The sequence below is a fragment of the Bos taurus genome, chromosome 24 (assembly GCF_002263795.3).
Source record: "Bos taurus isolate L1 Dominette 01449 registration number 42190680 breed Hereford chromosome 24, ARS-UCD2.0, whole genome shotgun sequence".
NCBI classification, from domain to species: Eukaryota; Metazoa; Chordata; class Mammalia; order Artiodactyla; family Bovidae; genus Bos; species Bos taurus.
In genome coordinates this window covers 60,264,305-60,408,142 of record NC_037351.1, presented here as the reverse complement: position 1 = coordinate 60,408,142, position 143,838 = coordinate 60,264,305, and the positions used below count along the sequence as shown (strand labels likewise).

At 47.2% G+C, this 143,838-nt stretch overlaps 1 protein-coding gene across 6 annotated transcripts; it reads left to right on the top strand.

Annotated features, from left to right (window-relative positions):
• The first annotated feature begins 25,999 nt into the window (after positions 1-25,999).
• Positions 26,000-104,943, top strand: RNF152 (ring finger protein 152). 6 transcript variants are annotated; one of them, XM_024984448.2, is made up of 2 exons: positions 26,000-26,067; positions 96,696-104,943. In XM_024984448.2, exon 2 carries the CDS (start codon positions 96,841-96,843, stop codon positions 97,453-97,455), a length of 615 nt encoding a protein of 204 aa, XP_024840216.1. In that variant the 5' UTR covers positions 26,000-26,067; positions 96,696-96,840; the 3' UTR covers positions 97,456-104,943. The 6 variants fall into 6 exon arrangements, with proteins under 6 accessions (XP_024840216.1, XP_059737089.1, XP_024840217.1 ...); XM_059881106.1 differs by lacking the exon at positions 26,000-26,067 and adding an exon at positions 26,244-26,494; XM_024984449.2 differs by lacking the exon at positions 26,000-26,067 and adding an exon at positions 26,244-26,498.
• The last annotated feature ends 38,895 nt before the right edge of the window (positions 104,944-143,838 follow it).

The window sequence follows — 143,838 nt, the reverse complement described above, 5'->3', positions numbered from 1 at the left end:
TGGAACAGGACTGAAGAGACCCTAGCTGTGCTGTGTGCAGAACCCTCAGAGACCGCAGGGCAGAATGGCCTGGAGAGCATGCCTCCATGTCCCCTCCAGTAGGGGAGGGCAGGCTGGCTGGGGTCCGCCTGGCAGCCTAGGCATAGCCCTGTTTAAGGGCTTTCTCTGGAAGCGGAGTCTAATCTCTTTCAAGAACAGCCCTCAGGTGATAACTGACCAGGGTTAGTGTATAAATCCCTGGCTCCCTCATCCTTTAGATGGGATAACTCTGAGGCCCAGGTTCTACCCTGACTTCCAGAGTCTCCTGGAAGGAACGAGCCCAGGTTGCTCAGAGGGTAAGTAGCTTGATAACAGACACTCCATTGGCTTAACTCCCTGCTCCCTTGCTGGTGTTTCCTAGGAAAAGGTCCCAAATAAACTATTGCACCGAAACAAATTTTTATAACAGGGTCAGTTTCTCTGTTATTCAGTCGCTAAGTTGTGCCTGACTCTTTGTAACCCCATGGATTTCAGCATGCCAGGCTTCCCTGTCCTTCATGAAATCCCAGAGTTTGTTCAAACTCATGTTCTTTGAGTCAGTAGGAATCTCAAATTAAGACAGTGGATGACACAAACACAGTTGTCAGATATTTGGATGACCGTTATGCGGAAGAATGATTTAGATTTATTGTTCAAAGGGAAGACTTAGGACCACTAGCTAATGGATATTAGGAGGTGGGTTTTAGTTTGGCATAAGGAAGAATTCTATAATAATTCAAGACCGTGATGATAATTTTATGTGTCAGCTTGTTTGGGTCACAGGGTACCAGATATTTGGTTAAACATTATTTCTGGGTGTGTCTGTGAGGGTGTCTGCAGAAGAGATTCACATCTGAATCAGTAGACCAAGTACAGGAGACGCCCAAACCAAGGTGAGTGGGCATTAGCCGATCCATCGCGAATCCGGAACGAACAAAAAGGCAGACGGAGGGCGGGTTCACACTCTCCAACTGAGTGGAATCATCCTTCCTACCCTGCTCCTGGGTCCCCAGCCTTCAGACTCAGAGGGAGTCACACCACCGCCCTCCTGGGTCCCCAGCCTTCAGACTCAGAGGGAGTCACACCACCGCCCTCCTGGGTCCCCAGCCTTCAGACTCAGAGGGAGTCACACCACCGCCCTCCTGGGTCCCCAGCCTTCAGACTCAGAGGGAGTCACACCACCGCCCTCCTGGGTCCCCAGCCTTCAGACTCAGAGGGAGTCTCACCACCGCCCTCCTGGGTCCCCAGCCTTCAGACTCAGAGGGAGTCACACCACCGCCCTCCTGGGTCCCCAGCCTTCAGACTCAGAGGGAGTCACACCACCGCCCTCCTGGGTCCCCAGCCTTCAGACTCAGAGGGAGTCTCACCACCGCCCTCCTGGGTCCCCAGCCTTCATACTCAGAGGGAGTCACACCACCGCCCTCCTGGGTCCCCAGCCTTCAGACTCAGAGGGAGTCACTCCACCACTCTCCTGGGTCCCCAGCCTTCAGACTCAGAGGAAGTCTCACCACCGCCCTCCTGGGTCCCCAGCCTTCAGACTCAGAGGGAGTCTCACCACCACTTTTCTGGGTCCCCAGCCTTCAGACTCAGAGGGAGTCTCACCACCGCCCTCCTGGGTCCCCAGCCTTCAGACTCAGAGGGAGTCTCACCACCGCCCTCCTGGGTCCCCAGCCTTCATACTCAGAGGGAGTCACACCACTGCCCTCCTGGGTCCCCAGCCTTCAGACTCAGAGGGAGTCTCACCACCACTTTTCTGGGTCCCCAGCCTTCATACTCAGAGGGAGTCACACCGCCACCCTCCTGGGTCCCCAGCCTTCAGACTCAGAGGGAGTCACTCCACCACTCTCCTGGGTCCCCAGTGTACAGAGAGCAGATCACAGGACTTCTTGGCCTCCATTCTGTGTGAGCCGAGTATCTATGATAAATCTCTTCGTATACACTGGCTCTGTTCCCTGGAGAACCCTGACTAATACACTGTCTGAAAGTGGACTGGGTTGCCTTGGGAGGTAATAAGCTCAGTGTCACAGGGGACGTTTGTGCAGAGGCTGGCTAACCACTGGGGACGCGTGATTGATGCCAGGCCTAAACTAAGTGACTTTGAAGGTCAGAGGTGGGCTTACCGTGAAGCGGAGGAAGCTGAAAGCTTCGAGGCCCCTTTCAAGCCCAAGCACTGTGCTTGCGTGACCACACATTTCTCTAAGTGTGCGGAGCTTTGTGTTGCAATGAATGAAGACCACTGCTTCTGCTGCAACTTCATTATTTTCTGGGAATTTCTTGAAACCAAGTTTATGTGAATCCCAGTGGTTGTAGGTAGCACAGTGGCAGCAGGGCTAGAGACACATACAATTATGTGTAAAGTTGCACCTTTTTTATGTATCCCAATGCATTTGAGTTGGGGTAATTTTAAAATATCTGATGCGTCTTATCTTGCTGAAGTTCGGTGGTTCCAGATGAAGTAGCAAAATCACCACCAGCAACAAAACTCTGGTGACTTCCTGTGAATCTAAAATTATTTAAGAGTAAAAGGTTAAAAAAAACTCTTACACTGAGAATAATTCGATAACACGTGTCAAATACACAACATACGACACAAGAGCAATTTGAATTGCTTTGGGGCATTTTTAAATTCTTGATTAAAATATTTTTCCATAATTATTAACCAGCCAAAAATTTTAAATATGACAGGAAGGAAGTATCTTAAGTGGAAATCCTAAAGGTAATCTGAAATAAAATGAGTATAGTATTTCTCAGTTTTTAGACGTTTAAAAGCTATTATTTGTTGAGATTTCTTTTCTCATCTAGAGTAAAACTCACTCTTGTGCCCAATTTTGCATCCATAGAGTGCCCGTCTCATTTTCTTTTACTTCAAGGGGTCTACAGATAATTGGGACCTGCCAATATCCGAGGCGCTTGTTAGAAAAGTTGAAGTTTAGTTGATTTACAGTGTTCTGTTCGTCTCAAGTGTGCACCACAGTGACTCAATGTTTTTTGCAAATTATACTCTGTTACAGGTTATTACAAGATAATGGGCGAGATACTTTTGATTCTGAGACATGAATTCTCTTGCTTCTATAAGGTAAATGGCCACCATATTCTTGGCTTACCTGATTAAGATTATTTTTATAGTAGAATAATGGGATTTGGCCCTTTAACTGAAAAGTGCAGAGAAAATTCCCAGTCAAGCTTTTAACAAAATCTTAAAATACAAAGCCAAGGCTGGCCAGACCGTCTCTCTGGATTTGTCCCCATAGGGGCCATGAGTGTGGGTGCCTACCCACACTTTCTACAAGACTCTCATGAGCTAAAGGAACTCTGTAAATGTCTTGTTAAAAATGAAAGTAAAATGGTAAAAACTATTCTTTTGAATGCTCTTTTTTAAGATTAATCATTTTTTGAACTCTGCACGGAGTTCGTTGCTGTGCGGACTTTCTCTCGTTGCAGGGAGCGGGGGCTACTCTTCTTGTGGTCCGAGGGCTTCTCACCGCCGCGGCTTCTCCTTGCAGAGCGGGGCTCTAGGGCGCACGGGCTTCAGAAGCTGTGGCCCGTGGGCTCCGTGGTTGCGGCTCACTGGCTTAGCTGCTTTGCAGCATGTGGGATCTTCCTGGACCAAGCTTTGAATCCATGTCCCTGGTATTGGCAGGTGGATTCTTAACCGCTGGACCAAGAAGGAACCCCTCTTCTGAGTGCTTTCTAAGCTACACAGTACTCATCCAGGAGCGGAGGAAGTGACAATTGCATAAATACGTATAACAAGATTGATCCAGATGGTCAGCACAGAGAAAATGGAACCGTAAGACAATTAAAATTGACCGGTTACAAAAATGGGTTAAGCGTTCCTTGATTGTAAAGAAAATTTTGTCGGTCTAGAGCAGGAGTTAGCAATCTATGGCCCAAGGACCAAATCTGCTTCTGACTTGTTTTCTAAATAAAATTTTATCGAAACACAACCACACTCACTTATTTGCATGTTGTCTATGGCTGTTTTCTTGCTACAACCTTTGAGTTGGTATGATGGAGACTGTAGGGCCTGCAAAGCACCAACCTGTAGTCTAGAGATAACTACTGAATAGCACAAAATTACTCTCTGTGGAAGTTAATAACATGAATATGTTTAGGGGAAAATTCTTTTTCTATTAAAAATTCACAATAAAAGTCATCTTAATTTTATAATAGAAGAACTTTAAAAATTGAAACATATATATATGTATTTGGCAATGAAAGTTGTGAAGCTTCTCTATATGTGAGTCAGGTTATGAATGATGACTGCAGAAGGGCAGAAAGATCAGGTTTAAAACTAAGGCTGTAATGATAATTGGCATCAGATATTAGCATAACTGGAAAAGCCTCTACTAGCCTGTTCATTTAAACCTCAGTTAAGATAGAAAAGCTTACCCTTAGCCCCCAGGGCTGGGGCTGTTTAAAATGCAGGACTAGTCTGTATCTGAGGGCTTCTTCCCCACCAGCCTTCTAAGCAGCTTCTTCCAAACAGCGCGTTGTGGGAGCCCTTTCAGTGAAGGCCTGAGCTCAGCTGCTCCCATTACCGTTCTTGTGCCATCAGCCAGCACTGCCTGATGACCCCGCGTGTGTACACATCTGGATGTGGGTGAACACCTACGTGTACACACACACGCACACGCGTGTGCACACACGCACACGCGTGTGCACACACGCACACGCGTGCACGCGCACACACACGCACACACACACACACTGCTTTGGCTGCACTGACCTCATGGCTCTCACATGCTCCATGAGCTTCCCTGCCTCCCGTGTCTGCTCTTGTGATCCCCATGCCTCTGTAGCCGTTGAAACCACTCGTTTGCCCCTAAAATGCAACTGTGAAGAACGTGGACCCAAACTCTCTTTCTCCTCTGTGGAGCGTGCTTCAGAAACGTCCTCTTCTGTCTCTGCCTCCCATTTCTGAGCTTTCGTTCCCAAGCCTTCGGGTAAATGAGAAAAAATTCACAAGGTTCAGTTAGTGGTCACTGTCTTGGGTCTTCTGAGCTACAATTCTAATACTTTAGAGGAAAAATCCTAAATTCATGCAGAGCTAGTGTCTACAAACCACAAGGAAGTTTCTTGACTTTTTCAGGCAAGAACTATAGTGTTTTCAACTTCAACCACCACTTCCCTAAAAGCTCTGTTAGAGCAAAGTCACTGTTTGATTGTTTGAGTGGCCACTGAGGTTTATGGAGGCACGTAGTGCGTTTTCTGTGACAAAGAACAAGTGAACCAGGCCGTGTAGCCATGGAGGAACGCTCGGTGGAGGGCGAACCAGTGTCGTCAGATTGTTATCCGGTGTTCTGGCGGCGTGGAGCCCCCACCGTGTCTGGCAGCTCCTCTTAGACATTGTGCGCCGTGGCTGCATTCCCACGGTCCAGGGCACGACCTCCGTGCTGCGCACCTCTGGGGTGTTCAGGGTATGGGCTGGCCTGCCGCATGCAGCTGGCCCGAGGTGGTCTTATGAACGGGGATTTGGAGGTACACGTTTCCGGGTCCAGATCTGATCCCCACCTTTCAGCATTTACCAGTTTTTTGACCATATTCAAATTCCTGAAAGTTCTCCAAACCTCCGTTTCTTCTTCTTTGTTGGTTCTTGTTTAGTCTCTAAGTCATGTCTGACTCTCTTGCAACCCCATGGACCATAGCCCGCCAGGCTCCTCTGTCCCTGGGATTCTCCTGGCAAAAACATTGGAGCGGGTTGCCATTCCTCCTCCAGGGGATCTTCCCGACCCAGGGATCCAATGTGCGTCTCTTGTGTCTCCTGCATTGGCAGACGGGTTCTCTACCACTGGCCCCACCTGGAAAGCCAGTTTCTCATTGACACCATCTGTGAGATGAGGAGATTGGATAATGGACTTGCTCAGACCCCTCAGCCTTTACGTGTGACCGTGTCATGTAGCATCTCAAATTTCAGATTTGCCGACCCTCAATCAGGAGATTTTTCTGTAATCAGGGCCTGCGATAACTGAAGGAAGGATGGCGTCAGCCCTCACAGGCAGCCTCCACGGCAGCGGCCGGTCGAGCTCACTTGCTGAGCTCACCTCCTCAGTGCCCTGGGGGCAGCCTTCCCAGCGAAAATTTGCTACTGTCTCCTGCTTTCACTGCTAAACCACTGATATTAATTTTTATTTCTATAAAACCCAACTTCATTTTAGTAGGGTCTGCTATAGGGTCCAACTTTATTTCCGTTTCTATTGAAATTTCTGAACACTACTGAGAGCAAGTGTAAGACTCACAGATTTGGGGGTGGTGGTGGGATGGAGAGGGAAGCCACTCAGGGGATTACCAAGGTATTTGTATTTATCTCTTCTTTAGACACCCAGCTCTTCTGCAGGGACCACTGATGTCCACGTGGTTCCCTGGCTAAAAATAGAGATTCACATCTGACATGAAACTGAAGTAAGGAAAAAGGAGTCCTTTAATCTAGCAAATATTCCATAAAGAAGACTATTTGCTTTGTTCTTATGAAGCAACCGAACACTTTATAGCCTGAAAGAACACTTGGGGTGTCCCTAGAAATTTATTGTTAAATAACTTTTAAATCCCAATACTACTGCAGTCTCAGAGGTTGTGATTTTTACTATGAAAGATAGCATTACCTAGGAAATAACCACCCTAACTACATTCTTTGTAAGGATTATGTTAACTACACCACGAAATAATAGATTTTTCTGAATGCATGCATTAAAAAACAGAAACTTGCTAAATTGATTATGCAAATTTTGGAAAACAAATGTTTACTGCATAAATATTTCTAATTTCTACACTCTATATTATATATGCTAGGAACTATATTTTGCTTTTTATTAAGTTTTGCAAGTAGGACTTAATAAAAATAGTCAAAATAGCAATGCAGAATTTTAATTGAGAATAATAAAGTACTCCAGAGCCCAATAATGAATATAAATCTCATACAACTATTTAATCTCTTGATTTATTAGGAAAGTGTCTGCAAAAGTAAAATTCAGCTCAGTTCCTATTAAGGTAACACTGATTATGAATTAGTGGCATCTGAACTAGTGAAGTTTTATTGTGAACGAAACTTTACCTTTTAAAAAATTTTTGAAAAGCAAGAAGAAGTGTAAGAAGTATAAGGACACAATATTAAAGTATAATGGAAAGGGAAAAAAAATTGTTTTGGACTTCCTGGTGGCACAGGGGTTAAGAGTCTGAGCTCCTAGAGTAGGGGTGCAGGTTTAGCCCTGGTGGCGCAGGGGTTAAGAGTCTGAGCTCCTAGAGGAGGGGCGCAGGTTCAGCCCTGGTGACCCAGGGGTTAAGAGTCTGAGCTCCTAGAGGAGGGGCGCAGGTTCAGCCCTGGCTGAGGAGGATCCAACATGCTGCATGGCACGGCCAGAAATTTAAAAAACATTCTTTAAATTTTGTTTTGATTATATGAAATTTTCTGTAGTTGCATCCATAATGTTACCAGTAACTGAAAACGCCTCGTCAGAGGACCCCAGACGCTCACGGTGAGGGTCTCACTATCAGGGCCATAGTTACATTACAGGGTATCTGTTGTAGTGTTGTCTTACATTATTTGGGATCTCTGCTGACTGTGTTAATCCCAAGCCTGTGGTCCCTTCCACAGCAGTCTGCTTTCTTTTGATGATTTGGAGACCGAGTGGTGCAGAGTGAAGAACTCGAACTCTGGAGTCAGACAGAGCTGAGTGCAAATCACATCTCCACAGCACTCTAGCATGTGGCCTTGGCCTTCCTTAACTTGTCCAAGCCTCAGTTTCCTCATCTGTAGAACAGGCCCTCCTTTGTAGGACAGTTAACAGGATTGAATGGGGTAGAGCAGGGCCAGAGCCCTTCAGTGTACCATACAGATGTCAGCCCGTGGCATGGACTAGCTTGAGGTCATGTCCACCACCCCTGCAGTGACCGACATTCACAGGCAGCTTACGGGAAATGCTTACGGAACAAAGCTGAAATGCCCACTAAGTGTGCCACAGGGCTCCTGGAGGGAAGAAGGGAGTGAGCCTCCCTTTATTTTACTGTGGGAGGCTGGTTTGGAGGGGGGTCTCGCAGAGCCTTCTAAGCTTAATGCTATAGCGCCTGGGTGGTATAAAAAGAAATAAATATCTCTTTTTTTTGTCCATGATTCCTGGACAAAGCTCCTAAAACTCTTGGAATTTCCCGAGTGTAGAAGTGATGGGATCACCCTTTTCGTTTTGGTTTGGCTGCACCGGTCTCGGTTGCAGCGTGCAGAATCTTTGGTTTCACAGGTGGGATCTAGTTCCCTGAGCAGGGACCCAGCCTGGCCCTGCACTGGGAACGCGGCTAGTTCCCTGAGCAGGGACCCAGCCTGGCCCTGCACTGGGAACGCGGAGTCTTAGCCACTGGACCACCAGGGAAGTCCTAGGAGCATCTTTGAGAGTCGGACAGAGAAGCTCCTGTTCATCCATGAGAAGAGTTCATCCATGAGAAGCTTCTTTCAACCATTCAGCCTGAATTTTTGCAGACGAGATGACTTTTGGTGAGCTCCTAGGGGTGGTGAGCTTCAGGATGAGGGGTGGTGGCGAGAAAGATCAAGTCCTTGTTCGAAGGTTGGCACTTTGGGGCCCACTCCTAAACCTCTGAGAAGGGGAGAGGGGCTAGAGTTCATCACCGATGGCCAGTGATTTAATCAATCATGTCTGTGTAAGGAGACCTCCATAAAAACCTCCAGATGATAGAGTTCTGGGATCTTCCGAGTTGGTGAACACACCCGTGTGCCAGGAGGGTAGTGACTCCAACTGTGTGCTCAGGAGTCTTCTGGATCTCGCCCCGTGTCCCTCGTGATAAGCAGGCTGTTCACTTGCACCCTCTATAATGAAGTGTGGTGATAAGTGCAGCATTTTCCCTGAGTTCTGTGAATTGTTCTCGCAAACGGCTAAAGCTGAGAGCAGAGTGTGGGAACCTAGAATTTGCAGCCAAATCAGAAGTGCAAACAGCCTGGCATCCCGCCTGCATTAGAAGGGAAAGGGGCCTTGTGGGACTGACCCCTTTCACCTGTGGGGTCTGAACTGACTCTGGGTAGTTGGTGTCAGAATGGAATTGAATTGTTGGATGCCCAGTTGGTGCTGGAAAACCAGAGAATTGGAGAGTCTATAAGGACCATTTCTCGTACGTTTTCAACCCCATCCTCCTGTCCCTAGCCACCACTGCAGCTCTTGTTTCTAAACCACCCACTAGGAGTGGGGACAGATTTTCTCAGGCTTCCAGGCAGTGACCTGGAGAGGTGTCTATGCAGCAACACTGATAAGGGGGCGTCTCCCTGCTCTGGATGCCGTTTTCACACAGACGTTTCAGGGTGAGAGGTCAACGGCCTAAATGTGCATCTGTGGCCCAAGAGTCAGAAAACAAGCAAGTTAGTTACACGGCCACGGTCATCCTTGCACAGGTAAAGGGGAAGCTGCCTGTAACATCTTGTGGGTACCATACTCATTATGACAGTCTTGCAGCCATGCGTATGTTCAAAATACTGCCTGATCCAGACTGAAAAGATGCCCTCTCCTCCCCAGAATTTTCGCATTCACTACAAACCCCCCTTCTGGAAGTGGGTAGGGTACAGCAAACAAGAACACATAAGTAAGTACATCCCATCTTCATGGTTTTGTAATATCACCAGGATGAATCTCATTCCCAGGAGCTTCTGTGCCCCCAGGAATCCTGTGTCTGCCCTGTGGTTCACATTTTCAATTCTGAAATGTTTTCCCACAGACCATTTTCTTCCAGGTTCTGGGCCTGTGAAGAGAAATTAATTCACTTGCCTCTTTGCTGTGGTTGTCAGCTCAGCCCTGTTAAGTTGGATGCTAGAGGACATGTGTTATAACGCTCCATGAGAACTAAAAAATGTTTTCCAGCTTGTAAATTGCTTTTTGTTTATTTAATTTTGTCTTTCACGGACTATATATTCAGCATATGCCTCTAGGGTCTTTTATACATTAACAATTCAAAAACCACTGACCTGTTATCATATTAAAACTCTCATTTTATCTCCAGTTTACCCATAATAGAATCCTCTTACATGAGTTGGGCAGAAGCCTTGTGAATAGATAATCTCCTCTCTAAAATGCTGGGGCTTTAAGGAGTAAGTAGGGATTGTAAATTCAAATTGTGAGCCATTTTATTATTGTACACTCTGTCATTACCATACGATTACAAAGCATTTCCGATTTTATTAGTTAATTTATGTAGCCGTCCCCTGACAGTTTAGGGTTTTGTTTTTTCTTTTGGTCAGATTGCTGACTCTTCCAAGAGGTGAAAATGAAAGCAGTTCACAGTGAAAGAAACTCCTTCCCGGTTCCTCACAGGTGTTGAATGAGACCTGAGCATTTTATGTCTCAGTGATTCAAAATCAAGTCCATTTCCACCATCACTTAGGGGTTTGGAATATGTCACTCAAGCATCCTGTCCTTGCAAAAAAAAAAAACCTGCTTGCAAAAAAAAGTAGTTTAAGCTCAGGACATTTGAAGGCTTGGCTGAAATTTGTTTCTCCAGCTAAGCTTTGTCCTTATTAAGCGTGGAGGTTAGTCCCTTGGCCTGTTTCCGAGTGGAAAACCGAAACTGTTTTGAAACAACAGTTACGCTGAGCGTGTGCCAGGTTTTGATTATCCAGACAAGTTGTAATGTCAAGTTAATGACAGCTTGATCTAAATTTCAATATTCAGTGTTATTGAGAGCCACATTACAAGAAAAAGGGGAAACAGGCCTAAAGCTGCAGCTCCCTGTGGTCAGTCAGTCACCCTTCTGTGCGTGCAATTATTGGAATACCCGGTAGTTAAGCCAACGGGGTCATCACAACAGTGGACAGAATCGGCCGTGTAGCAGCATCTTCATTTCGGCCACATCAGGACACGTGAGGTGATGCTTTAAGGCAACGTAGCCAGTTTGCTGACGGGGATGATCTCAGTGGATTAACCAGGATGTGGGAATATCCATGTCTCCCTTTACGGCTCTCTCAGCTCCACGGGCAAGTCTCGTGGCTTTCAGTTACAAGAGTCATCTCACTTGGGAAGCGGTGACTCATTTTTCAAAAGTTAAAATGTCTTCTCTCGTCTAACTCAAAGCTTCAGCCTCCCGTTCAACCACAAGCTTCTTCCTTCCACACCTCTGGCCTCACCCTCTGCTCGGGGACAGTCATGAAGGGCTGGGTCCTTCCCTTCTTTGCCCTTTCCTGGCCCTCCCACCATCTTCTTCTTCTTGTTTTCTTTCTTAGTTAATTGATTTTTTTTTTTTTTTTTTTTTGCCTGCCCAGGTCTCAGCTGGGGCACTGGAGAGTTTGATCTTTGTGCGGCACGCGGCGTCTAGCTCCCCGACTAGGGATTGATTCTGGGCCCCCTCACTGGGAGCTCTGGACTAAATCACTGGACCACGAGGGAAGTCCCATCTTCTTCAAGACCCCCAGCCTCTGTGCGGGGTCTCTCAGTGGCCCCCACTTCCGGCCTGGAGTGGAAGGAAGACCTCCCTCTGCCACTTGGTAAACTTTCTCTGATTTACGCTTTCCTGTTCCCAGTCTTGCTCACCTAAGTTGCAGATGGATGAAGGGATTGCTCTCTGGTTGTTCTCAGCCCGGGGCTGCCCACAATATATGTCAACAAGGAAAGTCCCGTTAAACATCTGTTCACAAGTACATAGGCCGCAGCACCGGGATAGACCAGGGCAGAAACTTCACTGTCTGGGATCAGAGAGTTCTTCAAAGGCCCGCATCATTCTTGGAAGTTCTTCAGTTTACTGGGAAAGAAAGAAATGACTGTAGAAGTAAGTGCTAAGAAGAACAGCCCACCCTAAGCTCTGAGGCCGCCCCTTTGCACTTACGGCCTAGGGGAGCTGAGGTCTTCTTGGACCATCTCCCTGGGCACAGAAGGTGAGGCTGGTGTCCACGTGGGCACAAGTGCTCCCCACTTCTCTGAGACAGAAGCAGGGCCATCTGTCGCTCTTTGGAGCTACCGCTTCAGAAGTGGGTGGTCTGAATGAAGCGGAAGGGAGTCCTGAGCTTTGTGCTGTCTTTAATTTGCTTCTATTTTCATTTCACTGCTCTGCTGGGAACAGTAAATCAATGTGCATGAATTTTGAAGAATGTAATCTAGAAAATTCAATTATTTAGTGCCTGGAAGGGTTTCAAAGATTAAAACGCTGTGTTAAAAAAAATGTATGAGCATTTATTATTGAAATTAAATGTTTGCTCCATGCAATTAAATTGCAGCGTTGAAACGGTTGGTATAGCTCCTCAGAACACGTTTTTGTGTTATTTCTGTTTGGGCTTTTCCTAACTCCCCCAGGCGGAAGTAGAAACGCTTTCCTCTGCTGCTGCCTTTGCTTTTGCTCCACTCTTCTATTGTAGCTACACTCAGTTCAGTTTGACTTGATTTAGTTGGAAAGAACATTTGCTAAGTGTAAACTGTGTGCTACTTACTGTGCGAGGCCCCAGGAACAAAAGGCTGAGCCGCGCCTTCCAGCAAACATCTAGAGTACATGTAAGTATGTTCAAGTGTGTGTGTGTGTGTGCGTGGCTGTTAACGTGAATGCAGTTAGGTCCGTGAGAAAGAAGAGCAGGAGTCGAAGGCGGCAGACGGAAGGGAATACCCGTCTGTGGTCCAGGCGCTGTGAAGTTGGACGATGAATGACTTCAGATGCACTCAGTTAGCCACGAGAGCCTCTCCTTTTGGAGAGATTCAGATCTTTGTGGCTGGGTGGAGAAAATACTCTTATTGCAGCCCCCACAGAAGAGGCACAGCAGAGAAGGGCGGGCGCACACTTTTCCTCCCACGAGTTTTGCCCTTGAACTTGATGAACACAGCTCTGCAAATCGGAAACATTTCTGAGGTTTCCAGGTTGTTTAGATTTCCAACAAGTGTGCCAAGCGTGATGGCAATCTTCTTCTTGGAGTCACAAGTTTTCTTCCCTTGCGCATAACTCTGACTTGTTTATTAAGAGCTGATCTAGACTATTAAACAGTTGGTATTCAGGAAAATACTGGTAAGACACAACATTCATGGGAAAATCTCAGTGCAAGTGGAAGAATTGGAAAGTGGAGACTTTGGCATAGCCCTTTGAGTATCTGCAGAGATTTTAAAAAGGAAAGACATTAACTAAACTAAACAAACCCAAACAAATTACATATTAAAGTTAAAATACAAAAAGACAGGATAATATTCACAAACCATTTGCTTTTCTTAAAAAGCAAGGTAGGTGCCACCCACATTATAGATATTTATTATTGAAAGTTTGGATTCTGGAAAGAAGGAGAAAACATCTTCCTGTTTACTTCTTATCTATAAACATGTTTCATGGCCTATTAAAAGCTTCTCAGAAGCAGAAAGACTTTTTAAACAGTTTTTGTGAGGCAGCAAGTTTGATAGAATATGAGGTTAACTGAGTGTAAAAGACCAATAAAATAAATAAATGCTGAAAGATGGGGTAAAAGAAAGCGAAGGGAAGGCTCACAAAACAAACGGAGTGATTCCCATTTTTACACACAGATCACGGGGGACGTGCATTTCCACTCCTTGAGAAAGAGTCTGTTAGTAAGATGATCTGGTCCTGAACTTTAGGGCAGAAGTAGTTAATAGTTTTTTTCAGTTTATTTTATTTTTATTACTCTAGTCCATTATTATCTCTGGTATCAGTTTTGGAAATCTACGTTTTTTCAGCAAATTGCGAGATTTTGAAATTTATCAGCATAGAGTTGAACACGGTAAGAGAATTGTGTATGCATGTATACGCTAATCTATTTAAATTTCCTTCCACATTAATTGTGGCTTACTTTATCATTTCTAAACTTGTGCTATTTCTATTTTTTCTTCATTTAATTTGTAAGTAACCCATTTTGCTTGTTTTTTCCTCAAATATAAAGCTTTTGAATTTATTGACCCATCGCTAATCTTTTTAGAGATTTCTGCCTCTCTTATTTTCTTCCTTTTCTTCATTATAGATATTATATAATCTTTTTCTAGCTTCCAAATTCAAATGGTTATATTTTCTCTTTCAACATTTCTTGACTAACAGTAAGAGTTTTTAAAACTTTGGAGTTTGTTTTTGGGCAAAATTGTGGTGAAATATTTTAAGTTTTAATTTGTGTGGTTCAAATTTCTGTCTCAACAGTTGTATTTTTATGCTAACAGAACAAGAAGTATATTTGTTGTCAGACAGTCGAGTATTTTTCATTGAAACTTTTCTCTTATTTGCATTAATTGTTGTAAGAGAATATGACCTATACAATTTGTGGCACCTGGAATTGATTGAAATTATCTTTTTTCTTACTACATATTTAGCTATTTGTATGTGCATGTGTACATACATACATGTACAGGTGTATATATACGCACATATGTGTGTGTGTGTCCTACGAATGCTCGTGAACTTACATTTTTAAACAGATTCAGTTTTTAAGTCAACCTTAAGCAAATTCGTCAGTCAAATAAATAATTCCTAGACATCTTCCTTAGCTCTACAGTGTCCTCTTCCTTCTCAGTGGACAAACACACTGAAGTTTCCACCAGCCTTTGAAACTTCTCTCAAAAATGCCACTCCTTCCAGGTGGCCCTGGCTTACCCTTACCTGCACTGATAGATGTCCGGAAGTGGCAGCTGCACTTACTGACTCCAGTATCTCACTGCTGAGCCCCGCTTCACTTTCTTAAAATTCAAACCTTTATAAACTACACGTGTTTACTGTATAGTGCAGGGAACTATATTTGATATGTTGTGATAAACTGTAATACAAAAGAATGGAAAAACAGAGTACAGATATACACATACATGTGTGTAAGCGAATCACTTGGATATACACTTGCAACTAGCACAATACTGTAAATCAGCTATGCTGTAATTAAGAAAAAGAAAGTGCTTCCCTGGTGGTCCAGTGGTTAAGACATCGAGCTTCCAAAGCAAGTGTCATGGCTTCGATCCCTGGTCAAAGAACCAAGATCCCACATGCTACCTGGTGTGACCAAAAAAAAAAAAAATATATATATATATATATATATTTATTTATTTATTTATTTATTTAAAAAGAAAGAAAGTAAAAAAAGCCAGACCTTTAAACATTCGGGGAGGACTGGCTCTGAGGCAGGTGTAGAGGTGTGACCTGTGAGGCCCACGTCCTCTAAGAGCTTGCAGTGAGTTTGAGTCCCATCAAGTTCACATTAAAGTCCTTTGACGTGCTTTGGTAGAAGCCAGCTTCATACCAAGGCCAGTCAGGAAGGCTGTACCACAAAGACAGAGCATTGGCTTCTCTGAGCAGAGGTGTTACTGTACCCTTCCCTTCTTTCATCTTCGCCAGGAGAGTCGGGGTGGGGAAGCCTGACAGCTTTGAGCAACTCTGGCCTCGAAGGCAGAAGCGTGTGGGGCAGGACTCATCTCCACGAAGCTGGAAGGGGGCCCATCCATGAAGGTGCCGAAAACATCTGTGTCTGCAGCGGGGTGTAGTTGGCACCCAGGGAAGGAGAGTCAGAAGTCTGGCTGATGATTTGTCGGGTCTTCCACCCAGCGTGAGGGACGCCATCCTTTTTGATACACTCTGGACCCCCGGCCTCGTGTGTGTCAGATATAATATTGGGGGCCCCATCTTGGCCCTCTCCGCCCCCACTAATACCTTGCAGCCACATGAGAGGTCCTGGACCAGAACTGCTTGACTTGACCACTCCTGGACTCCTGACCCCCAGGAACTACTGGGGATAATGTATTTTTTTAAGCTGCTAAATCTGGGACTAATTTGTTACAGCAATTCACAACTATTACAGTGCAATAGGGTTTTGCAAAGAGGCACAATGAGGGTTAAAGAAAGGAGTGATCATGTCCCCATGGGAGGACGGTCAGAGCCTCCGATGAAGGGGCGGGGCATCTGAGACGGGCCTTGCAGATAACTGGGCATGGAGGAGAAGAGAAATAATATTTCAGGAGACAGAACAAGGAGCTGGAAAAGTCAAGGTTGTATTCCGGAAATAGGGATGGGGTCAGTGATCTGCATCTTTGATGAAAGCCAGAACCTGGTGGCAGATGAGTCAGGAGGGGTGCTGGCCACAAAGAAAGCACCTGTGTGGTTCCTCTTTCTCACCCGAACCCTGAAGGACATTTTGCGTGGTTTGCTCCTTGAACCTCTTCTCTTTCTTTATGGAGTTCCTTGGTGATCTCATTCCCACCAGTGTCTACCTGCTGCTGCTGCTGCTAAGTCACTTCAGTCGTGTCTGACTCTTGGGGACCCCATGGACTGCAGCCTACCAGGCTCCTCTGTCTGTGGAATTTTCCCGGCAAGAGTACTGGAGTGGGGTGCCATTGCCTTCTCCACCAGTTTCTACCTAGGTTGCTTTAAAATCTAACCAGGCCAACCCTTAGTGAATCAATCTCACATCTCCAGTTGCTTGCTGATTTTTTCCACCCAAATGAAATGTTTCCAGCATCTCAAATATCTTTGACTCTTAAATCTATCTTCCTCTCTCGCCACCCTCCTTAACTGACTGCCTACCAAACTGAATCTACAACTCCAGACATCCTCAGATCAAACCCCAAAGTGCTTTCCTAACCTTCTATATGTATCCAACTGCCAGCCAGCAAATGTTGGCGTTCCTATAGCACGGTGGCATCAGCCTGTGGGGAAATGCGAAGATGAATCAGAGATAGGTGAACCAAGAAGCTGGCTGAGAATAATTTCATAGGATAATTAGTTTTAGTTAAATGTAATCTCCAAGGACACCTTTAATTTTCTCAACTCTCTGCTTCTGCCTCCTCCGATGCACCTGTGTACACGATGCAAATTGGGCCTTAAATGGTTCTTGAACAAACTTTGAGAGATAAGTGAACATAAATGTCATTACTAAGTGGTAAAATAAAAGGTGTCTATTTCCCGGCTGGCTTCAGGGACGCCTGACCTGTGCCCCACACTCTGCAGAGTGCAATGCTTGGTGTAATGCTCTGTTGTCACCATTTCAAAACTCTTAATCATTCTGGGGCAGGGGGCCCATGTTTCATTTACTACTGAGCCCTACAAATTGCATAGGAAGTACCGATAGCGAGTGACAATGTGTGATTGTTCGTTTATGTTATTTTCGTTCTATTGTTGAAAAAAGAATTTCAGGCAGCATAAAGGATGACTCAAATGGAGGAAGATAAGTGTCTTTTTAATGAAGCAAAGGAAAAATAAAGTTAGGAAGTTAAAATGGAGCTGGACTTTGTTTACTGCATTAAAACCAAGATAAATATTCAGCTGCTAGAAGTTGCTCACGAATATGGTTTTAAGACTTTCTAGCAGCCACTGTGGGCAGGGAGGAGTGACAGGTTGTGAGGAGCATGGTGTTCAGGGTCAGCGGCTCAGGAAGAAGCTCAGACACCCCGAGAGGAGACCAGAGGGCGTCCCCTGGGGCTCAGCTGGTAAAGAACCCGCCTGCAGTGTGGGAGACCTGGGTCCGATCCCTGGGTTGGGAAGATCCCCTGGAGAAGGGAAAGGCTCTCCACTCCAGTATTCTTGCCTGGAGAACCCCATGGACAGAGGGGCCTGGTGGGCTATAGTCCACGGGGTCACAGAGTCGGACATGCCTGAGCGACTCTCACACTCACAGGAGACTGTGGAGGACCTGGGGAGCTCCATCCCACGTGCCGCCGCTGAGACGTCGCCAGCCACAGCTAAAGGGCCTGCTGCTGCAGCTGAGGGTCCTGAACGCTGCCATGAAGATCCAAGTCCTGCAGCTAAGACCCTGTGCAGCCAAACACGTCTTTTTTTTTTTTTTTAATCGATTTGGAAATGACCCTAAATCGCAGTCTGACTGAACTGGAATAACTAGGTTGTAACAGATTTGTAAAGAAACAACATAGAGAAAATCCCCTGACAGGGGATGTAGGGAGCATGAGACTCTGCAAGGAACAAATTAACTCCTGTTGGGTCATTTTTGAACACTTATTAGGCGCTGCCTGTGTGCACGGCTCGGGCTCTCTGTTCCTCACGATGCTGTGGGATGTATGTATGACGGGGCGGACGAGGTGAACAAACAGCAGTTCCAGGATTGAGGACCTACCGACGTTGAGCGTGTTAAGTAGCCTCGGTTGTGTCTGCGACCCCGCGGACTGTAGCCTGCCACGCTCCTCTTACTGGAGTGGGCTGTGTGCCCCCCTCCAGGGGATCTTCCCAACCCCGGGATCGAACCTGCCTTTCTTACATCTCCTGCACTGGCTGGCAAGTTCTTGACCTCTAGTGCCACCTGGGAAGCCTGGGTCTTAAGAGTTGTTGCTGTTCAGCCGCAGAGTCGGGTCCAACTCTTGGCGAGCCCACGTCTGCAGTGTGCCAGGCCTCCCTGTCCCTCACTGGAGGAGGGAATGGAAACCACCCCAGGTATACTTGCTGTGAAAATCTCATGAACTATCGTCAGAGTGCATGCTGTCAAATCCAAGTTCACGTGCCTGACCCAGAGGCCAAACAAACCAAAACCTCAGAGTCTGCAGCAGAAAAGGTTTATTGCAGGGTCAAGGAAGGAGAACCGATGGCTCATGCTCAAAATCCCAACTCCCTGATGGGCTGGGGGGGAGGTTCTTATAGGCAAAACCTGGGGTGAGGGCTGTGGGGTGTCTGACTTTCTTCTGATTGGCAGGCACCTGAGGTCACCAGCCTCCACTGGGTGGGGGCCTGAGTCCCTGCAGGCGGCTCAAGGCTGTTGTTGTGTATATGCCTTCTGGAGGAACCAGGACCTGCCCCCTGCTGCTCTATTGTTTCTTGATGTTCCTCCTTTGTTTCTGCATTCCCTCGCTTCCTGAATCAGCCTTTTGGAATTCTGGAAGGTGTAGGAGGCTGAAGGAAGCAAGCCTGTTTTTTATAAACAGGAAGCAGGGGAATGTGGAAAGGATTTGTACCTGGAGGGCTTCACAGGGTTTCCTGCGCAGTAGGTAAAAAAAGGGTCTCGTTGGAGAAATCTGAGTGAGCTTTAAAGGGACAGGGGGTCACGGTGAGAAGCAGCAATGTAAACACCCTTCAATTTAGTTCAGTCGCTCAGTTGTGTCCGACTCTTCGCGACCCCATGGACTGCAGCAGGCCAGGCTTCCCTGTCCATTACCAACTCCTGGAGCTTGCTCAAACTCATGTCCATCAAGTCAGTGATGCCATCCAACCATCTCATCCTGTCGTCCCCTTCTCCTCCTGCCTTCAATCTTTCCCAGCATCAGGGTCTTTTCCAATGAGTCAGTTCTTTCCACCAGGGGGCCAAAGTATTGGAGTTTCAGCTTCAGCATCAGTCCTTCCAATGAACACCCAGGACTGATCTCCTTTAGGATGGACTGGTTGGATCTCCTTGCAGTCCAAGGGACTCTCAAGAGTCTTCTCCAACACCACAGGTCAAAACCATCAATTCTTCTGTGCTCAGCTTTCTTTATAGTCCAACTCTCACATCCATACATGACTACTGGAAAAACCATAGCCTTGACTAGATGGACCTTTGTTGGCAAAGTAATGTCTCTGCTTTTTAATATGCTTTCTAGGTTGGTCATAACTTTTCTTCCAAGGAGCAAGCGTCTTTTAATTTCATGGCTGTAGTCACCATCTGCAGTGATTTTGGAGCCCCCAAAAATAAAGTCTGACACTCTTTCCATTGTTTCCCCATCAATTTGCCATGAAGGGATGAGACCAGATGCCATGATCTTAGTTTTCTGAATGTTGAGTTTTAAGGCAACTTTTTCACTCACCTCTTTCACTTTCATCAAGAAGCTTTTTAGTTCTTCTTCCCTTTCTGCCATAAGAGTGGTGTCATCTGCATATCTGGGCTTATTGATATTTCTCCCGGCAATCTTGATTCCAGCTTGTGCTTCACCCAGCCTGGGCATCTCACATGATGTACTCTGCCTAGAAGTTAAGTAATCAGGGTGACAATATATAGCCTTGACATACTTTAAAACAGGTGATTATGTGACCTTGTCACACTGCTGTGGACACTGTGAGGCGGAGGGTGGGGGGGTGTCAGAATGTTGCCCAGATCTTGGCTCTCTGTGCACCAATGCCAAGCAGAAATACAGAGAAAGAGTGGCTTTATTACTTTGCCAGGCAAAGGGGAAACACAGTTAGCTAGCACCTCAAGAACTTTGCCCTATCCCTGGTGAGTAGAAAGACTTTATATAGTCAGGTATATAGTCAGGCAGGGGTATGTGATAAGGATCAAGACAGTAACAGTCTCCATTTCTTCTGTCAAGTTTCAAAAGGGTGCGGTTGCTGACAAGCTTCCCAGGTGGCGCTAGTGGTAAAGAACCTGCCTGGCAATGCAGGAGACATAAGGGACGCGGATTTGACCCCTGGGTCGGAAAGATCCCATTGGTGGAGGGCACGGCAACCCACTCCAGAATCTCTGCCTGGAGAATCCCATGGACAGAGGAGCCTGCAGGGCTAGTCCCTAGCGTCGCAAAGAGTCAGACACGACTTGGCGACTGAGCAACCACAAAGGGATGCTTTACTCCAGCAACCGTTCCAGCACACTCCACCCGTGGGAAGAGAGGGAGGTAACAGCAGACGAAGTACACGAAAGCAAGAAGAGGTGGGAAGTACTGAAGAGCGTCCTGTTTGACATCATCCTGCACTGACCTCTAAAGGGCTGACCTTGGGAGACGTCAGAGGTGCCATCGCTCCTCCTGACCACTAGAGGGTGCTCCGACTTGGTCCTCCGGCTCCAGGAGCAGAGAAACAGTTTGGGTTCTTTGAGTTTGAATGGTTGGGGCAGGAGGGAGCTGAGACCAGAGCCTGCGGGAAGAAGAGGGTGGGGGGCCGGGTCTGGGCCTGCGGCGGGGGTGGGGGCGCCAGGCCAGCCCTGGGGGGACGCAGGCGAGGACAGAGGAGTGGGTCCTGGGGGTCTGGGCCCGCTCGGGGCCCACGGGCAAGGTCCTGGATCCAGACCTGGGCCTTGAGAAGCGGCGGGGGCCTTCTCTGCCCTCTTCTTCCTTCCATCTCACAGCGGCACTTTCGCACTAAGTGTAGCTGCGGCAGCAGGTTTAGCGGCCACATGAGAGGAGGAGCCAGATGAGGGCCAGGAACCTTACAGCCAAAGGAAGAAAAAACAGGGAAGGAGATGGGACCGGCCCGGATGGTGGAGAGGAGGGCGCGCCTGGAGGGAGCCAGCACAGGACCGGGGCTGAGGGGGTGGGGAGGGGGGGGGGGCATGGGGAAGAGAGGGGCTGCCCTCGCCGTGCCTTTCGGGGCTGCCCTCGCCGTGCCTTTGCTGGCTGATCCACTGTAGCCGCTCCCACCCGCCAGTCAGTGAGGGGTGTCTCACGTCGATGGCACGAGGGACGCGGTTCAGTATATAATGACTTCCCTCTGCCGTGCTTACAGCAGAGACATTGCTGACTTCCTGGAGGGAGTGAGGATCCTACTCAACCTCAGCCTGTAAATAGGACTTTCCCGTAGCTCAAACGGTAAATAATCTGCCTGCAATGCAGTAGACCCGGGTTCAGTCCCTGGGTCAGGAAGATCCCCTGGAGGAGGAAACGGCAACCCACTCCAGTATTCTTGCCTGGAGAATCCCATGGACAGAGGAGCCTGGTGGGCTACAGTCCATGGGTTTGCAAAGAGTCGGACACGACTGAGCAACTAACACACAACCTGTAAATATGATGAAAAAGCAGCAGATACTGCGGGTGAGGAGGGGGTGCAGAGGCCGGTGTTGTTACTGGCAGCTGCCACTCAGCCAGGACACACTGAAATGGCCGTATTGTCTTCAATCACCATCCAGATACATTGGCGGCTGCCTGTAGCTGTTGAATATCACCCCTGCTAATGGCCCTGTAATTCTAGCCAGCAGTTTTGGAATGTGTATTGTACATATTAAAGATGAGGTTAAGCAAAAGGATGGCATTGTTTAACCCATTGCCACTGTTAGAAAAGCAGTCTGGATATGGTTCCTATGAAATCCTTTGGAGTTTTCAGAATACTTCAGTTATTTCATTCCAGATGAGGCCTCATAGTACACAGATTATACCTGCTTCTACATAAGTAAGAGATTAGACAGTTTCAGATACAGCAGCTCTCTCAGAGAATACCTTACTGGTGTAATTAGTCTGTTGAGATTGGTTTATGTAGAGCCCCTAAATAAAAATCAGTCCTGAAATGTGCACTATCTTTAACAATCATTAACGGTAAACTATCTTAGACTATATGCACTTGAAGACTGTTTTCTACACTTTTAAAAAGACTATGTATACTCTAAGGTGGCGAGAATCACACAAGGGAAAAGTAAATTTGCAAATTCAGAGGAAACACTCACTTTCCTGGGTGTTTCTCCTTCCCTCTCACGTAGAACGCCTCACTTCTGACACTTCTGGTTGCCAAATGTGTGGGCTTTTTCTGCCAAGACAAGTAATTCTCTGTGACATCAGCTGAGCATCCTGTAGTTTAGCTCAGTTCTGACATATCTACCTGGAGATGATGTCAGATCCCAGAATTGAGGGGATTCAGTCCTAGGGGACTGTACCCCCTCCCAACTTCAGACGCCAATCTCGCGGCCAGATAGATTGTTGCCTGTGCTTCGACCGGACCCCGCGGCTACAAATCAGAGATTCCTCCTCGGGTTTGATTCGTTTGCTAGAGCAACTCACAGAACTCAGGGACACCGTTTACTCACTGTTTACCAGTTTATTATAAAAGAATATGGAAAAGGAGACAGTTGGACATTGAAATGGAAGACGTGCAAGGGGACAAGGCATGTGGGAAGGGGGCGGAGCGTCCACGACCCCTCCAGGCCCGCCCCTTTCCACGTGCTCACCGCTCGAAAGCTCTCCGAACCCTGCGCTTTGGCAATTGTACGGAGGATTCATCACACAGGCATGATCCATCAGTAACGGCATTTCTAGCCTCTCTCCCAAAGTTGTTTGGGGTACAAGGAGTAGGGCTGAAAATTCCAAGCTTCTGACCGTGTCTTGGTCTTTCTGGTGACCAGTCCTCATCCAGGAGCCCACCCAGGGTCACCTCACCAGAACAAAAGACACTTCTATCACCGTGATGTCAGGAACCAGTGCCAGAGACCAAATGTTAGACCACAAGATGCTCCCGGTGTTCGTATCACTTGGGAGCTCTGTGCCAGGAACTAGGGGTGGAGACCAATATATACTTTTCCCTAGTATTTCATCCAAGTCAACTTGGTTTAAACAGTAATTAGGAAGGATGATGATGTGTTTGGTGCAACATGCCTCTTGGGGTTATTTACAGCACGCGAAAGCTGTCTGAACCTGGCTCCTACTTCAACGTTTTAAAACAACGTTAGGTATAAATTATGCACCATAAAATCCGCTTGTTTCAAGTGTACAGCTATCACCATAGTTCAGTTTCAAGATGCGGTTTTAAAATGTAAAACTCAGACATGTTAGACAAAAACCTCACCCTCACTAATGGGCTGGACTGGGATCTTTAGGGCCGTCAGCACCCGGGAGGGTCTGTTCGTTTCCCTGTGCTATTTCATCTCTGCCTCCTTCTTAGAGCGTCAGGCACTCAGGGACCAAGCTGAAATAGAATCTCTGCCCTCGAAGATCAGGAAGACAGTCATGAAAAGGGATAAAAAAAGATTATCGCATTGTCTGTGGAAGTATCTTCCTGATAGAAAGGCTGTCCTGGGAATCACAGGGCCATAGTTATCTCAGCCCCACCCCATGTTCTCGGAGATTTAAGGGTTCAGCTCAATAAACATTTATTGGATATCTGTGCTTGATGCTGTGGGTACAAAGATGAATAACTCATCCCTGCCTGGATTTTAGCAGTGGTAATTCAGCCTCAGGTGACTAAGCATCAGTGTTATTGGTCTGACTGACCTTGTAACCCAGTCCCAGTATTTCAACCTCCACCCAGGGAGTGGGGTGGCGGGCTCGGGGGCAGGTTACAGCCCTCTTTCTGCACCCTGTCTGATAACAGGAAATCTTTGCTCAGATCCCTCCTCAAAAGCATCTTCTCAAGGGGCCCTCGCGGCCACCAAACTAAAATTTCAGCTTTCACCCAACACAAAATCTCCATGCCCCTCTTCTGGCTTGATTTGCCCCCTTCTGCTTTTCACTCCCCAACACATAATTTCTCGTACTCGTTTATTATCTAGTGTGTTCTCGGCTTCCTCCATCAGCATGACAGTTCTGTGAGGGTGGGGGTTTGGGTGTGTTTCCTTCTCTGTCCTGATGCGAGGGCTGGGCTCTGGGGACAAAGGCCAGCCACCAGGAACATTTGTTGAGTGAACTCGGGAACATCTGATCCTTACCTGACTCCCCAGAGCCAGGGCCTCATCCTGATAACCATGGATCTTCAAGGCCTGGGATCTTGAAGACCCTGATCGCATCTCACTCCCACACGTGGGCAATGCCTCTGTCTGGGGTGCATGACTTCCTGAAGCTCCGACCACACTGCCTGCTGGCTCTGGCTCTGAACCCTGCCTGCTCCAAGCTGGTTTGCTCCCTCAAGGGTCTCAATGAAGAATCCTATCCGACATGTCGTTGCCTGTGTCTCCCCTGCCCTGGTGCTGGCCCCCAACTAATCTTAAGAATGGCCTAACCCAGTCTGCCCACGGTTTATTAACCCTCCCTGTGTGACGGCTCTACAAGGTTGGACAGAAGGCAGAACACCCATGATGTGGCGTGAATCCAAAGACCAGCCAGTGGGAATGAATGAGTAAGGGTGGAAGAGTTTACTGTACAACGGGCTGAATGCTTGAATCCTCCCAAAAGATTGTTTGGAAAGCAGCTGAAAAGAAAGATTTTAAACATTTTGGAAGAATTACCCACCCCTGAAAGTAGCTTCTTCAACGTAGCTTTTAATGTCGCTTTTGAATAACAATATTCCTAGGCTAAATTTTTCTAGTAAAATCTTGCTGTATTGTCACTCACCATCCTATTCGAAGCTCCTGGTTAACATCAGAGCTTTCAATATGCTCATTAGCTTCTCATTAAAGCGACAAAAAGGACAAAAAATTTGTTTTCAGGCTCCTAAAGTTGAGCCTGGAAATAAAGACTCCTGAAGCTCTCTACTGCGAGGATATACGTCTGCTCTTAAAACAGACCACCACTTTCACTCCTGCCAGGCGTACAACAGAGGATATAACTTCAGGGAACAGAAGGACGTGGGTCAGCCAGGAGAACGTTTTAATTGGGACCCTAGAGAGGCCTGACATCCATGAAGCTTTATGCTTCTCGGTGACCGATTTCTGCATGTGCTGAGTGACCGCACATTTGGAAACACTATTAACAGGTTTTATTTAAGGGACAAGACAAGAAGGGTCTGTCGAGCACATTGTGAATTTTAGTAGGTTACATAGGGTGCTACGCAGGCTGTCCATTTCATCATCTTGGCAGAAGCACTTCAATGAGATGTGGAAGAGGTCCTTGCCCCCTGGACGAGACAGTAGGACATAAAGACATCTCCATTGCAGCAGCCAGCAAATCCCAGCGAGCCTGCTTCGCTGGGCGACTAGGGACTCAGCTGAAGCCTGGTGAGGAAGATCTAGGAAAGCTGGCAGGCTTCACTTTACCAGAGTCACGGAATAGACTTCGGGATTTCCAGTCTGTGTAGACATCTCTCCCAGCGACCTTCCTCTTCGGTTCTCCTATTCTGAAATCAACACCGGAGGCACGCCTCGATTTTCTTAGAGGAACTAGACATGCAAAGCTTGTCCCTAAGGTAGGAGTTATGTTTCGAGGTGGAGAAATAGGGTGGACCCCCAGGTCCAAGGTCCCGCTGGTTCCCACGGCCCTAGGACGTGCCCCTCCCTGCTACCCCCTGCCCCGTCCCCCCATCCCCGCCCCGAATCCTGGGGAGCCAGGTGGCGGGTGTCATTCCGGCTTCTGTGGCCGCGTCTTCTCCTCTACCAAACCAAGAGCCCGCCCTGCCTGGGCCACAGGAACCCGCAGGGGCGGCCAGAAAGGACCAGCACCGACGCGGATCCGGACGCGCAGTTTCTGGAAACGTGACGGTCTCCCGCCCCGCGCGGTCCGGGCCCGCGCCGCGGACCGGCCCCGCCGCCTCGCCCCGCCCCGGCCCGCCCCCGCCGGCGGAGCCCGGCCTCCTTCACACCTGACTCGGGCCAGCCCGGGTCCCGCGCGCGCAGAGAAGGGACCACGACGCGTCCCCGCCGAGGTTGGGCCCCTGGGGTGCGGCGGGGGAGGGCGGGCAGCTCTTCAGCCCGGGGGTGGTCGGCGATTCCGGACAGACAGACGGACAGTGCGGACCCGCGGGGGGTGGGGCTGCCGGGGAGGGGCGGCGCCACGGGGAGCGAGCCGGCCTCCTGGTGCCGGAGCCCGGGCGGGGACGCCACACGCTCAGGCTCGGAGCCGAGCGCTGGCGGCGGCGTCCGGCCCGGAGCGCGGAGGGCGGCCGGGCAGGTGGGGCGCCTCCCGAGGGGCCGCGCCGGGAGCGGGGGCTGCGGGCACCGCCGCCGCGCCCCCCGCGCCCGCCCGCACCCGGGGCGCGCGTCCGGCCGAGCGGGGGTCGGGCGCGCGGGGACCCGGCGATGCTGCCGCCGCCGCCGCCTCTGAGGGAGCGCCCGAGCCCGCCGCGGGGAGAGGTCGGTGAGTTTCGGTTTGTTGCTCCGTTCTAACCCCCCGGGGTCGCGGGCGGCGAGGGGAGCGCCAGGGGATGTCTGCGCCCTCGCAGCGGCCGTCCCCGAGCTGGGCCAGCGGGAGCCGGGAGGCGCCTACGGGGACGCGGCGGGGGGCGTCTTCTGGACCCTGGAGCGGGGGGCAGAGCCACGGGGCGCGGGGGAGGTGCCCCCGGAGTGCGCTTCTCCGAGCGCGGGCGGAGTCGGGCCGGCGGCCGGGGCGGGGAGCGGCGCGCCCGGCGGCTCCGCCGAGTCCTCGGATGCCCTCTGGAGCCCTGGTCCTGGGAGCTGGTCTCGGGCCCGCGCCGCGCGCCCCTGGGGTGCACATGCGTGTGCGCGCGCCCCGGCTGCGCCCCGACCCCGCGCCCCCCGGGGATGCGCCCCTGGGGCGCCTTTGTCGAGCGCCTTGCCCGGCACCTGAAGTTGTCCCTGCGGATCCGGCCCCTCCCGGGAGGAGAGGCAACGGGAGAGGGCCAGATGTTAGGGGTCTTTTGTGCCGACCCCGCGCCCGGAGCACTCGCTGCGGGAAGGGCAGCGGCAGGACAAAGGCGGCCGGACCCGCTGGGCGCTGCCCGGGAGGCGGCCGGCGCCCCTCCCGCCGAGGGTGGGCGTGGGGCGGGGAGCGCCGCCCAGGGTGGAGAGAGGAGAGACCCAGAGCAGTGGGACAGCGAGCTGGGGAGGCGGCGGACCCGGCGCGGGGAAGGATGCTCGCGGCCGCGGCGCTGGAGTGTCGGCCTGGGCGGGGGCGGCGCGCCCCGCGCCCCGGCGTAACCGGGTTTACCTAGGGCGTTTTGCTCATACTCCGCGATGCCGTCCTGCGCCTTCTCTTGTTTTTCTTTCCGAGGGGTTATCGTTGCTAGTTGAGGCTGTACCCCCGGAGGATAACTTAGGGGCGGGGGAGACTGCAGAGGACTGGGGGCGGTGGTCACTGAGCCTATAAAGACAATTAGGACGCGCTTCGGCGCCTGGGCGGCCCAGCCCGCCACACCCCCGCCGCCTGCACCGGCCGGGTGCCGCGCTCCGCCGCTCTGCCCGGGAGGACGCTTGCGTTTCTTTGCTGCGCGGGTCTAACCCTTACTGCGTGTATTTCACTGCAGGCTGAACAAAGCTCGGGCTCAGCTGTGCTTCCTGCTTGTCAGCCTTTTGCCTCCCAAACGCGTGCCATTTCCACTTGATGTCATCACGCAGAAGGGGGCGAAAGGGCCTCGGGGACAGATGCAGGTAAACCCCGATAATCCGCGTAGGCGCCTGGGTGTCCCCGGGTCGTTTGGGTCAGCGGTGTCTGCAAGGGGCGGCTCTGATGGTTTCCGCGTCACACCATCCATTCCTGTCTGTGTGGAGGAGAGGGCACCGCCGAAACTCCCGGTCTAGAGAAAGAAATTGCAAATGACTTTAAACCTTCCTTTTGAAGAAGTCATTGAGGGCAGGCTGCCTTTGGAGTTGTGTGAATTCCACTGGCTTTCCTTTAGGGCAGTTTTGATGTAATCGGCAGTTGTCTGGGAATGTGGGGTTTGAATATGTCTACTTTCCTATCGGTAGAAATACATTTTGGCTTCAGTCTGTAAATGGAATATCATGTGTTGAAAAGGTATCATTGTAAGGCTGATTATAAATTTGACCAGTGCTCTGTTAGGGCATTGGTCACATGTAGTAACCTTCTTATGAAATGCTGTCTCTTCCCCCATCTCTTCATTGTAATATTTGCAACAGCAGGAGGGATGTGCCAGCAGTTAAGTTACTGGGAGGTGGGTGGGAGGGCTGTTGGGAGAGCAGAAGAGAAGGGAAAATGGAGCTTCAGCGAAGTTTCCATTTATGTAGCCATGAACCACTAGGCCCTCAGTCTGCTTTTATCTCTAGGTTGTTGGTTCTTTTCCAAAAACTGTGGCCTCTTCTTTCCTTTCCAAGCATAGTTCTGTTTTGATGGCAACCTAACCAGACCTGGGGTTATCTTGATAAGGCTCTGTGAAAGCCTCACCTTCAGATGGCTCAGGACACCTTGGTGTGGGTATTGTGTCCTGGAGGGCAGAGTCTGGGCGTCCTCCGGGAGAAGCAGGGAAGAAGAATGGATAGGAGTGGATCAAGATTTCTTCTGTAGGTGGAAGGGGTGCCGAGGACTGCCGGCCCGTGTGCTCTCTTACACTGCAGTCCCCGCTCGACATCTGTGGCACATTCTCCCTTCACCTTGCCCCCACCCCCGCCCAAATCCCTTAAAAAAATATAATTTAAAAACTTCAAAGATCTGTTGTTGCCCTCTAGGGTAATTTTGTTTGGAAAGGTGACCTCAAAAGATGTCAGTGATGCTGGCATTTTTTTCTTCTACTCAGAGCATTCAGGTGTCTCTGGGAGAAGCAGATGAGTTTCCACCCTGTCCCAGCTGAAACAGAGACCTGTGCTCTGGAAAGATCAGAGGTGTAGTGGGGCTAGGGTAGAGGTATTTTGACAAGTGATTTTGATGTCAGCAATAATGCAGGGTGTGTGCCCAAGAGGAAAAGCCACGTGATGGGATAATAAGGAGTGTAATAATGCAATAGAAACAAAGGGTGTGGCTTTTTTTTAATAGAAAAAATAAATACCTCACAACATAGAATTCCACACGGGAAAGCAGCTGCCTGTACGTGTAAGCGCACGTCCAAGAGCAGAGCACCCGGCTCAGGGCCCGGGGCTCGCTCTCACGGTGGTTTTCAAGCGAGTCTGGTAATATTCCTGGTCAAGCCTCACACTGATGCTTAACTTGTCCTTTTCAGGGCGGGCTCCCCACTCCCAGATGTGGGCCGTGGTGCATTTTAGTTCTTAGGTTGGAGGAGCCCTAGAGGTTACGAGACTGGCTTTGGCCTGCAGAGCTGAGTTCTTCCTACAGTGCTCATTTACTTCGTTTGGGAGATGTTTATCGAGGACTTGGTGGGTGCTGGGCTCGGCACTGTCAAGGGCCAGACTGGGGTGGGGTGTGGAGACGAAAAAGCGAACCCCCTCCAGGGAGCTTCCGGGTGACGGAGCGCTGCAGACCTGACTCGAGGCTCGGGGATGCTAGCGAGGCGGGGACAGAGCAGGGTCCTGGGCCTCTGAGGAGGCGGCTCGTGCGGCCATGCAGCCTCTGCCTGAGTGTTTCTTCACGAGGGTGCTCACTGCTTCACACGTGACTGGGCCTGTGGTCGGAAGGGGACCTTTTCTTCATGGTGTCCCGGCTCCTCTGCTGAATCCCGTGCGGATGGTTGAATTTCCCCCTTGTTGGTGGCCCTTCTGTTTTCATTCCTTGCTCTCTCAGAGCTGCATCTCAGAGACTGTTAGTTGCCAGTCTTCACTGTTGGCACCCTTTACATTTCAAGGTGTTACTTGGGCTGCACTTGAATTTTGAAGTAAATTCTGCTTTTCTGTCTTAGAAAACGGGGTGGGGTGGGAGGGGGACCTTGGCGGGTTTCGGTCTTTTTTAAGCAGTGAGGTGTCAGCAAGATAGGTTGGGTCACGCGGCCGTGACACGTGCCTTCCGGATCTCAGTGGCTGAACACGGCTCTTTCCGTCCCACGCTCCGTGTCCAGCACGGTCAGCAGCTGGGCCTGCTCTTGGCAGTCCCTCAAGGACCCAGCTTCGTGGGGTGTGATCCTGACGGGGGCCTAGATGAAAGGTCCCTGCGATGGGGCAGGGGGCCCTGAGGATCTTGCTCTGACCAGGACACGGTCTGACCCGGAAGTGACTTGATGCTGCTTCGAGGACTCCTCCTGTGACCCCATTTAAGGGTAACCTGCTGCTCCTTGCACTGAACAGGGGGAAACGGGGTCTAGGTGAGCAGCACCGACAACCTTCCACAAGTGGCCTTGTGTGTTCCTACAGGGTCTAGGCTGGTGCGTTGAGAGTTACATAAGTGTAGATTGAATGAACAAATGGTATGTCTCTTAAAGAATCTGATCCTATCCAAACCTGTTTTTACTAATATGTTGATGTTCTATTTGCTACTAGGATTGCACATTGGTCATCAAATACCAAAGTGACAACTGTTTTCTCTTTTTGCCCGTTTTGAGTCGTGGTTTATTCTGAAGTGATGGGCCAGGAGGTGTTCCCAAGGCTGGTTCTGGGAGGTTTCTGTGCTGAGCGTTATGTAACAGAGAGGTGTAGCTCCTAGACTCCCTCTCCCTCGCCATCTGCCTCTTGTCTAAGCCTTCCTGAGCTTGTTTGGAGCAGCTGAGGGTCAAAAAAGAGCAAGAGTGGGCCCGAATGAATCATCGGTTAGAATGTTTAGGGTTTGACATGTCCCTTTGGCATAAGTATGGAACTGAGTGAGATAGTGCTGCTTCTGGTCACTAATCAGGTGGTTGAGGTTGTCTTTATAGAAGGCTCTCTGTAGATGTGCTGCTGTCTGTGAGTTGCAAAGAGTCGGACGTGACTGAACAAAAGCGACTCTGCAGACAAGTGATATGGTAAACTGGTCGCTGGCCCTGAGTCACAGTGACCTCGGACCTCGGTGTTGACTGAAAGTCCAGAGGCTGCTCTCCAGTCCAGCTCCCTTGAGGGAGTGCACCCACCAGGGCTCAGAAGTGGAGATGGGCAGGTGAGAAACCCCTGGGGGATTGGTGCAGATTCACCCGAGACCCCCAGGACCCAGCTAAGGGCGAGGCGCAGAGTGAGCCGCGGGGAATGAAGCCCTGGGGTCCCGTCTGGAAGGGTCTCTGGGAAGCTCTGAAATACATGTCTCGATCGTGTTTGGCCTCTGAGTTCCTACTGTTTCACCTTCACCGTGAAGTCGGCCATCCAGGTCGAAGACGCTGGTGGAGGGCACGTGACTGCTGGCACGGCGGGCCTCTGTGTCGTGGAAGCTGGAAGGGAGGAGGTGCTGGGGTTCCAGACCCTTCTTCAGGGCTTTGGGAGCTGCACCGTGTATTCCAGGTTGAAATAAGGACTTGTTACATGGTTTAGGGTTTTCTTTTGCCAGTTGACTTACTGCCATTTTTAAGGACAGAGTCCTCCTCTGTAGATGGGACTTGCATTTCCTTTGGGTAGTTATTGAGGCCTGGGATTTCCTGGTGGAGCCCTGATGTGTCTGCTGTGGTCTTGGAGCACATTCTTTGTGGAGTTTTGTGTGTGTGTGTGTGTGTGTGTGTGTGTGTATGTGTGTGTTGGGGGGGCAGTGCTGGGGGATGTCTGTGGTCTGCTGGGAGTGCAGGGGTGGGTGGAAAGGATGCCTTATTTTCCACTTGACTTATAAATCCCTGCATGGCTTAAGCTCATTGCAACATCCTGCGTGGTAAAGGTTATTCTAACATCACATGGGCTTCCTGGGGGAGCAGGCTTCAGGCAAGGGATGGGATGATCAGATGCAGATGGGCTGCTGATGGGAGCGAAGTTGTGATGAAATGGAATCTATGGACACTGTGCTTGCCTTGTCTCTTTCTGTGCCCCCATCCCCATCTTATTCCCACCTACCAAAGGAAATGTCACTTTTCTGCCTCACTTTCATTAGTAAATCCAGATTACCACACATCATGTACTCCTCACTGAGGATCCGTAAGAACTGATGAGCTTTTGGTAAAAGCTTTGAGAGATACTGTGGAAACATATGCCGTGCAAATGGGGACCGTGGTTACTGACACTGGTGTTCTGCTTTTTAATAGATGCACTGGGCATCTTTAGTGACAATTCCCACATCTTCCTTGATTTCTCCCTCCCAGCTGAGAACTCTCACGCCTGGTTTTCCCACCCCCAACTTCCTGTCCAACTTTGACTTTTGCTGTGCCTGGCTTGAAAGCACCACATTAGCTGGAGTGGTTAGCCTACTAGTCCCCCCAAATGCTTTCCATAGCCTATTTCTTAATTCTGGAATATTCTGTGGCCTGCAGTGTCCTCTCCCACATGATACCCCATCATTAAAGGTGACTCAGCTCTTAACTCTCCTAAAAAGTTTAACTCCATCATTTTGGTTCATAGTGATCCTTGACTTCTACAGTGTCCTTTGGCAAAATTCCCTCTCACTTCACTCAGTATTCACTCATTCATTCTACCAAGGGCACTTGTCACAATTGCCCTGTATTATCACCTGAGATTGCAGTGTCTTTTTCTTTCTGTTTAGTTGCAGAGAGCAGAGACCCACTCAAGCTCGTGCACATAACGGGAGAAGTGTTGAAAAGACTTCCCAGGATGTCGTTTGTCATCCGACCACATATCACAAGTCATTGCTCAGCTGGGGGAGAGGGTTAGGGGTACAGTTCTTCCCAAGGGGTCTGTGGGCTGGCAGGTATAGAGACTGAGACAGCAGAATCTCAGTTCTCTTATAATTTCCTTGAAGATGAAGACTAGATGAAGTTTGACCCTATTTTGTATTGCCCACCATGTTTGCAGAAAGTAAGGGCTCAATAAATATTAAATCATTGATAGCAGAGAAATGACTTTGACTTATTGGGATAAAGGAATTATAGATGCTTTTGGCCTGTAGAATGAAAGGAAGTTAAGAAGAGAGAAACTAATTTTTAAGAGCTTCCCCAGCTTACATTAATAATGAGTAAGTGTTGAATTGGATTAGAGCTGCCAGCCTGCAGTGTGTGCATCCCAGTGGTCGGGAGGCGAACATGCGCACAGAGAGTCATCATTCTAACAAAATGAATTGTCATTGGTGGCCTGTTTTTGACGTGAGTTGGCCTGTTTCTTCCAAAACAACAGTAAAACAAACCAAAAAACCCTCTTCTTGTTGACGTACAGTCATAAGCATTAGAACTCGACACCCTCGCAGGCCGGCCCACAGTCTCAACGAGACTGGGTTTGAGTTTGATATGAGTGGGTGGCCCTTGCCCACAGCTGGCTACTCACCTGCCTCCTAGCTCACTTGTGGCTGTAAGTGCCTTTGGGAGAGACATCTAGCTTCCCTCACCTCTTTAGATTTTGGAATACTCATTCACATGATAGGAATGCTTGATCATTATGGATTATGTTATTCTGAAAGAGGAAATGTGTTCAGCTGCTTGGAGAAAATGGCCAAGAATACATTAACATAGTGTTCTCCGTTTGACGGGTAATGAATGGAATGGAGATAAATGTCTCAAAACCAAAGTGCTTAGTGTGATATTCTTCTGCAGTTGTGTTGCTCTGTAGGTTTGCAGATTGCTTCCTTTGAGGTGAAATGAGATTGGAAGTGGTTGGCGATCATGAGGATAGATCTCTGTACTTTGTTTAGAGAATTTGCCCCTTTGTTGTGTGAGCCATGAGGATAACCATCATTTTAAGTGAGTAGCAGCTGATTCAGCCGTGCATTAGGGAGCCCTCGGTGACTGGGATGAGTGCCTGTCCATCTCCTCCTGCTCCATCACACTTCCCCTTTAGAAGCTCCATCTAGTCACCTATGGTGGTGGGTAAAGTAGCCTTGGAAACACTGAGCATCAGTAACTGAAACCTTATGTTAGGCATGGTTGTGTTTTAAATTTATCCAAATACTGAGTGTCTGCTGCTTGCCAGGCACAATGCTGCTCTTCTAACTCAGATCCTTGCCTCGCCTTAGCTGCATGTGTGAGCTTAACTCATAACTGATCTGCTTTTCTGCCTTTTTTTCCCTTGCAATGGCAAAACTGAAAGTGGAGAGAATAAAAGAAATGTATCTGGTACTCTCCTCTGTCAGTTCTTGGCCTGTTATTTTATATATATATATGTATATATATACATATATATATACATACATATACACCCACCTTCAGTTCAGTTCAGTTGCTTAGTCGTGTCCGACTCTTTGCCACCCCATGAATTGCAGCACACCAGGCCTCCCTGTCCATCGCCAACTCCCGGAGTTCACTCAGACTCACGTCCATTGAGTCAGTGACGCCATCCAGCCATCTCATCCTCTGTCATCCCCTTCTCCTCCTGCCCCCAATCCCTCCCAGCATGAGAGTCTTTTCCAATGAGTCAGATCTTCTCATGAGGTGGCCAAGGTATTGGAGTTTCAGCTTTAGCATCATTCCTTCCAAAGAACATCCAGGACTGGTCTCCTTTAGAATGGACTGGTTAGATCTCCCTGCAGTCCAAGGGACTCTCAGGAGTCTTCTCCAACACCACAGTTCAAAAGTATCAATCTTCGGCGCTCAGCCTTCTTCACAGTCCAACTCTCACATCCATACATGACCACTGGCAAAACCATAGCCTTGACTAGACGGACCTTTGTTGGCAAAGTAATATCTCTGCTTTTTAATATGCTATCTAGGTTGGTTATAACTTTCCTTCCAAGGAGTAAGCGTCTTTTAATTTCATGGCTGCAGTCACCATCTGCAGTGCTTTTGGAGCCCCCTAAAATAAAGTCAGCCACTGTTTCCACTGTTTCCCCATCTATTTCCCATGAAGTGATGGGACCGGATGCCACGATCTTGGTTTTCTGAATGTTGAGCTTTAAGCCAACTTTTTCACTCTCCACTTTCACTTTCATCAAGAGGCTTTTTAGTTCCTCTTCACTTTCTGCCATAATGGTGGTGTCATCTGCATATCTGAGGTGATTGATATTTCTCCTGGCAATCTTGATTCCAGCTTGTGCTTCTTCCAGCCCAGCGTTTCTCATGATGTACTCTGCATGGAAGTTAAATAAGTAGAGTGACAATATACAACCCTGACGTGCTCCTTTCCCTGTTTGGAGCCAGTCTGTTGTTCCCTGTCCAGCTCTGACTGCTGCTTCCTGACCTGCATATGGGTTTCTCAATGGCCACCTTACTTGAACTTAATTCAGTTGCAGTGTTGAAAACATGGAGCTTTTGAAGCAAAATAGTTTGGGTTCAAATATGAACTCTGCCTGATGACCTTGAGCCTTGGTCTCTTCACCTGGAAAACAGAGGTCAGTCAACCTCACTGAGTCACCGTGAGTACACGAGGCCGTTCCTGTAAAGTGCTCAGCATGTCGTCCTGCACGTCAGAGCACTGCAGTGTGGCAGCTATTGTTACTGTTGCTGCTGCTAAGTCACTCCAGTCGTGTCCGACTCTGTGCGACCCCATAGACGGCAGCCCACCAGGCTCCCCCGTCCCTGGGATTCTCCAGGCAAGAACACTGGAGTGGGTTGCCATTTCCTTCTCCAATGCAGGAAAGTGAAAAGTGAAAGTGAAGTCGCTCAGTCATGTCCAACTCTTAGCGACCCCATGGACTACAGCCCACCAGGCTTCTCCGTCCGCGGGATTTTCCAGGCAAGAGTACTGGAGTGGGGTGCCACTGCCTTCTCCGAGCTACTGTTAAGGTCTGTTCTATTCAGTATTTACCATCCCCCAGTCTTGGTGCTGGATTCCAGAAATCTTGGGATGAATAGTTATGGTATAAACTCAAGGATCTCTGGAGCTAGCCAGGGAAGCACCCCCATCCCTATAGCTACGGCACTTAGGTGAGGATTTCTTGAGTACGTCGTGTTATTGGAGTCTGTCATTGGATAGTCTTTGTAAAGCTTTCTTAAATGGTGTGGTGTTTAAAATGACTTTCTCAGGAGGATGCTGAGGAGGCCGCGAGGATCTGAGGTAGCCCACGGGCTTTCCTTACAGGGCACCAGCTAAACGCCTTTCCCCGCTGGCCTCACTCAGGCAGGGGAAGGGCCTCCTGTAACATCCGCACCTGCCTTTGCTGGGGTGTGCTTCCTTAGGGGTAGGGAGACCCACCGACTCGGTTGTCCAGGACGAAGAGGGTACTTGGGTGGAAGGACTTATACTTTAAAAACCAGAATAGTCCCAGGGAACCTGGCACCAGTTGGTCACCCTACTTCTGGGTCCTGTCCTTGCTCCGTGGTTGTCGTTTGCATCCTGAAGCAGGCTTTGTAGGTCTTTCACGTCGTTAGAGACACGGCCGTCGGAAGGGAGTGGGCAGGAGAGAACCGGACGGGGGAAGGATGGAGAAAGCCGCCTGGCTGGCCAGCCTCTTTATCCAGGCATCTGCTCTTTGGATGGAATCTCATTAGCATTAGTATTACTTTAAAGAAGAGAGCGCTTTAATAAAGCCACGAAAGCTGGACAGTGTAAAGTTAGTGGAATCTTTAAAAATTTCCCCCTGGACAGTGGTGTTTGCTGTGCCCGGTAGGGCTGTTGCCCAGAGCTTGGTACATAGTCGACGTTCAATAAATATTTGTTGAAGGAATGCTGCAATCAATGTAATCTTCAGAAACAGCTTTGAGAGCTGGGTTCCAGTTCAGGCTGGATTTGAGGCTGGGCCCTAACTTGAAAATGTGCAAGCCTAGATCCGCTCTGGCTTCCTTATCGCGCTGATATCCCGAGTGCATTTGTTATATCTAGGAGCGTAGGTGCTTCTCGATTTGTCTCTTTTTCTTCTTGGTGGAAACACCGGACACCAGCAGGTGAGCTGCCTTGTCTTCTGTTGCAGCGGGATGCTTCTGGAACGTGCCCGTGTGTAAATGTGGTGGTGGGGTGGGCTGTGATGGGGGCATTTGTGTTCACAGTGCTTTCCTCCCAGAGATTGGGAGGGATTTCCTGCTGAGTCTGTTAATTCCAAGCGGGGGTTGGGAAGGGGACCAGACCTGGCCCCGTGATCCTGGGTGGCAGAGTCCAGGGCTGGGCTTCCGTTGGCCGGTGTTCGTCTTTCGGAATCTTCATTACTAATTTGGAGGGTTGGTTGGTGGCAACCAGATCAGGCTCTTAGATAAGCCGTAGATTTTTCTAGTCTTTAGCTGCGGCTTCAAGTGGTAATCCTTTGTTTTCTGTTTCTTCTTGAGAAGTGTTAACTGTTTATCTGGGGATGTTAGGACCTGCAACAAACTGCCAGAAACAGTAATTAGTCTGCTGGTTGCCAGTTCTGTAAATCTCAAGCACAGAACACCCAAGGGCAGTTGTCAGACGTTTACATCACCTTCCCATCAGACTCCCGTTTCATCATTGTGTACACTGAGAACTCATATTCCCTCATGTGCCTGATAAGACAGATTTCTTCATGGTTTCTTACTTCACCTAAGAAGAAGGTAAGCAGTTTATCTATGGAAGAGGAATCTTTAGGGAAACAGAACTCATTTACTAAAATTGTGTTTATTTCTACACACAAAATGCTAAATATTAGTTCAGACAGTTAGTGTTTCTTTGCAGAATCTATAGTTTATTTTTTTTCCCAACAGTGGATTCAGAGCTCTCAAAAATTAATTGTTCATACACCTTAAGTTTATATCAGAATAATAAGTAAAGTCTTTGAGAATTGCATCTCAGGCCAGTCATACTTACCTACAAGAGGTTCATTGACGTACAAGGAAAAATGTCTTTACTAAGAAGTTAAAAAGAACACTTTGGATTTGACTCCAGACTGATTATACCTTGTTTGTGAAATCTGTCCGTGCAGATGCCAAGCCCTGTCTTTAATGTACTCCTTAGAATAGCATCCTCTCGGGGTCAAGTCCAGTCTGCAGTGGAAATTGAAGAAGATGCTGTCCAGACAATTTAGAATTCCTTGTAAATTAGGAGGGCAGTGATAATCAATTTTGAAGTCTAGGCGTGATTCAGCCTCGGTCTTCTGGTTGATTCAGCTTTTGTTTTATTCCTTGTTCTTGACTGACTCGGAGAAGGCAGTGGCACCCTACTCCAGTACTCTTGCCTGTAGAATCCCATGGACGGGGGAGCCTGGAGGGCTGCAGTCCGTGGGGTCATACAGAGTTGGACACGACTAAAGTGACTTAGCAGCTTGACTGACTGCAGAAGGCGTCGCCATGCACGTCGGTTTCCACGTTTCGGGAACGTGGTCAGCATCAACTTCGCCAGGACCCTAGGTGCCTCCCCTCACCGTAGGAGGACGCGGTTCTGCACGGGCTGACTTGCCTCCGGGTTCTGCAGTCTGCTTCCTTCCCATTTTAACTTCTCTTTAGAGATTCTGACTTGAAAAGAAGCAGGTATCTTCCTTTTATGAGGCTTTTTAGTGCTAGGTGACTAGTGTCGTTCAGTGTAACCTATGGTACAGTTAGATACACTTTGTTTTCCCAAAGCTGGTCGCGGAGAAAAGTAAGAGACAACAGTTTGAGGGAGGAAGAATGTGAGTGAAAAGAACAATGAGGTAAATAATTGTGTTGGACTGTGGTAGTCTTAAAATTTTAATTTTAGCTTTAAAAATAAGAGCCACGGTTGTTCACATGGTGGGATTGGTTTGTGATTAATAGCATCTTGCCCAAGAAAATTGAAGTTGCTGTTAATAATCTACAAAACAACATGACAGCCCATCAGGTGCTTTTCTTCCCAAGCTTGGGTGGCTTCTACAGTGCGTTTTACGACAATTGAAAGACAGTTTTGGGGGGTGGAGGAGATGGCTATGGTACACATGTTTATTATCTGTTTCGGGTGAAGTGCTAAGAGCTTTAAGTATATTATTTGGGAGGGAAGTTTCCTAAGATTCTGGAAACTTCTGTAACTTCTTCAAGGCCACACAGTGAATTTACGCCGGAGCCGGGGTATAAACCCAGGAGGACTGTTCTGGGGAGCTGGGAGCCACTCTCGCTCCTGGGATTCAAGACGGGAAGAAGCAACACTTTCCTGTTTTAACCCAACGGGCTCAGTGCAGTGTAATTTAGGAGGAGATCTGCCTTCTGCCCTGTCCTGTCCTTGGGAACAAGGATGGACGCGTTTGGTCAGCCATCTGCCTGAGTCAGTTGCATGTTGGCTTGGCGGCAGCGTGGTTTGGAGGACTCCCCGACAGGTCCTGTTGGGAAATTTGCAGTGAGGTTTCTGGCTATTACCTGACTTTGCCCTGTGCTAACAAGTTCCTATGGAGTCTGACGGTGGGAAGTGTTTCTCTAGAGACCACTTGACTGACAGCCCGTGTGTGTGGCTGGGAACTTGAGACTTTCATGAATACATTGCTAAAAAGCATGGAACAAAGGGCAGTTTTTGGTCACCTTCCTCTCCTAGTTCTTATTTCCCCCCCCCAACAAAAAGGGAATAAATCATATCCGTTCGTATTGGCATTCCTTTGTTTTTTCGGTTCCCTTTTTCCTGGAACCACTTTTTTTGTCCACCCCTCCCTGCCAATAAAAACACAGCTTTCTGATGGAAAACCATGAGTATATGCTTCCTTCAAGACATCTTTCCTGTTCCATTTGTCCTATGGATTCTCCTCCAACTCTCTCAAGCAAAATTAAATTTTCCTTCCATTTTCCCCTAAATCCCACTTATCCCCATATCTGATAATTCTATATATGCTTGACTCACCTGCTCCACTGTGAATTCTTTGACTGTAGGACTTTGTCTTGTTTAAGAGCTTGGGTGAGTGAATGGAGGAACCAACAAGCAGCAGATGAACAGACTATCGATATGTGGATTTGCTGGGATTGGTGAGAGTGTGTGGTAGTGGGAAATGGTGGGAGATCCAAGCACTGATGTGCATGCAGTTCTGACAACTGGCTCGATGCTTACCAAAACAGCATTATTGCCATTTGGGGCTGGTTCACTCTGTTGTGGGGAGACCGTCCTGTGCCCTGGGGGACGCATCCCTGGACTCTGCCCACTAGGTGCCTGTTGCCCAGTTATAGCAACCACGGATGTCTCCAGACGTTTTTGCGTGCCCCTTGAGAGTCAGAATCGCCCCAGTTGACACCCTCGGTCCTGGGTTACTTTCTGCATGGAGGCGGGGCCACGTGACTGGTTCTCACCAAGAGGGTGTATGTGGGAATGAGAGGTGTCGAGAGGCGGGGTGTTCCTGCCCCTCGACTCTCTTCCTGGCCTGCTGGCCAGCTGCAGGGGGCCGGGGAGAACCGGGAAGCCCTGGGGTACGGGGGAGTCACAGGGGGAAGGAGCCTGGGTCCTGAATGACCATGTGGAGCAGAGCCTCGTGTGCCAGGCTGCGCTGGGCTGCAGTGTGAAGACGTTGAACCACACGGCATTAGCCAGGGAGGCCTGGGGCATGTGTTTCGGCAGTCAGTCTACCTTCCCAGGGGAACTTCCCCGGCAGCTCAGGGGTAGAACAGTCGGCCTGCGATGCAGGAGCCGTGGGTTCAGTCCCTGGGTCAGGAAGATCCCCCGGAGAAGGAAATGGCCAACCACTCCAGTATCCTCACTGGGAAAGCCCATGGCTAGAGGAGCCTGGTGGGCTGCAGTGTGTGGGGTGGAAAGAGTCAGACAGGCTTAGCCACTAAACAGCCGTACCCACTGCCTCCCTAACCTTCCCTGACGCTTGGGATTGTGTGGGGCAGCCGCGCCAGTATTCCAGGTAGTGAGTAAAAGCAGACACTCTAACCGTGGACAATGAGAGTTTGTTTGTTTATTTGTTCTTGTGAAGGTAACATCAGTCTTACTGCTAAAATTCTTTTGCTTTCTAAAATTTATCAGAAAACAAGAGGGTGATAAACGTGGATTTATTACTCTACCAGTCTAATAATTCTGACCTGTGAATAACAAGCAGCCCTGAGCTATAAATATTTTCAGTAAAAAGTAATAAAACATCAGATGTCCCAGCAGTTCTCATTTCCCCAGGTAGGAATATGTGTCTGCAACACAAGTTCAAGTTCAAATATTTGTGGCAATTTATGTTTACTACATCTTCCTATTTGGGGGGGAAATGACAGATGTTGATACCCCGTAGTCACAGCTGTTCCCCACCGTTAGTAAGTAAATCTCTATATGGTGTGATGGACTTTGAAAATGGACTCACATATGCTTCTGCGCTGCTGAATGTGGTGGAGTAGTGTTCTTTAAAAAGCTGAACCCAAAGGCTCGCTTATCAGACCAGAGTCGGCGCCCCGTACCAGATTTCCTCTGAAGCCGCTGATTGGCTCGCTTATCAGACCAGAGTCAGCGCCTCGTACTAGATTTCCTCTGAAGCGCTGATTGTATTTGTGGTGTGTCTACGTCGAGCCGCTGTCCGGAATGCGTAAGTCAGACGGTTTCCTTTGGCACCCGTCTGGATGACAACAGCGGGCTTGTTTGCAGGACACAACGGCAGATTGTGGGTGAGCCCTTCGTTGGCTGAAGCCTTTGTTTGGAGTCAGTGGTCTCCGAGCCTGCCCTGTTCGCAGGGTTCGGTCCACTGGACAAAGAGCCACCCTGGTGAAGGTCACCTGTCCTGTCAAGCAAACACTCCCACTCAGCAGACAGAGCAGATTTGGCTTGATGACTTTAAGATGGTAAAGTCTCTCTTTTTTCTAGAAGAAATCTTAAGAACCAAATATTTTTGATTCTTCTGTTTTTCATCTCATACAAAACATTTTCACAATAATAAGACTAAGAGTAGCTAATACAGTGTTTTGGTCATCTGACGCCAATAGACGACTCATTGGAAAAGTCGCTGATGCTGGGAAAGATTGAGGGCAGGAGAAGAGGGCCCAGAGGATGAGAGGCAGTGAACATGAACTTGGGCAAACTCCCGGAGATGCTGAAGGACAGGGAGGCCTGGCGTGCTGCAGTCCATGTGGTTGCAAAGAGTTGGACACGACTGGGCGACTGAACCACAAGCTGATACAGCTGGCACTAATTCTGTGCTGGGCTCCTAAGTGTTTTGCATACAGTACGGGCATCATTATTACAGTAGTCTTAAGGGGAAGCTACTATTAATATCTCTAATTTAATTTCTCCATTTTCAAGAAATTGGGGCGCAGAAAGGCTAAGTGATTTACCCAGGGTCACGAGAGGAGTCAGCGCCAGAGCTGGGATTAGAACCCCGCCATCAGTGGCTCCAGGGTTTATGCTGTAAACCACTGCGGCGTGCTGCTGCAGACTTTCCATTCTGTTAAGATGACTCACTTTCTCTGAGATGTCCTGTATTTTTATGACTTCAACTAACATCTGTATATGATAATTAAAAAGAGTTATTGATGTTATTGCATTATTTTTTGCATGGGTTGAGCATCATTTCTTTGCTAAGCTGTCAGCTGATGGTCTTGTGTCTTCCATAACTCTTGGCACAAATACTTCCTTGTAAGAAAGTGCTAATTTAGTGCATTGTTTTGATTATTTTCATATAGGAGGTGGGGCTTCCCTGATGGCTCCGACAGTAAAGAACCCACCTGCCAATGCAGGAGACGTAAGAGACACAGGTTCGATTCCTGGGTTGGGAAGATCCCAGAGAAGGAAATGGCAGCCCACTTCAGTATTCCTGCCTGGAGAATCCCACGGACAGAGGAGCCTGATGGGCTACAGTCCCTAAGGTCACAAAGAGTCGGACACGACTGAGTGACTAACACACACATATAGGAGGTTACCTCTGTAGGAGGAAGAGCAGTGTGTATGCACGGGACTCAAATGCCAGGTGATAACTGGATGAAGTGGCCTTGGAATTCAGAGGGGGACAGATGGCTTCCTGCTAGAGAATGGCTTCCTGGAAGAAGTGGCATTTAACAGTCCCTGGAAAGGTGGGTAGTCGTCTGGACAGGCGGGCAGGTGCAGTGGCGTTTCTGCAGGAACAAGGTGTAAGGGAGGGTGGATCTTCTCTTCTGGACAACAAAAGATGCTTTCTGACTGAAGTATGGAGTAAGCAGGACTTGTAGGGGGGAGGATTAGAGTGGTTGGTGGAGAGGGGCTTTGGAATTTATTTGGCAGGAAGCCACTGATGACGTGGGGGCCGGGGAGGACGAGGTGTGGAGTTGTGCTCTCAGAAGCTTAATCTGGCTGCAATGAGTGTGGATTGGTGGGAGGACGAAGGTGGGGAGGCCAGTGGGGGCCAGAGCACAGGCGGGGAGATGGACTCCAGGAGAGGGGCCTCGGGAGTGGGGGCTGCGCATGAGCACGGGAGGCGTTCCAGAGCCAGAACCAGTGGGATTTCAAAGACCGATTGAATGAGGGGTGAGAGGGAAACAGGTTCTCAAGTCTGAGGTCCTGGGTGAAGAAGGGTGGTAACAAATGTCAAACTGCAGGGGAAGCACCGACGTGGGACACATCAGGAGTCCACTTTGGAAATTTAGCAGCGAGGTCAGACCCGCCACTTGGAGGGTAACCCACATCCGCGTGGTCATCACGAGTCTGAGGCTGAACCGTGTCGCCAGTGGGAGAGAGACCCTCTCGAGGGCTGGCTGCGAGAGGACAGAGGTCAAAAGAGTGGTGGGAACAAGGGAAACGTTTCCTGAGCAGAGGGCGCTTGAATGTGTTGAAAACGGAAGTGGTTTGTGACTCCATGTTGGCGCTTCCCTGGTGGCTCGGTGGTAAAGCATCCGCCTGCAGTGCAGGACTTCAGGTCGTCACACAGCTTGGTTTCTGTGTGTTACTCCCAGACTGGTTACGATCTCCTCTAGATTTAAAATGTTTTACAGACTGTGCATGAGGGTTGCTATCTATGGGACCCTGCCTGGAATACGGGGAACCTGGTTGGAAGACCCTTTCCTCATCTGAGCCGGGTCACTCTGGCCAGCATGCGTGTGTGCTCAGTCGCGTCTGACTCTCTGGGACCCCATGGACTGTAGCCCACCAGGCTTCTGTCCATGGGATTTTCTGGGCAAGAATCCTGGAGTGGGTTGCCATTTCCTCCTCCAGGGGATCTTTCCAACACAGGGATCCTACGTTGGCAGGTGGATTCTTTACCACTGCCCCGGTTGGGAACCTCACCAACCCCTGGCTTGCGGCCAGCCAACCTGCTTGCTCTTGTGTTCAATCCTGTCCTTCTGTTCTATTCTTCTGGGCTTCCCAGGTGGCACTAGTGGTAAAGAACCCACTTGCCAACGCAGGAGATGCCAGAGACGCGGGATGATCCTCTGGAGAAGGAAATGGCAGCCCACTCCAGTATTCTTGCCTGGAGAATCCCAGGGACAGAGGAGCCTGGTGGGCTGCCGTCCCTGGGGCCACGAGGAGTCGGACACAGCTGCGCGCACACACTTTCTGTTCCTCTATTCTACTCCACCCTGTCATTCAAACTATAACTCTACCTTTAGTTCCCTGCTCAGATCCCTTCACTGAATCCCCAATTATTATTTAAGTCTGTGTGCTCAGTTGTGTCTGACTCTTTGTGGCCCCATGGACGGTAGGTCTCCAGGCTCTTTGGTCCATGGGATTCTCCAGGCAAGAGCACTGGAGTGAGTTGCCATTTCCTTCTCCAGGGCATCTTCCCAATCCAGAGATCGAACTCGTGTCTCTTGCCTCTCTTGCATTGGCAGGTGGGTTCTTTACTGACTGCACCCCTGGAAGCCTTGGTCATGGCCCCTAAAAATGACCTTTACTGCCTTCTGTGTCTGTCAGACCTAGTGCAGGTCCTGGGCATGGCCAGCTGCGGGCTCTCTGAGGGCTGGGTCCACCTTATTCTTCTTTGCATTCTGATGACCTAACTTACTCTTTTTTTGACCAGTAAATATGAGTGTGAACTGTTACGCCTTTAACTAGTTCTCAGTCTCCTTAGGGATTGCAGAGATCTAACTTTTTTTGTATTTCCCGTGCCCTTTTGGATGTCTTCATGGACGCTGGTTGATTAAGGCCAGTGCCCTCTCTGGGGACACTGCATCTTGACAGCCCATCTTGTGTCTGCACTCAGAAGTGTGATGTGTCGGTTACTACCTTTGACTTCGTTTATACTTGTCTACTGTTGGAAAGACGTGGTGACTGTCTTGATAGAGTCTTCTCCTGATGTGCTGTTATGTTGTGGCTGCAAGGACAGTCTCAGGGCACATTGCCACGAACTTTTTGTTCAACCCAGGGGTTTTCCCTTTGGGTTTAAGGTAAGATGTTGAGTTAGGTTTTCAGGGAACAAAATAGACTTAGAGCCCAAGTGCGTGCAAATAGTAGTAGAAGCATGAAATTCATATTTATATTTCTAAAATTAACTTAATCAGACAAAATTCATTTAGTATGGTATGAAAAATGGTTGTGAATAAACAGAATGAAACTATGCTTATTAAGATAGATTAGGAAAATACTTTGGGGAGTAAAGCAGCTTTAATTTTCCTTTCCTGAGGTTTGTTTACTAATAGAATCTTGGCTCCATCAGTCTCAAAAAACTCCTAGCAGGTAGTACTGATTAACTGGAATCTGCTGGTTCAGGCTCTGGCCTATTTCATTTTCTCAGAAAACAAGCCCACTTTCTCTGGGTTATGGAGAAAGCATTTTTACTCCTTCAGAGAATGTTCAGTGGGCTGATGCGCATAACTCACTTCTGAATAGTGAGAGTTTAGTATGTTGGAAGAGGAGGAGCGAGTGGGGGCGCTGGCCCCAGTGCTGTGAGAGCTAAGGCCTGCCAGTCTTTAAGTATGGAGATTGCAAAATTTTGGGTAATTAAATATCTTTGAATTGGATTTGTGCTTTTATAAGTGAAAAAATTGCTACTATGTACTTCAGTTAAATTCAGTCGCTCAGTCATGTCCAACTCTTTGCAGCTCCATGGACTGCAGCACGCCAGGCCTCCCTGTCCATCACCAACTCCCGGAGTTTACTCAAACTCATGTCCATTGAGTCAGTGATGCCATCCAACCATCTCATCCTCTTTCGTCCCCTTCTCCTCTCGACTTCAGTCTTTCCCAGCATCAGGGTCTTTTCAGATGAGTCAGTTCTTTGCATCAGGTGGCCAAAGTATTGGAGTTTCAGCTTCAGCATCAGTCCTTCCAATGAATTTGGACTGATTTCCTTTAGGATGGACTGGTTGGATCTCCTTGCAACCCAAGGGACTCTCAAGAATCTTCTCCAATACCACGGTTCAAAAGCATCAATTCTTTGGTGCTCAGCTTTTTTTATAGTCCAACTCTCACATCCATACATGACTACTGGAAAAACCATAGCTTTGACTAGACGGACCTTTGTTGGCAAAGTAATCTCTCTGCTTTTTAATATACTGTCTAGGTTGGTCATAGTTTTTCTTCCAAGGAGTAAGCGTCTTTTAATTTCATGGCTGCAGTCACCATCTGCAGTGATTTTGGAGCCCAGAAAAACAAAGTCAGCCACTGTTTCCACTGTTTCCCCATCTATTTGCCATGAAATGATGGGACCGGATGCCATGATCTTAGTTTTCTGAATGTTGAGTTTTAAGCCAACTTTTTCACTCTCCTCTTTCACTTTCATCAAGAGGCTCTTTAGTTCCTCTTCACTTTCTGCCATAAGGGTGGTGTCATCTGCATATCTGAGGTGATTGATATTTCTCCCCGCAATCTTGATTCCAGCTTGTGCTTCTTCCAGCCCAGCATTTCTCATGATGTACTCTGCATATAAGTTAAATAAGCAGGGTGACAATATACAGCCTTGACTACTCCTTTCCCTGTTTGGAAGCAGTCTGTTGCTCCATGTCCTGGTCTAACTCTTGCTTCTTGACCTGCACACAGGTTTCTCAGGAGGCAGGTCAGGTGGTCTGACTATGTACTTGGCAGTCACTGAATCTAGTGTCTTGTCAAACTCAAGTCACCCAGTGTGATCCTCACAGTAATATAGGAGCAGGTTTTGTCCCCATTTTTTGGATGACCAAACTGAGGCACAGAGAGATTTAGCATCTTGCTCAAAGCTGTGTATCAAGTACAGAATGGAAACTCAGCCAGTAGCATCAGTGTGCCAGTCCATGATAATACACTGATCTTGCAAAACTTCACAGTATTGAAAAGTACAAATAAAAAGCAATTGCTGCCGGAACTTCCTGCTGGTCCGGTGTTATTTAAGTCTCCCAGGTTAAGACTTTGCCTTCCAGTGCAGGCAGCTCAATCCCTGGTCAGGGAAGTAAAAATCCCACATGCCAAAAAACCCGAAACATGAAACAGAAGCAATATTGTAACAAATTCAATAGAAACCTTAAAAATGGTCCACATAAAAAAAAATCTAAAAAAAGAAAAAATAACTGCTATTAGAAGCAAAATATACTGAAAACAAGCATCTTCAATGGACATAATATTAAATATGAAATGCTAAAAATCTAGTTTTCATTTCAGTTACCCTGTGCTCTGGTCAGGATAGAATTATAATTTATCTTATTATGATAGAATTTATCTTATTATTGCCATTTTGTTTCTATACCAGAAATTCATCCCAGGCTTATAGTGCAGTGAGTAGCTGCTGAATTATGTGACAGTTGAGGATATTGAGGTTATCTCGAGGGAAGTCTCCTCTGGTGGAATAGTCAATGCTTTCCCGACGTAGGACAAGCTAGAGAGAAAGGAGGCCTGATTATGGATTTGTAACATATGATGGAAATGAGTAGGTTTTCAGCAGTGTTTTGGCGATTAAAAGTCAGACTGCTCAGAATTCATTCAGAAATGTTAACCATATGTATCAAGGTCATTAGCAATATTTCTTGGCTCTGGTATTAAGTTTTTTTTAAAATAAATGTTCATATCTAGCATGCTGTTCTATGAATCCCCCTTCTGAATGTCGGGGGACACCAACTGATTTGCTGCCCTCCTGACCTCAAGACCCTTTTCTGGAAGCTCCCTCATGAAAACTTTTGCCTTTTGCCACGAACACTTCACGGTGAAAGGGGCTTACGCCCTCCCGAGTAAACGGTTTCCATTTTATACTCAGGAGAATCTGGGTCTACATGGGGTGAGTTGATAGCCTGAGGTCACTGCGATTCAGAGATGGCTGAGTGAGCTCCGATGGGACATTGAGCCTGTGCGGCTCAGGCCGCGCTGCAGGAATCACCTGATGCCTGCTCCGGCCGTCCAGCCCTTCCTTCTGACCTTCTGCTGTCGGCGTACCACAGACCCCCTGCGGGCGCACTCTCGCCCCGCCGCCTGCCGGCCTTGGTTTACCATTAGAGATTCATTCCTTGTGGTGTGGAGAAGACGGCATGAGCTGGTTCCTGTGGACTCGGAGCTGTATCCCTGCTCCGCTCCTTGTGATCAGCCTTGTGATCCCAGCAGGTCACTCCACGTTCTCATCTCTCGGGGGCGCTTCTGTGCAGGTTCATACTGATAACCCAGTGCATGACCCACGTAAGGTGCTGGGTGCTGTTCTCAGTGTTATGGACGTGTTAGCTCACCCATTCTCCCAATAAGGCCGAGGGAGGAATCGGAAGCGGGCAGAGAAATTTAATGATGTGTTTGAGACCGACAATCAGTATAAATTAGTTGTTTGTTCCTTGTGGGTTTTATGCCCATGAAAGTGAAAGTTGCTCAGTCGTCTCTCTTTGTGACCCCATAGACTATACAGTCCATGGAATTCTCCAGGCCAGAAAACCGGAGTGGGTAGCCTTTCCCTTCTCCAGGGAATCTTCCCAACTCAGGGATCAAACCCAGGTCTCCTGCATTGCAGGCAGATTCTTTACCAGCTGAGCCGCAAAATCCTTTGCTAAAACGTGAGTGCCCTTGGGTAGGGTTACACATTCACCTCCATAAGGGTGTAGTAGCTAACCCTGTGATTCAGGCTTCTACCAACCCATCTGAGAAGCAGGTGCAGGGCTTGGGGGAGGAGAGTGGAGGGGTCAGACGGAGGGAAGGTGAGAAAGAGGATGCAGGGAGTAATGTGGTCGGGCTGGTACAGGCTCTGCTGAGACTTGAGGATGGGTGGTGGAGGAGTAAGGGGAGCTTCAAAGCAAGGCAGATCCAGAAAGGATCCAGAAAGGTGGGGGGTGCTCAGTTCCAGCTGGGCCTTTTCCTGGGGTGGAGCTGGTCCCTTACTTTGGCCTGACTTGTTTCTCTCTTGGAACTGAGTAAGTGAGGCCTGCAAACTTTCTGATGGGAAGATAGGACTTTGATCCTTTCCATTTCTTGGTTAAACTTAAAAGAAGTCTTCTTCTCTCCACATCCTTGAAAGAAAGGAGAGATGAGTGATGTCCTGAAGCAGAATCTCCAGGCAGTGGCTCTGAGGAGACACACGGGGCGCGACTTTGGGGGGATGGCAGGGGTGTGAAGGGGCCGCGCCAGTGGTGAAGAAGCAGGGTAAGGAACAGCTGGGTTGAGGAGGGGGTTTGTTCTCATCCTTGGGTAGAAGAGACCAGAGCAGGTGAGAGCACTTGGTGGAGACGGGCTCTGTGGGAGGTGAGCAGACGTGGACAGGAAGATTTTTTAAACTGCCGTTGCTTGTGTGTGTTTGCAAGAATAAATCCCATCCTCAGAGGCTGTGATCGGTAAAGCTTGTTTGGAGTGCACAGGCCACGCTGCAGCTGCAGTGAAGTCTGGCCCCTGAAGGCTTCCTGCTGTGCTGTCTACACCCCACCCCACCCCAGCTGTATAATCCTGAAAGCAGGGGACTCGTGTTAGCTGCGGGTCCAGTAAGGTGCTATTTCCGTATTTTCAGTTCTTTCTTTCCAGGACAGGCTTGAGAGGGTTGGAAGGATGTGGTAGGAAGGACAGATGGCGATGCAGGACTCGAGCTGGCGAACGTGCCCACCTTTTCCCTCCTGAGTTGAACTGAGAAGGCACAAGCTCAGCGTGTAAGTCTGTATCACGGAACACAGATGCTTGCCATGAAGCCCAGTTACGCGACTGCTGTCGTGGCTTCCTGTCCAAAGGTGCTTCTGCTTATACACTTTCCCGTTTTGTCTTTATTTCATGGTTCCTTGTATTGTTAGCAGTTGAAAATTTGAGAGAAATTTCGCGTTTCTGTGGATTTCCCTCATTAGAATTTTGTGGTGATGGAAATGGTTAAGACGAGTTCCTTGAACTAGTCCTTCCTACAAAGAAATGGAGAACTTAGAATATTCCTAGAACACACAAGCTTAACCAAGATGTTCAGTTCAGTCGCTCAGTCGTGTCCAACTCTTTGTGACCCCATGACTTGCAGCACGCCAGGCCTCCCTGTCCATCACCAACTCCCGGAGTTCGAACACTTAGTCTCACGTCCATTGAGTCAGTGATGCCATCCAGCCATCTCATCCTCTGTCGTCCCCTTCTCCTCCTGCCCCCAATCCCTCCCAGCATCAGAGTCTTTTCCATTGAGTCAACTCTTCACATGAGGTGGCCAAAGTACTGGAGTTTCAGCTTTAGCATCATTCCTTCCAAAGAAAACCAAGATGTTAGAATGTTCTAAAAACCTTTTCTGAGAACCTGACATGCTTATGAAAGGTTGTTTTTATGAACAATGGATGCTTTTCAGTTTTTCTGTTTAATCATTAAAGTGGGAACCCTAAGAAACTCAAGAATGGGCAACTCTTTGCCTGCTTTTCAGTCCCTTGGGAAGAGGGCTGCGTGCCCTTTCTGTGGAGCCGCCCGGAGCGCCTGGTCCTGACTGTCCTGCCCCGCACCGTTCCTCTGCGTAACCGCAAGGCAAAATACGCTGCATGCATCTCATCCATTTAGCAGACAACTTGGAAGGTGCTTCTAAAGCCCATGCTTATCCTGGTCACCTGAGGTGGCCTCTCTGGATGCCCAGGGCAGTGGGTGCCCTGCAGGGTCAGCTAAGGGTGTCTGGGCTGGACTGCCCTCTGTCCTGAGGTCTCCAAGCTGACACTGAGCAGGCATGGCTGCTCTCGAGACATTGAATAAACGGGGAAGAAAAGAGACAAGTTAGAAAATATTTGGCAAATGCTTCTCCCTGGGAGCAACACCCCTGAACATAGCAAAGATAGTTGCTGTGAACCGAAGGCAACACTTGGGTGAAGGCCAACCTCTAGGGTCAGGAGCTTACTCTGAGGGCCTGTGCCGGCTGCAGGTGAGGTGGAGGGAAAGGACACCCAGCATGGCGCGTGATCCTGTTACCAGGAGTCTCCTTGGAAGAGTTTATGAAAGAGAGTCCTGGGCATCCAGAATGCCCCCCAGGGGCTCGTTAAGTTCTGAGTAGGTGAGGGAAAATGATTTAATGTAGTGTTTGTTTTAGCTAGGGTATGACCTGAAGGTTAAATTTACATAACAATAGAGTGTATTTTTGTGTGTTTTCACAGTACCTAGGAGAAATCACCGGAGAAGGCAATGGCACCCCACTCCAGTCCTCTTGCCTGGAAATTCCCATGGATGGAGGAGCCTGGTGGGCTCCAGTCCGTGGGGTCACTAAGAGTCGGGCACGACTGAGCGACTTCACTTTCACTTTTCACTTTCATGCATTGGAGAGGGAAATGGCAACCCACTCCAGTGTTCTTGCCTGGAGAATCCCAGGGACGGGGGAGCCTGGTGGGCTGCCGTCTATGAGGTCACACAGAGTCGGACATGACTAAAGTGACTTAGCAGCAGCAGCAGCAGCAGCAGAGAAATCGCATTCACTGGACATTCGCAACTATTCTAAGGGGTTGAGGAACATTTAGGAACATTATCTTATAATTTAAGCGATTACCATGAGTTGCAATTGTTATTTTTTTTTGTTTTTTTATTGTTTTTTTTTTTTGTTATTTTTGTATGTCAGTGGCATCGGGGTTTATTTGAGCCAAGTTCGTGGTCAGGAATGGACACCTGAATGGTCGGGACTGGTGCTGTGGGGAGTCCCGGCTGCTTTGCATGAACTCATCCCTGCAGAAGGGTCGACAGAAGAGCTGTGGGGAGTGGACACACTCTCTCCTTAAAATGAAAAACGCCGACAGCTACAAAACCTCTTGCTTCCAAGTATCTCTTTGCCCTCGCTTCTGCTGCCAGGAAGCAACAATAAAAGCCAGTTGGAGCTGGGATTGTTTGTCATCTCTTTGCTTTTGTAACACATGGGTGACTCTTGAGTTCCCCCTCTAAAGATTATCCCTTGCTGATTTAAAATTGGAAACAGGCTTGCTTCATAAACCCATTAGCTAGTGAGCAGACAGCTAGGTGTTCTCTCCAGCACGTGGTTGCCATGTTTGAATGCTTGATGGAGAAAAAAAGCTCCCTGACAGTCAGAGCTTTGAAAAAGTGCACAAAACCCCTTGCCTGTCTCTTCCTCTCCACTTGTAAGGGTCCTGAGTCAATGTGGCACAAGCCCCTGGGTCTGTGGTCTGCTTTGGCTTTGAACACGTTTGTCATGGCACATTCGTCAGTTGCAAAGGTTAGGGACTGCCTCTCTGCGGCCCTGCTGTGGGTGCGGGGGCCGGTCATGGAAGAGCCAGAGCCGCTGCCCTGGAGAAGCAGTTCGTGGATTTGACGGGGAGACCCACACGTGCCCTCCGTGTCAGTGAGAGTGGAGTTGCTCAGTCGTGTCCGACTCTGTGACCCCATTGACTGTACAGTCCGTGGGATTCTCCAGGCCAGAATACTGGAGTGGGGAGCCTTTCGCTTCTCCAGGGCATCTTCCCAACGAGGGATCGAACCCAGGTCTCCCGCATTGCAGGCGGATTCTTTCCCAGCTGAGCCACCAGGGAAGCCCCAGTGTCAACAGTAAGCCGTGAGTGGTTGACGACGGGAATGAACGTAGCACTGCAGGAGCAGAAAGTGGGGGAGGGGAGGGATACCCAAGGGGGTCTCGGGAGCCCTCCTGGGAGGAGAGGTGGAGAACAACAGGTGCGTAGTCTGGAGAAGCCAGAGTGTGCGGAAGATGGAGAAGCTGGAAGTGAACCAAGCCGCCCGAGGGCCTGCAGACCTCGGAAGGCATGTGGGCCTACTGCCTGGTCGTAAGGAGTAAGTCGGATATTCAAAGCTGAGGGTGGCGTGATCAGAGAGTCCACAGCATGGGCAACGGGGCAGAAAGTGTGGTGTGTGTCCTGGCTCTGCTATGTTCTTGGCCTGTAACTTGGGCAAGTGCATCGCATGTCTGCTGACTCGCCTTGTCCTGCAGTATGGGGACCCTGAGGGCGCCTTCCGTGGATTGTCCCCAGGGTTAAGGCAGCATCATATTAAAGCTTTGGCGTGGAGGAGCACTCCTGAGGGCTGCCTGGGGTCTGACTTGCCACTGAGGACCAGCATGCAGTGTGGGGGGGAGTGAGGGGGAGATTGGAGATGGGGGGATCCAGTTTTTGGGCTTTCAGGGTGGTCTGGACCGCAGTTCCCAGGGAGATGTGCCCTGTGGGACCTTGGTCTCTGAGTTCCTTTGGGGGCACATGGTCAGAAGCATCCCTGCTTCTCCACCCTGGTCAGGGTGTGAACCCTGGTGCTGGCGCAGGAGCAGACCTAGGTGACGTTCTAGGAGGCAGCATAACCTGGGCTGCAGGAAGCTTTGGAAGCTTCATATTATCTTGTCTTTTGGACCACAGGGTTTGTTCCAGCTCCCAGTTGTTCCAGCAGGGGTATATGTAATTGACTCTCAGCTAGCCAGCCTTCCTTGCAAACTAAAAGAAAGCTCTCATTTTTAGAGTTTTATGGAGGTTTCTTTCAGGAGGACAGATACCACCTAGATACTTGCCTTAAATTTAAAATGAATTGCCTTGGAAATTCATCGGACTGTACATCTAGACTCGAATGTGGAGAAAACTCTTTTTTCTGAGGCACCGAAGTATCAGTCCATCCTGAACCTCTCTGAGGCAATAGAGATGCTAAGAACTAGATTCTGCAATGAAATGGAGGCTGCTGGCAGGGGATTATTTAGGACTTGGGTTTAGACGGTTTGCAAAACAATTCGGCAAAGTCTGTGAGGCAGTGGGGGAAAAGAGTATTGCTTTTTTGTGCTGCCAACCAGGTCTGTCACATGGATTAGTAATTTAGATAGGAACAGCCGTGAATCACCGCTCAGCGTTTCACATTTAATTTTATCCTGAAAGCAATTTCCCTTTCAAATTCTCGAGCTGTAGTTATCATTAATGAATTAAACATTATGAAACCCAGAGAACTACTAATTCATTTTGAAATAAGTAGACATTTAAATCTGAAAAAGAAACCTTAAATTTCCTTCAGTGGTGTTTAATATTTTCAAGCTGACAAGATGGGGAGTGAGGGCACTTCGCAGAGGAAATTTCTTGGGGTGGTGAGTGGTGACTCCTGAGGTCTCTGTGCCTGACATCTTGGCCATGGGTTTGAGGGTGGGAAAGGCACGTTTTCTCGGTGACCAGTGATGGGTGTTTTCCAGAGGGGGAGGATTATACTACATGGAAGAGTCCGCTGATTGGAGTCAGAGCTCTCCACCCAGCTCTTCTGCCCAGTGCTTTGTGGCATAACCCTCTCAGCCCTGTCGTTTCCTGGGGTGCCTGCCAGCCCGCTGCATCCCTGCCGTCTCTGCTCTTGTTCCGTGATGCTTTGGGGAAGGGCCCAGCCCGTCCAGTCATCACGGGTTGTTGGACGCGGGTCTGTGGTCCCCCGGCCTCTCACTCCCTGAGGCCTGGCTTGCTCAGGGTGGTGGTCGGGGAAGGGCCCTCTGCTTGCGCAGACGCTTCTGAAGACAGCGAAGCCCTGAATGAGACAGAAGGCCAGGGTTCTTACGTGCTTGGGCTTTCTCCTCAGAGACCCTCGACCAATCTGGTCAAAGAATCAGCGGATCGCGTCCGCAGCAGCGCTGTCGGAACGACTGAACAGATGAAGGTCCGCTTTCCAAGGCCAACAGATCTGATTCCCTTTGGAACTTTCGTTTGACCCCGTCTTTTTTTTTTTTTTTAAGATGAAATTTAGAGGTTTTTTCTTACCCCCACTCCCCATGCCCACTCCCATGCCTTTTGCTTTGTTAACTGACCTTCTTTGCAGGGTGGTCATTGCATTTGTGATCTTGTGTGAGCCTCAGTTTCCTTGCATATAAAATGGGAGTGATAATACTTTCCCTCCTTCCCTGTCGTATGAAGATTACACCAGATCATGGCTCTGAAAACACCCATTAGGGTCCTTCTGTAAGCATGTGAGCAGGGAAGGGACTGAGGGCCGGGATGCAGGAGGCAGGGTTTTGGCTTAACTGGGGAGGAATGAAACCTTTCATTTCTGTTGCTCCCACGCCTGCCCTGCTCCTTCCCCTCCTCGGGGCCTGAGTTAGATAGTCTAGGTTCTTAGGGGAAGAAAGGCTCCTTCCAGGGATGCTGGGCCTTGTCTGTCTCCCTCCAGTTCAGCCAGGTAGGCGGCCACACTATGAAAGGCGTTCCTGGTCACAAACACGTACAGCCAGGTTATATCCCAATCAACCCATCATACGTCAGAAATATCATAGTAAAAAGTGGTTTGAATACACCCAACCTGCTGAACACTGTAGCTCAGCCTCGCCCACCTTAGACATGCTCAGAACACTTCCACGAGCCCACCGTTGGGCAAAACCGTTTCACACAGAGCCTCTCCCTTCTCCAGAGCATCTCCCTGACCCAGGGATGGAACCTGGGTCTCCTGCATGGATGGCAGACTCTTTACCATCTGAGCCACCAGGGGAGCCCCACACAAAACCTATTTTGTAATAAAGTTTTGACTGTCTCATATGATTTATTGAATGCTGTACTGAGAGTGAAAAGCAGAATGGCTGTCTGGGTATAGAGTGACTGCTTGCCCTTGGTCACGTGGCTGACGTGCAGCCGTGCTCAGCGTCACTGCCTGGCACCAGGAGAGCGGACCGGGAATTGCTCGCTTGGGGAAAGAGCAAATCCAAAATCCAAAGTTTGGTTTCTCCCAAGTGCGCATTGCTTTCACTCCGTTGTAAAGTCAAAAAATCCTAAATCGAACCATCCTCAGCTGGAGACCGTCTGTATTTCCTCCTTCCTCCTTGGTGCTGCTTCTCAGTCAAGAGGTCTTTGTGATCCCCCAGTTGTTCGGTTACCCTGTGCTCTCCTTTCCCAGGGCTGTTGTAACGAAGTCATACACGCTGGGTGGCTTCACACAAGAGAATCTTGTCTCGCATTTCTGGGGGCTGGGAGTCCAGGTTGAAGGTGTGGGCAGGGCCACGCTTCATCTGAAACCTGTAAAGAAGGATCTTTCCTTGCCTCTTCAGCGTCTGCTATTGCCAGCAACCTTGGCTCATAGATACATCACTGATCTCTTCTTCCTGTCGTTACACCGCCTTCTTTCCTCGTGTTTCTTCTCTTAAACACATTGGTGCTATTAGATTAGGGGTCCCCCTAATGCACTGTGACCTCATCTTAGCTGATGACACAGGCAGCAGCCCTGTTCCCCACTCCAGCTGCATTCTGAGCTCCCGGGCGTTGGACATCTTTTTTGGAGACACAGTTCAACCCATAACATTGCCTTCTTCCCCAGCAGACAGCTTGATGCTCATTGAGGCCACAGCTTCAAGTGCGTTTCAGAGGGTGGCATATGCTCCCGCTGGACAGGGATGCAGCTCAGCTTTCCAGAACTGGGAGCTGTGATGGAGCGTCTCTGATGACTGTGTCATGGAGCCCCTGGGAACGCAGTCTCTGAGAGTCATGCAGCGCTTTGGAAGCAGCTTAGGGTTTGGATCAGCACCCAGACAGCCCTCTCCTGCTCTGTTGCTGATTTCACTTAAGTCAACTAAGCCTGAAACCCAGAACTTAGATGGTACCAGTGCGAAATACAAAAGCCCTTCCAGTTTTATTTGAAACAGTTGGTTTTATCAGAAGTACTCAAGTGGGAATTTGAGCAAATGCCTACCCTGTCCTGCTCTGCGAGGTGGAGTGAGCTCGAGACGGCTTCTGAACGGGGCACGCAGGTGACTCGGACGCCGGGGAGCCCCAGCCCCCCTCAGTAATGGGCTCGTGTCCGAGGGGCATCGGAGCAGCCCGCGTGGCTTAGAAAGTGCCTCCCCGTCCTCTTGCACTCGGTAACTGACCCAGCATAGGGTCTCCCCAGATAGGATTCATACGTTAAGAAGGAGGCCAGGTCAGCCTCATCTGGTCCTGCTTTTGCCCCAGTCTTGCCAGCCGAACCTGAGCACATTTCTTATTAAAATGGGATCCCAGGTTCCTCGTCTCTGTGTGAAAAGAGTGCAATCTGCTGCATCATGGTGTCTACAGGCAATTAATAGACGGCCGTGTGCAGGCCCCTGGCCGATCCCAGGTAAACAGCGAGGATGAGGAGGAGGACAGCCTTCAAGAGCTCTGTCTCCACACGTCGATAGTTAGGCTCAGACAGAGGCACTTAAGCAGGAACAAGGTCTGAAGTGCAGAGCGTTGGTTGAGAAGAAGCCGCTGATCTTTTCTTAGAGTCAGGCCCGGCCTGGAAGGAGTGCCTGGTGAGGGCCATGGGCGGAAGTCCACTTCCAGATAAACTGGAGGAGCTGCAGGAGGTTGGGACCAGGGGTGGGGGTGGGAGGTAAGGGGGAGGGGCTGGCAGGGGTTGCAATAGGAGGCTGAGGGAGACAGAATTGGAGACTATTTCTAGAGTCTCCAGCATCTCAGGACAGGCTCCCTGAGCTGGGGTACATGGTTGTTGTTCAGTCGCTCAGTCATGTCTGACTCTTTGCGACCCCATGGACTGCAGCAAGCCAGGCCTCCCCGTCCATCACCAACTCCCGGAGCTCGCTCAAACTCATGTCCACTGAGTCAGTGATGCCATCCAACCACCTCATCCTCTGTCGTCCCCTTCTCCTCCTGCTTCAATCTTTCCAGCATCAGGGTCTTTTCCAGTGAGTCGGGTCTTGCATCAGGTGGCCACAGTGGTGGAGCTTCAGTCTCAGCACCCGTCCTTCCAATGAGTATTTGGAGTTGATTTCGTTTCAGAGTCACATGGTTGTAGGGACAGCAGGTCCAGGTGGCTTGAGAGACAGAGAGGCAGCCAGGAGTCCAGTGAGCTTCGGAGCCGAGGGCTAAGGAACCAAGAGAGGGTTCAGGTATAGGCAGTGGAGCCGGGGCAGGAGGTCACAGCGGAGCCAGCACTCGGAGGGGCTGGGAGGGGGTGGTCCCGGGGGGCTTTACCAACACCACCCCGGTGTCTCCACGGAGGGTGGGGCTGGTCCTGGAAACTGGGGTGGCTGGCTCGGGGGAGGGGATTCTGGCTGTGAGAAAGGAGGGTTGGGACAGACCATGTCTGGGACAGAGCATTTGCCTACCCGGCTCCACTCTGGGTTCTAGCCCTGCTTCATTTATTTCAGTAGATTTAGTAACAGTGAAGATCGCAGAAATAAAGCCAGGCTCATACCCACCACCTCAGCACAGACTAGAACAGTTTGAAAAATATATATGTTTTTAACTGAAGGATAACTGCTTTACAATATTGTGGTTTCTGCCAAACATCAGCATGAATCAGCCGCAGGTGCACCCATGGCGCCTCCCGCTGGAACCTCCCTCCCACCCTCCTCCCCATCCCGCCCCTCTAGGCTGTTACAGGGCCCTGTTTGAGTTCCCCTGTCGACAGACGGCGAGCTCCCAGCGGTGGTGGTCTCACATTCGGCAGGGTGTACGTGTCCACGCTCCTCTCCCTGTCCACCGCACCCCCCCTCCTCCCCAGTCCCGCCCCGTGTCCAGAAGCCTGTTCTCTATCAGACTGGCGCAGTTTTTGCTGCTGCTGTGTTGTTTCACTTATTTGATCATTTATAATCACGGGGCAAATGCATTACTTTGGCAAACACTATTGAATGTAGATGTTTATACACTTCCATGACAAATTTACTTTTAAACGACTATTGATCAACAGGGCTGAGGCTGAGAGGTGTTTTGCGATATGGTATCACCCAGAAATAGAATGAACAGAGACCCACAGTCAGATTTTTGATTGCTGGCCAGGGCCTGGAAGTGGAGAGTGGGGTGATTGCTGCTTTTGTGCCTCGGTGTGATTAGAACTTGCCTGGAAGGGTAGGCGTGGTCCTTTATACAAAGTAACAGTGGGTTAGGAGGCGGACTGACTGCAGGAACGACGACGGACTGCGAGGGACCTGCGGCTACTTGGAGAGAAAAATCCCATTTACGTGGCAGTTGGAAATACATTTTGAAATGAAGTCAAGTCACTCACTCGTGTCTGACTCTTTGAGACACCGTGAATTGTAGCCTGTCAGGCTCCTCTGTCTATGGGATTTTCCAGGCAAGAGTCCTGGAGTGGGGTGCCATTTCCTTGTCCAGGGGATCTTCCCAACCCAGGGATCGAACCCGGGTCTCCTGCAGGCAGACTCCTTACTGGCTGAGCCATGAGGGAAGTCTTTTGCTGTTTACTTCATTTTGCCCGGATTCAAATCAGAGTGTTCTGAGGCCCTGAAGTTGAAAGGCGAAGCCCGGGCAAAATATATAACAGCGTTTGATATAAAAGTTATTTAGGTTTCACCACGGAAATGAAATCAACGAGACTTACTGGGTGGCGTCCCGGAGGAGCGTTTGAAATAAGGAGTTCGGCGATCTGGGTTCATTGTGACTCAACTGCGCTCACCTTTCAATATCCTTAAGTCTCCTTTTTCTCTTCAGCAAAATACAAGAATTTCCATTTCTAATACACCGCCTTCCCCTTCCAGTTTTGAGGGTTATCCAACGAGTCATGCACAAAACAGTCTTTGAAAGCTGAATTGTACAACTGATGAGTAGGAATTACCAGCATGAAGGTAAAAAGCCAGATTCCTTCTCTTTGATACCTGTTTCCCTGTGTCAGTTTTAATTATATTCATGGCAGAGTTTTGATTGAAAAATCCTGGTTTCTCCTCGTTTTACTACTTAATTTAAAACGCTATCCTGAGTAATAGCGGTGTCTCTAGATGAGGGCGGTTCAAAGACGGGGATTGTGCAGAAGGATGTTTGTAAATAATGCTTAGGTGACACACTATTGTGATAATCATGGCTTTTTGAAGATGAGTTTTATAGCAAGTCCTCAATTTTCCTGTCACTTTTCCCCCCTGAGCTTTCCCACTTAGGCTGGTGTATTTGTCCCATGGAGCTAGCAGCTCAGGGAGCTAAGTCCTGGGAGAGCTCAACAGCTCTTTGAATCAGCTTGCTTTTTTCTGTGGCTGCTTTTCCGGGCTCTCGAGAGGACAGAGGTCGCCTCCCCTCTCGGTGGAAAGTAGCCAAGTGTTGCCCTTTCTCCGGGGCCAGTGAACCCCTGGATCAGGGTGACCCTGAAAGTTGTGTTCAGTGGCCAGAAGGGCCCCTGGTGACGATGTCCGTGTGGGATCTGAGTCCTGAGAATAACCGCCCCCTCCACCCATCCCTTCCGAGTTGGTACTTGGGGGGCTCTGAGTGCAAGAGGCAGCAGGAATGAAGACCCTCCTGCGGATAAACTCTCAGGACCTCCAGGCTTCGTAGCTTTCCCAGCAGAGGGACCTGATGTGGATTTCACTGTGTTTGCTCACCAGCTTGCTTGTGTTCTCCAGCTTTTAGTTGTTAAAGAGTCTCGGACGTCAGCTTCATTGTCTTCTTTTTACTCACCAGCTCAATCAGAATCTAATTTCAGATAGAAGTCAGCCAGTGGTGAATTTTGTTAATGGATCTTTGGAAGCTTTTAGAGTTGGAATTAGAGGAGCCCTTGGAGGTCATCTTAACCAGCCCTCTTCACCGTACAGATGAGAACTCTGAGATTCAGAGAAATTGAGAGATGATGGGTCCAGGTTCTACAGTGAGTCAGTGATCAGAGTCAGGACGAGGGCCCAGGGCTCTTTAACGGCCTGGAAACACTGTGTGGTCATATAAAGTATGGAGTAGGGATCCCTGGGAGGGGTGTGTGTGCTCAGTCACTCAGTTGTGTCCAACTCTTTGTGACCCCATGGACTGTAGCCCGCCAGCTTCCTCTGTCCATGGAATTTTCCAGGCAAGAATACTGGAGAGGGTTGCCATTTCCTCCTCTAGGGCATCTTCCTGACCCAGGGATCGAACCCGAGCTTCTCGCGTCTCCTGCTTTGGCAGGAGGATTCTTTACCTCTGCGGTTTGAATTCTTCCACATGACCTTTACAAGCCCTGTTTTGCTGCTGTGTTATAGTTTTGGGGACAGAGACAATGAGTTCTTAGTCAGGAAAATCGTGTAGGTTGCTGATACTATACCAGTTGCATTCTGATGCAATGCAACATTGATTTTTTTTTTTTCTTCACCGCCGTTTTCACATTAGATTGAACACAGACACAGGCAAGGTATAAGCTTGGCGGTGAGATTTGCTTGGCTTCTTACTTTCTCCCATTGTTAAAGTGCCTGTGATTCAGCATCAGGTTCTCTCCTCCATGATGTGTGAGTGAGAGGAGGGGATGGGAGATCCCAGGCTTCACGGTGTTAGAATATCCTGATGACCCAGCTGCAGTCACACTGCACACCAGGGGACCAGCCATGAGGCTTTAAATACCACCCCCTCAGCCCTCTCTGATAGCTTCCCTGAGAGCTCAGCTGGTAAAGAATCCGCCTGCAATGCAGGAGACCCCGGTTTGATTCCCGGGTCAGGAAGATCCCCTGGAGAAAGGAAAGGCTACCCACTCCAGTATTCTGGCCTGGAGAATCCATGGACTGTATAGTCCATGGGGTCACATTTTCTAAATAGATTGTTTCAAACCTGGAGGATAGAAATGGAAGTCCTTCGCTATGAGTTTTACTTGAGACTGTTCCTGGTATGTGTAGGTCTCCTTGCTGTTGTTCAGTCGCTCAGTCGTGTCCGACTCTTTGCGACCCCATGGGCTGCAGCATGCCAGGCTTCCCTGTCCTTCAGTATTTCCTGGAGTTTGCTCAAGCTCATGTCCATTGAGTCTGACGCTATCCAACCACCTCATCCGCTTTCGCCCCTCTGCCCTCAGTCTTTCCCGGCATCAGGGTCTTTTCCAGTGAGTCGGCTCTTCGCGTCAGGGGGCCAAAGTGCTGGGGCTTCAGCTTCAGCAAGTTTGGATCGCTCGCCTCCTTTAAAACTGAGAGCCGGCTCCCTCGCCCATACACGTTCTTTGCTTCCTTTGAGTTTTACTGAATTTATTATGCTCTTGCTTCCGTTTTATGTTTTGGTAGTCCGTTCCCCAACCAGGGATCGAACCCACACCCTCTGCGCTGGAAGGCGAAGTCTTAACCATTGGGCCACCAGCGAAGTCCTCCTCCCTCACAGACTCTCTTGTGAGGCCGATCTCTCCCAGGGTGGTTATGGTGGAGTCTGTGCAATGAATCGCTGCCTCCGTGCCCTGTTGGTTGTCCTGGACCAAAGGGAAGTGCCAGGCTCGAGGCAGGCTTACCAGCGAGGGTGCACAGAACTGGAAATTTCCACTTGGCATTTATGGCTGAGGAGCAGTGATAATGACTGGGGCAGAGTTGAAACGCTTCTTGTTAACAGGGTGGTGAGAGCCTGGAAAAGAAAATAATATCGCAAACATTGCCTTATCTGGGGAGGCAGCAGGGCTGGCTGAAAGAAGTAGGGCTTGAAATTACGAGATCAGGTTTGAATTCAGCCCCATTCCAGACGGGGAACCCGGGTAAGGCATGCAGCCTTGAGCCTCAGTTTCCACTGAAAGGTGCCAATAGTGGGCAGAGGGGCGAGCATCGTGGTGATGGCGGTGACACGGGCCTGACTCTGACAGAATGAACGTGGCCCAAAGACGTCCTTGTTCTAATCCCTGAAATCCACGAGTGTTGCCTTACATTGTAAAAGGGACTCTGTGGAGGCAATTAAGGGTATGGAAATGGAAAGGTTACCCTGCGTTATCTGAGTAACTGTTGGGCACGACCACAGGGTCCTCACAAGGCTTCCCTGGTGGCTCAGTGGTAAAGAGCCTCCCCGCCAGTCCTGGAGATGTGGGTTCGGTTCCTGTGTTGGGAAGATCCCCTGGTAACGCACTCCAGTATGCTCGCCTGGGAAATCCCATGGACAGAGGAGCCTGGCGGGCTACAGTCCATGGGGTCGAAAAAGAGTTGTATACGAGTTAGCAACTAACCAGCTTCCTTATAGGAGGGAGAGAGGGAGGCAGCTGAGATCTGAGGAAGGGCTGTTTCTTATAATCACGGGTGGCCATCGAGAGACTTAGGGAACAGGGCAGAGGAAGACTGTTGGCCCATTGCTGGGGGCCAAGTGGTCCCCTGGAGTGGAAGTGGTTCTCTGATCTGATTGGCTGTATGGTCAATCGTGCGTCAAAGCAGACGGGTGATTGGGCATCTCCATTTGCGAGGTGCCGCGCCAGCTGTTGGGGTCCCTGGTCCTTGCCCAGATGGAGATTCCTGAGAGCCAGGAGACCTCACGGGTGAGAGGTGGGGTGCGGAAGCCACGTGGGAGCTTCAGGAAGCTTGCACCAGACCCCTGAGCTCAGAGAAGCACTTGGTTATTTTATGATTCATGGAATTGTTTATTTTATAACTTATCTTTTTAGGTGCCATTCACAAACAGATTTCCCTTACTGACATGAGTTCTATCTTTTTTTCATAGAAAGTGGTCTGAAACGAAGTCTTCTTTTCCCAAGATTTTCCTTGGTATGCATTTCTTGTGCTGTAATCAAGCCTACGGAGCTTGGTCCTGCTTTTCAGCAACTTGGGTTTCGTTAGCGATTAGAGCTACAAGTTTGGTGGGATCATGGCAACCGTGTGTGTTATTTTCAACTCTACTTTTCCAGAAGAGAATCATTTTAAAGACAGAAGAATTCTAGAGCATGCGCAAGGAAAGTCTGTCCTTTCACCAGACCCACTTAGGCTGCTTATGAAAAATGATACAGAGAATGATAATGATGGTAATGATTGCGATGATTACGTTTGCGTTCGAGTGGTTACTCCATGCCAGACAGTGTCCCGTGGGCTCTGCACGCATGCTCTCACGCGGTCACCCAGCAGTCGTGTGAGGTCGTGCTTTCTTGGTTTTCACTTTTTACGGAGAAGGGGCACTGAGGCACAGCAGGGCTAGATGTACTGTTTAAGCCCAAGTGATGTTCAAGTTCAAATGGCTCGTCAGGGAAGGGTCTAGCATTTTATTTCCAGAGGAGTCTGACTCAGACTTGCTTTCCATCCTGCTGTATTATTGCCTGGGGACAAAATCCACAGTTAGGAGGCTGGGAACGAAGATCCTCTGAAGGAGACAGGAAGGATATATTAGCTAACTCACCTCAGTTTGTCCCTGGCAGGTTTGAATGAGGAAGCATCATATTTATCCTGGAGTTAGGGACACGGAGCTGCTGAGAAACTGTGGATTACCTGAGGCCTCAAAGTGAATCATTGATAGAACTTAATCCAAAAGCCCGGTGCTCCTCCACCTCGTTCGATGGGGACTAACCCTGCCCGAGCCCGGTGTCCCTGCCTCTCTCTCGCCTGCTGCTGGGGGCTACAGGACAAGCGTTTGCTGAGACTGCTGACAACACGCTTCTTTCGCCCTTCAGCCCCGGAGGTGGTGGGGTCTCCCACGGAGGCTGATCCCTGGGGGTTTTGATAGAACCCTCCACCCTACACAGCCCCTTCCTTAACTCTCTCCTCCTTAGGAAAACGCAGCCGTGCCCAGCTTCAGCCACACACAGACAGGTAGGTCCCTGTGTGTTCAGTGAACATGGGTGTGACTCACTGTTCGGTCACTGACTTCCAGCTTCCTTTGTGGGAAGATGATGGTCAAGGAGTGGTATTAACTTTTTTCTTTGCCCATATGTGACATAGAAGGTATAGGTCCTTCAAACACGGTGTCGTTATTAGTGGCCAGAAGAATTGTGGAACCAATGATATTTCTTGCCAAGTGTTGAAAAATTTCAAAACTAACTAGTGTCATGGGACAGAGAGAGACTTGGGACAAAGTCAATGGGAACCTGTTTTTCCTGCCGTCTCCTCGGACTTTAGTTGGCTGATGTAACAGAAGCCCCGAAGCAGTTTTTCAGTCAAGTGTCTAGGGTGTGCTGGATGCTGGGGTACCAAGTGAGATGTACAGGGAACTCGTGTTCTGGGGGCTTAGACTCCATGCAAAACCGAATAAATCGCTTACATAAAGTGTTAGAAAGTGGTACCTGTCTGGGGAAAAATAACCAAAGAGGGGGAGAGGGGATGCTGGGAGCGTTGGAATCTGTGCACAGGCCGGCAGAGAGGCTGTCTAAGAAGGGGGCTGAGCACAGACCTGCCGGAGCCCAGGCGGGAAGACACACGTGCATCTAGGGAAGTCTACGCAGAGGGCAGGGTCACCGGGACGGAAGGAGCAGGGTGGGTGGGGTCCCTGGCGCACGATGGGGTCAGAGGCAGGGCCGGGACGGAGGGAGCAGGGTGGGTGGGGCGGGGTTGGTCCCTGGCGTACGATGGGGTCGGACAGCAGGCGTCCTGCGGGCCCTGCAAGGGCTTGGGTTTTACTTTTCACATGAGTGGCCCTTGTGGGGCTTCTGGAAGGTGATTATTGCAGCTTCCTCTGACTTTTTAAATTTTTATTTATTTATTTTTGGCTGTGCTGGATCTTCTTTTCTCTGCTGCAGAGGGTGGATCTATGCTCTTGTCGAGGAGCTCAGGCTCTAGAGCGTCCAGGCTTCTGTGGTTGCGGTGCATGGGCTCGGTGATTGCAGTTCCCAGACTCTGGAGCACAGGCTTAATAGTTGTGGCGCCTGGGCTTAGTTGCTCCAAGGCATGTGGGATCTTCCCTGACTAGGGATTGAACCTGTGTCTCCTGCATCGGCAGGCAGACACTGAGCCACCGGGGAAGCCCTTGCTCTGACTTTTGTTGTCATGCCCTGTGGGCTTTGCTGGTGGGTCAGATGGTAAAGAATCCACCTGCAACTCAGGAGACCCAGGTTTGATCCCTGAGTGTGGAAGATCCCCTGAAGAAGGGCATGGAAACCCACTCCAGTCTTCTTGCCTGGAGAATCCTATGGACAGAGGAGCCTAGCGGGCTACAGCCGGTGGGGCTGCAAAGAGTGGAACACGACTAAGCAGCTAACACAACCGAGCGGCTAACATTCCTCTGGATGCGATACTGGGAGCAGGCAGCAGGAGTGAAGAAGGGGACAGGGCCAGAGAGACAGGACCAATATGCCAGGTGAGAGGGGTGGGAGCTTGGACCAAGGTGGGGTCAGTGGAGCAGAGAGTAGATTTAGGACTTTCTTAAAAAGATGAAGCTGAGGGGGGTAGATGGAATATGAGGTGTGTCTGAGAGAGGTGACCCAGAGGATGCTGAGGGGTTTGGCTTGAGCTGCTGGAAGGATGGAGCTGTTCTGGGGACGCAGAGTCAGTAACTGAAATGGGGAGGATTGTGGGGAGAGCAGGTCTGTGGGTGGCTGGGGGCGGGGGCAAGAATTCCATTCCATGAGAAGTCTATGAGAAACCCCAGTGGTGAAGTCAGATGTGACTGTTGTCCATGTTTGAATGGCAGTTTTTCGTTTCAAATTATATCACCCTGCTGGCTGGCTTCCTCTGAGGTATGTTTTAGAAAAAGAAATGTTTACACCGTGGCTGTTGTGATTTCGAAAGTAAGCCTCAAGGCAGAATATGCAATGCCGGTATTTTCCGTTGATGCAAAACCATCTTTGCGTCGTTAACAGATTCAGGACACTTGTAGGAATTTGTTCTGAGCCAAGAGACTTTGGGCACTTTTAGCAGCTTGACTATAACGACACCAAACCTTTTTAGAGCAACGCTGCATGTTATGCCATCAAGCAGAGGGTTTCAGGCCAGCCACAAAAGCAGACCTTCTGCAAATGGAAAGCATTCTTCTGGCGAAGCCGGTTTGCTGGTGTGTTAGAGGTTTTGCTGCCCTGTGAGGTGTGTTTTTTCTCTTTTGTGCTATTCTGTTACGTCTTCCTTGTGCCCTCCCACTCACTTCTTTCTATTTATTTCTGAAAGTTCTGTTTTCTTGTTGGCAATGTCACTGTTACTCCTAAAGTGAAGTTAGACGATGCATCGGGGAGAAGCGCCAGTGTTTCTCGAGCAGCTGTTACAGGCTGCCCATCGGGTACCTTCCTAACCCGTTCAATCCTCAGAGCAACATTCTAAGATAGGTGTAGGTGTTTTTGCTTATCAGACATCTGAAATCAGTGAGGGCGAATGACTTGCAGGAGGCCTGAAACTGATTAGCCGCCAAAGTTGAGTTTCCGATTCTGAACAGTGAATTTCCAAGGTGCAGGGGCCCCGGCTCGGGCCAAGCTGAGTCCTCTCTTTGGACAGTTCAGTGCTCCTGGATGTCAGTGCACCGCTTTGTCTGCCTTCCTACTGATGAGGTGATGTTATGAGTCCTTGGGGCTTCCATTCCAGCAAACGTCGTGTAAGGAAAGACGTGGGAGAACGTGGCGGGCAGGGGAAGGCTGTGCTCCGAGAGGGTGCGTGTGTTCTGGGACCACCTTTCACCCCACCTCAACCTCTCGGCCGAAGAGTTGTCCAGCCAAGGAGATGGTGAAAAGGCTCTTTGCAGTAGGAACAGCACCAAGCGAGGCCTGAGGTTGGGCTGAGACTGGATTCGATGAGATCGTGTGGGCGTAGCGGTGGGAGAGGCGGAGAAGACTGACCCTTGTGCCTTGGTTGTTTCGGTTTTCCGTGCGAAGTGGAAAGTGTCGCCACTTTTCAAGATAGTCTTCGGGAATTTTAAAAAAAGGCTTAGGAAAAAGCCCACGTTGAGCCAACGTTGCTGGACTGAGAATTATAAAGTGCGCATTGGCTAAATTTTTTGAGCAGGCTTTCAAGGCTAAACGGGCTACCCTGGTGGCTCAGATGGTAAAGAATCAGCCTTTAATTCAGGAGACCCCAGTTTGATTCCTGGGTTGGGAAGATTCCCTGGAGAAGGGAATGGCTACCCATTTCCGTGGGGTTGCAAACACTTGGACATGACTCAGCGACTAACACTTTGCACTTTTCACGGGACTAGACAACCATGGTCAGGTTCACCATATGCAGAGATTATTAGGAGATGGTTTTAATTGGGAAGACTGTCAGCCCAGCTGCCTCTGCCTCTGCCTCTGCAGTAGGAAGCCAGTGTCTCGAAGAGTGGGTGTGTGAGTGCTTGGAGGGTAGTCACCCAAACGGGGCAGTGCGGCAAGTACAGATAAATGTATCTACCCACGTAAGGTGAGCTGATGGAAAAGCTGTCGGAACCTGTTGTAAGGGAAGAAAACTTTTTGATGATAAATGTTAAATTTCAGTGCCTAATTAGATGAAAGGTTGATGTTTTCTAGCACAGACGCTCCCAGGTGGCTGGTTTGAGTGGCGGCTTGAAGGGCATGCTCTGTATGCCCCGCTGGCATGGGGCTGGCGTGTGGGCTTGGCAAGATAGCTGGCACCCTGAGCTGACTTCATTGTTCACCGAGTTTTATCTCACATCCCTAGCATTTCCCTTCCTCCACAGCACGGCCAGAGCTGTCACCCCTGTAAATGAACAAGAAAATCTTCTTAACCCAGCCTCTCTCCTGGCATAAAAATCCTACAGTGTCACCAGCATCGTTCTGCCCTCAGATCCACTTCTGGCCCCTGGGAGGAATAGAGAAAATGAATGAAATAGGCCCTTTGTTACTTGCCCTGCATAAATTGTGCATCACTAGGGTGAGTAGGTGAATAAAATACCTTTTTGCAAGGCCATTGTGAATATCTAAAGTGGTCGTCAGCGCTTTAAAAACTAGGATAACATGCATTTTGCAAATTCCTTTGAGAGAACGAGTTCCACCGCATCTTACTGCTCTCCTTGGAGGTGAAAGTTTTAAGCACAAACGACCCACAGACCCATGCTTTCAATACGCCTGAAAAACATGTACATATATTATTGCAGCTGCTTTATTCCTCTAACTCCTCATCACCCTCCAGAGTCACTGGGTAGATGCGAGATGTGTGTGTGTGCTGGGAGTGTAGGAAAGGGAGCTTCCCTTCCAGGTAAAACGTTCTGCTGTGAACACAGCAGACCCAAACAGGCTTCTGACACTGAATAGCAGAACGAGCGCACAGAGCCCACCAGCGCAGGTGTGGCTCATCACGCCAGGCTGTGCCGACCACCGGCCTTTGCCATGTGAAGGGGGGCATTACGGGGTCATTTTTATTATTTCCAGCGTTCTGTTCCTGATAACTCTTTGAATTATTTGGGATTTTATGGAAGACATTTGCTCATGAATTTGACTTTGGCTCTCATACAAAATGATAACCTGATCTGTGCTCTGTAGAGTCTTACTGGAATACCGTCAGGGCTTTTTATACCAGAGCGCCATTCCTAAGGGAAGTTGATATCTAATTTGGGGAGGCTTGACTTGAGAAACCAATAGAAATGGCTAGAAATAACACTGGGAACCTAAGTCATTTCTAGCCGGAGCTGGTTTTTCTGTGGGAGTGTGCGTGAGTCCTAAAGAAAATAGTCTTACCAATCGCTCAGAAGTGGTTATCCACATTCCCCTGGTACAAGCCCGCGTGAGCCATTCTATCAGCCTCTCCGGAGCTGGTCGGCCGGCACCTAGCCGGGTCTGAGCTTTACGATGCAGGACACTTGGGAGGAAACCCCACCTAACCCTCTCCCGTTCTGAGGAGTCGGGTGGCTGTGCCTGATGGATGTTCAGGACGCCCGTTCGGGTCTGTCCAGAGCCTATGAGGAAACCAAGTGACTGGGTGGCGGTCGCCCGGGAAGGCACTCCGTAGTCGTGCGTTTAACCTTTGGCCACGAAGGAAGGGTCTGCCAGAGAGGAGCTGCCTGTGGGCCCTAATTTTTATGGAAACAAGTCTCCGGGGAAACAGCCCTGTGACTCTTGGCCTGAGTCTGACAGCTGCCAGGCTTATTAACGAAATGACAGCAGAGAAGCAGCGGGCGGCTGGGAACACGAGAGGCTGCGCTCTGCTTCCACATCGTGCGCGCGGTCAGCCGTCAGTTAACAGAACTTCGCTGCGAGTCAGAGAGCTGGGCCGCAAGAGGTCTTTCAGGAAATGTTCATAATGTGGAATTATTCTGATCCTTATTGTGTCGGCTGAAGAAGGAACAATGGCTTGTTCATAACACATTGTTCAATAGGAAGAAATGTAGTGATGGGAATTGCTGGGTAAGTACATAGCAGGGTGACTATGACAAGATTTGTGGTAAAAATAAATGCGAATCCTTAAAAAAAATAACTGAGTTGAGTTTTATGATTTGCTGTTATTGTCCTTGTTCTGACTTTAAAATAATACCTTCCAGTGTAGCCCTTGGGCCAAATCCTGCCTGACTCCTGTTTCTATAAATAAAGTTTTATTAGAACACAGGCACCGTGTTGTGTATGGCTGCTTATTGTATATGGCTGCTTCCTGCTACAGCGGCAGAGCTGAATAGTTGCAACAGACACAGTAAGATCCACAGGACCTAAAGAATTTACCATCTCTCCCTGTACAGAAAAAAGTATGTTCATTTCTATTCTAGAATATAGCCACTCAAAACAGCCTTGGTGATTCATTGGCACATTGAAGTCTGAGAAGCAATGGCCTAGGGCATTCTTTATCGGGGCTTCAGGGATCAGACTCCGTGAAGTTATAGACACAGTTCTGTTTGTGTGCTTATGTGTATTTTTCTGCACCTCTACCTTCTCAGACATGGAGGGATATGTACCCTTCCTCACTTTTTCAAAACCATCTGTAACCCTCCAAAATTGAGAATCATTAGGCTAGAAAAGGGAGGCCTTGACTCAGAATTCATGGATTCATGTTTGCAGTGATGGAAACAAAGATCTTACTACTTCACACTAAGAAAAGTCAGGCGCAGCGGGTGCTTCTTTGTTTATTTATTCTTCAGTAAAGATGGAAGGTTTGCAGCCCAGCCTAGTTCTGGGCTATGACACTGTGTAACTGTTATTAATGGGTAAGGGATTATTTCATGGATATTGGTTCCTTGAGCCCTAATAGCTATTGTCGTATCACATTGTGGTTCTGAAGATATTTATTACCTGACTCTCCCACCTTGGAAAAATGAAAACTCTAAGGGCCAAAATTATAGGCCTTCGTAGTGACTTTTTATGGATACCCACTAGAAATCACTGCTAGTTAGCCTGACAATGTTATTAAACATCCATCATGTAGAGAACCCTGTAGGAATTTCTAAAAGGCAGAAGATGGAATCTAAAATGGACTGAGGCTGACTGCTGATCGCCTTTCCTATGAATGGCTGCTTCTCCTGTCTTCCTCACCCGTAATCAGGCTCCTGCAGTAGGTATTAGGGCCAGAAGACTTACAGGTCATCTCAAGGTTACCTGGACAGACACGTGCTTCCGGGGATACAAGCTGTGCAGATCAGTAGAGGGAGGAATAACAGTGATTTAGAAAATGGGGTGTCAGAGGTAGAAGAAGAAAAGAAGCTCAGAACTGTCGAGGAGCACTGACCTTGGATCCAAAATATCACCCTCACAAACCAGAAAGATACTTTGCTTCACAACTGAATTTTTTTTTTATCCATTAGAGATTAATGTAGGTTAAGTGTTAGGCACTCAGTCGTGTCTGACTCTTTGCTACCACAGGGACTGTAGCCCGCCAGGCTCCTCTGTCCGTGAAGTTCTCCAGGCAAGAATACTAGACTGGGTAGCCATTCCCTTCTTCAGGGGAATCCTCCTGACCCAGGGATCGAGCCTGGGTCTCCTGCATTGCAGGCAGATTCTTTACCTTCTGAGCCACCAGGGAAGCCCCTAATGTAGGTTTAAGGTGGATTACAATTAAGAATTTAAATACTTTTTGGTGCTGATTTTCAACGAGGGTTGAAGCAAACAGGTAGCTGAGATGCTGGATTCTGGGAGCTGAAATGGAGTTGTGTTCAGTGCAAGCCTGGCTCTTGGGCTGCCTGGGACCCAGGGACTCTGAAAGTTCGCCTGTGAAGTCAAGGAGTTAGAAGCAAACAGTTATGCCTAGGAGCGAGACCAAGGCCGACTCATCAGGTGGAACTAGGCGGCTCCAGACCCTGGAGTGTGAGGCTGTGGAAGAGGGGGAGCTGTGAGGGATGGACCCCATTTTGCAGGCTCAGGTCCTCAGGGTTGTGGGCTACAGAGAAAAGACAGACCAGTTCAGGCTGCAGGGTTCCAGGAGGCTTGACTGATGCTGAGGATTTTCTGCTTCATAGGAGCAAAACTCTGAACATTCCAGGAGAGCGCCGAGGTTACATGTATTTTCTAGATGTGTCTACTTACAGGCCCCAGAGCAGAGATATCCAGTGGCCATGAGCACACCTATTAGCCAAGTCTTGGTTTCTAAACGCCATTCTGGGCCTGGGGGAGGGGAAATATAAGATGAGCCTAAAACACCTTTTTGTGCCAGAAAGTAAGAAGTGCTCAAAGAATGGTGGGGTCATTTCAGAAGGACATAGCAGTCAGGTTGAAGAAGCTCCCAGTAGCCCAACCTGGGTCGTTTTCAGCATCAAAATAAATATAGCAGTAATGAATCACAATTCATTGAGTAATATAAAGTCGGTGAATCCATACTAGTATGGATAAAATAAATAAGGAAAATAAGACATTCTATCAAAGATAGATAATACTAATAAATGTAGAATAAAAGGTAGAATTAACAGTCATCATTGGTAATCATCATGTAATGGTTAATTCAGGAAAGAAATGTTAAAAACAAAATCAGGGAGTTAAAGCTTGATAAGGAATAGGATTTACATAGCTTCAGGCTATCTCTCCACAAAATACTTGTTAAATACAAAAGGAGGGATTAAAGAGGAACTTTACTTTGGAGAAATCTTGGAGACACGAGTGATCAAGTAGCTATAATACAATCACGTGCTAAGATAGAAGGGGAAGATGATAGCATTGCTTCTGTAATATCGTCCCTCTCCCCACCAAAAATGTATAACCTGAATCTCTTCCTGAGAAAACATCAGACAAACTCCCAGGTGGGCCCCAGTGATACAGAACCCGCTGGCCAGTGCAGGAGACATAGGAGACACGGGTTCGATCCTTAGGTCAGGAAGATTCCCTGGAGAAGGACATGGCAACCACTCCAGTATTCTGGCCTGGAAAATCCCATGGACAGAGGAGCCTGGTGGGCTACAGTCCATGGGTCTCAAAGAATCGGACACGACTTTTGTGTTGTGCTCCAAAATATAATTGATGGTAATCTTCAGATTGTCAAGGTTATAAAGGAAAGGGAAGACTGAAGACCTCTTCCAGATGGGAGAAGAATAAAGAAACATGGCAAGTAAATACAGCCTGTGACTCTGGGTCCTACCCTTGTGTATTAGGACATTTGATTAAATGTGCGTGTGGTCTGTGGTAGCGTATCAGTGTAAATTTCCTCATGTCAGTGGTCCTACTGCAGTGAATTAGGAAACACGTTGAGTACACGAGGGTCATGGGACCTCTGGCATGAAACTTGCAAGTGATTTAGGGGAGGGGGAAGTTATTTGGTATTCTGCAACAAGGTGGATAATCATTATGTTTATTGAAGTTGTGTAAGATGGCAAAGGTCAGCTTGGATTGCAGATGGGTGAAGAGGTTGAAGGTGAACTGGCAGCTTGTATTGTCTTTATCCAGAGAAGGCGATGGTAACCCACTCCAGTACTCTTGCCTGGAAAATTCCATGGACGGAGGAGCCTGGTAGGTTGCAGTCCATGGGGTCACTAAGAGTCAGACACGACCGAGCAACTTCACTTTCCCTTTTCACTTTCATGCATTGGAGAAGGAAATGGCAACCTACTCCAGTGCTCTTGCCTGGAGAATCCCAGGGTTAGGGTGCCGTCTATGGGGTTGCACAGAGTCAGACACGACTGAAGTGACTTAGCAGCAGCAGCAGCAGCAGCAGTTGTCTTTATCACAAAGGCATATTCCAGTGGGGACAAGAACGAAAGAGTAAATGGGAAAAATTGTCAGTGGAGGATCAAGGAGCATCAACCTATAAAAGGCTCTAACACGGCAAGTGTCCTCCAGGAGGGAGTCGTTGGGAGGCGAAGAGTTGAGCCACGAGGAAAGGGTGGGTTAAGACGCTGATGGATCTGGATGTGGAGTGAGAGCAGGGGCCTCGGGGGGCTTTGAACAGAGTCTGGGCGCCAGTCTGCATGTTGCCCTCCCTGCGCCCTCCAGGGCCGGCCTCGTCGGTGGTGGCTCTTCCAGCTCGTGCTTTCCGCGGTGGTACAGCCGTCGGGGACGCTCTCTGGCTGTGCGTAGATGCTCTGCAGCCAGGTTGGACAGGAGAAGTGGTTGGCCGGGCACTTCAGAAGGATTACAGCAGTTTATTCTGGAAAGAGAGGTTGGTTTAAGCTCACTCTGAGATATGTTTCATTTAATCTCAGTTCTCTGAGGTTCATTTCTGTTAATGCTAATGAAAATCTGGCTGGCTCCAAGTACAGGCTGAAATGGGGGGATTTAAGTGTTACTCCTCTGCCTTTGGTTAGGGGGCTGATCTTTAGAGTCCTTTTGGTGATTGCTGCTCCGGACCCTTGAACATGCTGAGTAAGTGAAAAGCCAGACGAGGCTGAAATGGACGGTATAGGATTGTTTGTATTTCATGTTAACTTAATTTGCTGAAGATATAGATGCCTGGCGTGTGCTTAAATGCTGTGGTCTATGCATGAAGAACATGCACCTCCTGCTCTAGAGGCCCCAGAGTTTGGGGAAGAGTTGTGAGTGAACATGTAGTTTTAATGCTTCACGGGAAGGATCTTACTAGGTGCTGACAAAGAGCTGAGGGGCTGAGGAGGAGAGAGCCTCCAATTTTGCAGAGGTTGTGAAGGGACACCTTCAAGGCAGGAGGACCATCCTGTATGTTTCCTCAGAGAGGCACAGAGGTGGGAACCAGGAGTTGGAGGGCGTCCCGGAGCCTGGGGATGGGGGGAGATGTGATTAACGGGCCTGCATGGAAGGACCCTGCGGGCCAGCCCTGAGGAGTCTCGAGGGAAAGAGTGCGTTTGGGCGCTGTGAGCTAGGAGCTGCTCTAGACCCTTTGCCTGGCAAAATAGAAGCTTAATCGAGACAGGCACCACGTTCAGTGGGTGAGTTTGCTCTGGATGCCGCAGTGAGAAGCACAGATTGAAATTTATTTTCTCACAGTTCGGGAGGCCAAGTCAAGGTGTCCACAGGGTGGGTTGCTTCGGAGGATTCTCTCCTTGGCTTGTAGATGACCGTCTTTCCCCTGTGTTTTCACGTGGTCTCCAAAATACCTGCCCGTCCCCAATTCCCCCGTCTTATAAGGGCATCATCACCCTGGATTAGGGCCACCCTAGTGGGCTCATTTTACCTGAATCACCTCTTTGAAGACTCTCTGAATACAGCCACACTCTGAGGTGCTGAGGGTCAAGACTTGAATGTTTGAATCTTAGTAGAGTTCAGTCAGGGAGTTTTACTTTTGTGGATCACCATGCTAATTTCTAAAGGGTGATTGGCAGTTTTTCTAGAAGTGTGAGAGACTTGCTGTAGCTATATCGAGGCTTCCTCTCACCTATAATCTTAGACATAAAAGGACCAACTAAACAGGTGGAATGGGACGAGTTTAAGGCTTCACCACCTTTGCAGCATCGTGACACTTCAACCCAGCATGTGTAAGGACATGCTCCCGCAAAATCACACTCACCACACTCAAGGAATTCTCCATTAATTTGGTAATGTCATTAAATATACAGTCCATATTCAACAATATCCTTTATCACCATAGCATTCCCCCCCACCCCCCGCCTCAATCCTGGATCACACCTGAGTTCAGGCATCATATTTAATTACGCATCTTCTTAGTCTCTTGTAATCTGTTACAGAATGGTCTCCTTGCCCCCTCCCCCCCCTTTTTCTGCCTTTCCACGGCATTGACCGTTCTGAGGAGCCCATACCAGCCCTACATATCTTGCACCCTTGTGGTGAAATCAAGATGACATTTTGATTCAGTTCAGTTCAGTCGTTCAGTTGTGTCCAACTCTTTGTGACCCCATGGACTGTAACACGCCAGGCCTCCCTGTCCATCAAGACCCTGACGCGGGATTGAAGGCGGGAGGAGAAGGGTACGACAGAGGATGAGATGGTTGGATGGCATCACCGACTCAATGGACATGAGTTTGAGTGAACTCTGGGAGTTGGTGACATTTTGATATTAACGATATTCCGTTGCGTCACCACTGAAGGACCGTGACACGTGTGCTGAATTAGATCTTTGGTTAAAGGTGCTGTCTGCCCAATCTGTGCATCGTAAGGATGACTTTTTACCATTTAATAAGCAATCCGAGCACTGATTCTTTGAGGCAAGTAAATACCCTGTCTTTGAAAAACCTTCCCCCCAGTGATTTTAGTATCTGTTGATGGACTTTGGCTAAATCAGTCACTGTGCTGGAGATGGGAAAATGGTGTTCTTTAGGTTTAATCGGTGGTTTTTTCATCTATAAACTAGCACTTGTTAGTTATAAAACAACACTCTTCCTCCCTAACTCCTCTTTCTGTTTTTTTTCCGTTTGAGTATCACTGTGGAGTCACGGATCGTTTTATAATCCAGTGTCTTGTAAACTGTTGCTTTGTCTTAGTCATCTTGGATGACTGGGTGGCGTGAACAGCAAATAATTATTTCCCCCAGTCTGGACGCAGGGAAGTTCAAGGTCAGTCTGGACGCAGGGAAGTTCAAGGTCAAGGGCTGGGCAGGTTCAGTTCCCGGTGAGTGCTCGCTTCCTGGTTCTCCGACGTCTGCTCTCTCACCGTCCGCGCTTTGTGGAGAGAACGCTCTACCATCTTCCTCTTCTTAGAAAGGACTGATCCCATCATGAGGGCTCCACCCTACCGCCTCATCTCAACCCAATTGCCCCCAGCAGCCCCACCTTCAAGCACCATCACCTTGGGCTTAGAGCTTCAGTTTCAGGGAGACACCAACATTCAGACGGTCGTTCTTCCCCACGTTCAGAGGTTGCCAGGTTTGTGGCAGTTTGAGCACCTTCAGGCTAACCCTTGTGGCTTCTGACACACCCCCATCACTCTTACTTGATGGCACTGTGGGATGATCCCGGCTCTCACTTTGTATTTTCTCTGCCCCGGACCTGAAATCAGCCATTTCCCAAGGATTTCAGGTTCTTTTTAGTGAGAAATTGTATTGAGAAACCAGGATCTAGGGTTGAAGCATGCTTATTGTTACTGGACTGTCATTGTTTCTAGACTTTTACAGTGGACAAAACTTAGAAATACATATGTACTATTTTAAATTGTGATTGTGTGCCTGTGGTTCCAGTTTATATTCAGCACAACTGATTCCTTCTTACCTTCCCTGGTTTCAGTATTTTTTTTATATCCCCTTTTCCTACCGTGTGAAAACCTTCTTTCCTAACAACAGCAATATAATTGCTTATTTTAGCAGGTAGTATGTACAAAATAGTTTCAGAATTACTACTACACTGGCACCAATACCAACAACAAACCAATTAAGTAAGGTTCAAAATTGCTTGACAGGTATCATCATCATCATCATTATTACTAGTAAAGAATGCACCCGACTAAGAGTTGCCAGGCGTTTATGTTCAGTAGCTACTGAATGTAGCTGTGCTGTCCATCTGAGATCACTTCCCTTGTTTCTGTTTATACTTGATTTTAGGGTTGACTTTTACCCCCCGTCTTCTTTAATTATTTTGAGGGATGTGTAAAATGTTTACATGACCTAAGAGTCACAGCTGTACAAAAGATACACTGAGAGGCCGCAGCCCCGTATCCTTTCTCTCCGTTGCCATCTGTCCACTTACTGATGACCATTTACATTAATGAATTTATTCTTTTGTTTATTTGCATAGAAATAAGCAAATAAATAAGCAATAAAAAATATTTTTACTCTCCTTCTTGATCTTTCACCTTGCTGTCTTCTCGCCTCATCCAGAGCAGCTCATAGCATTTTTCCCCTTCTGCATGGCCACGTGGTACTCACTGGGGAACAGACACAATTAGTTTCCATGAATGGGGATTTGGATGACTTTCCCCAGCATACTGGTGCTGCAGATAATGATGAAAGGAAGGAACTACCATGTGAACATGTTATTTTGTATTTTCGAGGTATATTTTCAGACTGAATATTTAAAAGTAGAAATACTGGGTTGAAGGTAAAGTCATAAGTAGCTTTATAGAGAATGACACACTTCCCTCCTGATTTGTTCTCTCAAGAGCAGTGTTAAGGAGTGCCTGTTGGGGGTAGATGATTAGAGCCCTTTTTCAGGTAGAGTGAGGAGTTTTCAGTGGCTCTTGGCCCTTATTTGGCAACACAATCACCCAGGGAGCTTTTGCAGATATTTGCCTCAGAACCACATACCCCAGAAATTCATTTGTTCAGCCTCCGGTGGACATTATGAGGCGTAGATTTAAATTATTTTGTCGAAGTACAAGTTTAACGTCTAAGTTTAGTTACCAACATAGTAACTGTCTTCTTCAGTGAACTCACCATTCTCACCATTCTGGGAAGAGAAAATCAAGCATACTGTTAATGGGTGAATCCAGTCATGTTCATGGTTTCGTAACTGCCTACACACACTGGTGACCATGTATCCTCAATTTTTCAAAAATGACCTGATTTCAATTAGGTTTCATTCATTCTCCAAGCATTTATTGAGCACTCACTGAATGCCAGCCGTTGCCGAGATACTAAGGAACGAATACAAGACAGGTCGTGTCTTAGGGCATTCATTCCGGTGGAGGAGAGGCCACTGAGCCCCTCACTTGGCCAAATACGGGCTGCGTGTAGGTTCTTGCCCTTGACGAGCTCCCTTTCCAGTGGGGCAGACACAAGTAAATGAAATATGATCATTATAGAAAGGGCTCCTTAGAGCACATGGCAGGAGCATCTAACCCAGGTGGAAAGATGGGGGAAGGCTTCTTGGAGTTGGTGGTGGGCAAATGGGCTGAGTGTTGCCCTACTGAAAGAGGGAGGGACAGCACCCCAAGCTAGGAGAATGATGTGTGTGCAAAAGCTCAGCAGTGAGAGAGGAATTAGCTTTTAGAGAAACGCAAGTGCCTCCGAGTGGCTGGAGCGTGGGCTTCAAGCCAGGCACGACAGAAAGAAGATTGTATACGTACCCACAGGCCGTATCATCTGCTCTGGTGCCTGGCGCATAGTGGGTGTTAAATAAGTCACTGGATGGCTGATCGCACGAATGAAGACTTGCTGATTTGTGGAACAGAGCAGTTTTGCATGAGTGTTTTGCTAACCACATTCAAGATGAACAGAGTTGGTGTTCCCAGTGTATTTGATACTTTATCTTATGAATAAAGTTGTTTTTTTTAATGCAGATGGCAATCAGATTTTGAAAGTAGCCATGATTGGAAAGGGTCACCTGGATGATGTATTGCCCTATTCTGGATTGATGGACAGAAAGAAAAATCTCTTCAAATTGTTTTCACAATGTTCCTGTCTCTTTATCTGCTTATTATAATCCAGCTTCGGGGATAGATGGCATTTTAAACATGCATAGTCCTTTTGGCCCCGAGAGCCCATCAGCTAAAGAAAAACAAACGGGCTAGACTCACAGACAGCGCTCGGGTTGAGTGGTGTCAGCTGTGGGATGGCTTCCTCAGGAAACCGTGTTGTGTGCGAGTCTGGATCTGCAGTCTCATTGACATTCCACTAGATTGGAAACGAGCAGTTGCAACAGTTCAAGCGAGCATGTGAAGGACAGGAGTTCTGGTGGAAGTTGGATTGAGTTTGCAGCTATAGCAGTGGGTCCCTGTGAATCACCTTACAGTTGAATTTCCTTAAGGCTTTGCTCCCTCTTCCCTCCTTTTGATGTAGGTTAAATTTGACCTTCTTTTAACTTACTCGGTGTTTTGAGAGCATTAGAGAATTATTTTCTGAAATAGACTGGCTGTCTCAATAAACCAATGTAATCTGATTCCCATGACCTACATCAGCTAATGGCCAGTGAGACGTCCCTTTTCATTTAAATCTGTATTTGTTGTTTTATTCCTATTATTATTATGTCTCTATGAAAAATGTCATAATATGCATAAAGCAAGGAAATAGCTATTTTCTCTGTTGGTAAAAGTCATTGAGTTTACTAGAAGAAGCATAGAACCAGAAACAGAGGAAGCTGGCTGCCACTGTGTAACTGGCATAAAGATTTGAAATATGCTTAACCATTTCTTCTGCTTTGAAAGAGTATCTTGAATTAAGCAGATATAGATTTACTGTGTTATTAAAGGTACTCGTAAAATAAGAGCAGAATGACAAAAGCTCAGCAATGTGAAGCATAGAAAATTACCACTTCGTAGTTGAAAATGAATGCTTGAAAACCAGGCAGGACCTAGCATAGGTGGGCTCCATCGAGAGTTGGCTTCTAAAATCCTATCGGTTTTATTTTCTGGCCTGAAAGACTCTATTTTAATTTGCTTTCTACTTACTAAATGAATGCTTATTAAATCAGACTGTTTGAAACTCAGAGTTTGGGTAATTTACAAAATATTAGCTTCCTGGTTTTAGATACATTTTATGAATATTCTAAGAAAGATAAGTTATAGAGATTTTTTTCTTAAATGAAACTGGAACTCTTATAGTAAGTTATTGGTAGGTTAAATAGACTTGAGGAAACAGGGTAGTATCAGTCCATGACTATTTGGTAAATGTAATATTTGCCTTAGTGAACTGGGCTAGTCGTTTTCACCAAATAAGACTTATCAATTACTTTATTTAACTGAGCTGCTAGCTTTGGAAAATAAGTATTCTGTACTATAAAGGTTCATAGTTTTATGTTTTAAGTAGTTTTGATTAGGTAATATGTGTATACATGTGTGAAAAATGAATGTGTTAGTTGCTTAATCAGGTCCGACTCTTTGTGACCCCATGGATGTAGCCCACCAGGCTCCTCTGTCCATGGGATTCTCCAGGCAAGAACACTGGAGTGGGTTGCCGTGCTCTTTTCTAGGGATCTTCCTGACCCAAGGATCAAACCCAGGTCTCTCTTGCATTGTAGGCAGATTTTTTACCATCTGAGCCAACAGGGAAGCTAGCTTTGGAAAATAAGTATTCTGTCCTATAAAGATACACAGTTTTATGTTTTAAGTAGTTTTAGTTAAGTATTATGTCTATACAGATGTACTTAACACAAAAAAATCCAAATATTGTGACTAACAATACCAACTTCCCTACTTACTCAAGTCCAAAATACTCTAGGATGACTTTATTCAAACCAAAAAAGTATGAAAAGGATATTGCAAAAGGCATTGGTAGAAATTGTTTTTAAGTTTTGGCCATTACTGATTAACTCAGATGTTGTGACTATCAGTTGTTTAAAAACCTGGCTTAAATATTTTACTTCCTCTAGAATTGAATGTATTTGATGTGATGGAGAAAAATTGCAGTAATTCTGTAACAAAACCAGTTTGACTTAAGAATTGTCTGTCTCTGTTAGTTTCCACAAAATGGATTGGATCTTATGTGACCTATATATATATATAAATATCCTAACAGATCATGACACATATATATTGCCACACATACATGCTATATTTAGAATATGTATTTATATTCTAAAAAGGTTACATAATTTTCAAAGTTTTGGAAGTAAATTGTTCTTTATTTGATGACGAGACCTCTAAGCTTTAATATTTAACAAGAATTTTTGTTAATTACAGAAGTCATTTACATGTCAAGTTTTAAAATAAAATGAGTTATTACTTTTATTTGACACAGAGATTGTATTTTTACAGTGTTTTTTGCTTTGAAGGTACTTTGTGAGAGTAGGTGGTGAACACTGTGTCCTAAATTGCTAAATTTTTTTCCTCCCAGCCAGCTTAAATGCTTTGTGCACGGTCTTGGGTATAAAGGTTTGGCTCATTCATAACTTCACATTTCAGTTTGCCCCTCCTTGGAAAGTTGAATTGTTTTAGTTGAGATAAAACAAGAATGAGTGAGAGTAGGTGTGGCCTTTAATGCTGTGTCATTATAAAGAAGTGCCCACCATCTAAGGTTGTACCATTTAGAGACGTGTCTGTTCACAGAGGAGCAAGGAGCTCTGATGAGTAAATAAGAAAGGGAGAGAAGCTGAATCCAGCGTTTCCCTGCGTCGATTTTATGATCACAGCCTGGTGTTGAGTGAGAAAGGAATTTACGAGGCAAGGAATGGCTGTGGGCCCAGAGACAGTCCTTATTTGACAATGTGATGCCCTAGTGATCATTTTGGCCCCGCACACCCCCTTACGGGTATTTGACTGTAGCTTTTCAAAGGTGAAAAGAATGGGAATACTGTTAAGGTTTAATCTCTATAAACTTAAACATCTGTGATTCACTGTTCTCCTCCCTTGCCTCCATTTTTTCTAGAGGGCCTATTAATGAAAATACCTATTTCCTTGTTGTCTAATAATTGACTTGGTGAAATATAACTTCATATAAATAAAAGTATGTGGTAAAGCTAGTTTCTCAATCGTTGTCTAAGCACCCCGTGGAAGTCAGGACTCCAGTGCTTAGACAGTTTCAAAATGTAGAGTATACTGGCCATCTCTGTGGCCTCCAGCCACACCCCCACCTCCAGCCGCACCCCACCCATTGCATTTCAGCAGCGCCGTGCCCCCCACCCATTGCATTTCAGCAGAGCCACGCCCCTCACCCATTGCATTTCAGCAGCACCATGCCCCCCACCCATTGCATTTCAGCAGTGCCACGCCCCCCACTCACTGCATTTCAGCAGTGCCACGCTCCTCACCCATTGCATTTCAGCAGAGCCGTGCCCCCCACCCATTGCATTTCAGCAGAGCCATGCCCCCCACCCACTGCATTTCAGCAGCACCATGCCCCCCACTCACTGCATTTCAGCAGCGCCACGCTTCTCACCCATTGCATTTCAGCAGCACCATGCCCCCCACTCGCTGCATTCCAGCAGAGCCATGCTCCTCAAAGTTGCTACCTCCATTCAGTGGTCTGAACCAGAAACTGGGCATCTTTCGCTCGTCCCTCCTTTGCTCTCTCCCTTGCTCTCCTCTCGCACTGTACTGCTATCCTATCTCCAAGTCCTCTTCATTCGCTCTTCCCTTTTCTTCCATCCCCACAGCTTTCATTCCAGCCTTGCCCATCCTTTTCTTTCAGCTGAACTCCTGCCAATTCATCCCCACTGCTGGGAAGCTTTAAAAAAAAACACACACACACACACACACAGTGGAATAGTACTCAGCCATAAAAAGGACAAATTCTGAAACTTGCTTTAATTTAACTTGGATGGACCTTGAACACATGCTTAGTGAAACAGACCAGACCCAAAGACAAGCATTACCTGATTCCCCTTACGTGAGGTCCTACCTAGATAGGTAGTTCCTTGGAACAAAATGCAGAAGAGAGGCTCCCAGGCACTTGGGGAATAGGAAGGTAGGGAGTTCCTGTTTAATGGCTATAGGGTTTCTATTTGGGATAATGAACAAGTTCTGGAAATAGATCATGGAGATGAATCACTTCTATGAATGTACTCAATCTTATGAATGTACTTCATGCTATATTCTTTAGACTAGCTCAACATAATAATAATGCAGTTATGGTTGGGAAACCTCTCTCCCTGAAGCTGAAGCTCCAATACTTTGGCCACCTTATGGGAAGAGCTGACTCACTTGAAAAGACTCTATTGGGGAAAGACTAAAGGCAGGAGGAGAAGAGGATGACAGAGGATGAGATGGTTGGATGGCATCACCGACTCAATGGACATGAGTTTGCGTAAGCTCCGGGAATTGGTGATGGACAGGGAGGCCTGGCGTGCTGCAGTCCATGGGGTCATAGAGTCGGACACAACTGAGCGACTGGATAACAACTCTCCTATGAAGTCTTCACAAGCCCCCTCACCTCCCAGATAAAATCCAGGTTCTGTGTAGGAGGAAGGAGGGGCCCCTGCCCCCCGACCCCGCTCCCCCGTCTCGGCCCTGCCTCCGTGGGGTCTGTGTCGCTGCCTGCGTCTCGCCGCCCGGTGACCTCGCGTCTCCCCGAGGGGACAGGTGCTCAGTCGTTAGGACCGGGAGAGGAAGTGGCCTCGGCTCGGGGCCCAGCTGTTTCCTCCTGTCGTGCTTTAGAACCGTGTGGCCAAGGTCGTGTCTTACCCCCGCTTCGTCATCCGCTTCTCCGCTGAGCTGGGAGCCCGGGGTGGGTGGTTAGCTAGCGCTGCCCCCAGCCCGCCGCCCTGCGCAGGCCCCGCCTTCTCTTGAGCGCCTCCTGGGACGCGGTCACACCAGCTGCGGGCACCGAGGGCTTGTCGGGTGCTGGCAGAGCTCATTCTGGACGGCTGGTGGGCTGTCCCCGTCCCCTCTTACGGGAGTCCTGGAGCTGCGTGCTGGCACCCAGGCGCTGGCCCCGTTCCTATCCACCCCCATCTGCCCCGCGTGGAACTCTGCCTCTTGCCTACGCTGTGTCCTCAGCTTGGAGTCGAGATGCTGTCTTTTCCTGCATCCCAGACGGACAGGGGCTCCTTCTCCGTGTCTACCCGATCCCCTACCCCGCCCGCCTTAAGCCCAGGTCACACGGTCCTGTAGCTAGGAGCATGGCTTCTTTGCAAGGATGAGCCCCGTGTTTTTCCTTTTCCACCCCGCAAACGGAGAGCAGTGCCTCTTACTCCGTACATGTTTGAATGCATGCGTTTATAGCAGTGCTTGTCACTCTAGGGTTTTCTCTGTGAAGTTGAATAAACACCTTGTTTTCAGAAATCATGGTCCTGGGACAATCTGAAAGTACCCTCAAAATATCGCTACTTTCCCCTAAGTCAAAACCCACAGGTAGTGCTTTAAATACAGAAACAGATTCAAAGATAGAAAGCAGAGCAGTGACTTTAGGGGCTGGAGGTCCGGGTGGGGGTAGGAGGGACAGGCTGGGTGAGGGCAAGGGCCGCTTTGGGTGGTGGAAATAGCTTGATTGGCACAGTGGTTTCACAGCTTCTCACTGCTCAGAACTCATTGAACTGTACTCTTAAAACATGTGCATTTTATCACTGATAAATTTTACCTCAAAGTGACTTAAAAATATCAGAAAGCAAGAGGAAAAATCTTTTGGATTTATCGTTTGGTTTGGAAAGATGAATTAGTGATTGATAGCCTTTGGTTGCAGCAGCGTTCAATATCTAGTTTAGGGGTTTGTACGTTTTTCTTTTTTTTCTTACCTTGCCTAAATGGAAAATCAACGCTCATTGAGTTACTGCAGCTGGAAGTAAGAAAAAGCAGAAGTAATGAACAGACTGACAGCTGACTCCCTGTGGCGCTTAATTTTAGTACTGATGCCTTCAGGAATTCTTTGAAACTTCAGTTTGAGGCTTAATTCATGCGATGAATCATCGATATTGAGGGTAGGTAGGGAGACTGAAGCAATAAACACTCTCTGCTCAAAGAAAATCATCTCGTGAATGGTTTTTGAATAGACTTATTTAAAGTGACGGCCATAAAGCCCACCAGGTTTTTAATATGCCATCCTTTTTTCAAATGTTTAATATAGAATGTTCTCCAGGTAACTTGAAGCAACTCTGAAGAAATAAAGGAATTCAAAATAGAGGGGATATATGTATACATTATGGGGCTTCCCTGGTGGCTCAGTGGTCAAGAGTCTGCCTGCAATACACAGGGCTGCAGATTCCATCCCTGGGTGGAGAAGATCCCCTGGAGGAGGGCATGGCAACCCACTCCAGCATTCTGGCCTGGAGAATCCCATGGACGGAGGAGCCTGGCGGGCTACAGTCCATGGGGTCACAAAGAGTTGGACACGCCTGAGACGACACAGCACGCATGTATACATACAGCTGTTCGCGTTTCTGTGCAACGGAAGCTAACACATCACAAAGCAGCTGTGAGTGTGCGTGTGTCAGTCACTAAGACGCGTCCAACTCTTAGCGACCTCATCGACTGTAGCCCACCAGGCTCCTCTGTTCATGGGATTTTCTGGGCGAGAACACTGGAGTGGGCTGCCTTTCCTTTCTGCAGCGGACCTTCCCCACCCCGCGACTGAACCTTTGTCTCCTGAGTCGCCCGCATTGCAGGCACGTTCTTTACCACTAAGCTGCCTGGAAAGCAATTATACTCCAATAAAAATTAATTAAAAAAGAACTATACCTATTAAATTTTTTCATGTGTGAAAATGGGAGAGTCTTAACAATTACATGGTTTTTAAAAAATTGAGCCAAGACTTTCTTGCCCTGTATCTCCTTCCAGCCTTCAGAGGCCTCAGATGAATGGCTCTCTCATTGTAAATCACACATGTTCTATCTCACTTTGAAGGGATGCCCATGTATTTGGGAAATGTATCCAAAAGTTGAACCATCAGAAGATGCTTCTGTATAGGGCTAGGATTCACCTGGCCAAGTTTAAATTTGTTGAGCTACTGCAGGACGATGCCGATGAAAAACAAGCATTGTATCCAAAGTTCAGACCATCAGGAGGCATTATCGTGGTCTTTGTGAAGTTCCATCAGATGGAGGGTTGTCTTTAGTCTGGAGCTGTCATAAGGAATTCTAGAACCATCACTTATTTGATGAAGCGGTAGAACCATGTATTTCAGTGTGAAGAATGTTTGGAGCCCTAACTGTAAGTTCTCACTAAGGGTCTTAGTGAATATTTGCTGTGGGTGGGCCCTACAGGTGTTGGCCGTTGCCAATGTTCTTTGCTCAGCTCTTTCCTCCTATTGTCTGGGAATAGTCATTTAGAAGGACAATGCAGTTGTAAAGCTGATACTCCCTTAATGTCTTCCTCAAATAATTATGAAAATATTTTGCATTCTGTGGCTTGACAGAAAACTCAGGTGAGATAGCTCATGTTAGAGCAATAAGCTGATTTGAGGATGGGTGTCTCCGGAGTAATATACTGAATTCAGGGATTAAGGGCAGAGCTGATGAGAAACGATGTAGGCCTGAGGTCAGCAGATGACGTCCTGTTGGCCGGATCCCATCTGTGGCCTGTTTCTGTAAAGGGAGTCTTATTGGAACGCAGCCTCAGCTGCTCTTTGACGTTCGATCTGACTGTTTTGACACTTTGATGGCAGAGCTGAATATTTGCAAAAAAGCCTGCATGAACCCCAAAGCCTAAAAGACGCCTCATTTGCCCTACAGAGGAAGGTTGTGGGCCCTGAAGCAGATGACATATCATGGGAAAACATTAAAAAAACAAATTGCCTCAAGGTTTCAATTTGTGCTGGAATTTGTGGTTTGGTAAGAAATAGGCGTGGGGATGTGCGTGTGTGATTCGTTTCAAGAAAATGCAGATATTTACATCGGCTGTTGTCGGGGCCTTCAGAGGTTCTCTGTCCCCTGCACGTGAAGAGCAGGGGCCGTGGGGGCCCTTGGCAGAGAGAGGCCTCCACTCTCCAAGACGCTTGCCCCTCTGACAGCCCCTCAATCCTTAACACACAGTCTTGGCCCTCAAGCCATTTGCCCCGAAGGTGACTTAATGTGCTTCCTTGGCACTGGGCTATCTTTAGATTTCGCCTTGCGATACCACCTTAAACTCCGGCATCTCTTGAGCCTTGTGAGCTCAGAGCCGCCTTTGCTATCTGAGATAATGCTGGCGCGGGTCGGATGGGGTGCTTAATCAAATAAAGAATATTTCTGTGTCCTTCTCTCTGACTCTTACTCCCCAGTGTCTGGAGTCAAAAGAATAGTGGGCCAGCTTAGATTCCTTGGGCTCCGATATCCTCTCTGCCCCTAACAGGCAATGATAGCTCTTTGCTTAGCCGTTCTGTCTAAGCCCTGTGCACGATCAACTGAATTTGTATGATCACTTGGAGAAGAGTCTCCCTCTAATGCTGTGTCGGCCCTTCCCCTTGGCTTTGGTTCCCAGCTCCTTCAGCTCTCCTCAGATTCTAGGAGTTGAAGTAACTGACCTTTTCCCCTCTGCTCTACCTGTCTGTCTCATGGCATCTTTTATCATTGCATCTCTCCAGGGAGCCTGGGGATCCACGGACAGTCCTTTATATCTCTTCTCTATCTTTGTGACCATCTGCACCTTTCTTTCTTCACCATCCTTGGGTGATCAGAGCAAGTGAAGGTGCAACTGTATGTCTGAAGCCAGTGTTAACCTTGGCTTCTGTATGAGCCAGACAGGTATGCAGGCGTCTCCTCAGGGGACAGTTGGAACCTCACCCTCACCTGGTAGCAAGCTTGGATAACAGGGATATCTTGCTTGAGCTGAGATGGTTATTGATCAGATATAAAATAGTTATTCCTTTGATTATTGCTAAAAATCAAAGTTGTGGCTGTTTTCTGTTAGGGTGTTAGCTCTGTTTATACTCATTCATTAAATTCAAGGCATAAAGGAAGAAGCTTCTTTTTTAAAAAACGTTTTATTTTATATTGGGAATATAGGTGATTAACAATGTCTTGACAGTTTCAGGTGGACAACAGAGTGACTCAGCCATACATCTACCTGGATCCATTCTCCCCAAGACCCCTCCTATCCAGGCTGCCGAGTAAAAGTGAGCAGAGTTCCCTATACCGTACAGTAGGGAAGAAGCTTCCAGCGGTTCCTGTTTATTTTAGACGCCCACTGCAGATGGCATTTTAGATGTCTCGTGTATACGTGCATGAGATCCCTGACAGTTAATATGCATAGATGATCTGTCAGGTATAAGGAGAGTGACTGTAGAACACGCAGCCTGACAGCTCTGTCATTTGCTGAAAACCCACGTGTGGTTAGCAGTTACTCAGGTCAAGGAACTCTCTTCACTAGAAGGGACTCGAGGGTCCATCGAGTCCAGTGTCCTTGGAGGAGAGGACCCAGCACTCACCGAGAGGTGACTTGCTTCAGGTAACCCATCTACTTAAGGGCAGAACTGGAGCTAAACGCTTTCTCTCCTGATTCCTAATAGTAGTGATTGTCTGATAGATACTAAAGCAAACAAACCAACAAAACCCAGTGCTTATTATCCTGAAATCTGGCTTTAATTCCTAAAAATGTCTTGATTCCAATATGCTTTGATTTTAAATGTTCATCACCAAGTTGTGGATGGGTCCGATTCATCCCTCTTTTCCCTACCTTGGCCTAAATGAAATGCTCCTGAGTAAATACATCTCTGGAGGCTGTGGTTCCGTTTCAGCTGCTTGGTTAGTTGCACTTTTGCAGCAGAAGCTTTGGCACGTGGAGGGCGCAGCACCTAGGCTGTGGCCGTGCCCCTCGGGCTCGTGGTTACCCCGTTAGGCAGTGCTGGCCAGGCTAGTCCCATGGCTGTGTGGCGAGTCCCCAGGTGACCACTGCCTTCTGCTGGGTCTGCAGCTCTGCCCGTTTAGCCAGTGACCTCTGTCCTACCCTGCCTGCCTCTGCTACTGCGGCCAATCTGCCTCCAGCACTGGCACCATCCTTTGCCCCGTACCCCCTGGTCACTCAAGACTTGTTTTTTTGCCACACCACATTGTTTGTGAGATCAGAGTTCCCTGACCAGGGATTGAACCTGTGCCCCCTGAAGTGGAAGTTCAGAGTCTTAACCACTGAACCGCCAGGGACGTCCCTGCTCAAGACTTTGAATAACCATTCTTACTCTCCAGGTTTTCTGTATCATCAAATACTGCAAACCATGATGCTCATGGGAGAAAACAGGACAACTTTTTTTTTAAAGTTTGGGCTGATAGAATTCTCATTTGAGATTTGTTAGAGCCCTGGGATCTACTGCCTTCTCCATGAAGACAGACAGTTGTTACACAAATTGGACTTTACACGCATTAGGCAATTGTGTCCTGAAAGGGTTGCTCTCTGCTACCAGAGGAGCAAACGTCAGCCACACACCTGCCACCGCCAAGCCATTCCCATTCTTGCCATTAATCAGAGTGTTTGCCAAGATCCAGTATAACTAAATGGTCTTGCCAGTCAAAATGCCAGATTAAATGGAATTGTAATTATTTTCTCTAATCTCATTTCAAATATTTACATTTTCTTGAATAAGTAAATGACCTGTATCAAAAAGACATGCTACTTTAAGACAGTAAGAAAAGCATACTGCGGGGTCCAGCCCCGGTGGATCCAGGGAATTCGAAGGGGAGATGGCATCGGAGATCAGGAAACAACAGCTTATTTAAATGTTAATTAAAGATATAAAGAGTGGTTAAATAAAGATAGCTCAGTGAGGAAGTTCAGTGGAGAAAAGAGGCTGAATAATTCAGCCAGAAGGTGAGAGAAAGAACGACATGGTGAGACCAAGTTTCGGTGAACAAGGCCTGCACTTTATTTTCCAAAGTAGTTTTTATACCTTAAGTTATGCATAGAGGATAATGGGGGAAGGGGTAGAGTCATGCAGTAAGCCAGGCTTCCTTCCTGCAAACTTATCATATGATAAAGTTTAGGTGATTTGCATCATCTTCTGGCCCGGAGGCCTGTTAACATTTTAAGACCCTTTCTTCAGAAAACTTATTTTTCTCTAAAGGTGATTAGTCAGGCGCCACCCTCCAAAAGCATTAGATAAAGTTGCATTCCTACAGGGCAAAGGTGTGGTGGGCTACAACAAGAAAAAGAATTAACTCAAGGGTCCAAGGTTACAAATATTAAAGCTACTACTTACATTCCTGAATGTAATCAGTACACTGCCAGGGACACAGTAGGTAAGGGATATGGAAACTTAGCAGCAAACATTGGCCCAACAAGTGAAAAACCCTTCCCCAATACAATTTCTAATCAATCTTTTAACTGCTCAAAGGAATCTGTATTTAGACAGTTTAGAACATCTTATGCCTCTCACAGTTGGGAGGCTCTGAACAATCACATGTGGCCGGAAGAACCTATTCAGGAGAGAGATGGTGGTGGGGGACAGCCCCCTGTAAAGTCAGAGGTGTAGGTGAGAGCACAAAGCAGTAAAGTAGGCAGACTCTGGTTTTGGGGGTAGATGCTCGAGAATTTCCAGGGGGACTCCTGAGGCTCGATCCCGCCTTTGCGAATGCCGAGCCTCCTTCCTCATGACCTTTGCCACGGGCGGAGTTCCTCACGCTGGCTCCCGGCAGCATACAGTGACTAGTTTAATCTCTGACCTTGAGGTTTTTTTCAGTGCGACCACTGAATTTAAGATCCTCATGTGGACTGCAGATGGAACCATCAAGGCCAGTCAGATGTAATCCGTATCAGCTCATGTCACAGTGCTGGGGAGAGGCTTCATACTTGATGTCACGGTCGCAAACCTAAGTCACAGTGTACGAAGAATCGTGAAAGTGTAAGCAGGGAAAAACTGCCTGGATTGTAGCTGGCAGCTTCCGTATCCCAGAGTTTCATATTTGAGGGTTTCGTATCTGAGGATACAGAGGGCCAGCATCCTGCTGCTGCTGCTGCTGCTAAGTCGATTCAGTCATGTCTGACTCTGTGCGACCCCAGAGACGGCAGCCCACCAGGCTCCCCGTCCCTTGGATTCTCCAGGCAAGAGTACTGGAGTGGGGTGCCATTGCCTTCTCCGGGCCAGCATCCTAGGCCATTTTAAATAAGGAGCTTGAACATTCTTGGATTTTTTTTTCTTCTTTCATTCTTGGATTTTGCGACTGAAGCGACTTAGCAGCAGAAGCATCAGCAGAGGGGATTCTGGAACCAGTCCCCCACAGACACCGAGGGATGGATATATTTTATCAGCTTTTTTTATCCTTATGTGCCTGGACTTCTGAAAGCCACTAAACTATAAAAACTCAGTGTAGAAGACCACCCACTAAATTCATGGGAGCACTTGATCACACCCACACTTTAATAAAGATGCTTAAAATTATGTAGTTTTTTAACAAGAAGAAATTTTCTTTTGTGAAGATACACTGGTATCGTAAAGCACCGCATGTTGGTTGACCCTGAGCAACAAGGACGGTGTACGCTCCCTCTGGTTCTGGCATTTTCCCTCCAAGTCACACCTTCCTCCGTTTATACGCATCCCAGTTTTTTAAGCGGTTTTAAAACCAGGGCATGAATTAGCTTTGAGTTCAATGATGATTCAGGGCCTTTCATTTGTATATTGTGCAATTGACATTATTTATGAGACTGTTTTTAAGTATTTTAAAATTAAGGCGTATACTTTTTTTTGTTAGCTGCTGTGTGCAACACACAGGGATCTAAGTTCCCTGACCGGGGATTGAACCTATGTCCCCTGTAGTGGAAGCTTAAAGCCCCAACCATGGGCTGCCAGGGAAGTGTCAAAACTACTGTTTTATGAAGATATGTTTGACTATGAGTTGTATCTTGTAAAACATATTAGTTTGAGAAGGCCCTCCCTTAGCTGTTATTCCTCTTTTTGTGGTCTGTCTGGTTGGTTTCTATTTTATTTTTAACCTTTGCATTCTTTCAAAATAAACTGTAGTGACATTTAAAACTCATCCCAGCGTATTTCAGCTTGCACCTGTGCTCATGCATTCTGCCCAAACACTCTTTCCTCTGGACTTTGAGTGTTTGCTTTGAGCGTCGCGTCTCGCTCCTGTAAGGACGGTAATGGCCAAGACAGGCTGCCTGTGGTGCTCGTGTCTCCTGTGCTCGACTGGGAATTTTGAGTTTCTTGTGTAGCTGATGTGGACCTTATTTTTTTTATAGTTGACTCACATCTTTTGGGTTTATGAAAGGAAGAAAGGGAGATGAAAGAGAGAAAGAATGATTCATCTTTAGCTTTGGTCCAGAGCCTCATAAATCTTCTTCTCTTTACCTAACTAATCATCATCATTACTAATTATGAGACAGGAAATAAACTGGAATTCAGTTCGGGCTGGCTTCACATAGAGCAAATCAGCGTATAAATCAAGAGGCTGTCCTGTCATCAGAAAGACTTGAAGAGCTGAGCAGAGAGGGGAGGAACTGTTTCCCCTCTGCTTTTGTGTTTGGCCTCTGTTTTAAGGCCTACTGTTGGATAAAGTTGGAAATTTTAACTTGGATATGTTGGAAATTGAGTCGTATAATCTACTCTTAAGGGAGCTCGACACCAATTAAGTGAATGTTACTTGGAACATAAATTCATGAATAAAGTGCATGTTGGTTTTGTTGAAAAACGGTCATGTGGCAGGTCTTGGGGCAGAGCCAGGGGACTCTGAGCCTTCCTCCTCCCTGGGCTGTGGCTCACGGCTGCCCTTCAGGGGCCAGGAGTGCCCTGGGCAGATTGTGCCCACACCTGGCAGTGTCCAAGTTGGAAGGAAGGAGGCATTGGCACCAGGGCTCCCTTAGCCCTTCACTGCCTGGCCATGCCTGAACTCGCCCTTCAGCCACAAACCTTCAGCCGTGTGTGTGTGTGTGTGTGTGTGTGTGTGTGTGTGTGTGTGTATGTATCCTGGTGGCTCAGACTGTAAAGAATCTGCCTGCAATGCAGGACACCCAGTTTCAATCCCTAGGTCAGGAAGATCCCCTGGAGAAGGGAATAGCAACCAACTCCAGGATTCTTGCCTGGAGGATCCCATGAACAGAGGAGCCTGGTGGGCTACAGTCCATGGGGTCGCAGAGTCGGAATCGACTGAGCAACCGAGCACTCACACACTCCTCACAGTCTCAGGCTGCCTGGAACGTTGTTGTCTGAGGCACGTGCTGGGAGGGGTCCCTGGCCACCCCTGTTCTTCCGTTCAGCCAGGCTTAACAATAAGTGCTCCCTAAGTGCCTGGCTGCAGTCTGCTGTGTCTGTCTCTGGTTGAGATCCCTTCTCTGGAGGTGCCATCTAGCTCTCTCAGGCCCGGTCCTGACTTTGCTCTGCAACGTCAGACCCATGTTTTCAGCTTCCTTTTGATTCTTTAGCATCTTCCTGAGTGTCTGATTTCTTACACCGTCCCCACACCTCAAATGGAGTCCATCCCAAACAGGACTCATCGTGTTTCTCTCCACCTTTCCTGTTTCTCTCGTGTCTGTTTCACCCTCCTCTCTCTCGGCCTTTGCCTCTTCCCCTTACAACCTCGTTGTCAACGTGGCCAGATCCCACCTGACTCCTGTACGAGCTGTCAGCACTTTTGATCTCTTCATCCTCATCACCACTGTTGACTTCAGACACACACACACATGCACACACGCCTCATCTCTTGTCTAATATTACAGTAGCTTCCCAGCAGTTCTTTCCAGTCTATTGACCGTGGCTCCCTGATGAATCCCGCGTCTTTGGCACTTGGGGCTGTCCACAGTTTGTGGTCTGGGGCCTGTGGCCTGGGCCTGGGTCCACTCACCTCTCCCCTCCCTGTGGGCTCTGCTCTCCCCAGCTGGACCTGCGGGAGGGTGTGTGCAGGTTCTGTGTGAATTTTGTTTCTTTAAAAGGCATCCAGGGACTTCCTGGTGGATCAGTGATTAAGACCTCGCCTTGCAATGCAGAGGGTGTGGGCTCGATGCCTGGTCAGGGAGCTCAGATCCACATGCCTCGAAGCCAAGAATCCAAAAACAGAAGCAATAAAGGCTTTAAAAAAATAAAAAGTCAAAGGTGTCTGTATCAAAGACTACGCTTCTAGCCTAAAACTGTGAAGCTCTTTCTTAGAGATGGCATCTGTAAGTTACTCTTGTGTTAGAGAAAACCTAGCCAGTGTCACAGCTAGAGTACAAAAGTAACTCTGTAATTAATTGTTCACCCCTTTTCCTTTGCTCATGCTGGTTTCTGAACTTGAAAGTAGCCTGCCCCTGATTTTACCTGTCTAAATCCTCTCCATAATCCAGACTTTTCACTGAGCCTCTTTGATTGCTCCATCCGGCTCCAGTAAGGCAAGCATCACTATATTTATAACTATTTAATTGCATAGCTGTTTAAGTACCTCTAGTCTGGGAGTTTCTTTTGGGTGGTGACAATGTCTTTTGTTACAAAGGACAAAAATAACTACCATAATGCTTGACACATGGTAAATATTCAATGAGAATTTGAATGAATAAATGAATGGAAGAGAAAATACGTTCATGAGTTCATTCTTGCCTAACTTTAAATAGCTTAGGAGTGCTTTTTGGGTCTGATTCATCTTATTAATCTATCATGGCTAGTATTGTGTTTTTTGCATGATAGATACTCAGTAGATATTTATTTTTTTAATTTCTTGTTTCAGTTTTATTGAGGTATAATTGACAAAATAGATTGTAAGACATTTAAAATGGACGCTTTAAAGTACGGAAATAAGTATGCATTGTGAAAGGACTCCCCACATCTCATTGATTAACACATCCATCATCTCACATCTTAATCTTTTTTTTCTTTTGGTGAGAATATTTTAAGTTCTACACTTAGCAGATTTCAATTATTCCACAACTATTTCTTGAAGTAGTGGATAGATGAGCTGCTGCTAAGTCGCTTCAGTTGTGTCTGACTCTGTGCGACCCCATAGAGGGCAGCCCACCAGGCTCCCCCATCCCTGGGATTCTCCAGGCAAGAACACTGGAGCAGGTTGCCATTTCCTTCTCCAATGCATGAAAGTGAAAAGTGAAAGTGAAGTCGCTCAGTCGTGTCCGACTCTTAGTGAACCCATGGACTGCGGCCCACCAGGTTCCTCCGTCCATGGGATTTTCCAGGCAAGAGTACTGGAATGGGGTGCCACTGCCTTCTCCGGATAGACGAGCAGTTGATTATAATATGCACCTTCTGAATGCTATGTTACTATATTTTATTTTCAATAATTTAAGTCCTCTTACTACAGCAAAACCAGTCCATCCTAAAGGAGATCAGTTCTGGGTATTCACTGGAGGAACTGATGTTGAAACTGAAACTCCAATACTTTGGCCACCTGATGCAGAGAGCTGACTCATTTGAAAAGACCCTGACGCTGGGAAAGATTGTGGGCAGGAGGAGAAGGGGACGACAGAGGATGAGATGGCCGGATGGCATCACCGATTCAATGGACATGAGTTTGGGTGGATTCTGGGAGTTGGTGATGGACAGGGAGGCCTGGCATGCTGTAGTCCATGGGGTCGCAAAAAGTCGGACACAACTGAGCGACTGATCTGATCTGAACTACAGCAAATATTTTAAAATGTTTCTCTTTTGATTGTCAGCATTAATTTTTATCAGTGATTATTTCTGACTTTAAACTTTTTCTACATTTTGATTTTTATCTTAAAACGTAATCACCATGGAGGGGTGTATTCATAATTTCACAAAGGAAATCAGAATGAAAAAGAAGGTTCTCTTTTTAAGAAAAATGTGAAGGAGGTTATCTATATTATTAGCTCCTGCTTCTAGGTGTAGGTGGGGTTCTAGGACTAGCAATTATTTTTACAACAATGGTTGAACAGTTTTTTCCAGAGTCATCATGGTTCTATTCAGAACACATAATTCGGATGCTTTCAATAGGAAATGGTGTTGGGCAGCATTTATTAAAACATTTGATGGATTCCTTAAACTCCAGTTAAGTTGAACTAAGTTATCCTGCCTCCTGTCAATACCAGAAGGCTAACATTCTTCTTCTCCTCTTTTTTTTTTTTTTTGGTGAAGGCTGTTTGCCAGTTTTCTTTGACAATAATACTTGATTATAATCAGTGAATTAATGATAATTGCTTTTGGTCCTGTTGATGCAGTCCCAAATAATCATGAAATTAAAAGAACTGACTGAAACATACTAGTGATCCTGTGTATTTTTGTGACCCTTACTGCCTAAAGATTCATTGTTGTTATTTGGCGGTTGTTTTGACTCTTTTTAGAGCCATTTGACAAAAATTGCTTTGGTTCAGGAGATTTGGTGGGAAAGATAACCAATACCTGTGTGTGCTTATTTGGTGGCACCATTTTAATAACCCGTGAGAGAGGAATAGTCCTAACCCACATCCATCCAGTGAGCTGGTTATGTGACATACCTAGATTTGTAGAGGTGCCTGTATCTGGCAATGAGCACTTACAGGATGGTGAGCAGAGTCAGGAAAAGGTCAGAGGCGCACAGGAAAGAAATTTAGGAAATGCTAGAAGCTTATTGGAAATGAAAGAATTTCTGCAGTATGTTTAGAAGAACAGTTCAGAAGAACAATAAAACAGAAACAGCAGGCTCCCTCTGTAGAACATTTGGGGGGCATTGCATACCCTGCAGAGATACTTGTTTCTTTAGAAATAAGAAAAGTATTCGAGGAGAGGACTTGCTCACTCATTGTCCACTGGACATCCCAGGACTCTTCCAGTCTCAGGAGCGGGAAACTTGTACTCGTTTAACCCGACATCCAGACTTTCGAGCAGTGAAATACATCCATCTCGGCTTGCTGGAAGTAATTCACTTTGTGTGCGTTTTTGTTTCCTTCAGAAATGCGCGAGCCTGAGTATGCTGGAAGCCCGTGAGCGCCCCGACCCCCCGGCGACTGCGGCGAGGCCCTCCGGAGGAAGCGCGCTGAGCGGCGGACTCTGACTTGGGGCCGGCCCGGCCCTGCCCTCGGCGCCCGGCGCTCGCCATGGAGACGCTCTCGCAGGACTCGCTGCTGGAGTGCCAGATCTGTTTCAATTACTACAGCCCCCGGCGGAGGCCCAAGCTGCTGGACTGCAGGCACACCTGCTGCTCCGTGTGCCTGCAGCAGATGCGGACGAGCCAGAAGGACGTGCGGTGCCCCTGGTGCCGGGGCACCACCAGGCTGCCCCCGGGCTTCTCGGTGTCGCAGCTGCCGGACGACCCCGAGGTGCTGGGGGTCATTGCCATCCCACACGCCTCCGAGCACACGCCGGTCTTCATCAGACTCCCGAGCAACGGGTGCTACATGCTGCCCCTGCCCGTCTCCAAGGAGCGCGCGCTGCTGCCCGGCGACGCGGGCTGCCGCCTGCTGCCCGGGGGCCAGCCGAAGGCGATGGCCATGGTGAGCGTCCCCGCGGCCGAGCAGCAGCCCCTGCAGCCCGCGGCCCCGGGCGAGGCGGCGGCCGAGGAGCCGGAGCGGCGGGGCGCGGCCAAGAGCTCCACCTGGTCCGGCGTGTGCACCGTCATTCTGGTGGCCTGCGTCCTGGTCTTCCTCCTGGGCATCGTGCTGCACAACATGTCCTGCATTTCTAAGCGCTTCACCGTGATATCCTGCGGCTGAAGGGCCGCGGGCAGGGCTCCGTGGGGGCCCGCTCGGGGCTGAGCAGCTGTTGGTGGGGGGATCGCGGTGAGAAGGCGGGGGCCGCTGACCCCGGGGGGCCCGGTGCTGGCCCCCGGGCCCTGGGCCGCCATTTGATTACCCGAAGTCAGACACGAAGGGCAGACCCGCGGTCCCAGCCCGAAAGCAGGCGGAGCCCTCGGATCCCTGGTGGCGACAGCTTCGAAGACGGTTGCATGCATCCTCATAATCACCTATTAAACGGACTGTAATTTATCATTTCTCCAAATCATGTTACAAGATAGACCTATTCTACTTAGACGTTAAACTGTTGGAAGTGCATACCATGTGATCTTCTCTAAATGTGGTAGATTAAAACAAAGATGCTCTGCATACAAGTAGAATTAAACCTGAAAATCCATGTAAAAATTCAACTGCAACATGAAGTGCTGGTTTCTTTCCTTTTTTTGAGAAAATGAGACCCTGTCTCCATTTAGTTGTATGACTTTTTATACCGTTTTGAATGGCACCCAAAGTAAAATAAGTTAAGCGGACAGTTATCTTTTCAGGAACACGTCTGAGCGAGCGTTTCCAATGTGCTGTGTTTGTCACGTACCTTCGCTTTTCTTCCCTTGCAATTAGAACTCGATTGTGCTTATTAAACCGAAGGCCCGACAGGGGAGCAATAAACTGAGTAATAATGAGAAATGCCTAATCCCACAGGAAACCCACATGCCAATTTTTCTCAAGCCATCTCACAAATAAGAATTTTAAATGTAAATATTGTGTATTTGTGTGTGTGTGTCATTTGATTTACCTCAGGTCTTGAGTCTTTTCAGAAGAATCCCAGGACTGAGACTTGTAGGCGTGAGCGGGTCCAGAGTCCGAAGCGGCGGCCGCCTGGGCCCCCCACGAGGTGTCACAGACGTGTCGCTTCCATACTTGCTCCTCTTCTGCGTGTTCAAGTCCTGTATTCTGTAAGGCACAAACGGAGAATACAGAAGATTCTGTCTTTTCTCCCAGTTTTGATGTGTTCTCACAGCCTTGAGTGTAGGTAACTGCTAACAAACCTACACTGGCATTTTAAGACAGTCCATGGTTACTTCCTGAAAGAGATGGCTCCACGAGAGTTCAACCATTCCACACTCCAGTTTCTTCTTGTGGGCAGAAGTGAGATCTTCTCTTGTATTTCAAGATGTGTTTTTATTGAGAAAAATGGCAAGGTGAACTAGCAATTCACATTCCCAGTTTAAGTGGACCAGTTCATCATAAATTCTGAAACGTTCTTAAATGTTTAATGGCCTACAGTTGCTCATGAAGAAAGATCTGCTGGTTTTAAATGATACATTCTATGCCTGAATATGTGTGCATTCAGACATAGCTGTGCGCTTTACAGTTCTAGTTTCTTTTATGGAATTCATGAAGCAAGTGGTTCGTGCCAAGCCCCCCCCGCCCCCATTCACAGATATGTCCATGTTCCACTGAATTCCTGAAAATGGGACACAAAGATAAGCAGTGACTGCCTCCAAAAAGTAAGGCTAGAAATAATCCTTAAGACTGAGGTAATTTAATTACCTACATGCTAACTTTCACCTCGGAGAAGGCAATGGCACCCCAATCCAATACTCTTGCCTGGAAAATCCCATGGACGGAGGAGCCTGGTGGGCTGCAGCCCATGGGGTCGCTGAGGGTCGGTCGCGACTGAGCGACTTCCCTTTCACTTTTCACTGTCATGCGCTGGAGAAGGAAATGGCAACCCACTCCAGTGTTCTTGCCTGGAGAATCCCAGGGATGGGGGAGCCTGGTGGCTGCCGTCTGTGGGGTTGCACAGAGTCGGACACGACTGAAGTGACTTAGCAACCTTTACCTTCAAGCAGCACAAAATATGCACATTAAAGTTATGGCATTAACTGAGATAAAATGACAGTATAATGAATGAATCCCAAGCTAATATTCATTGACATGAGAATTTGATATAAAAATATGAACTCGGGTTTTTCAGATCTTTCAAATTCGTCATTAGCCCTTTAGGAAATGTATTTGAAATCTCAAACTAGAAATTAGGTTAAAATGCCATTTTATTGTGTAAGCTATTGGGCATTATACAACAAATAATCTAGGATTTGTTTGGTATTAATAATTTAGGTATCATATTAGCTGAATACTATCCTCTATTACGTAACCTAATATACTGTTGGGTTAGTTTCAATTTCTCAAACTCTCCCAGGCTGCTGTGATGCATGTCTGACCTAATTTCTATTCCTCTTGGGGAAAAAAACCCACAGAAATGTTACACTAAGGATTCTGCATTTCAAATGGACTTTACCCTTGTAATGTTAAGTCATGCCATATTCAAATTATTTTTGTGAATGATATCTACATATGTTTATGCCCTATATGAAATGACTAGCCCTGGAGTGTAGTGTGATAGAATTCTACATGGTCTGTAGGTTATATATAGACACTGACATATGTGATGATGCAGTGCCCTGTGTTTCTTAGCACAAACCCGTATAGTACAAATGTCCACATACTTTTTACTTAAAATCCCAATTGCAGTTTAGCAGTGCAAAATTAATCGGCTCTATGATAGATTCTTGACATTACAATTTAAGGTACAATAGCAACCCAAATCAGAATTTTTGTGTGAGTCTTACTGATGTAAAGCCATTGTGGATTCTGCCTGCTAGTTATTTATTTGTGTACCTGCGTATCAGCGTGCAATCCTGTGTGTGAGTGTGCGCATGTATGCGACGTCTCAGCCTGCTGGATAGAATCTTATAGGCTTAGTGTTGTTTAATGTTATTTGGCATCCACTGCTCTGGCCTCTGGCACTTACTCGTGACCCTGAGAACACGTCTACCCCATGTGACGCAAGCCCAGTGACACCATCAGCCAGAACTCACAGCTCACATCAGTGAAAAAACTCACAATGGAAAGCACAGCAAGTCGGATCTGAAAGCAACCTCTGGTGGCTTGATTTTTTAGATGACTCCCCTCAGACCCACAGAGCTGCAAGACGGTTTGTTCTGCAGCAAAAGGGGGACCAGGACTTTGCACGACGGTTTCCTCCTGCTCCTTCCTAGACCTGTCGCCATCTCTGCTGGGCTACGATCTCCTTTCAGGGTGGATGAATACCCTTTACTAACTCAACTACTGTTTAAGGTCTTTGTTTTTGTAGATTTATATATTCATTTTAGTTAGCATCTACCTCTCTGGGAAATGAAAGGAGGGTTGATTTAGGGATGAGTATAGACAAAGAGAACATGTGATCTGAATTTTTTGAGTTGCAAAACATTAATTTCCCCCCTGCCTCCCACTTTACCTGTAAAGGACAGTAAGTGTTGTATAAATAGTAAACTATAAGAAGCATGGATTTTTCTTTATTAATGATCTTGACATAACCAAGAGATGCTGAATATGCTAAGTAGAGTGAAGTATGCTATCAAAAAGCATTGCTTTTGGAAAATTTTGTACAATGACCTGGGGCATAGGTTGTGATGAAAAGGCAAGAGGTTCTCTGTTCCAGTCATACTTTATGATCAGAAACCTATAAGATATTTCCTTTAAAAATATAGTTAAGTTTAATCTTGCACGTGACTTAAGAGTGGTTCCCTTGATGGTTAAACCTTGTACTGGTGCAGCCCTTGGGATCTTCATGATTGGCGCTGCTCAATAGAATGTTCTGTGATGCTGGAAATGTTCTAGAAGGTATGCTGTCCAATACAGTAGCCACACTGGTTACTGGGCAACTGAAATGAAATTAGTCTGAATGAGGAACTGGATTTTGTATTTTAAGTTAATTAAATTGCTGCCACTCACGTGTGGCAAGTGGGCACCATTATCGGACAGCGGAGTTCTGGAGGGCTGTGCCGTGGGATCTAGCGTCAGGGTGTTAGTGGAGTAACAGCAGGTGGAGAAGACAATTTGTGGTTTAGTGACATGCAGTTGGCTTAAATTTTTTTTTTCCTTTCTGGGCTTAAAAATAAATGATCTCAAGTATGACAGTAAAACTGCATTGATTGCCCTTTGGGGTCATTACTTAGATACTCTGGGCCAAGGAAAACTCAGTGAAGCTTAAAAGAGTGCTTGATAAAGCCCCTTTTCTGGGATCATTAGCTGCATGGGAATCTATTGTCCAAAAATAGTAAGTAGTTAGACAGTAGCTGTGAAATGTTTGACCTGCATGACCTGTACTGGGAAACTGTGTTTAGGGTCTTGTGGCCAAAAAGTAAATGTTACAGAAAAAAAGAAGAAAGCCTAATGAAATCCCTCTTCACTTTCAACATCTTACTCAAACTTCATCACTGCATTAGTAAGGTGTGAAATATAAGAGCAAGCCTGTTTTGCAATGTTCACAGGCAGTGTTTTTGTTTGCCCTTGAAGTCTGCCAGCTCGTCCTTGTATTTGAGGGGGGCATAGGTGGGCATCGTTTTTCAGATGCCAGACTAAAATGTAGGTACTATTTTTAGAGTGAGATTTGACATTGTTTTAGTCTTTTTTTTTCGTCATCACTGAAATAATTGAAGATTTGAATCCTTGCACAATGACACTTTGTTTGACATTAGGAAAACATCGTCCATGGAATGTAGAAACCTGAAGGTTATTAAAGTTACTAAAATTGCTTTTTAAGTGAGTAAAGGGAAGCAGAAAATTCAATTTGAGATATATTTTCATTGATCAGACTCTTCCTGATAGTAGAGTATTTATTCCAGTCTAGATTTTGATTTAAAGAGCTCTCATAGTTTTATTGGAAAACTTGCACTATGTCTAAAGTGGTTAGTCTGCTTTTTATTGTCCAAAATAATGTTAATCAAATGCATTTGTTTCAATTTAGCAGATTTTTTAAATATAGAACTTGTCAATGAGCAAGACTCTTTAGTTTGTCCTGAAAAATGATTACATTTTTTGCCCAATAATAGATTTTCTTTAGACTCATGAGGAAATTAGAGGTCCAAAGATTATTGGTATGGGAGGAGTGAGATGCCAGTGGTTTGAATTTCTGTCTTCTCTTAGAAAAGTGATGCTGCCAGCTAGTCAGCATTTTGTTTCCACACGAGGCGTGTCATCAGTCAGTTAGTCTGTCATCCTGGACCCAGAAGGCGAAGCTGTCCCTTACCGTTTTCATCATTCTCAGGAAAACGTTACCCACAAAGCAATCCTTACCAGAACGGGAACTGCAGAGAAGAATGAGGCAGTCAAGATAATTCAGTAACTGTTTGAAAGTGATAGTCTATTTCAAGAGATGATGACCAGTTGCGGAATTTTGTTAAACATGAAACATTTCTAAAAAAAATAAGTGGAAATTCAAGCCATTGACTTTGCTGACACAATTGATTCACTGTATAAAGATATATGTCTATACATACAGGTATAAATATATGTGTATATATAGGCACACGATTTAGCTGTAACTGAAGCTTAAAAAGTCAAGTAAAATGTTTGTCATGTTTTCCAATGTGGGTTATATAATGTTGAATTTAGGTATTAATTTTCCAACAAACGCTATAGGCCACATCCATTTTGTCAAACCAGCTATCTTTGGAGTGTCTATATAACTAAGCTCTCGAGACTTCATATATATGAAGAGGTGAGTTCTACCATATGAAGAACATTAGTGGGTGGGACATTTAATTTCTGTCTTCCGAATGACGTATTTTTTGGCTCTGCGCAGGTGGTCGTGAGTAGAGCACCATTATTCTTGAACTCTTGCAATGTGGCTCCATTTTTCTGCACAAGTTTCCTTGCACAGTTGGGCCAATGATTTTTTTTTCAGGATTCACTGCCTGGGGTATCCCCCTGTCTATATCTCACTTATGATGTCGTGGTGCTTGAAAACACTCATCCCGTTAGCTGGACTTTATTATTCTAGTCTAAGGTTTTTGATACTATTCATATTATGATCTTTTTTAGAGACAATCAGTAATATTTGGGGCAAAAGTACCGAGGGGTCTCTTGAAGTCTGCAACAGCATGTATTTCTGTTTGTTTTTCTGAGGTATGTTCTCTTATAGCTGGCCTGGTTCTTCTAGAACACTGCTGTAAGCTCATCATGGGGTGCAGGGCTGGTAGCCCCTGTGAAGGTCTTCTGTGATCTCCGTGGGCTGTGTTACTGGATTATTCTAATGAGAGTGTTCCAAAGGGAAGCTCAGTTTTTAATTTGACATTTGCATTTTGAGAATCCAGAAGTAGACATTTGGATATGATGGCAGTGAAGGAGCATGGGCTGAAAAAGGAGGAAATAGATGAGGCAGGTGCCCCTTAAGGGGAACAAGTTGAGGCAACTATGTCACCTCTCTTTCGAGAGTGGGAGGACACAAGAGCTGGTGTCTTTCACTGTGCTGCAGAAAACTCCCGGTTGCATTTTCCTGGCTGAGAGACAAGCGGACTTTTAGGCAGGCCCTGTGTGGTGGCGGTGGGGATGTGACCTTGAGTCTGTAGCAAAAGAGAGGCAGGCACGCCCAGGAAGTGAGAAGACAGTGGCACAAAGGGAGGAAGCCCTAGTGAGACTATAGCTCCTAAGCCAAACAGAAGCTGAAGGTCAGTCGTGGCAGAAACCAGCTGAAGGAAGAATACAGAAGAGTGGGAATTAACTTAGCCAAGCACAATGCGTCGTTCCAGTACAGCCCAGCGAACTCAATTCAGGATGTGTCAACTGAAGACATGGGAAGGTGCTCAGCTGATGGGAGCGTCGGAGGAGGCCCTACTGGGTGTCAGGTGGCAGACCATACAGTTTCAGGACCTGCTTTCGGGATGGCGGTTCAGTCATGACGGACAAACTCCAGTGACGTCCTCTTACCTGAGGAGTGCGGTGCCCACACCTGTGGGTGTAACCTGACTTGAGGAGGTTGATACTATTGGGAAGGCTCATTCAAGAACATTTCGGTTTCTCTCCTGGTTGTGGTCATTTATCATATTTTTATTCTACCACTAGTTCCCGTTTCGCTCCATTGGCAGTTGCAGGAGGCTGGTTTCAGCCTGGGATGGTTACACGCTCCCAGCATAAGCCACACAGCCCCTTGGACGGCTCCGCTGGTGGGGTTCCTGGCCTTCTTGATAACTAGTACTCCAGTCAAATGGCTAGATGAATGCTGCTCAGAGGCTGTTAACGCAAGTCCTTGACCTGTTTCATTTACAGTTCCATGGATTATTTATTTTAGAATCTTTTTTCAGGGGCCAAACAGCCCTACAGATAAGTGAGCTGCTGGGCTGTGTAGAGAATATTGTCCAAATGTTGCCAAATACTGACTTCATAAGGGGGATATCAAGCTGCTGTTTATCAATCTGAATGTCTTAAAAGCATTCTTGCTTGCTCTCTCTGTGGTAGGTGGTGTCTTAGCAAGTCCTGAGTTTTCCAATGAACCCGATTTTAATATGTGGTATTTTTGTACGCCGATCTGGTGTCTTGTCCTTTGTATATGCGGTAATGTTGATTTTATGACTACTGTTAAAACACATTTGCTATGATTAAAATTCATGAAATGATTTCAAATAGACTCATGTGTTGGTTTTCTTCCCCTCAACCTCACGAAGAGAGGAAAAAAAAGCTGGCTGGAATTTTCATCATCAGAGACTCTAAGAATTTTAATAGACTTGGGTCATAAAGCAACAAGGAGCTCCTGAGCCAAGGATTTTAAGTGGAGGTGACCTTTAAGTGGCTCCTCTGAGAAGCTAAAGAATGCATTTTAATGAGTAAGTCCAAGTGTGTTTTTGTGCAGTTGGGGTTTTTGTGACTTCTGGTGGCCCCACCTTCATCCTGTACCATTTAGAAATGATGCTGTTTGGACCATCTTTATGTACCTTGTGCAGAACAATTTCATGCAGGTCCCTGTGTAGTGAAAAGTGCCACGACCTGGTCTCTTGGCTCTGTGTCTGGAAAAGCACCTTTTAACACATTTTCCCAGTGATCAGGACCCTGCACCTTCACTGTCGAAGGTTCAGGTTAAATCTTTGCTTGGGGAAATAGGATCCCACAAGCCAGCAAAAAACAAAACAAAACAAAACAAATGTTTTCTTCAGCGGGACAGACGGTGTTTGAAGAGTCTTTTTTTTTTTTTTTTGATAAAAAGCATTCTGACTGAATAACTCAGTATCCTATCAGTGAACTGCAGTTCAGTTGAACAGGTGACCTAATTAAGGGATTATCAATGATCAGGTATGCATGAATGCTAGTGTTGGTATGCCCTGGCTCTCTGGGAAATTTAAAAAGTGATCCTTATTAAGTTTAAACTTGAGAGATTACTGGGCTTCACTGTCCATTTCTTGTACCAAAAAAGCAAGATTTTTAGAGAGTCCAGATGTTTGAAAGTATAAAAGTTGAATTAACATATTTTAGAATTTCTGGTGTGGAGCTCCCTGATCTCAAACAGAGGGTGTGAGCGTGCGCGCGCACACGCGCGTGCGTGAGCGTGCGTGCTGGGGCCAGCGAGAGATTGCTTATTGTTGTTAGAGCCGCTTGCTCTTGCTTGAGCTTTTGTATCAGCTAGAGAAAGAGTTGACTCGAAGAGGGCATTGAAGGCATATAAATGCTCTTAGCTCCTCCAGGAGTTTGGCCAGGACTGGGTCCCATCTGGAGTCTGATCTAGACTTCTCCGCAGACTTGATGGGGTCCAGGGCAAGGCAGAGGGGATCACGGGAGAGCCCTACATGTGCGCCTCATCTGGGGATAGCCCACGCCGGCAACCTCTTCTGATGACACGGTTTGGGCGGCCCGGGTGGCCTGCCTGCAGGGGCAGGACTGGAAGGACAGGGTGGGCCTGCGTCGGCTCCAAGACCCTTGCCGTCCTCACCCTCCCGTTGTGACTCGAGGGGACTGAGTGTGAGAAGCCCGAGGTCCCAGGGGCACGGCGGGAGCGGGGCCGGGCCGGTGTCCACCACAGCCAGCCTCACCTTCAGTCCTCACGTACGTCACCCCTCCAGCTATCAGCCACATTTCCTGAAATGAGGGCCTGTCCATTTGCCACTGCATTGGTTTTCTCAATACTTTTGTTTCCAGGGATGATCCTTGCAGGAGGATACCGTGTCCAGCGTCCGCGGTGGAGCTCACGGCCACAGTGGTGGGGGTGGGGAAGGGACTGACCGGGAACCAGACGAGCCGCTGCTTTTCTTTCTGTAGGTTTGAAAACTTCTGCACAATTTTACTTGACCCAGAAAGTGACGCAGCTGTAATCGGATTTGGCCTCTCTCATTCCCCAGACGTACTGCTCCCTGCACTCCCCATCTCTCTTCACAGTTATACTTGCCAAATGATAGTTGGTATTATTATTTTAAAATTTTACTTTTTGTTTTATTTCTGCCTGTGCTGGGCTTTGCTGCGGTGGGGGTTCTTCTCCGGTTGCACTGGGCAGGGCTCCTCTGCAGGCGCGGGGCGCGGGTCCTCCTGGCGGTGGTCCCCCGGCGGGGCACAGGGGTTCCAAGCGCTGCGGCTCTTGGGCTCTCGGGCAGAGGCTCGGCAGCTGTGGCGCGTGGGCTCAGTTGCTCCGCAGCACCGGGGATCCTCCTGGATCCGGGGTCGAGCCCGTGTCCCCTGCATCTGCAGGCGGGTTCTTAACCCTGGAGCCACTGGGGAAGCTTTGTTATTTTATTATTATTCGCTGGAGTAACTGGGTGTACAGATGCATGTTGTGCAAGCATGCCTCTGAATGTGTGTGCACACACGCACATGTATGAACAGTTCATAGACTCTTGGTATAGATTTTTTCTTAAGGTTGAAAAAGTGAAGATGTTTAGAGAAAGAGGAGAGAAAAGCACTCAGGTTTGGCTGCAAAGAAAGGCTAGCGTGGGTAGAGTCAGGAGAGAAGTGAGGAGAGGGAACCGCCCCTGCAACCGCCCTTCCTTCACTAAGAGCTCCCACTGACAGTCCCCGAGCACTGGGGCTGCTGAAAACAAACGGGATGGGAACGGGCCCCAGTCCTCCTGAACCTCACAGCCTAGTAGCGAAGACAGGTATTAACAAACAATGTTTACCTCCAAAGCAAAGGTATGCGCAGAAGCTGGAAGGTGGGTGGGCTGACCTGGTGGGTTCGGGGAGGAGATGTAGTCCCGAAAAGGCAGATCTGAAGGATAAATGGGGGTCAGTGAGGACCGTATGTGGAAACACTTTCAGGAAGGGACAATAGGAGACAGAGGAGGCAGGAGGCTCGTATGGAGACAGAGTTGGCTCTTCTTGTTAGGCCCCCGCCGCGGGAGCACCGCCCTGTGCCTGCTGGACCGTGATTGATGGTATTTCAGGATGACTCCGCGGTCCCCAAGAACATCCTCAAAGGAGCCCTGGACAAAAGCGCAGGCGTGCGGTCCATCCCACGGGCAGGCATTTTCACCTGTCCTCACCGCGTGGACATCTCACCTCCTTGTGCTCACATGACACACGGTTATTTTCTGCTGCCTTCACCACGTGCAGAAGAAGACGTGGGGTCTTGTGTCCCGACACTGTTATTTGTTTCAGAACCAAATGGATTCAGAGTCAGGTACTGCTGCCAACCTACGGTAAGGACTGATAAAAGCATTCCCCAAGTTGTATCTTGCGAGATTAGCAGGTGTTATATGAAAAATGTTCTATGATTTGAATAGATGGGGAAAATACTAGGTTAAATAGGTTTTAAAAAAAATTGTAGAACTTTTCAGAGACTTAACATATGTATTAGTTCTCTAGAGAAATAGAACCAATAGAATATGTGTGAGTGTGTGTGTGTGTGTGTGTGAGTGTGTGTATTCTGTCTCTCTTGATATAGACCCTTGAATGACACAGGGGTTAGGGGCTGACCCTCCACTTGGTTGAAAATCTGTCTGTAACTTTAGAGTCAGCCCTCCATATCTGCAGTTTCCCCATCTGTGGGTTTAACCAACCCTGGATCACCAGATCATATAGTACCCTGCTGTTGCTTTTGCTGCTGCTAAGTCGCTTCAGTCGTGTCTGACTCTGTGCGACCCCTTAGATGGCAGCCCACCAGGCTCCTCTGTCCATGGGATTCTCCAGGCAAGAACACTGGAGTGGGTTGCCACTTCCTTCTCCAACATAGTCCCCTAGTAAACATGTATTGAAAAATCTGTGTATAAGTCAAAACCCTTGCTGTTCAAACATGTAAGTGTATGTGTATCTATATGAGGTCTCTCTCTCTATTTACACACACACACACACACACACACACACACAACGTATTGTATACACATATATGACTGCAGCAGTCCGTGGGGTCACAAAGAATTGGACACGACTGAGCGACAGAACTGAACTGATACGCGTATCAATTATACATCCAGACCTACATGTGTATACACAGATCTGTAAGTCTGTAGGCATCATCCAGAGAGAGGTTTACTTTAAGGAACTGCAGCGGCTGCGGCAGGTCCCTAATGCTCGGAACAGGCTGCAGACCCAGAGAAGAGCTGATGCTGCAGACTGAGTCCAGAGGCGACCTGCTGGCAGAATCCCCTCTTCCTGAAGGGTAGCCAGTCTTTTTTCTCTTAAAGTCATCAACTGACTGAATACCCCTCAACTCCACCCACACTACAGAGAGCAGTCTGCTTTACTCTCATCAATTTACTGATTTAAATGTTAATCTCCTACAAAAAATACTTTCACAGTAACATCAAAACTGATGTTGGAACAAATATCTGGATCCTGTGACCTACCCCAGCTAACTCGTAAAATTAACCATCACAAGATGCTCAAGGGCCTTGCAAATCTGTAAATGGGGAACGCAGTGCACATCACTTAGCCCCAACTTAGCTGAGTAAAAAACTCATTATTTGCAGAAAACCTATTAACATCTGTTAGAACACATTTTGGGGAATTCTGACCTTGAAAATGATTCACAATTTTGATTTACCCCACATCATCAAAATCTGGTTTTAAAAATGCATTAAGTGTTTATTATTATGTAATAAGGCTTTCCAGGTGGCTCAGTGATAAAGAAATCACCTGACAAGCAGGAGATACAGGTTCAATCCCTAGGTCGTGAAAATCCCCAAAGGAGAAAATGGCAACCCACTCCAGTATTCTTGCCTGAAAAAATTCCATGGACAGAGGAGCCTGGCAGGCTACAGTCCATGGGGTTGCAAGAGTTCGTTGGACACGACTGAGCACAAGTTATGTAGTAAAATTAAAACAGTAACTCATGTTTGCTTCTTTAATTTTAAAACAATTACTTTACATACAAATGTAAAATAAGCCAGTACTTGTATTAGATTTACCTTGATAGTATATTGTGAGTAATCTGCATGCTAAGATTCCATGTACTGCCCACATTACCAATGAGATATTCTCACGTTAGCAAACCTCAGGGAGGAGTATGTATGCATCTGCTGTAATGATAAGGGTATGGATGATTCATACTCCAACCAGTGCTTAGAGAGCAGAGAGAGTTTGGAAAATTATAGCCTAAAAATTCATACATATTCATTACTACGTACTGTGGGGTTAAAAACAACACACAACAAACTAAATTGATAATGATGAGCAAAACGAACAACAATTTGCTAGTAAGAAGCAAGAACAGCAGCAATTAAAAAACATGATCATTCAAGGCAGTGCTGATAATGAACACCCATCCTTCCCCCAAATTGCAGGAATTCAGCTATTTGCATATGCACGTGTGCAGTAGAAGCCTTGCGACGTTAATAAAACACAGAATTAGTAAAACACTGAATTGGAGCCATGCATTAACTCTCTCAACTCGCAAAAGCGCTAATTTCAGTTTAAAAATACTGAACTTATCGAAACATATATAGGCAGTTATTAAGGAGTTGCTCTCATTCAGACATTTAAGGAAAAGTTTTGGGGTTGGAGGAGGCCACCCATGAGGAAGACCTCTTGGCTGCACAGTGGGCAGAGGGCCACACTTTGAGAACCACTGGGTAGAGAAGTAGGCAAACAAAGGAATTTACAAACATATACAAAACACTTAAAAATTTTTTTTCCATTTCATAGAATATTATTTTAATTAGAAATATAAATTTTGCAGAATGAAATCAATAGTTGTAATACAGTAGTCTCTGATTATCAGCGAAGCAGTACGTTCCAGACCCCCAGTGAAAGCCTGAAACCACGGGTGGTACTGGGCCGTACAGACACTGTGTACTTTCTGGCACATACACATCTGTGGTAACATTTAATTTATAAATTCGGCACAGTAAGAGATTAACAACAGCAACTAATAATAATAGAAGAATCCTATTATTATTATACAATAATACAGAACAATTACAACTACATACTGTAAGAAATGTTATGTGAGTGTGGTCTCTCCTCTCTCTCTGTCTCAAAATACCTTGTTGCACAAAGTCAGTGCCTTTTCCAACTTCACGAAACATTCATCAAGCGCTGTGGCCATAACTTTTGCAGTTGGAGATACAACAGGAAGACTCACAGATTTTCTTCCTTCTTCACGATCTCATGGACAGAGATTTATTCTTACTGTAGGTCTAGAGACCTCAGCATACCTTTGCCTGTGAAGTTGAAGGTTTTCACCTTTTCACTTAGAGCACTTTATGGCTTGTCTTTGGCATATCTGAATTGCCAGCATCGGGACTCTTGGCCTTTGGGGTCATTGTTAAGTAGAATAAGAGTTACCTGATCACAAGCAATTTGATACGGCGAGAGTCGATCCAATAACCGAGAAGCCTCCTAAGCGGCTAGCAGGTGTGGTACCCCGGACAAAGGGGTTCAGGCCCCGGCGCTGCTGACCCGGGAGACCCCGCTGACCCTGCCTGGGGTCTGCCCATGCTCTGCACTCGCCATGCTTCCAGCGCCTGGGGGAGCGATCGGTGCTCCACGAGGAGGCGCTGAATGAGGAGGGGGTGTGTCCCCTGTCTGCTGAGATGACTCGGTAACCCTAGGCTCCGTGCACCCTCACCTTTGGGACACCCGGGGTGGGTGGGGTGCTCTTCTTTGCAGAGCTCATTACTTTCTGCACTTCGAGTCTTGCTGTTGCTCTGGAGAATCGTTTGCTTTCTCCTTCCTGCCCATCAAACCCATTTTAATGAGTTGTTCCTGTTCAGCTGTCTTCCTGCAATAAAGTCATTTCCTCTTCCTCGAAATGTTCCTGCTCAAGGCTGACTGGCTTGGCAGCTTCGCTTGCTAATCAGAATTCACTGATGTCAAGTGTACACCAGCCCTCTCCCTTTGACCACCTACAGATGTGTGTGCTCCTCATAGTCCATTTACCGGAATATACGACCGCACTGCATTCTGCTGCATTAAACTGCGGCATATGGTGTGTAGTGAAGAGAAGGGGGCCTGGTCTGGGTAAGGATGAGACGAGTAAGTCATCTAGGGTGGACTGTTTAAGGAGATGCTCACTCTCTGAGAGGCCTCCCTTTCCTCACTGTAGTCGCAGCTCTGGGAGGAGGAAGAGAGGGGGTGTGTGTGTGTGTGTGAGTCCCGACTGTGACTGGATTGGCGGTAACATCCAAATATGACGTCACTAGCTTTCCCACTGTTGCCAGCGGGGTCTTCCAAACATGGTTTATGCTCAGTCAAGACTGCATATGCTGAAGTAGAAAATAATCCCAATTACAAGGTCACATTTTATCCTCCCGGTTGAAAGATCTAAAAAATAAAAATGCAGTTTAGGCCAGCTTAAATACATAAACTTTTAAAGGCCTAGATGTCAAATATTTACTTTATTTATTTATTTTCTTAGGCCACACTGCACAGCTTACAGGATCTTAGTTCCCTGACCATGGACTGAACCTGGGCTCCCGGCAGTGAAGCATGGAGTGCTAACCACTGGGCCACCAGAGAATCCCCTAAATGTTTGCTTTGAATGTAATTGACCTTAACCGTACAATGCGTTTCAAGTCTTTGTTGATTTTTCTCTTTCGCCTCTTTAAAGAACAGTGCTCTAGGGTGACCTCGTAAGAGTCTAACACTGGCAGTTTCCTTATATGATAATGAGGGTGATGACGATTTATAGTGCTGTTGTGAGAACTAAAACAGTTAATACGAACAGCGGCCTTAGGACAGCGCCTGGTGTGCTGCGGGGTCTCAGCCGAGCGCGATTACGTGCCTGGGTGTGCGTGTCCCTAGCTCGTGTGTCTAAGCCAGTCGAAGTGTATTAGGAAAGACAATAAGGATGTGAAAATTTGCTCTACTTCCTCCTCTCCGAAGGGTGACTTTCGGAGGCGTAACAGCCTTATCTTCTCTTTGGGCACGTGCAGTCATTGTCAAGTAACTGTCACTGCCGCTTTTTAAAAGACCTGAAATGCAAATCTCAGTGGAAGGCTCTAGAAATATAAGCTGAGTTGAGGCTACGGAAAAAGGCAGTTGGGAGACAAGGCCTCAAAAATAATCATGACTATCTCCCTGTGAAAACATGACCCGCTTTATCTCTTGAACATTTTCATGCCTTTTGAGTGAGATTTTTTTTTTTCTGCTCTTCTTGCTTTTTCTGAAACAAAAACCTGCCTCTCGTTTCCTGACCGTCTCCACTTTGCTCTCTTCAAGACTGAGTGACTTTAGGTGTGTCTAATGCGACTGGATTTATTTGAGAAGCTCAAGCACTGATTTGTTTATTCCATTTACTTCGACAGCATGCCCATTACCCCGGGATTCTGAGCACATATAAATGATCTGCTCGGGGTTGGCAAACAAGAGCTGGTGATGGATGGAGAGCGAGCAGACAGTCTAAAAGCATTCGTCAAAAGGGCTCTTCCGTCCCAGAAATGCTTGGTTAAGCAGGTTAGTCTTGCAGTTTGCTTGGATCCTGACATTTTAGGTTCGAGCCGCTTGCTTTTTATTTGACATACACCAGGAAGAATCCCTGGGTGAGGAGGGCATCAGAAACAGGCCCTCGAAGGGCCAAGGCGGTGACCCAGAGGTGACGTGTGCCCCTGACCACTCGACAAAACCCTGGCCGCTGTCTACGTATGTTATGATTCACAAAGGGAAAGGCTCTGGGAGGTGGATGAATCGGTTTGCCTTGGAAGGTCTCTAGTATGTCAACCTGCTTCAAGGAGGAAAAAAAGAAAGACGCTGGTCTCCACGAAGAGGGGATCAGAAACGAACAAACCAGAGAGGAACCCAGCTTGAAGATCCACCAGGGGTTCCCACTCAGGAGAAAGGTGCTGACATCAGAGCCAGCGAAGAGGACGAGGATGCCGGCCCTGGTCCTCCTTTCAAGTCCCTCCTCGACTCGGGAGGCAGCTCGCCGTCCTCGTCACTCACTGGCTGTCGGCCCTGGAGCAGGCCTCGCCCTCTCTCCGCACCTCTGTTTTCCTATCTGTAAAGTGAGGAAGTTGCCCTGCAGTGAAGAGTCTTCCCTGGGTGAAGCCCTGGGAGGCCGCAGGGGAGGACCGGGGTAAGAACGGCCAGGCCAGCCAGCAAGTGAGAGTTTTGTCAGCTGAAAGGAGTTCTGCTAGAGGAAGTGAGCTCGGGGTTTACTCTCCTGGGTGATTTCTAAGGTGCTCTCCAGTCTTGCGCTGCTTTTTCTCCAGCCAGGCTTTCCCCACTGATGCAGTTGGGTCTAGGTTCCAGATTTCAGCAGTCTCTCCCATGAAGGTTCAGGGAACAAATTGCCAACATAAGGAGATCCAACCAAGCCATCCTAAAGGAAATCAACCCTGAATATTCATTGGAAGGACTGATGCTGAAGCTGAAGCTCCAATACTCTGGCCACCTGATGTGAAGAGCTGACTCATTCGAAAAGACCCTGATGCTGGGAAAGATTGAAGGCGGGAGGAGGAGGGAACGACAAAGGATGAGATGGTTGGATGGCATCAGTGACTCAAGGGACATGAGTTTGAAAAAACTCTGGGAGATAGTGAAGAACAGGGAAGCCTGGCGTGCTGCTGTCCCTGGGGTCACAAAGAGTTGGATACGACTTAGCAGCTGAACAACAACCTTCCTTAAGGCTGTTTGCTCTGCCAGCTTATGGGGGTGGGAGGGGGTGGGGGGCGGGGGTTCACTGTGTCTCGAAGTCATTTATCCCAACAGACTTTCACAAAGTCTGTTGGGATAAAGGGACTGATTTTAGAAAAGCATCATCAGAACAGTGTGGTTTTGAGTGGGGCACTCAGCCCAAAGAGCTCTCTAAATGGAAAATACCCCTTTCTACAGCAAGAAAACACAGACCTGCTCATATAAATACAGGGGTGGAACCAGCCAGATTTGATTCTGAATGGAAAATATCTTTTGACATTCACAGTAGGTCTGGGAGCCACAAATAAATAATGAACAGAGCAAGAGGGGAAGAGGTGACTTTGCCTTTTTGAAGGGATTCGTGTCGGGGATGCAGGTGAGTGGAGACCCCAAACACAGCGAGTGTAAATGGGCTGAAAACCAGCTCGCCTCCCAGCGCTGCAGACGGCAGAGGAGACTGAAAGAGAATGAAGCCTAAAGGGGTCACCAAGTGCTTTTTGGTTTCCCTTAGTGATCAAGACAGATCTTCATAGCCCAATCAGCCTTTCCATCTAACGCGGAGATTTTATAGATATTTGCTCCTGCAGCAGGGAAAGAAGTCACCCCTTGAAAAAAAAGCCAAAATGTCAGTTGCTCAGTCATGTGTCCTACTCTTTGTGACCCTCAAGGACTGTAGCCCGCCAGGCTCCTCTGTCCATGGGATTCTCCAAGCACGAATGCTGGAGCGGGTAGCTATTCCCTTCTCCAGGGGATCTTCCCAGCCCAGGGATCAAACCTGGGTCTCCCACATTGCAGGCCACCACGGAAGTCCCCATAAATCCTTGTTATTAACTGTGCCAGGGGCGTCTCCGGTGGCTCAGTGGTAAAGAATCCACCTTCCAGTGCAGGAGACTCAGAAGATGTGGATTTGATCCTTGGATCAGGAAGATCCCCTGGAGGAGGGAATGGCAACCCACTCCAGTATTCTTGCCTGGAGAATCCCATGGACAGAGGAGCCTGGTGGTCTACCGTCCATGGGGTCGCAAAGGGTCAGACATGACTGAGCAACTAAACAGCTTCAACTGTGCCAGAGCCGTGTGCAAATAAGTGGATTCACTGCTTGTTGAAAAAACAGACCAGAAACAGCTCTGCATTCCTTCCCATCTGTGTCTAGATCAATGACTTAGAGAATTCCACAAACTGCTAAAACCTACATTTTTCCTTAAGATTTTCCATTCCCCTGACAGAGAGCCCACTGCCAGGCTGACTTTCACTTCCTGGGGATGCACAAATAGGGAAATTGTTTTGGACTAAGATGTCATGGATAGGGAAGCCTGGCACGCTGCAGTCCAGGGGGTCACAGTGAGTCAGACACGGCTGAGCAACTGAACGACAACATGATGTCCTGGGGTGGGTTGGAAGGCACAGCTGGGCCAGAGCAAGAAGATTTGCGTCTAAGCTGAGCCTTCGCAGCTTGGTATCTGTGAGGCCCTGGGGGGAATTAAGTTCACTCTCGTGATCTTCAGTTTCTTCATCTGTCAGATGGGCTAATAACACTTATTTACTACTTCACATAGGTACCCTGGGGAGCGAACATGATACTGAAGTTTGTGAAAATGACTCAGAAAGCTTAAACACGGGTCATATGTGAATGAAATACTTTGGTTACTAGTGGATGCTCATCGAGCACCTGTTGAGGGAAAGACTGTGAAGGCCAGAAAGAATAATAAAATAAAAGCAGCATTCCATTTGCTTATATTTCTTCTACATCCTTGCCACTAAAGCCACAGTTTAGAAGCTTTTCAGGAGATTCCAGTCGGTTCGCAGGCCCCAGCGGTGGTAAGGGGTGCTGTGCGCTCCCGAGTGCAGCTGGCACACGCCGGCACACGCCGCCTCCTCCTCCCCGTCACGCTGCTCTGCCCGGGGGCTCCCACGCGGTTTTGCGGTGTGGACGGCGCGCATGGCAGGAAGGGCCCTTAGCTGAGGGCAGCGGTCCGTCAGCCTCCTCCAGGGCCCTGGTGCCGTCACTCATGGAGGACCCCCGGCCCCCACGCCGCTCTCCGCGGACGGCAGGCGGCCTGTGGGGGTCTGGGGAGAGCGGCTCGCCGCTGCCCTGCGTCCCGCCGGCCTCCTGTTCAGGGTTGGCTAGAGGCCGCTGGTGCCCCTGGGGCTTCATGGACAGGGAGTCAGGATTTCTGCCCCGCTCCGGGGTGCCGTCCCGCCTTTCCCCCCCACTGCCTCTACTCATCTCTCCCTCCCTTGCTTCGTTCCTTCCAGGTTTTCCTTTCAACTTCCTTACTGATGGTTGTCACTGCGATCCATCCTGCCAAGTGGTGTGTTCTCGGCTCCCAACCTTCAGTGTGAAGACGGACGGGACCACCGTCTGCCTCACAGGGGTCGCCTGGGCTCTTTCTCTGCCTCTCGTAGCCCTGGATCGCTCTGTCGCTGCTTAGTAAAGAGTCAGTGTCTACTGCTGCTGCTGCTAAGTCGCTCCAGTCGTGTCCGACTCTGTGTGACCCCATAGATGGCAGCCCACCAGGCTCCTCCGTCCCTGGGATTCTCCAGGCAAGAACACTGGAGTGGGTTGCCATTCCTTCTCCAATGCATGAAAGTGAAAAGTGAAAGTGAAGTCGCTCAGTCCTGTCCGACTAACAAGGACTTATTCAAGGAAATTATTTAGATTATTTAAAAATTATTTGGAATATATATATATATATATATATATATATATATATATATATATAAAACGTGCATAGTGTATATGACCAGCCCTAGTCAATTTTCAAGAAAATGAAGTTACTAAAAGTCTTCAGAACAAATGGGTGTGCAACGTTCATGTATGCTTGTGTATAACACCGGATATTACCACACACACAAATTATTACTGTGGTTTTTCAGATGAGGATTCTAAAGAATAGAAAGGTCAGATAACATTCCCGGAGCCATACAAGTAGTTAATGGTGGTGCGTGCACGCTAAGTTACTTCAGTCATGTCTGACTCTTGCGACCCTGTGGACTGTAGCCCGCCAGGCCCCTCTGTGCATGGGATTCTCCACGTAAGAATGCTGCAGTGGGTTGCCATGCCCTCCTCCAGGGGATCTTCCCGACCCAGAGATGGAACCCGAATGTCTCACTGCTCTTGCATTGGGAGGTGGGCTCTTTATCAGTAGTGCTACCCCAGTTAATGGTGGTGCCAGGGTTCAAATCAAGATTCTTTATCTTTAAGAGAATTAAAGCTTTGAATGTTATATCCTTAGTGGTTTTTATGCTAAAGCAATATCCTTTTTTGTATATGAAAGTGAAAGTCACTCAGTCATGTCCAACTCTTTGCGACCCCAAAGACTACATAGTCCGTGGAATTCTCCAGACCAGAATGCTGGAGTGGGTAGCTGTGCCCTTCTCCAGGAGATCGTCCCAACAGAGGGACTGAAGCCAGGTCTCTCACACTGCAGGCGGACTCTTTACCATCTGAGCCGTGAGGGATATATTTACCACTGAAATAGGGAAAGGGATGAAGGAAACACGGGAAAGCAGCAAAGTTAAAAGTAGACGGGACACTTGCTGCAGTGTAGGTGGCCTTTGAGACCGTTATGCCGAGGGTTACAGGGCGGACCAGAGGCCGGGGTGCCTGATGCCACTCCCCCGAGGGATCCAGAGCAGCAAGTTCATAGAGACGGGGGTTGAACAGAGATTCACAGGGATGGCGGGCAGGAATCGGGAGGCACTGTTTCATGGGTACTGTTTTCTCTTTAGGATGATGAGAAAGTTCTGGAAATGGAGGCTGGTGGGTGCACAGCACTGTGAATGTACTTAATGCCCCTGGACGGTACACCTTACACTGGTTCCAGTGGTAAATATGGTGTATATTTTACCATAATTGAAAAAGGAAATAAAATGTAAATGGGGAGGAATGCCGTTCCAATCATAATCCTGGACAAGAGCTTTCTCCAGAGGCAGCCGGAGAGGCCTCAGGCGTGATTGAGGGCTCTGCCATTTGCTCTCAGCAAACAGAGTTTCATTAATCACAGCCCACCCCCTTCCACAGCTCTGACCAGCCTGGTGGCTGCTCGGGACGATTACTGTTGACAGAGCAAAATTAATGGGGGGATGCATATCTTAAAATCCTCTCAACAGTAAGGAATTATGCAAAGTAAATGCGTGACACCTAGGATCAGTTTAACCAGGGTTAAATACATTCTGCATGGAGTCAAACCAGAGCCACTTGAAACGCAGAGGCTCAGGTGACAGGAGAAGAATGGACTTCCCTCCAGTCGCCAGCCTCACTGACTGGTCAGAGTGCAGGACAGTCGTCCCGCTCGGCCAGAAATTGCTACTGTTGTTTGTTTGTTTTTCGGCCGCATGGGTTTGTTTTATCGAACCCATGGCCCCTGGTTGGAAACATGGCGTCTTAACAACTGAACCACCAGGGAAGTCCCCAGAAACTGTTCTGTTTGACCAGCAACGCTGTTTATCTTGTCATTATTTTAAAATCTGGTTATTTCTTCCAAACATCTGGGTTTCTAACTTTTCTTGAATAATCTGAAGGTCCATTAACCTGATCTCTGCACACCTACACAGCAGATGGGCATGTGGCATTAATATTTCTCTCCCGTACTGGCGTCACTCAACTCACGTTCTCTGCTCTGCCCCGTGGAATGTGAATTCCTCTCTCACGTGCAAGTCTTAGCCTTCCTTTCTCTCACCTAGGGAAGGCTGATGGGAGCATGATTTGGAATAAAATTGTTTGTGAGTATCAGTCCAGGGTAGGCGCTGTGGGCAGTAGAACTTGGTGTGATTACTGCATAGTTTGTACAGAGATTTTACAGCGGATAAAGGAGATGGAGAAGATACAGACTATAATCAGGGTTAAATGTGTTTTTATACAATAGGAGTTAATGTTACAGCCTATCAACCACACGCCAGGCTTTGTGCTAAGCACTTTTCATAATTTAATTTATTCAACATTCACAATCGTGGGCTTCCTTGGGTCTCAAAATAGACAAACATGGAGGTGTGACTCAGAGAAGGTAAGCAGTGTGCCCAAGCTAACACAGCTAGGAGGCAGCGGAGCTGGGCTCAAACCCAGTTCTCTACCTCCAAGGCTGTGCTCTTAACCATGGGGCCCCATTGACTTCTCTAAATGTAATAATATCACAACAGAGTTGTAACCAAGAGGTGAGTCTACTACTTAGGAGAAGGAACGTCAAGGAGGGCGTGGCATCTGACCTGGGCCAGACGAATTACAGTTGACCTTCGAGAAGTGTGGGGGTTGATCTGTGTAGTTTATAGTCGGTCTCCCCATTGGAGGTTCCTCCACACCCGTGGATTCAACCAGGGCCAGACTTTGTAGTGTTGCCAGTAGCAACGACTCTTGAAAAATATCCACATACAGGGGGACCCATGCAGTTCAAACCTGTGTTTTTTAAGGGTCAACTGTACTAGGACTCAAGGAGAGGGCATTTGAGAATGTTCAAGTACAAGCAGGTGTGGAGTCAAAAGGCATAGGATTTGTTTGGGGAGGACAAGAAATTTGTGTTTGGATAGAATTGCTGGATAGAAAGAAGAGAAATAAACTTGGAAAGAAAATCTGAGGTCAGGTCACAGGAGGTCTTAAATGCTAGGTAAAGGAGTTTGAACTCGTTGGGGAAAAAAGCAATAAAACTTTTAAGCAGAGTAGAAAGAGGAAAGTCCATGTCTTAGAATAAACCAGCCTAGTGTGTGAAGACCAGATGAGACTGGGGTCTGGTCAGGAAGATGGATCAGGAGCTCTGACAATGGCAGTGTCGGTGGAATGGGAAAGCATGAAGGAGCAGTCATTTTAGGGGTAGAATGGATGATATTTGTAATGAATACGGGAGGGGACAGGAGGGGATTGGGAGGAAAGAATAGCAGATAACTCAACCTGGTGAAAAGTCTAGATAATTCTTTATTTTCTTCCAATTTATACTTTGTTTCTTTTTCTAACACTTATCTTTGATCCCCAGACAGGAGTCAAAAAAGGAATTTTACTGCAGAGTCTTTTGGTGAAATTCAATGAATGCCAGTGGAACAAAGCTGCTCAAATTATGAGCTGTAAAGCTTCAAATCTCTTCTCCCAATGAAAATCTCATTAGCCTGCCATTTGAAAAGTGGTACATTCAAATCTGACTTTGTTTGGTTTGTATGGTTTGAACCCTTTAAAGTGATCGTTTTTTTAGGAGTGTAGCAGGAAGCCTGAAATTTCAATTAGATAAGCCAGAGGTTTACCTGTTGGAGGAGAGAAGGTATTATCTTTCTGTTGCTAGGTGATGGGTCTCTAAAGCAATCGTTCAGTCTTAGAGGATCAGAGCTCTTTTAAAATTCCTTTTCTTTTGAAAACAAACATCAATTTCAAACCAACCCCAAAGGCCCTGCTCTTGTTCTGTAAGGAATAAAACAACCTGTCATAAATCCATCAAGCCTTCTGCTCACCCCTTCCTCAAACTAGACAGCCCCGATTTACATGAATGGCCAGCTTTCCTGTAAACACAGGATATGGACAGGAATAATGATGACCAAGATCAATGCTAGGAGTCATCCTCCCTGCTTTGTATGCCTCACTGCATCACAATTCTCTGATGTATGTACTACTTTTCTCCCTTCTGATGGGTGGTGTGATAATTACTTTGGTCAAACACGAATCCAGATACTGCTCTGAAGGTATGTTTTAGATGTGTGTGTGTGTACTCAGTCATGTCCAACTCTGCGACCCCATGGACTGTAGCCCACCAGGCTCCTCTGTCTGGGGTTTTCCAGACAAGAATACTGAAGTGGTTGCCGTGCCCTCCTCCAAGGGATCTTCCCGACTCAGGGATCGAACCCTGGTCTCCAGTGTCTCCTGCACTGGCAAGCGGATTCTTTACCACTGCACCATCTGGGAATCCCTTCTTAGATGTGCTGTTGAGCTATTTCAAATCCTGAAAGATGATGCTGTGAAAGTGCTGCACTCAATATGCCAGCAAATTTGGAAAACTCAGCAGTGGCCACAGGACTGGAAAAGGTCACTTTTCATTCCAATCCCAAAGAAAGGCAATGCCAAAGAATGCTCAAACTACCACACAATTGCACTCATCTCACACGCTAGTAAAGTCATGCTCAAAATTCTCCAAGCCAGGCTTTAGCAATACGTGAACCGTGAACTTCCTGATGTTCAAGCTGGTTTTAGAAAAGGCAGAGGAACCAGAGATCAAATTGCCAACATCCACTGGATCATGGAAAAAGCAAGAGAGTTCCAGAAAAACATCTATTTCTGCTTTATTGACTATGCCAAAGCCTTTGACTGTGTGGATCACAATGAACTGTGGAAAACTCTGAAAGAGATGGGAATACCAGACCACCTGACCTGCCTCTTGAGAAGTCTGTATGCAGGTCAGGAAGCAACAGTTAGAACTGGGCATGGAACAACAGACTGGTTCCAAGTAGGAAAAGGAGTACGTCAAGGCTGTATATTGTCACCCTGCTTATTTAACTTATATGCAGAGTACATCATGAGAAACGCTGGACTGGAAGAAGCACAAGCTGGAATCAAGATTGCCAGGAGAAATATCAATAACCTCAGATATGCAGATGACACCACCTTTATGGCAGAAAGTGAAGCGGAACTAAAAAGCTTCTTGATGAAAGTGAAAGTGGAGAGTGAAAAAGTTGGCTTAAAGCTCAACATTCAGAAAACAAAGATCATGGCATCTGGTCCCATCACTTCATGGTAAATAGATGGAGAAACAGTGGAAACAGTGTCAGACTTTATTTTTTTGGGCTCCAAAATCACTGCAGATGGTGATTGCAGCCATGAAATTAAAAGACGCTTACTCCTTGGAAGGAAAGTTATGACCAACCTAGATAGCATATTCAAAAGCAGAGACATTACTTTGCCAACGAAGGTCTGTCTAGTCAAGGCTATGGTTTTTCCTGTGGTCATGTATGGATGTGAGAGTTGGACTGTGAAGAAGGCTGAGCGTGGAAGAATTGATGCTTTTGAACTGTGGTGTTGGAGAAGACTCTTGAGAGTCCCTTGGACTGCAAGGAGATCCAACCAGTCCATTCTGAAGGAGATCAGCCCTGGGATTTCTTTGGAAGGAATGATGCTAAAGCTGAAAACTCCAGTACTTTGGCCACCTCATGCGAAGAGTTGACTCATTGGAAAAGACTCTGATGCTGGGAGGGATTGGGGGCAGGAGGAGAAGGGGACGACAGAGGATGAGAAGGCTGGATGGCATCACTGACTCGATGGACGTGAGTCTGAGTGAACTCCGGGAGTTGGTGATGGACAGGGAGGCCTGGCGTGCTGCGATTCATGGGGTTGCAAAGAGTCAGACACGACTGAGCGACTGAACTGACCTGAACATTTAAAACAGCAGACTTTGAGTAAAGTGGATTATTTTCCATAATTTGATTGAGCCTCATCCAATCAGTTGAAAGCCTGACAAGCAAAAACTGAGGTCACCCTCCAAGAAGAAATCACCCTCAAGAATGCAACGCAGAAAGTTTGCTTGAGTTTCCAGCCTGCTGCCCTGGACAGCCCTGACTTAACTTCAACATCGACTCATCGGAACCCAGCCTGCAACCTGTCCTACAGATTTCAGACTTGCAAGCTCCCACAATGGTGTGAGCCAGTCCCTTGCAATCTCTCTCTCTAAAATATCTGTGTCTATATCCATATCCGCATATCTATACATATTGGTTCTGTTTCTCTGGAGAACCCTAGTATAGGTGGAGAAACTAAGGCTCACATGGCCTAACTTGTTCAAGGTTACACAGATGATAAGTATTAAGTGGGAGAAGCAGGGAGGGAAAGGAAGTGAGGTCTGCCCTCCTAATGAGTGGACTATACTCCTCCTGTCCAAGGATAGAGAGTTACTTGTAAAAAAAAAATATTCAAACTCAGTAACAAAGCCCAGATGAAACAAAATCTTAAATGTATTTTTCAAATAAAGAGATGCAGGCGCTAGAGGAGATTCTTTGGGTTTTTACTTACCTCGTTATACTTGCTCTTGAGCTTCCCTTGTGTCTCAGATGGTAAAGAATCAGCCTGCAATGCAGGAGACTTGGGTTTGATCCCTGGGTCGGGAAGATCCCATAGAGAAGAAAATGACAACCCACTCCAGTATTCTTGCCTGGAGAATCCCATGGATGGAGGAGCCTGGCGGGCTACAGACCATGAGGTCACAAAGAATCGGACACAACTTAGCAACTAACACAGAAACCTGCTCTCAGTTCTAGTCTGAGTCGGCCCAGGAGGCGTACTGTCCTTTCTCCTGAACCTCCTTCTTGATCCTGGTCTCCGTGTGTTAGTCTGAGTCGGCCCAGGAGGCGTACTGTCCTTTCTCCTGAACCTCCTTCTTGATCCTGGTCTCCGCGTGTGCCAGGTCTGCAACCCTCTCCCTACAAGAGGTTCTAACAGTGATTCCCTCATACTTTTGACTTAAGGGAGAGGACGATAGTGTAGGTTTGAGTTCTGGGAGAGAGAGATTCACAACAGAATCACAGACATCATTCTCTTCTCTTAAAAGTGCAGGGGTTTGGTTCCCATGGAGATTAGGGGTGTATATGAAATTTATGAGGCCACTTTAAAGTGGCTTAAGATCTCCAGGTGCCAGACTGCATGAAGGGTAGTGATGCAAGAAGGTACAATCTTCCCCAGACTCTGTTCACTGGGGACAGTGAATAGATTGAGTGTATCTGAGTGTTTATGGATTTGGGGCCCAGGACCAAAGAAGGGAACTTCTCTTACAGCATTTTCTGGGAGATTCTCACCTAAAAACCCATATCCTGTAATGGGATACTGGGGTAGTTGTTTGCACAAAGGGCCATAATAATTTCCTTTTCTGCCCTCTCACACTGACTCTGGGCTTGGCTGTGTGAGTTGCTTTGGTCAATGGGACACAATCACAGACTCAAAAAGTAACTGAACATCGGGACTTGCTCTCTGTTTTGTGGAACCCTGAGACCACCATGTGAAGATGCCCAGGTTAGCCTACTGGATGAGTAGCCACATGGAGAAGGGATGAGCCATTCCGGCTGTGGGGGCCCTAGACGAACCAGTCTTCCAACCACCAGTCTTGTGAGTGAGGCCCTCTCGCCAGCTGACTGCAGCATGTGAGAATCACGATGAAACCAACAAAGATCAGCTGAGCCGATTGAGAAGACGCTCCCAGCTGATGCACAGAATTGTGAGCTAAATGGGGGTGCCTTAAGCTCCTTCTTTTCAGGGAAATTTGTTATGCAGCATAAGCTAACTGCTAGATACTAGTGCCCTTCAATAAATAAAGACAGCATTTCCTCTTCACAAGTTTATAAACATGTCTGTTAGCTTCAATAGACCCAAGATATGCATGAGCTGTTAACCTTATGAAAGGAAACTGAATTCATTTCTTTTCTATACTTTATTATATAGGCTTTCCTGGTGGCTCAGAAATGGTAAAGAATCTGCCTGTAATGCAGGTTCGATCCCTGGGTTGGAAAGATCCCCTGGAGAAGGGAATGGCTACTCATTCCAGTATTCTTGCCCGGAGAATTCAAAGGACAGAGGAGCCTAGTGGGTTACAGTCCATGGGGTCACAAAGAGTTGGACACAACTGAGCAACTAACACTTTCACACTTTATCTGATTTATGATTTATGCTTCAACAAGCCAACTGTTACAACACACTGATATCAAAGCATAGCAGCTTTCTCTAAAGTAAAATTTCAACAATTAAGCAAATTTCATAGTGAAGTTTAGAGTTTCCTTTGTATCTTGATGTCAGTGTGATGAAAGGCCACAGTGATATAAATATCAATAATGTTTAGAATTTACATAGTATTTCACGTTTCCAAAAATATCCACCTGTTGTTAGACAATTTCAATAATTTTTTTGAAAGTGGATATGTATTCTAATATGCCACCAGAATATAAACTCTATAAAAGCAGTTCTATTGCCTATTCGGTTCATTAATTCTCCATAGCACCTAAAACCTGGAATATAGTAGGTGCTCAATAGATATTTGTTCAATAAACAAATGAGTGAATGATTAGGGACCCAAAAGACTTGGTTAAGTGTGTAGCTATCTTTTGGATGGTGTAAAACATTTTTTCATATTTTCTATTCTCTAACAAATGGATTTCTGCCTTCACTCTACTTAATTATCTTTCCAGCAAGACTACTTATGCTAAAATATTAAAGTAACTTGTTTTTAGAAGTAATATGTTAATTTTTCTTCAGTTCTGAAAATCATCAATCATTTTCAAAGAGTTCTAGAAAACCCACTGTATCATCCCTATTATATTATCTCTTTATATGCTTTCTAATCTAACAAGGAAGAGTCCTCCAAGACCTGTAACAACTGATAAGGCCACTGGTTTGCGATCTGGAAGCACAAAGCATGGTGGTGAGCAGCGCCATCTTCACCTGAGTGAATGCCAGTCCCGTTCTCAAGCATGGGCTCTTACTAAGGAAAGGTATTGGGAAAACCTGAAGGAGTTTGGGCTGTGGTTTAATCAGAAAATATTTTTTAAAAGGCTGTTGAGTCCCAGTGGTGAGGGCAATGATAACACAACTAAATCCTTGGTCCTGCTTGCATATCTGAATCACTCTGGGCATTGACAAATATTCTATATGATTTATGGGTATGGTTTGATATTGTCAGTGTTCTGGATTTCGACCGTGCTAATAGGTGTATATTAGCAGCTTCCCTGGTGGTGCACAACCATGCTAATAGGTGTATATTAGGAGCTTTCCTGGTGGCGCAGATGGTAAAGAATCTGCCCGTAGTGCAAGAGACCCAGGTTCCATCACTGGGTTGGGAAGATCCCCTGGAGAAGGGAATAGTTACCCACTCCAGTATTCTTGCCTGGAAAATTCCATGGACAGAGGAGCCTGGTGGGCTACAGTCCGTGGGGTCCCAAAGAGTCAGACACGATTGAGTGACTAACAAACATATATGGAGACGCTGCTCAGTTTTTCTGTAAACCTAACACTGCTTCAACAAACAGTCTGTTGATTAAAAGAAGGAAAACACACAGAGACACACACTCACAAACACTGGGGTACCGACGGCTGATCCGCAGGGCAGGTGAATCAGCATTTCTGAGGTTGGGGCCTGGGTACCTGATTTTTAAAAGTTCCCTAAGAACGCTGAGTGCAGAAGAATTGATGCTTTTGAACTGTGGTGTTGGAGAAGACTCTTGAGAGTCCCTTGGACTGCAAGGAGATCCAATCAGTCCATCCTAAAGGAGATCAGTCCTGGGTGTTCATTGGAAGGACTGATGCTGAAGCTGAAACTCCAATACTTTGGCCACCTGATGCGAAGAGCTGACTCATTGGAAAAGTCCCTGATGCTGGGAGGGATTGGGGGCAGGAGGAGGAGGGGACGACAGAGGATGAGATGGCTGGATGGCATCACCGACTCGATGGACGTGAGTCTGAGTGAACTCTGGGAGTTGGTGATGGACAGGGAGGACTGGTGTGCTGTGACTCATGGGGTCGCAAAGAGTCGGAGACGACTGAGCGACTGAACTGAATTGAAGAGGCTTCTAATGTGCCACCAGCATTGTGAAGAATTGCCTTAAAAGGATGGCAGCTTTTCTGACTAATGTAAATAGCCCCTTGATTGCAAATGGGTAAAGAAACTTGATTTTGCTTTAAAACGTCTATGAGATCTTGAGTGGAAATGAGATATGGAGGCGCTGCAGGTCCAGAATGGAGCTCACATCCGGAAACAGTGAAGGACTGCTAAGCGATGCGCTGATCACTGCTGTGCGTATCTGCCGATTGCCTAGAGAAAGCCTGGCTTCGATCAGCCATCTCCTTATTTCATTAGAGCTGCAGCTGCCTGTCAGCACAAGATAATGGGCTTGAATATAGCAACTATAAGCACAGTGAGTTCAAGGAGGCTACCTCCTCCCCCCAACTCGTGTACAGTGAGCTAGTCCGGGGGTTGGCTGAGGGTCCTAACTGCGTTAATAACCAAGCATCCTTCACAATAAACTGCGGACAGGATCCTAATTAATGAGCTCCATTCATCGGAAGCAGAATCCACCTACTGCGGCGTAAGAGGGACGGGTATCCATCAAGCCGAGTGAAACGCGGAGCCTGCAGAACCTATTAACGCCATAGAACATCTTTTATGGAGGCTTTCAGAGCACTTTATAAACATTAACTCTCACTGCAGTCTTGGGAAAGTTACTGATGACAAGCCGGCGATCGAGCCGCTAAGCTTAGCCTTCGCTTTCTCCAGGACATCTGGCTGGCGGCAGCAGGGTGGGGTCTGGGGGGACCCTCCGGGTTCTCCTCACAGTCCAGGGTGGGTGAGGGTGGAGGAGGATGGCGGGAGGCCTGCGGATTGGTGCGGGAAACAAAGTGTAGAAACTGGGTGCTTCCGGTTCAAGCTCAAAGCGAATCTCAGCTTTCAGTGTCTCCACTGCCAAATGAAGATGAGGCGCCTTCTTCCTGGTTTCAAATGACTGTCTGAGATGGACGACCTGTCTTTTTCAGGGGCTCTGCTTGCTCCTTCCAACCTTGAAGTGTGGTTCCCACCCCTCCCCACCCCACCCAAGCAAATCCAGTATGGAGGATAGAGTAAAGGGTCGGCTAGATCAGAGTTCAATTTCTAGCTGTGTGACCTCAGGCTAATGACTCAACTTCCCTGGGCTGGAGTCTGCCCAAGCCCCCAAATGGGGTTTACAGTAAGCACCACGCAGAGGACCGGGATGAGGGGACACGTGGAGCAGGGGATGCTCGCCAGCATGCCGTGCGTGTGCGCCGCGCGGACTGGTGCCCTCTGCAGACAGTGGCGAGAGCGCAGCTCTCCGTACATGGGACTGCTCTGCCTGGTAGGGTTTCCCTGAGGTGGCAGTGTGAGAATAGAGTAGGGAGATGGGTTAGGAGCCCACTGGAGTCCAGTCAAAGGGGCCTGAAGGCCTAGACCTGAGAAGCGGGTGGACCTGAGTGCTGTTTGGGCGGCGGCGCGCTGCTCCGGCGCCCGTTTGCACCTGTGTGGGTCTCGGCCGCCTGCCTTTCGGCTCCTGTTCTGTCCCATCCACGGGTTTCCCAGTATTTTCATTTCCTAAGTCCGCTGCCGCAAAGTACCTCAAACTGGGGGCTTCACACACCAGAAATGCATTTCTCTCACAGTTCTGGAGGCTAGAAGAATCTGTTTCCTGCTTCCCTCCCGGCTTCCGGTTGCTGCCGGCAACCCCTGGCGTTCCCTGGTCTGTACACACATCACTCCAGTCTCTGCCTCCGTCTTGCATGACCCTCCTTGTGTGTCTCTCAGTGTCCAGATTTCTCCTCTTATTCGGACACCAGTCCTTGGATTAGGATCTAATCCAATGGCGTCATCTTATTTGATGACATCTTCGAAGACCTATTTCCAAGTCGGCTTACGTTCACAGGCATGGAGCCTGGAAACAAGAGCCTATGCCAACACTCTCCAAGAGGTCTGATCACTGTGCTGATAATTCAGTGGTCAGCAGCCTTTCACCTTCATGAATCTTACTGCGGCCACCCCCTAATTGCCTTCTTCCCTCCAAGCAGTGTGGGAAGGGATGGGGATCTTAGCTCACATGATGATGTAATTCCCTCAGGAATCGAGTGAGCCAAGTGTTTGAACTTCAAAAATAGTGTCAGTCACTCAGTCGTGTCCGACTCTTTGCAACCCCATAGACTGTAACCTGCCAGGCTCCTCTGTCCATGGAATTCTCCAGGCAAGAGTACTGGAGTGGGTAGCCATTCCCTTCTCCAGGGGATCTTACCGACCCAGGGACCGAACCCGGGTCTCTCGCATTGCAGGGAGACTCTTTACCATCTGAGCCACCAGGGAAGCCCTGAACTTCAGAGGGCTCTGAAAACTTGGGTCAACTTCCAACAGGCTTCAGAGGAAGAGATAAGGACTCCTCAACCAGCCCTTCCTGGAAAACTTCAGCTGACTACCTCCTTGCTACTTAACAGGGCTTCTGGCCATTAGAACTGATGCCTTATCATCTAACCACAGATGTTTTTCCTGGGGCTTCTAGAAATAACTTATCACTCTTGCTGATATTAAATACACACTTTTACAACAAATACAGTTCGAATGCTTCAAAAGCAGCCTTTAGAGAGCATCCTCAGCACCAGGATTACTATGTCCTCCGGAAACACACATTACCAACGACTGGCAATTGACTTGAACTTTTTTCCAAACACACAGAAAAGAGCACCATTAAAATATTTCTTTTTGACACACGATTAAACTTATCAGTGACCTCCCAGCTGGGCAGAACACTATAAAGTTTCTTCTCAGGGGCACTGGCCTACCTAAGGATTTCCTCTTTCCCCAGATCAGTAACATGGACCTGATTATAACTGGTGAGAAATGGGCATGAGAGAGAGGGAGAAGTAGAAGATAACGTGGACTTTCTGGCTGGAATATTTAATGGCCTTTCTGACATTTCAACCAACGGTACGTAGGAGGAGTTTGTATATGCGTGATGAGGAGGGGCCAAAATGAGTTCACATGTAGGCATGTTGAATTTGAAATTCATCTGGGACATCTAAGGGGAGCAGTCCAGAAGACCAGGAGCTCTGGGTGCCAAGATCTGGCGTGAGATCTCTGCTGTGTGTGATGGAAAAGGCCAAAACGGTTGCAATCACTCAGAAAGCGTGCAGAGTGGGAATAAAAGAGAACTCAGGGTGGCACTGGGGTGGGGGACCCAGCACTCGTGAACACAGGGGGAGCGGCCGCAAAGACCTTGAACAGGAGTAGTGGGGTGAGCCCTCCAGTAGCAGATGAACGGGGGTCTGGTGTGACCGGAAGAGGGGCAGAAACAATCTAAAGGAGGAGGAGGGGTGAGGTGGGAGAGACGGCTGCTCGGTGAGCCAGCCAGTGAGAACTCAAAAGCATTTTAGGAAAGGGACGGTTGCTGATTGAGTGGAGAAGATGTGAGTCTGAAGACAGTGTTTGGGGAGTGAAAAAACAGCTTCTATAAAGTGCACAAAGCTATTTGAAGAATATTGACTGGAAATGGAGAGAGAGAGTTGGGGGAAGAAAAGAAAAACAAACAAAAAAAAAAAAACAGAAAAAACAGGCTTGAACGTCCAGGAAAGAAAGAGACACAATGATGAATGCAGTTAAAGCCTGAGAAGATGAGAGACTGGGATTCAGAGGCTTGGACTAAGGTCATGTCTTTTTCTTTCTTTCTTTTGTTTTGCTTTTAAAAAAAATAGTGGTGAAATACGCTTAATATAAAAGTTACCATTTTAACCATTTGAAAGTATACAGCTCAGCGACAGTAAGTACATTCACATTGTTGGGCAACCATCACCACCACCCATGCCCAGAACTCTCTTCATCTTGCAAAACTGAAACTCTTCTTATTAAACAATAACTCCCTCCTTACCCCTCTCCCCAGCCCCTAGAAACCACCACTCTATTTTCTGTCTCTATGAGTTAGACTATTCCAGGTACCTCATGTAAATAAAATCATACAATATTTATCCTTCTAAGACTGGGTTACTTCACTTTGCATAATGTCCTCAAGGTACATCTATTTGTAGTGTATGTCAGAATTCCCTTCCTTTCTAAGGCTGAATAAAATTCCATTGTGTGTATCAGTTCAGTTCAGTTCAGTCGCTCAGTCATGTCCAACTCTGTGATTGCATGAACCGCAGCACACCAGGCCTCCTTGTCCATCACCAACTCCCAGAGTTTACTCAAACTCATGCCCATTGAGTTGGTGATGCCATCCAACCATCTCTTCCTCTGTCATCCCCTTCTCCTCCTGCCCCCAATCTTTTCCAGCATCAGGGTCTTTTCAAGTGAGTCAGTCAGCTCTTCACATCAGGTGGACAAAGTATTGGAGTTTCAGCTTCAACATCAGTCTCCAATGAACACCCAGGACTGATCTCCTTTAGAATGGACTGGTTGGATCTCCTTGCAGTCCAAAGGACTCTCAAGAATCTTCTCCAATACCACAATTCAAAAGCATCAATTCTTTAGCGCTCAGCTTTCTTTATAGTCCAACTCTCACATCCATACATGACCACTGGAAAAACCATAGCCTTGACTAGATGGACCTTTGTTGGCAAAGTAATGTCTCTACTTTTTAATATGCTGTCTAGGTTGGTCCGGAGAAGGTGATGGCACCCCACTCCAGTACTCTTGCCTGGAAAATCCCATGGATGAGGAGCCTGGTAGGCTGCAGTACATGGGGTCACTAAGAGTTGGACACGACTGAGCGACTTCACTTTCACTTTTCTCTTTCATGCATTGGAGAAGGAAATGGCAACCCACTCCTGTGTTTTTGCCTGGAGAATCCCAGGGACAGGGGAGCCTGGCGGGCTGCCGTCTATGGGGTCACATAGAGTCGGACACGACTGAAGCGAGTTAGCAGCAGCAGCAGCAGGTTGGTCATAACTTTTCTTCCAAGGAGTAAGCATATTTTTATTTCATGGCTACAGTCACCATCTGCAAAGATTTTGGAGCCCCCCCAAAATAAAGTCTGACACTGTTTCCACTGTTTCTCCATCTATTTGCCATGAAGTGATGGGACTGGATGCCATGATCTTAGTTTTGTGAATGTTGAGCTTTAAGCCAACTTTTTCACTCTCTTCTTTCACTTTCATCAAGAGGCTCTTTAGTTCTTCTTCCCTTTCTGCCATAAGGGTGGTGTCATCTACATATCTGAGGTTATTGATATTTCTCCCAGCAATCTTGATTCCAGCTTGTGCTTCATCCAGCCCAGCGTTTCCCATGATGTACTCTGCATATAAGTTAAATAAGCAGGGTGACAGTATATAGCCTTGATGTACTCCTTTTCCTATTTGGAACCAGTCTGTTTTTCCATGTCTAACTGTGTGTGTATACCACATTATATTTATCCATCTATCTCTCAATGGACACTTGAGTTGTTTCTAGCTTTTGGCTATTGTGAATAATGCTGCTATGAACACAGATGTACAAATATCTCTTCGAGTCCCTGCTTTTGGTTATTTTGAGTATGTAAGAAGGTATATAAGATGTAAGACAGCATCAACAACTCAATGGACATGAATTTGAGCAAACTCCAGGAGATAGTGAAGGACAGGGAAGCCTGGTGTGCTGCAGTCCATGGGGTTGCAAAGAGTCAGACATGACTTAGCAACTGAACAACAAGATCAGGATGGGGAACACATGTATACCTGTGGCGGATTCATTTTGATATTTGGCAAAACTAATACAATTTGTAAAGTTTAAAAATAAAATAAAATTTAAAAAAAATCACTTCTTTTTCGGCAGGTGTCGCCTATATCCAGACATCAGCTCAGCAGCTCTCCCACAAAATCTTAGTTATTTCAGTGAAAACAGCCAAGATCCTGCTGCTATTGACACTGCCTCTCAAATTATAGCACAGAGGCCACATGTTCCAATCCCATTACTCATAAACTTGATGCTACACATTATATATAGACCATAATTCATTTTTAGAAATTGTTGTCATAAAGTGACTGTCATAAAGCAAGTTATATTTTCCCACAGGAACCATGTTATAATTGGGGGTTCCATCTTTGGTCCAGAATGTAATATCAAATAAATAATGGCTAGGCAAAATATGTGCTATAAACTCAAATATACAAAACTATTAACCTCTACAATTAATTAAAATAGCAGTGCCTATAAATTGGTCATAAATGCACAGTGCACATTATACAACAGGCTCTCGATGGGCTATAAAGTGCACTAATAGCACATAAAAATTATGAGTGGCTGCATCAGAGATGTGAGCTAAAATAGAAGCTGAAATTCACTCTAAATCATAAATTAACAACATTTCTATGTGTTTTGTTAGGTAATGGAAAGAAGTTTCTCTGAGGGATGTTCGTATTACAAAGCCCTCATGATAGCTTCAGAGAGCAAGTCTTGGGTTGTATAAATAGTGCTATCTGCAATGGGGCTTGGAGGAAAGAGAGTGGACTGGGGTTCAGTCCACTTGAACCACACCGAGTTGCTTCCTGTGAGCAAGGCGATGTACAAGGGGCAGATTTAGTGCCAGCTGAGGCATTGGGACCTCAGCATCTTTTGCTATTGAACGAGATGTTGGAGTGACAACCACCAACTCTAAACCTGCATGACTCCATAACCTGAAGGGGCTTTATGAGGACGATATAGTTAACCAGATTTCTTGAAAAGCCGTCTAAAGATGCTTAGACTAGTGGGGTTGGGAAACAGGGAGTGGAAAAAGATGTTTAGACTAGTATCTTTTATATTTTCCTGGGTAGGTTCCCCTCTTGAGAAGCAAAGAGATTTACTGTCATTCCATCCATCTTCGGATGTCTGAAGCTATTTTAACAGTCCCTCTGTCTAGGGATAGATATGGGGTGAAGCTGAGGGATAGGATGTGACATCTTATCAAAAGTTTACTCAAAATGACAAGATGACAAGAGAGCAGACTTGAACTTTCACCTTTTGCATTTTCTTAACTTAAAGCTTCACATGCAGCTGTTTGAGATAAAACCATCTAAAGGTCACTAGAAAATAATAAACTTGCTACACACTAAATGTTTATGTCCTCCCAAGTTTATCTGCTGAAGCTCTAATTCCCAGTGCAATGGTATTAGGAGGTGGGGCCTTTGGGAGGTGATCAGGTCATGAGTGTGGAGCTCCCAGGAATGGGGTTAGTTACTGAAGAGGCCTGGGAGAGGTGATCTTTCTCTGCTTTCTGCAATAGGAGGGAAGATGCAGCAAGAAGCAGCCACCTGCAAACCAGAAAGAAACCCTCACCAGACATGGTATCTGCTGAAGCCTTGATCTTGACCTTCCCAGCTTCCTGAACCATGAGAAATAAATTTCTGTTTTTAAGCTATCAAGCCTACAGTCTTCTGCTTAGCAGTCTGAAGTCACTAAGGCAAATTCCTGTGAATTATTTTGCTAGATACATGGTTGAACATTGTCAAGTTAATTCTACTTCATTAGAAACCTGCACATATTAAAGTAGCCTTTCCATTTCTGATGGGATGCTGGACTTGATAAATGAAAACCAAAATAAAATATCACTGCACATCTATTAGAATGGCTAAAATTTAAAAAAGGGCTAGGGAACTTCCCTGGTGTTCCAGTGGCTAAGACTCCATGCTCCCAAGGCAGGGGTCCTGGGTTCAATCCCTGGTCAGGGAACTAGATCCCACATGCCTCAACTAAGACCTGTGCAACCAAATAAGTTTTTTTTTTTTTTTTTAAAGGACTATATTGAAGTTGGAAAGCATGTGAGACAACTGGAATTGCTGGTGGGAATGTAAAATGGTACAAACATTTTGGAAAACAGTCTGGCAGTTCTTAAGTAGTTAAAGATATACCCAGTATATGTCATTCCACTTCTAAATATGCACCCAAGAGAAATGAAAGCCTGTGTTTACACTAAGACTTGTACTGATTGTCCATAGCATGTTTATAACAGCCAAAAACTAGACATAATCCAATGTCCAGCAAAAATTGATGAGATAAACAAATTGTATCGTATTCATACTGTTGAATACCAACCAATAATAGAATCAATTGTTATAAATGCAATAATATGAATCAATCTCAAAATAATTATGCTGAGTGAAAGAAGCTGGTTCCAAACAACTCTTTACTATACTATTCCACTTATATAAAATTCCAGAAAAAGGAAGCTAATCTACAGTTACAATAAACGGATCGGTGGTTACTTGGAGACAGTGATGGAAGGAGACAGATGTGGAGTGCGAAGGGGCATGGAGTGATGAAAATGTTCTGCATCTTGATTGTGGGCGGGGGTTTCACAGGTTTTTACTTTTGTTGGACTCACTGAATTGTACATTTTAAATATGTGTAATTTACTATACTTAAATTATACCCAAGTAGTAAGTAAAAAAAAAAACATAACAAAGCCAAAAAATTATTTTAAGACAAAAAAAAGCTAAACTTAACTAAAGAAAGTTCTAAAAATTTTATTTTGGTTAGGAGAGTGAATCCCACGGACAGAGGAGCCTGGTGGGCTGCAGTCCATGGGGTCTCGAAGAGTTGGACACGACTAAGCGACTTTACTTTCACTTTTCACTTTCATGCATTGGAGAAGGAAATGGCAACCCACCCCAGTGTTCTTGCCTGGAGAATCCCAGGGATGGGGCAGCCTGGTGGGCTGCCGTCTCTGGGGTCACACAGAGTCGTACATGACTGAAGTGACTTAGCAGCAGCAGCAGCATGAGGTGCATTAACAAACAATAAGCTGGTGGTTAATATTGGATAAATTAAGCAATCATTAATTGAATAAAGAAAAGAATCATATTATTTATTTTGGGGAATAGACAGTGGCACACAATTCAGGAGAGAGGTGGTAGGTACATGGTCATTCCAAGCTCCTTACATTATTCATTAAGAGTGTAAGGTGAGTGAATAATCTAATCTTTAGATAAATTTAAGCCCCTAAAAGAATATAAATATAGAACTTCCAAACCAATAAAGAGAAAGATGGAATAATTAAAACAAAATCATAAGGAAGTAAAAGAGAAGAAACATTACAAAAGTGGACAAAATAGCAGCAGTAAGATGTTGTATTAGTTTTCTAAAGAGACAGTACCACAAACTTAGTGACTTAAAAGAGCACGCATTTATTATCTGGAGCTCCCAGTCCAAAATGGTCTAAAATCAAGCCATCGGCGGGCATTCCCGGTGGCTCAGCAGTAAAGAATCCACCTGCAGGAGATGCAGGAAATGTGAGTTTGATCCCTGGGTCAGGAAAATCCCCTGGAGGAGGAAATGGCAATCCACTCCAGTATTCTTGCCTGGGAAATCCCAGGGACAGAGGAGCCTGATGGGCTACTGTCCATGGGGTCGCAAAGAGTTGGGCACAACTGAGCGACTGAGCATGCGTAGCGGCACGCCACGGGTGGGGCTGTGTTCCTTGTGGAGGCTCCTGCTGCTGCTGCTGGAGGCTTCCCGCGGTCCTCGGGTCATCGCCCTGTTCCTGCTGCTGCTGCTGCTGCTAAGTTGCTTCAGTCGTGTCTGACTCTGTGCAACCCCATAGATGGCAGCCCACCAGGCTCCCCCGTCCCTGGGATTCTCCAGGCAAGAACACTGGAGTGGGTTGCCATTGCCTCCTCCAATGCATGAAAGTGAAAAGTGAAAGTGAAGTCGCTCAGTCGGTTCCGACTCTTAGCGACCCCATGGACTGCAGCCTACCAGGCTCCTCCGTCCATGGGATTCTCCAGGCAAGAGTACTGGAGTGGGGTGCCATTGCCTTCTCCGTGCTCTGTTCCTGGTCTCCCGTAATTCCGTAGTGAAGGGCTGGGTGAATGGAGGCAGTGTCACCATGTGGGGACATGCTACACACGCAAGTCTTCCATCTTGTAACAGCAAGTGTGAGCAAAGTGTTGAGTAAGCAGTCAACGGAGGACTTCAGTTCAGTTCAGTTCAGTCACTCAGTCATGTCCAACTCTGTGCGACCCCATGAATCGCAGCACGCCAGGCCTCCCTGTCCATCACCAACTCCCAGAGTTCACTCAAACTCAGGTCCATCGAGTCGGTGATGCCATCCACCATCTCATCCTCTGTTGTCCCCTTCTCCTCCTGCCCCCAATCCCTCCCAGCATCAGAGTCTTTTCCAATGAGTCAACTCTTTGAATGAGGTGGCCAGAGTACTGGAGTTTCAGCTTTAGCATCATTCCTTAGGGACCTGCAGTCTTCATGGCAGGGGCCAAGGCTGGGGAGGAGTCAGAGATCAACAGCGTTAGCATCTGTGACCTTCTGAGAAGCTGGATTCCCCACCGGGAAAGGGGCCTCTGGGTCCTCAGAGACGCTGATGTGGGCACACCCAGACACCACGGAAGCAGAAAGGGCTCTTTCTCTGGTACATCCTGTGTGCCTGGGTCCTTGAAGGGAAGTGAAGTGGAAGTCACTCAGTCATGTCTGACTCTTTGTGACCCCATGGACTGTAACCCTCCAGGCTCCTCTGTCCATGGAACTCTCCAGGCAAGAATACTGGAGTGGGTTGCCATTTCCTACTCCAGGGGATCTTCCCAACCCAGGAATGAACGTGGATCTCCTGCATTGCAGGAGGATTCTTTACTGAATTACGTGGCACTCATCACATTGATGGAGGATGAGAAAGAGAGAAGGCACAAGCACAGCACTAAAGTATGAAAGGGAACAGAACTGTAGGTCCTTTGAAGACAGAAAATGTAAGGAAATACAGTAAAAAATTTAATTCTACTATATTTGAAAACCTAAGATAGACGTGTTCCTAGGAAAATGTAATTTACTCGAAATACAATGCAAGTCTGAAAGATCATGTAACGTGTACTTTCTCCCTGTAGCGCATGCCAGCTCGCTTTCACTTAGGGGACACTGGATAGCACGTCAGCATCATGCTTTGGGGGCCGTTTTAAGCAGTGGAGTCATTAACAAAGATCACAGAAATGTGAAAAGCGTAACACTGAATAGACCACCACAGAAAGGGCGCTTGTTTACGGTATGAGAGCTGCAACAAGAAGGCCAGCGGTCACTGGTTTGCCCTTGCTCTGGACCTGCAGGTCGGGTGACTCAGTTTCCTCCACTCTGCACCTGAGCGTGTCTGCAAAGGACTGCAAAAGCACGGTATTGATTTTGGCCTTACAGATAAATTTTAGTAAGCAAGTGAATTTGCAAATACGGTGTGACGAATAATGAGGTTTGATTCTGTTCCCTTTAACAGTAGAAAGAAGATGATGTCGAGGATCCTAGTCAGATTTGGAGGAGACACGATTTTCTTTTTATGAAGATGATGTGATTCTTGTGAGATTTGGAAAGGATATGCAGATGATATGACTACGTACATAGAACCCCCCAATCCATAATAATCATTAGAGTTAATCAGAATCTAGAAAGATTGCCTAATACAGAATGAGTGTACAAAAATTAAATTTGTATACGTCAGCTGTAAATATTCAAAGAATGTAATTTAATAAGAGATATCAATATTATAACACTGAAAATGTATTATCAAGTACCCAGGAAGGAAACTGTTGAAGAGCAAGATCTTAATGAACAAAATTTTTTAACTTTATTGAAACATGTCTACCGAGATGCCAGTAAATGAAGGACATGTTGTATTGATGGATGGGGGTAAATTAGCAAAGAAGGCAGTTCTTTCCAAATATATGTGTGTGTATGTGTATGTGTGCTCAGTCATGTCCAGCTCTTTGTGACACCATGGACTGTAGCCACCAGGCTCCTCTGTCCATGGGATTTCCCAGGCAAGAATACTGGAGTGGGTTGCCATTTCCTCCTCCAGGGGACCTTCCTGGCCCAGGGACAGAAACCGAATCTCTTGAGTCTCCTGTGGCAGGTGGATTCTTTACCATTGAGCCACCAGGGAAGCCCAGTGGAATTCCACATAAAACACCAATGGATTTGGGTTTTTTTTTAATTGATGAGATGATTTGAAAATTTATATCAAAGAGCAATAGACCAGAAACACCCAAGACACTCCTGAGGAAACAGCTGGGTGTCTTGCTTTACCGGAAGCATATCACAGATTATTGCAGGGATGGGCACGCTTTGGAAAGACAAACTGATCAATAGAACTGAATCAAGTGCCCAGAGACAGACCCAGTTATATGCAGAAACTTTAGGCACTGCTGGTTAGCGGGTAAAGGACTGACTATATTAAAAGGTGCTAAGGCAGTTGGTAATTCACTTGAAAAATAATGAAACTGAATCCCTACCTCATTGACAGTTCATTCCAGGTGGCTTGAAGTTTTACATAGGAAAGACCAAACCATAAAACTTTCAAAGACAAAGTAGGAGAATATTTTAATGCCCTTGATATAAGGAAGAATTTCTTCAACGAGATAAAGATCAAATGTTGCTGAGGGCACGGAACAGCCAGGCACTGGTTTAGTCCTGCAGTCCTTGCAAGCCCACGGACCACAGCCCGCCAGGCTCCTCTGTCCATGGGATTCTCCAGGCAAGAAGACTGGAGTGGGTTGTCGTGCCCTCCTCCTGGGGATCTTCCCAACCTAGGGATCAAATGTACATCTCCTGTGTCCCCTGCATTGCAGGTGGATTCTTTACCTCGCTGAGCCATCAGGGAAGTTAAATTGCTTATGGGTATGTAAATTCTTGTAACTACACTAGAGGGTAACGGACATTTGGTAAAAAGGGCTTCCCTGGTAGCTCAGACAGTAAAGTGTCTGCCTACAATGGAGGAGACCTGAGTTCGATCCCTGGGTCGGGAAGATTCCCTGGAGAAGGAAATGGCAACCCACTCCAGTATTCTTGCCTGGAAAATCCCATGGACGGAGAATCCTGGTAGGCTACAGTCCACGGGCTCGCAAAAAGTCAAACACGACTGAGTGACTTCACTTTCTTTCTTAAAATGTGTATATCCAATAACCTAGTCATTCTACTCATAGGGGAGCAGGAACTCATGGCACTGTTTACAGTAGCCCTGTAACAGCCAGAAGCAATCGGCGTGTCCAACGACAGTGGAATGGTTAAGCACATTGTGATATGTTCGCATAATAGAAGGGCCGTAAAGCCCTGAGCACTTTTGAATTACAGCTGCGCACAGTAATATGCGTGCGTGCGTGCTCAGTCCCTTCAGCTGGGCCTGACTCTTTGCGACCCTCTGGACTGTAGCCCGCCAGATTCCTCTGTCCATGAGATTCTTCAGGCAAGAACACTGGAGTGAGTTGCCATGCTCTTCTTCAGGGGATCTTTCCAACCCAGGGACTGAACCCACGCCTTTTATGTCTCCTGCATTGGCCGGTGGGTTCTTTACCTCTAACGCCACCTGGTAAACCCACACAATAATATGGATGACATGTAATACTGAACGAAGAAAGCAAATCTCAGAATACCCTCAGTACAGTGAGATTTATATACAATTTTAAAATACTAACTTAGGCCTATTGCATAGGAATACAAATAAGAATTTAAAAGCATAAACCCAAAAGCAAGCAAGAAAGTGATCTCCAAATTAAAAATAATCCTTTATCTGGAGGAGAGGATGAGATGGGTGGGGATTTAATGTGCTTCCCTGTAATGGTGGTTTTCTTTTTCTTAAACTGATTTGTGAATTATTATGTTGTTATTATTTATACCTTAGGCATAGAAATAGTTTGGTGTGTATACAGGCATTTAATCTAGCAATTAAAAAAGAACAACAAAAAAGAAAACCAGACCCCAAACAACAAAAATAAAAGTTTCAAATGATTGCCAAAGCAGGCGACATAGTGACAGGCCTTGACTAAGACTCACCCACCATTTATATGCTGCATTGTTGTTGGCATTTGACACAGATCATTTATTACATTCTTTCCGGTATCTTCCGAGGATATGTCTGATTACCCTGTTTTATAGAAAAGGAACACTGAAGCTTAGAAAGTTTAAGTGGCTTGATGGTAAAAAGCAGTAAACGATAGAATGGGAATTCAATTCCAGCTATCCCATGTTCCAAAACTGGCAAGAACCTGTGTTCTGAAACCTTGTTCTTTGATTTAAAATTTCAAATCAGTCAAGTTAAAAACAAATCAGGTGAAGAAAGCTGAGACCAGCATTTCCCCTATGCCGTCGAGGACCCTGGACCCCTTTCCAATCAGCAGAGAAGCCAGACACAGATAGAGCAAGGCCCCGCAGCTGCTGCAAAGGGCAGAACCCCAAGAGGAGAAAGCAGCCTTAAGGAAAACAGAGGCCATTTTCAGTCCCAGAAGATGCCTGCAGGGACTCCCCTGGCGGTCCAGTGGTTAAGACTCCACCTTCCAAAGCAGGGCTGCACACTCGATCCCTGATCAGGGACCCAAGGTCCCATATGCTGAGGGGTGTGGCTAAAATTTTTTTTAGTAAAAATAAATTAATTAAAAATAAACTAAAAACAAAAAGATGTGTGCAGACCCCAAAGGAGATAACCTATGGGCAAAACAAACAGAGCAGAGCTCAGTCTGCAAGGGAGGAAGTGGAGATACAAACAAGCAAACAAGCAAGCAAACAAACGGGTCGTGTGGGACTCCCAAGGCGAGCAATGCTGCTCCCAGAGCCAGTCCTGGGCCAGACCCAGCCGATGCTGCAGGCAGACGGGCGACAGAGCTGCCTGCTGTCCTGAGAGGCTGCTCTGCGCAGAGAAGGCCGCTAGTGCAGGCGCCCCCAGCCCACCCCTTCCTTTCAGACCCGGCCAGTTAAGGTGACTCATTTAGGAGAAAAGCTCTTCTCAGAACTTAATCTTTCAGTGGTGAGCTGGGATCAAAATAATTTAGCAGAGGTGACTTAGGGCCTAAGAATTGGGCAAGAAGCAGAGATTTCTGCTGTGGTGTGTTTACTGCAAACATTGCAAATGCTTTTCCCGTTGGGCAGGCCTTACTCTGAACAGAATGTTGTCAGAAGTCTTTCCACTTTCTTTTCGCTCTGTGGCTTATTTTACTTTCAATAGCCGCCTCTTCTGAACTTGCTTTGCGAGGAGGAGGGGAGGTGTGACATTTCCCCAAATCGTGGCCTTGACACACTTAGGTTTTGAAATGAGACTTGCTAAATATTCAGCGTCAAATCTTCCAAGGAGCTGGTCGCCTGCATTATCAGGGTGGTAAAAATTCCAGGTTCCATGGTGAGCTGAATTCCTGGGCTCTCATTGCTACTGTCTCCTGAAATTTCCTTCAAAATAAAACAGCCACTTCATTCCCTAGATCCGAGGTGGCAGTTTGGTGGCATTCTTAGTTTTTCAGTCTCTAGGTCTCACTCTCTGAGATATGCTGACTTCCCCAAATCCGTTTAAAACTTGGCTCTCCCACCACCATCCCCCCACCCACCAAAAAACAGCATTTCTTCACTTTACTTCACACTACATAATTGTACTTTCTGGATGAGAAGTTGCACCTCAGACATTTAGCCATGGTTTTCACAGTCAATAAATGAATAAATTAAAGAGCTCCCTGCCAGCTGTGGTTTCTGAGAAGAAGAAACAGTTTTCCTCAGTCATCTGACTCTATTTCCCATTCTTCCCTTTTAGGCGGAGATGAACTTGGTAGGTGAATACAGTTTCCTTTTGTTTCCATTAGAATTTGAAAATTAATATTTACAGTTAGTCAACCCAAAATAAGTTTTTCTAGCATGCATTTCCATACTTAGAGAAATTAGAGAGTTAGAATCCAATGAACTTATGAGGATTTCTCATGCCCAGCTCATTTTTGTTTAAATTGTGATAAAATACACATAACAAAATTTACTGTTTCTCAGCCACTTGAAGAGTAAATAATGTGGCATTAAATATATTTACAACATTTTCAACTATCACCAATAACTAGTTCTAGAAATGTTTTATCATTCCATACAGAGACTCTGCATTCAGTAAGCAATAACTCTCCATTTCCTGGCCCATCTCAGTCCCTGGTGATCACCATTCTGTCTTCTGTTGCTATGAACTTGACTATTCCAGGCATGTCATATAAGTGTAATCATAGGAAATGAAGTCCTTCTGTGCCTGACTTATTTCACTTAGCATGTTTTCAAGGTTCATTCACATTGTAACAGGCATCAGAACTTCAGTCCTTTTTACAGATAAATAATATTCCACTGTACATGTGTTTATTCATCTGTTGATGGACACATTATTTACAAAAGCCAAGGACCCCCCCTTTTTCTTTGACTCTTGTATGTTATGAATGCTGCTGCACTGGTACCAGAGCCTGCTTTCAATTCTCTGAGGTATGTACTTGGGGTTAGAACTGCTGGGTCCTACGGTGATTCTGTGTTTAACCTTTTGAGGAATCAGCCTCTTAGTTTTCTTCCTAATTTATTTTTAACTGAAGGATAATTACAATATTGTGTTGGTGTCTGCCATACATCAACGCTCTTATTTTTTAAGGTAAGGGAACTAAGGATCAAAAAGGATCAATTATTTTTCAAGAGCACTCTTACTAAGAATACATTTTTAAAAACATGCTTCTTCCTACCTTGAAATGTTTCTTATGAACTTCTCGAGGGCAGGAAGCTTAATTTGTTTAATTTCCAGTGTTTAGCAGTGTCTGGCGCATGATTAACTTGCAGAAAATATATTAGGTTTTTACACATCAACATTTTGAAATGGGGCTCTTTCACAGACTCAGAGCCAAATGAGATGGCGAGTACCCTCATGTTCTTGAGTACGGTGTTAGACCGCTTATAGAGGACTTGAAAATGAGGTTTCTATAAGCCTGTCTTGTGACCTTAAGCCCTGAAAAAGATTGAGGTTGAAGAAGTCAAGAGAATTTCCCTGAATGTGGTGGTTAACAGGCTACCGCATTTTCCCTTCACCAAGGGCGCTGTCGCGAGAAGACTGGACTTCCGCGGATGGCAAGGCAGGGGTACCATGTAGACCAAATATGAATATAGGTCACTCAGAGACGAGATCCTGCCGAGAACGCAGGGATGAAAAAGCTGATAGGGATGTCTTAAGCAGACTGCCAAAGGAGAGACCTTACCCTTTCAGTCAAGAGAGCTACAAATGGACATTTCCGGTAGGTGCCCCATGAGACGGTCAACAAAGGAATCCCCACAATCACAGAACATGTTGGCAGGTCCTGACAGTCGCAGCCAAGTAATTCAGTGCTCCTTTATCTCCCCAAGAGCTGGCCCC

What these genes read in the sequence shown, in the direction of transcription:
- RNF152 (XM_024984448.2), top strand. Translation starts at nt 96,841, where the DNA reads ATGGAGACGCTCTCGCAGGACTCGCTGCTGGAGTGCCAGATCTGTTTC.